At 23.0% G+C, this 121,896-nt stretch overlaps 8 protein-coding genes across 10 annotated transcripts; 2 read left to right on the top strand and 6 right to left on the bottom strand.

Moving 5' to 3' along the window:
- Nucleotides 1–9,702: 9,702 nt before the first annotated feature.
- LOC122511074 lies at nt 9,703–15,066 on the bottom strand. Of its 3 annotated transcripts, none has more exons than XM_043626115.1 (5): nt 14,694–15,066; nt 14,120–14,317; nt 12,235–12,359; nt 10,439–10,471; nt 9,703–10,338 (listed from the first exon to the last, which is right to left on the bottom strand). In XM_043626115.1, exons 2-5 carry the CDS (start codon nt 14,120–14,122, stop codon nt 10,143–10,145), a joined length of 357 nt encoding a protein of 118 aa, XP_043482050.1. In that variant the 5' UTR covers nt 14,123–14,317; nt 14,694–15,066; the 3' UTR covers nt 9,703–10,142. The 3 variants fall into 3 exon arrangements, with proteins under 3 accessions (XP_043482050.1, XP_043482049.1, XP_043482051.1); XM_043626114.1 differs by having other exon boundaries at nt 14,120–14,303; XM_043626116.1 differs by lacking the exon at nt 10,439–10,471 and having other exon boundaries at nt 14,120–14,303; nt 14,694–14,960.
- Nucleotides 15,067–17,118: 2,052 nt separating this feature from the next.
- On the bottom strand, nt 17,119–18,317 carry LOC122511072 (transmembrane protein 267). The gene is made up of 2 exons (XM_043626112.1): nt 17,991–18,317; nt 17,119–17,742 (listed from the first exon to the last, which is right to left on the bottom strand). The coding sequence occupies exons 1-2, from the start codon at nt 18,273–18,275 to the stop codon at nt 17,413–17,415; spliced, it is 615 nt and encodes a 204-aa protein (XP_043482047.1). The 5' UTR covers nt 18,276–18,317; the 3' UTR covers nt 17,119–17,412.
- A 134-nt stretch (nt 18,318–18,451) lies between these two features.
- LOC122511073 (c-Myc-binding protein) lies at nt 18,452–19,632 on the top strand. The gene is made up of 3 exons (XM_043626113.1): nt 18,452–18,608; nt 18,846–18,967; nt 19,344–19,632. The coding sequence occupies exons 1-3, from the start codon at nt 18,594–18,596 to the stop codon at nt 19,486–19,488; spliced, it is 282 nt and encodes a 93-aa protein (XP_043482048.1). The 5' UTR covers nt 18,452–18,593; the 3' UTR covers nt 19,489–19,632.
- A 678-nt stretch (nt 19,633–20,310) lies between these two features.
- LOC122511071 (prefoldin subunit 3) lies at nt 20,311–22,424 on the bottom strand. Its single transcript, XM_043626111.1, has 2 exons — nt 22,260–22,424; nt 20,311–21,171 (listed from the first exon to the last, which is right to left on the bottom strand). The coding sequence occupies exons 1-2, from the start codon at nt 22,407–22,409 to the stop codon at nt 20,638–20,640; spliced, it is 684 nt and encodes a 227-aa protein (XP_043482046.1). The 5' UTR covers nt 22,410–22,424; the 3' UTR covers nt 20,311–20,637.
- A 2,944-nt stretch (nt 22,425–25,368) lies between these two features.
- Nucleotides 25,369–54,682, top strand: LOC122511070 (MATH and LRR domain-containing protein PFE0570w-like). The gene is made up of 3 exons (XM_043626110.1): nt 25,369–25,880; nt 52,328–52,665; nt 53,045–54,682. The coding sequence occupies exons 2-3, from the start codon at nt 52,347–52,349 to the stop codon at nt 53,434–53,436; spliced, it is 711 nt and encodes a 236-aa protein (XP_043482045.1). The 5' UTR covers nt 25,369–25,880; nt 52,328–52,346; the 3' UTR covers nt 53,437–54,682.
- Nucleotides 54,683–55,471: 789 nt separating this feature from the next.
- On the bottom strand, nt 55,472–63,940 carry LOC122511069 (golgin-84). Its single transcript, XM_043626109.1, has 7 exons — nt 63,688–63,940; nt 62,897–63,264; nt 62,168–62,594; nt 59,633–59,837; nt 59,065–59,304; nt 58,308–58,526; nt 55,472–55,765 (listed from the first exon to the last, which is right to left on the bottom strand). The coding sequence occupies exons 1-7, from the start codon at nt 63,819–63,821 to the stop codon at nt 55,706–55,708; spliced, it is 1,653 nt and encodes a 550-aa protein (XP_043482044.1). The 5' UTR covers nt 63,822–63,940; the 3' UTR covers nt 55,472–55,705.
- Nucleotides 63,941–66,586: 2,646 nt separating this feature from the next.
- Nucleotides 66,587–70,435, bottom strand: LOC122511077 (tectonic-3). Its single transcript, XM_043626120.1, has 5 exons — nt 70,064–70,435; nt 69,551–69,784; nt 68,269–68,437; nt 67,930–68,123; nt 66,587–67,721 (listed from the first exon to the last, which is right to left on the bottom strand). The coding sequence occupies exons 1-5, from the start codon at nt 70,433–70,435 to the stop codon at nt 66,627–66,629; spliced, it is 2,064 nt and encodes a 687-aa protein (XP_043482055.1). The 3' UTR covers nt 66,587–66,626.
- A 47-nt stretch (nt 70,436–70,482) lies between these two features.
- On the bottom strand, nt 70,483–72,017 carry LOC122511078 (B9 domain-containing protein 2). Its single transcript, XM_043626121.1, has 4 exons — nt 71,836–72,017; nt 71,581–71,688; nt 70,922–71,182; nt 70,483–70,661 (listed from the first exon to the last, which is right to left on the bottom strand). Exons 2-4 carry the CDS (start codon nt 71,666–71,668, stop codon nt 70,483–70,485), a joined length of 528 nt encoding a protein of 175 aa, XP_043482056.1. The 5' UTR covers nt 71,669–71,688; nt 71,836–72,017.
- Nucleotides 72,018–121,896: the final 49,879 nt, after the last annotated feature.

The raw sequence follows: 121,896 nt of genomic DNA, 5'->3' as shown, positions 1-121,896 counted from the left end.
TTTAGAATTTTTATAATTAAAATTATTTAAAAGTAAAATTTTCTGAATTTTTAAATTGAATTAAAATTATTTAAAACTAAATCAATTATTTTTAATAATTATTTTTGAGAAAGTACTTTTAGAATTCAATTATTTAATAAAAAAAAAAAAAATGTAAATTTATCTGAATATAATTCTGAAAATTCCTTTATTTATAATTCAATTTTACTAAATATCAATTTTATTCGAAAATTGTATAATTAAATATAAACACATTCAAAAATTTAAAGAATTTAAAAATAATTTGAATAAAAATTAACTTCTTTAGAATTTTTAATAAAATTATTTAAAATTTAAATTTTCTGAAATTTTAAATTGAATTACATTATTTAAAACTAAATGAATGTAATGTTCTATACAGTTAAAAAGTTAAATGTAATTATTAATAATAATTGAATTTTGGAAAAATTACTGTTGTAATTTTCAGAAATAATTCAAATTCAAATGATTTGAAATTGTAATTTTTTTAAAATTTGTCTTCTACTATGAAACGATATAAAATAACGATAAGTATTTAAAATAATTAAGCAAAATTTCCAAAAGTATTGAATAATTTAATTTAGAAATTTTTGAGAAAATTAGGTTTCTAAAAAATTTTGATTTAAAATCTAAACATAATTTCTTTAAAATAATTGAATTCCCGAACACAATTAATTGAAAATTTTTCAAATAATTTAAAAAACCAAACAAAAATTTGGTTTCTAAAAATTGTAATTACAATTTCTTCAAAATAATTGAATTCCCAAGAATAATTAATTGCAAATTTTTAAACGAATATTTCTTTAAATATTAAATTATTGTTATTTGTTATAATATAAAAAATATTTTTTCCTTTTAAATATTTTTTTTTTTATTTTTTATTATTTCTTTCAATTGTTGATCAGAATTTTGCTGGCGTGTTTAATCAATAAATATTAGCAGATGTTATATTTTGGAATTTTTCAAAATTATATCTATAAATATATAAAAAATTAATAAAATAAAGAAAGGTGAAAATAGCTAAAATAAAAAATAGTTGCAAATAGATAAAATTAAAGAATAGATGAAAATAGCCAAAATAAAAAATAGTTGAAAATAGGTGAAAATAGCAAAAATAAAAAATAGGCGAAAATTGATAAAATAAAAATAGGTGAAAATAGGAAAAATAATAAATAGGCGATAATGGATAAAATAAAAAATAGATAAAGAGGAAAAAAATTCCAATTTTATTTCATTACTAGAAAACATAGAGAAAGAGAAAAAGAGTTATAATATATAAATTTTTGTAAGTGGATATTGTTTTCAGTGATATTGAGAATAATATTGTAAATATACAATATATACATTATATAGAGGAAAAGTCAGAACCAAGGATTAACCATTTATATATATTATAGTCAATGGGCTTGGAGGATGAAATTTATGTATAGCAGGTACTTTGTGTGTTTGCAGTTGCAATTCTCGGCATCGAGACAAATTATTGCTAGTCCCCTTATAATATACAGAGAGTGAGAGAGAAAAAGAGAGAAAGCCCTAACTTTATGGGGGGTTTTGTGGAATTTTACTCTTTAACCATTGGGGATTCCCCAGAAATTTTGGTGAGCGCAGGTGATTTGCCAAATACAACTATGAAAGCCGATTGCTTTTATACCATAAATTTGACCTGCGATTCTTGTGTTTATTTAGCCATCTTAACAACGCGATATTTTTTTCCCCACTATTTCATCTATATTATTATAAATATGCGCATTTATACACATTTTCTTTATTCTCAAACTATAATCATTATCCTGCTAAACAAAAAATAGATATACTTTTTAATTCGATAAATAATAATAATAATAATAATAATAATAATAATAATAATAATAATAATAATAATAATAATAATAATAATAATTAATATTGTCGATAATTTTACATTCGGATTTATTATTTGATGATATAATTTTACTAGAATTAGTATTAATAAAATAAAAGTCGAATAAATTTACTTCTTTTGTACCTATATAATATTTATAATTTTTTTTTCTTTTTTTATTTTATTTTATTTAGAAAAAAAATGAAAATTGAAATAAAAATGTGAGAATTCGTGACACATCAGGTGGTCCAATATGTCAAAACGCTTTGTTCTCAAAATTTCCTATGACGTACTCTAACGAGTGATCGCACAATTTCACGGAATCATGCATTGGGTAAAGAATTTTAATGAGAGACACGCGTCCGCCTCCCTTGAGCGATCAGTCAGTATTGTGAGCGAGTAATAGAGCCTTTTAAATTTATATGTCTTGGCTACGTCATAATAAAAAGTAAAAATAGTCAAAAAAAATTAAATAAATTAAATTACAATAAAAAAAAATTTTTTTAATTCAATATTTTTGAAAGCCATAAAATTATATAAATAAAAGATGTTTTGATTCTTCTGTTTGGCCATTAGGCCAAACAGAAGAATCGAAACATCTTTTATTTATATAATATTTAATTTAGTTAAAAAAAATAATAATAAAAATAAAAATAAAAATAATAAAAATAATGATAATAATAATAATAATAATAATAATAATAATAATAATAATAAAAATAATAAAAAAAATGAGAATAAAAATAATAATGGAAACAACAATACTAAAAATAAATAATGCCAATAATAGTTGAAAAATATAATAGTCGATTCGTACAGTGAAACCTGTCTTTTAGTCACTGCTCCAGTGTACTGGACTATAATGGGCCACGTGGCCTTTCGCGAAACAACCCCATGCCGAGAAACACACGCCCTGAGGTTTTATATACATACCCGGGAATCACAGTCACATTTCCAACTCATTTATTGTTCCTTCCAGTGTCAATTAAATGCACCCCCTCCAACCCCCTCTCTCCCATGTCCCTTTACCAAAAAAAACAGGATCATATTCTTTTTTTATTCTCAGGCTTTGCTTTTGAAAGGATCTCATTATATTCGTCGTCGTGGACTTTGTTTACCGTTGTTTTTATTTTACTTAAAAAAGAAATAAAATAGATAAAAGAAGAAAATAATAAAACTCATTTTTACTTTTTGTATATACACAACGGTGAAGTTTACAACGTTTATTATCGCAACGATTGCAAGAAATAAAATATTTTTCTTGACAAAAATAATAAATTGTTTTGTTCAGAAATTTTTCTATTTCAAATTATTATGATGAAAAAAATTTACGAAAGTGTTTTTGTGCAAAAATTTGAATAGAAAATATTTTTTTTTCTAAATCGTTGATTATAAACGTTGTGAACTTATTCACCAACGTTTTTGTATACGGCAGATTTTTCATATATTTTTTTTTATTATTTTGTCTACATTTGAAGCTCTACTTTTCAAAAGGTGAATTTTTTTCCCTTTACATTTTTCAATTATTTTCATTATTTCGATTATTCATTTCTAGAATTTTCAACTAAAATTCTTCTTTAAGTCAATATTTTCTTAAAATAATTTTTTGAAAAAGATCTTTGAGAATTTTCAAATCCGCTTTTTTTTACAATTTAATTTTATGAAATTTCGATTATTTTGACATTCTTCGCAATTAAATATATTAGAAATTAAAAACTTGAAATAATATTAAAAAAATTTCATTAAACTTTTTGAAAATAGTATTTTTTATACATAATGCATAATTAAAAAAAATTATTAAGCACATTTAAAAAAAGGCGCTTATAAATAACGAAAAGTAATTTGTTTTAATATTTTTATTATATATATATGTAGAACATTAAAATTTTCCAAAAAAACTTTTTTTATAATTATCTCCGCATATATTTTTTTAAGTAATTTTAATTAATAAAAGTACATTTGTAATTTAATTTATCTGCCTTAACTATAAATAATACGACTGTATAATGTATATATATATATATACAGATATTTGTCGGTCACCCTTGTCATGTGTATCTCTTAAAATAACATATGTACCGCACTCGACAAATAATACGAATATTACCCATAATCTGATGCGATTAAAGGGAATCAATGTATATACATACTGGGACTGTAAATGCAGATGATCCCTTAGGAAAACACTCGTTAGAATGCGTGCGCAATAAAAATATTAATCAACCAGAACTAGCAAAATTTTTGATTTATATTTGCATTTACATATATTATATATACAATTCCCTGTTTTTCTATAATTTCAATGACCCTTTTGAAAAAGTTTGTATTCGTGTTATGAAAATTTGTTTTTTATATATATGTTTATATAATATTATAATATATATAATATATAATATATAATATATATATATAATATATATTATAAGAGTAAAATAAAAAATACTCTACAAAAAATATAATTAAATTTTGCGAATGTTAAAATTTTCTATTGGAAAATGTGCCATGTCAGTAGTAAAAGTATGTTTTAGTCAGACGAAATTCAAAATACTGTATAAAATTTGTATTACAAAGTAGATTATAACTATCAGTGCAAAATGTCCTCTTTAGTCAGACATTTGATTATTCTTTTCGACTTTTCATATATATACAGTAGTAAAAGGAAATTTTAGTCAGGCAACAATATTAAAAATATTTGATATTTTTTATAAGTAGAAAATGACAATTTTGGTCAGACATTATGTTGTATTATTTTCTTCATTTTCTTATAAGTAATAAAAAGGAATTTTAGTCAGACATTATTTATATTCTTGATATTGTTTATGAGTAGAAAATGATAATTTGAGTCAAACACGATTATTCTTTTTGACTTTTCATGTCAGTAGTAAAAGAAATTTTTAGTAAGACAATACTATTTAAATTCTTTATTGCAATAAAGAATTTAAATTCTTATAAGTAGAGGAAATGATAATTTCAGTCAGGTACTTTACTACTTTTTTGGTTTTTCATATCAGTAGTAAAAGGAGTTTTTAGTCATACAATATAGTATATTAACATTCTTGTATTTTTTTAAGTAGAAAATAATAATTTTCGTCAGACTTTTTCCTATTCTTTTCGACTTTTTATATAGCAGTATAGTAAAAGAATATTTTAGTCAGACAACGCTGTTAAAATAAAACTGATTTAATTTTTGATTGTTTATAAGTAAAAAATGACAATTTTAGTTAGACACTTGATTATTCTTTTCGTTTTCTTCATGACAGTAGTAAAAGAAATTTTTAGTCAAACAATAATATTTAAATTTCTTTATTGCAATAAAGAATTTAAATTCTTATAAGTAGAGGAAATGGTAATTTCAGTCAGGTATATTTGACTACTTTTTCGGTTTTTCATATCAGTAGTAAAAGGAGTTTTTAGTCAGACAACAGTATTGACATTCTTTTAATGTTTACAAGTAGAAAATAATAATTTTCGACTTTATTCTTTTAGTCAGACAACGCGCGCTGTTAAACTATAAAACTGTTTAAATTCTTGATTGATGATATGTTTATAAGTAGAAAATGACAATTTTAGTCAGACACTTGATTATTCTGTTCGGTTTTTCATATCAGTAGTAAAAGGAGTTTTTAGTCAGACAACAGATATTCACATTCTTGAATGTTTATAAGTTGAAAATAACAATTTATTTTAGACTTTTTCCTATTCTTTTTTACTTTTACATGTATACGTTTTAATTCAGTAGTAAAAGTAAATTATAGTCAGACATAATTTACTCTTAATTTAATTTTATGTTTAATCCTATTGTACTATTTGGAAACTTCATCGTCCCCTTTATTTATAAACTAAAAGCTTTATTCATTTTTGCGTGCTTTCAATTTCAGTAGTAAATACTAATTTAAGTCAGACATCTCTGTTTTAATTTACTCATTATACTTATTTAATTAAAATTTAGTTATTTTTAATAGTTATTTTTAAATAACTCTATTTAGTTATTTTTAATAGTTATTTTTAAATAACTCTATTTAGTTATTTTTAATAGTTATTTTTAAATAACTCTATTTAGTTATTTTTAATAGTTATTTTTAAATAACTCTATTTAGTTATTTTTTAATATTTTACACTATCTTATTAAATAAATAAGTAGAAAAAATTAAGTAAATAAAAAAAAATGAATAAAATAAGTATAGAGAACATAAATTTTTAGTCATCAGACAAATAGTTTTAAATTGACAAAACTATAAAATCAAGAAGCAAAAAAAGTATAGGTAGGTATATAAAAATTTTTAACCTTCATTTCTATTATTTTTATATCTTTAATTTGATTTCTTTTTATTTCGTTTCAAGCTAATATTATATATATATAACAAAAAGTTTATTATTCATAATCAAATATAGAACGAGAATGATGAATTTCTCCAAATTTGGTCCCGCGCAGCACAGTAGTGAATGTAAATATTGGTCAGACGTTCAAAACGCTGCGCATATACAATATATACATATTCAACCTATATTTTGTAAAAAATAAATCTGAAAAGCCAAACGGGAGGGGGAATTTAAAATTATTGATCGAGTTTTACGATTTAGAAAAATTTCGCCTTTTACGTTTTTCACATGTATCTATAAGTGATAATTTCAATTTTGTGCGATAAAATGCGGAATGTCCACCATGTGTACAAGGCTGATTATACACCCACACAAGTGTAGAATAAAAAATATATTTCTATTGAATACATATGTATATATTTATAAAATAATACCAATACACATGTGCTTGGGCATATGTGTAAGTGTGCACATATACACATATACCTATACATGTGCGTGCGCAATTTATATAAATATATATAAATTGTCCATGTACAATACATATATATATATGTATATAAAAAGGGGGCGTGTTCATGTGGTGAATTTGGTTGAGTGTAGAGGAAGGGGGTTGAATGTGTGTGCACAATCAAGGCGCAAGGGGTGCTTTAGTAGGATTCAACGTTACCAGGGTTACGGCACGTAACACCGCCCACAACCCCTAGTCTGTCTTGTCCAATGTATTTGTGCCCGATGATTTTATACCAATTACGAGCCTATCCTCTTCTATTACACCTATATATACCATCATCCTTCTACTCTTTCTCTCTCTGCTTCTCTATCACCAACAATCACTGACATACCGTTTAGATAATCTAATGTATTTTCCTCCGCACACAGGACAAATTACATTACTCTTCGAAAGTTAAACTTCCTCAATAAATTGGGAAAGATTTTTTTTTAACTCCTGCTCTATTTACATTAATATCTATATAATTATAGAGACACTCAGACAATTTTTATTTTAATGATTATCTATTTTATGATATAGTATAGTGTTCGCAATTAGGGGTCAAACTAAACTTTACAAACTACGTCACACGCTATTTCTCGATTATAATTTTTCCCTCTCCCACAACCTCCATTCGTCACATTTTTTAAAATATAAAATAAAATTTTTTTGGAGTCGATTCTGTTTTTTTCTTCTTTATTTTATTTATTGAGAATTTACGAACATCAATTCGTAAATTGTCCTTCATACATATATATATTTATTATATAAATTTTTTATATTTTTATGAAAATATAATAAAATTATTTCAATTATTTATAATGTATATCTTTGGTTCAAGTGGACTTTATACCAATGAATTTATATTAGAAATGGTAAAAATTGTTAAGTATAACTTATACTATATTAAGTTGCCAAAAATTAATAAATTCGAGGTAAATTTTACTTATTTTGTTACTACAAATTTACTTCAAGGAAAATAAAATTTACTAATTTTTACGTCAAATTACTTTATAAGCGAATGTCAATTTTTAAAATTTTTTTTCTGTAATCTATAGATTACAGTAAAATTTTTTAAAAAATTGACATTCTTCAAGGAAAGTAAAATTTACTAATTTTTACTCTAATTTATATACTACATGAAGAAAATGAATTTTTACTAATTTTTATTATACACGTAGAAAAAAAATATATTTGACTCAGAGCCAACTATTAGACTTTTTATTTTTTTTAATACAAATAAATTTTATTTGGTTTAAATAAAATTTTATTTGATTCAAATAAAAAATTTAATAAATAAAAATTAATAAATTAAATTAATAAAAATTTTTACTTAAAACAAATAAATTATCTATTTGGCTCTGAGAGAAACTATAACTTTTATTTCTGTCAAATAAATTATATTTGTTTTAAATAAAAGTTTTCTGTGAGTGAATAAAATTTATAAAGTACAAAATTTACTACATTTTATTTCAATTTATTTTGAAAAAAGTAAAATTTTCTTCAAAGAATATAAAATGTATTAAAGGAAAATATTAAATAATTGAAATAAAAATATACGAAAGAAGTAAAAAAACACAAAAAGAATTATTGTTTTATTTAAAGCAAATATATTATAAAATTTATTTGAGTCAAATAAAAGTGTACTTGTCACAGTCTAAATTATTTATTGCTTTTAAATAAATATTTTGTTCAGCGTAAATAAAATTTTTATTTTTGAACCTAATTTATTTTATTAAACTATTTCTATATTTGTATAGTAAATAAAAATGTCATTTAAACCAAATATTATCTAATATCTGGTAAATATTTTTCTGAATCAAAGTAATTATTTAGTTTAATTTAATTTAATTTAATTTAATTTAATTATATTTACTCAATTAAATTATATATTATGAAACCAATAATTACAGTAGTTGAAAAACATACTATATTTACTTGATTTAAATAAAAATTAGTTGATTCAAGTAAATATTTATTTGATACTAAGACAAATAATTTGTTATTTGAGTCAATCAAATTTTTTTTCAGTGTATATTGGAGAAATATTTAACTTCTGAAAAATATGTACAATTTTTTCAACGATTACTTATTATCTAAATTATGATAATCACATTGCCCGTGAATAATTATCAATTTTACGCACTTAAAATTAATTATATATACATTATTGTATATTACAAGTCTTTTATTTTTTTTACAGAATATTGCTTTTCTACAATATATATGTAGAGTATAAAACTTTCAAATTTGCAAGTTTAAACGAATAATTTAAATATATATAAAAATTGTAAATCTTCAAATTAATTTAATTTATTTGTTAATTAATCAATTTGTTAAGTACTTTAATCTTCTTGATTTTCATTTTAAGTATAAATTGAATTTCAAAATTAATTGATTTAAATATTTTTTTGTTCAAATCAGATTTAAATAAAAAAATCTTTACATTATAAAATTGGTAATTTTATAAATTAAAAAAATATATCAGAAAAAAAATTATTTTTTATCAAAAAAATAAAAAATGGAATAAACAGAAAAGTTATAAACTTTTTTGTTTATTTTTTAAAGAAGTTTTCAAGTTCAAAATTAATTACAAAGATTTAAATTATAAAAAAATAATTGATAAAATGAAATAAAATAAAAATATATTTTTTATCCCACATGCACAAAAACGGCGCTTTCTGATAGCAGCCGACAGGGAGGAAAGTCATTCATTTCTTCGACCGTATGAAAATGGCGGCCGTGTTCTCCCAAGGGCAAGAAAATTAGCTGTTCACATGCATTTTTCTTGCCCAAGGGAGAAATCGGCCGCCATTTTCATACAAATCGAACAAGTGAATGACTTTTACTCCCTGTCGTCTGCTATCTGAAATCGCCGCTTTTGTGCATTAGGAATAAAAAATATCGTAAGTAACACGAGAATAAAGGCAGCCAATTTCTTTACGATGATTTTTGTGACACTCGTTCCGGTCTCGGGGCGCCTACGGCGCCCTCGACCTCCACTCGTGTCACAAAAATCACCGTAAAGAAATGGCTGCCTTTCTCCTCTTGTTGCTTAATATACTATTGAAAATTTGAAAATTTCCTCTAAAAATATTACAATAAATTGGCAAGGTACTTTTGAATTTTCTGAATTTCTAAATAGTAGTGACATCTTTCAATGGATAGGAGAACTATTTTTCTCTGTAAAACCATCGCTCGATAATCTCATATTATGAATACAAACAAATAATTGCGCAATTTTTTTTTAAATTACTATAATTTATTTTTGAAATTTTATTTGTAATTATTTTTTAAATATAAAACATTTTATTGTTTTTTTTACTTTTTATAATTATTAATTTTGTATTCATAATTATCGTTCCCTATTTTTCTTGTATTTTCTTCTATTTCTGATTTCTTAATAAAAAAAATAATTCCTAATGATTGTAATTTAAATTTTTGATATTATCAAAATTTTGATCTATTTTCCTGCATATACATACCGCTGGTGTATTTATTTTTCGATGAAAAATCTTCGCCAAAATGATCAGCGCCACTGTACATTGAAAATCCCCTTCGCGACAATTCTTCACCCGGGACAATTGTCGGATTTGTGTAACAAAAATCAGACATCATATTTACTTGCCTGTTCAATTGATTTGATCTGAAACAGAAAAAAAAATTATTTATTAAGATTTATTATTATTTGCTTATTTATATTTATTTTTAATGGGCTTGTAAATAAAATAATGTCCTCTCGTTACCTTACAAAAAAAATCTCCCCCTCCCCCAATAAACTGAAAAAAAAATTATTTGATTTTAATAACTGATTACTTGTCTATCGACAAATAAATATTGACTTGATAATTTTTATTTATTTATAAAAAAATTAATAAATTTAAATCAAAAGTAAAATTTATTTGAACTAATAATTTTTGTACACCCAGAGAAAAAAATTTATTTAAACAAAATATAATTTATTTAAGTTAAATAAAATTATATTTGTCTCATAGCCAACGAGATTATTTACTTTTTTTAAATAAACCATACAACAAATTTATTTGAAACAAATAACATTTATACTGGAACCAAATGAAATTTTTTTGAAACAAATAAAATTTACTTGAACCAAATGAAATTTTTTTGAAACAAATAAAATTTACTTGAACCAAATAAATTTTTTTTGAAGCAAATAGAAAGTCTATAGTTGCGGCTCTGAGTCAAATATATTTTTTTCTGAATATATAATATAATATTAATTATTTAGCAAAATTAATTTAACAAATTAACGACATTTTTTATTTACATTTTTAATTTATAAATAAAGGGAAATAGATTTTTTTTGGTTAAAATAATATTGTTTGTGGGGAAAATTTTTAGGTCTAATTATAGTGGGTCAAAGGCGCGGGGAAAAAAAGAGTTCAAGTGAAATTTGCGTCCTTCAATAATTTCTTCTAACACAAAAGTTTCATTTATGATTAAGTCAATAAACATGGATACAGTTTTAAAGATATGAATTTACTCTCAATTTTACCTTTGCAATAAAGATACGTTATCAATGATGTCGTCAGCTTATAAAGAATTATTCGACTCATATTATACGAATTTAACAAGTGGAAGCTACAATTTTCTTGCATATCAAAAAAAAAAAAATATATATATACATATTAATACATTGTTACTATAATTATAGTCAATTTTACATTTTATGTAAAATAAAACTCGATTTTCTGCTTTTAACAATGCAAAACATATTTAATTACAAATTTAAATTTTATTTTAATTTCAAAAAATAAATTAAATTAAATTAATATAATACTGAATAAGTAAAAACTAAAAAATAAATAAATATAAATCCTAAATAAACGATATAAATAAAAAAATTAATAAAAAACTAATTAACATTAATTAATATTCATAACATAACTAAATAAATAAATATTTTATTATATTATTATTATACACCCAGAAAAATATTTTATTTGACACAAACCAAACTCTTATGTGAAACAAATAAAATTTATACTTGAAACAATAATTATTATAAAAAGTTTAGTTGGCTCTGAGTCATATATAAATTTTATTTTGGGTGTATTATATTATATTATAAAATATTAGATATATATTATAATTTAATAATAAATAAATTAAAAATAATACATTGAAAAAAATGTATTTTATTCAAGTAATCAATTACTTGTCTATTATCAATAATAAATATTTACTTAAATCAAATAATATTTATTTAAACCAAATTAAATTAATTAATTTCATTTTATTATTAATTAGTTAATTAATAACTAAAATAAGAGATGTAAAAAAAATTTTGCAGCACTAAGAAATAAATTCTATTCTATTAGTAATTAAAATAATAATAATAATAATTAAAATAATAATACTACTTCATAATAATAATAACAGTAACAAAAAAATAAAAAAAGTTATTAAATTTTCTTCGAATACTGAAATTTTTGATTCAAATACAATTCATTTGATTTAAATAAAAATTGTTTGAACCAAGTAAATATTTATAAAAAACTATTATTAGTATTTGACTTACTCATCAACAGTGAGTCGTTTTACTTTAACAAAAAGAATTGTAATTAAAATGAAAAGTATTAAAAATCCAATGGCTGCAATTCCACATGCAATGTAGAAATAAAGAGACAAATCCTCAAGCGTCTCCTGTAAAAAAAATTTTTTTTTTTTAATAATAAATTTAATAATTTTTTAATCTATAACTTATACTTGTATATATGTTCTTTATCAATTAATGTATAAAATATAATGAAGTAGAATCAGAAATTAAAAGACAATTTTTTTTTCTTAATTTTATACAGAAATGCTAAAATTCAAGGAAAAAAGCGATTACAATAAGTTCTTGGTCATGTTTTTTTCTATAATAGAAATAAAAAAATATGCGTGGTTGAATTACATTTCTCTGAACATATAATTAATAATGTTAAAAATAAAACTATTAATGGGAAAATTCAATGTCATATTATTAAATTACGCACTAATTATTATTACACTACTGTGAATTAAATCAAAATGTTATTGTCATTACAGTTATTATTATTATTATTATTATTATTATTATTATAATTAGATGTAGTTTTTTATTATTATTATTTTATTTTTTATTTTTATTATTATTAGTAATTTGTTTATTTATACAACTGTTAACTCATTGTTTTCCATCATTACTATTTATTTACTTTATTTTTTATAAATTAATAAATTATTGCAACAAAATGTGTGTTATTATAAATATTTTTTTATTATCATAGATTTTTTAAATTCATTTTTTATTTTCTTAAAAAATATCAAAATTATCTATTAATTTCCCATTTATCGCAGAAGGAATTTTTATGTCTCAAGTTTGTAATATGATGTACCAAGACATTTTTTAAATACTTAAATACACCTTATATAAACGTTTATAATATGATGAGAGTCGAAAAAAATATTCTAATATAATGACAACAAAATTACATTTTAAAGAATTTTTAATTATTTATTTTTGTGAGTCTTCTTTCAATTTTTCTATTAGATATTATTGTAAATTATTATTATTTTGTATTTTAACATTAAAAATAATTTTATTCTTAAAGAATAATAATACTAATTAATTAATAATTATAGTAATAAAATTAATTGATAGTATAATACTTGTTTGAATAAATTATTTTTGTTTAATTATTTATATCTGAATATTTGTTTATTTATTTAGCTACTTATTTATTTAATTATCTACTTATTTATTTATACATTTTATTTATAAGTAAAATAATTTAATAAAAATTAAGAACGAATATGAATCTTAAGAAAAAATAAATTCTCTCCTTAGTGAATAAATAATCATCAATTTATTGTTCTCTTTGAGAAAAACAATGAAACGAATATGTTAATGCGTTTTATCAAAACTTTAATCAAACAGGAAAAAATATATAATTATTCTTGTAAATTATCGGTACGTTTAATTTGTTGCTGTTTGCAGTTATTGTCACGGAACAAAAATAGAATTTTAATTAATATTTTATCTCTATAATAGAGAACCGAAAAAATTTTCAGTTTTATTTAATATTTTAATTCAATTAAACTAACTTCTCTTTTTGATGGAACAATAATAATTTAAGAATAATATTTAATAAATAACAATTAATTTAATAATTAATCATTAATTTTTAATTTATTAATTAATTATTAGTTTTTAATTTATTAATTAATTATTACATTTTCATTAATTAATTAATTCAGTAAGTATAACAATAGTAGGTAATTCTAACAAAACAATAATAATAGTATAACAAATAATAATTAATACCTGAAAATAATAAATAAAACTGTTTTTTTACAAAAAATAAAATTTTTAAAAAATCTTAAATTTGTTAATAACAAAAAATGGAAATAAAATAAGGAAAAGTAGTGAACAAAAAACTCACCATATCAGAGAATATTTATCAACACAATTACCGTTGATTTCAAATTTTTTCAAATGATTAATCCAGAAATTATCATGATAAAACTGTGATTTAGAATATTTTGCTGCGATAAAAGTTTTACAACTTAAATTTCTTCAGAAATTCCAATCTTCGCACATAATTTTCAATTATAAATGATATTAATCTGAAAATTAAAAACTTTACACAAATTGTTTTATTTTAATTAAAAAAAACTACTGTTTTTTTTTAATTTTTAAGAAATTTTAAGAACATTTCTTTTTTTAAGAACATTTTTTTAATTTTTTTGAAAAATTGTTTAACTTAATTTTTTAATACAAAAAATGTATTTTATTCAAAAGAAAAGTTTAATTCTGTTTGTCAATACCAAAAAATAGTTTAATTCTGTTTGTCAATACAAAAAAATGTTTTTTTTGGATTAAATTAAAAATTTTCGATTTAAAAAAAATGTTTATAATTAAAAAAAAAAAAAAATTACGAACTCAAGATAATAAAAAAATAACAAGATAATTATAAAATTCATTATTTCGACCTAATTTAGAGAAAAAAAACTCACTTTCAAGTTGAAGAGCACTTAGGATAATATACACAGTACAGGTGGCTGGTTTAGAGAATACTAAAGTGGACAAGGTATATAAAATGTGTGTGAGGCAGCCAGCTAAGCAATTGTTGAATGCTGATAACTCCACAGCCTTGGAGATGTGTGTAAGTGTGCACTTTTAAATTGTGTTTGTCTTTATAATGCATTACATACCAATCTATAAGTTCTCATATTAAATCAAATATCTTTCTAATATCATCTAAATGAACATATGAAAAACTTTAACCATATAATATAGCAGATGTTTCACAAAGTTATATATAGTCGCAAAATTTTATGTAAACATCGTTTATATATATTCTTTTTATGCACAACTTGTTAATTACTAGTTTCATTTTCAATGAATGACGTTTGAAAAAAATATTTACTATATATACTCTTAGGAATATAAAAATTTTTTTTTTGTCTTTTCGACCGAGAAAAATCAACTGAATTATTTCACATATAATTTAATATTTATTTTACCGTTATACATTTATAATTTCTCGTTTCCTTATTTTGCATGTCTGATCATAACAATAGAATTTTTACAAACATGATAAATACAAAATGTATTTACTTTTTTAAAAAAAATAAAAGGCACTTTATATCACAGTTATTTACGAAAGAAAAAAAAATTGTTTTCAAAAGAAAACTGCTAATATTCTTATAATATTTGTTCTTTAAACAATAAAATATAAATTTTTCCAACAATAACAAATTTCTTTTTACACTGAAAAAAAATTATTTCATTCAAATAACCGATTACTTTACCGATTCAATTAAATATTTACTTGAATCAAAAAAATTTTGTAATATTTAATTGATAATTGTCAAGTAATCGATTATTTGAATCAAATAAATTTTTTTCAGTGTAGTAAATATTTATTTATAAAATAAATAAAATAAATAAATTTTAGGAACCAAAAGACGAATTTTAAATTTAAAAGTATTCGACTAAAAATTGTTTCTCAGTTTTCGAAGAAATTAAAAATCGTATTTTTTCAAGTACATAAAAATTTTGATATGCGTACTTGAAATAACAAAGAAAGTATAATTTCAAGTGTATCTAAATAATTGTCATGTCATAAATTAAAATTGATCATTGTAGATGAAGTAATATAAATATGAAAGGAATTTCCACGTTTGAGGATTTATCCTTGACGCGCGCATATGTATATAAAATATTGTCTGTTATAAAAATGTGAGAGGCACACCTACACAAATAAACGTGTAGATGATACAACAATGTTTTCTCTAAGAAAAATGACCTGTGTTTCCTATTTCACGAAAATAGACAACTACCGGAACAAACAGGCATAATTATATAACACTTCCATCAAGATAACATTCATTCATAATCGTTTACATATCTATCAAAAAAAGAAAGAAAGAAAAAAAAATTATCCCATATTAATAATTTTAACCCAACACTCAAAAATTTTGTGTCGTACATGAAAGGAAAATAAATTTAAAGTTTGTAAAAGTATTTAATAATTTGGAAAAATGTGAAAATTGGACAAAGCGAAATTTTTATATAAAAAATAAAATTTGAAAGAAATTATAGTAAAGTTATATTAAAATTGATAATTAATTAATAATTAAAATTAATCAATATTAATAGAATTAATATTTTTGATATTTAATAAAAATGTACTAAATTTCACATAAATTTTTCTAAACTTTAGTATTTTTTATATAAAAATTTCGCCTTGTCGTACTTTCTTCTCAAATATACTTTTACAAAATAAAATACTTTTACAAAATTTAATATTTTCTCATAAAAATCCTTGTTTACTTTAAAGTTAAAATTCTTTAAGGCGAGACTTTGACTATAAATTTTTAACAATATTAAGAAAATTATTTAAATCTTTCATAAAATTATTTTTATAGTAATTTTTTGAAAGGAAATCAATGATCAGAAAATAGTCTGACACTTTTTAGATTTTTATTTTTCTCAAAAATTGATAGATTTTAAAATCCATTCGTAATTTTGTAGAAAATATGTTTTGTATATATACAAAAAAATTGCTGATAGAAAAAATTGATTTTTAAAACTTTTGAAGCATTTTTTTTGAAAAAAACATTGCTTTTAAGTTGAAAATGTAAAAAAATAAATGTGAAAAAATACTATTGTTATTCAATTTTTTAATATGGAAATTCACTTGTTTATTTTTCTAACTGATCTTAAATCATTATTTTTTTATTTTATATTTTAAAAAATGATGATTTGAAAGTCGTTAAAAAAATAGATAAGTCAATTTCAATTTTTAAAAATTAAATAACAATAGTATTTTTTAACATTTTCAATTTAAAATCAGTTTTTTTTCAAAAAAAATGCTTTAAAAATTTTTTTAATCAAATTGTTCATTCGGCAATTTTTTTGTCGATACAAAAACATATTTTCTACAAAATTACGGATGGATTTCAGAATCTATCAATTTTTAAGAAAAATAAAAATCCAAAAAGGGTCAGAATATATTCTGACTATTGATTTCCTCTCAAAAAATTATTATAAAAACAGTTTTACGGAGATTGAAATAATTTTCTCGATATAGTTAAAAATTTAGTCGAAGTCTCCACTTAAATTTGAACTACAAAAATTGTTTCTTTTCCATAAAATAAAGTTTTCAGAAAATTTTCCAAAAATTACCCATTTTATATACAAAAAAGTGTGATTAAAGAAAATTTCTCTTTAAACGACATAAGGAGCGTTGTAAAGTCCTTTTTCGATTCCCATGTCCAATAATGACATGGAAAAATATTCCAAATAAGGAAATATCATACTTAATATTAAGTAAAAATGGTAAGGAATTGGACGCGTCGATCCAAAGGGACAAAACCATAGTCCTCTTCTATTGGCATCCCTTATGTGATGACTGAGAAAACTGGTTAAAATTATCCACGCATAATCACTAATGTTTGGTTGATTCAGCATTTTTGAATAAATTAGAAGAAAAAGCCACGTCATAATTGGTAACGTTGAACAATGAAGAAATCCTCGTTTCTGTAAATGCGTGGCATCCTGAAAAAGAAAACTAATTGCAGTACAGATACATTCGTTAATTACATATACTAATTTCACTCATTGCTTATTTACGCTCACTAAAAACCTAATAAATTAATATCAGTGGTGATAAATTGTACAGAAGTATAATTTTATTGAATTTAATTATTATAAATGTTCAATTATTATGAATTAACGGAATTAACAATTAAACAGCAAAGAGCGAAGCAGAGAAAAAAGATGTAAACAAAGGCGTGTTTACTCACGTGTAACCTCCAACTATTTGCAATCAAAAAATGATCAACGTCAACAAATGACGCAATGAAAAAACACAGAAATATTTTCGAAATATTCTTCAAAATTGCCTTTTTGGATAATATTAATATTAATGACCATGTGAGTCCGCCGACAGTTGCATGAGTCAAATTATCAGAAACTGCACGTATAATTTCACTTTTTTGTTGTAATAATCTATCACCAATGAACGATACAATTCCTATTGAAATTGTAAATAGTACTTGTACAAAAATCCTCTGATGAACAGAAAACATTTCAATTTTTAGATATTTACATTTATATCAATTAACAATGACGACTTTGCCGCAAAACAATCGTGTGTTTCTGTTCGAAAGTGAGGTTAGGTACCGACAAACGTCAAAAACTCAAAGCGCGTGTGTTTAGAGTGAAATTTACCGCAAGTGCGAGAGAAAGAGAGAAACTTTCAGGCAAGTTTCAGTCATTTCCGGTTTGTTAGCTTCACGTTTGTGTGTGACACATTCAAACTGAATCTTTTCTTATTAAATCCCAATAATTATCAACAACTGGAATAAAGACTCGTGTGTAAAATTGAAATATCATCAAATATCAAAATGTCCAACTATAAGGTGAGATTTATGTCAATAATTTGTGGATATGCTCGATTGATTGTGAAACCTAACCTCTAAATGTATTCTTTTGAAATAACATTTTATTTCCGATAAGAAAAAAACAATTTATTTACGAGTAGTTTCTTTTAGATTTCAGATATCTAATTACTTTTCTAATTATCGAAAAATGTCAAATTTTGACAGTTTCTTTTGTTATTGCGTTCATTACAAACTAATCTTTTTGTCTATTTTTAGCCAATTGACGCAAAACGAGAAGAATTTCGCAAATACCTGGAACATGCAGGTGTGATGGATGCTCTGACAAAAGTTCTCGTTTCCTTATATGAGGAAACTGATAAACCCGAAGACGCCTTAGAGTATCCTTTTTAAAATGATAGTACAAATGGTTTTTTTTACGCAATATTTCTTTTATTTGTTTTTTTCGTTTCTTAAATAGTTTCCAGGCTTCGCACTCGTCTAAAACCTACTAATTACTACTTTTTTTTAACGATTATCTACTATTTGGATACTATTATTTTCAAACACTAATAATATTCCTTATAATATGCAATTATTTTTAATAAAATTTCTCGAAAAATTAAATTATTTTCAAATGTTTTTAATAAAATTCTTCAAAACAATTCAATTATTTCCATAAATTTTAGTAAAATTCTATGCTACTTTTTTAAAATTAATTTTTGAGTGCGAAGCCTGAATTTCCTACATAATATAAATTCCTTAACATTGAAATAGATATGTACGAAAACATTTGGGCGGCATAACAGAATCTACCTCGGAAGTGGAAAACCTCAAAAAAGAATTGGACGAAGCCAATGCAAAAGTAACGGAATTAACAACAAAATTGGTAAAATTTGAATCAGAACCGGGACAGGAATAACTTTTTTCTAATATTTAGAATTTTTTTGTACTAGTCCTAAACTCGTCATTAAGTTAAACAAAAAAAAAAAAAAAAAATTAGAGATACGTCATGACTGTGCCTTCAAATTGATCTAGTGTTAAGTATCAAATACGAACATTAAAATGTATAATACACAACTTTTGATAGTTAACAAGTATCACGATTACTTGTAAAACAATAGATTTACTAAATGGACCAGTATTTAAAGAAATTATTTAAATTACAGACTCGAGTGTAAAAAAAATATATTTTTTCTTTATCCGACTTTCATCAAAAGTCAATTTTTCGATTTTTCTTTCTGCAATAAAATTTTGTATAAAAGATTCTCTTTTCTAAAAGTTTTACTAAAAAAAATTTCGAAAGAAGTTGAAAAATACTTTAGCGAAGTTGTAATTATTTTTCTTTTTACATTTTTGCCTCTACTTTTGTAAATTTAATTTTTTCTTGAATTTAATTTTAACAAACATGATCAATTTGAGTTTCAATTTTGCAATCTAGGTTTAAAAATAAAAATACTAATCGAGTATAATGTATAAAGTTATCAAGCATTTAAATTACATTCCTTATTGGTTAGGTGACTATGTCAAAGGGCATAATGAAACTTGTATAAATGAACTCGACTTACCGTGAGATATTAGGTATTGTTAAAAAATAAAATTGTTTCTTTATGTGAAAAAGTAACAATAATAGATTGTAAGAATAAGAAAATTCTTTGTACATTGACAAAATGCATAAGATTCGAAAATAAAGAAAGATCTCATTAGATTGAATTTAGTTTTACTAAATAATTCCATAATCAGATTATAAATTACGAGCTAGTTTTATTACATTTAATTATACAGATTTAATTAAGAAAATTGTGACGCAAATGTGATGTGAGAAGCGAATTTTCAATTATATTTTCATACGTATATTTTAAATCTAAATATTGTGTAAATGACAATTTTTAACTTCATCTCTTTCTCATTTGCAACTGTTTTTTTTTTATTTAATTTGTGTTGTAAAATAGTTTTTTTGCAGTTGCAGTTTTTTCCTTAAAAAAAAAACTGGTTCATGAGTATTAGAAAAAAGAAATTAATAGTATAAAGCAAAAATTCATTAAATATCCGATTTTTAATTAAAAGAATTTCATGATGATTTAGCAAGTTCCTCTTCTTCTTCATCTATATGACTTAATGATTTTGCAGCTTGTTTGCGTTTAATGTCCCAATTATATACACGAGCCATGTTAACTTCCGTGGTTGTAAATTGGTCCCTGATAAAATCTAAATCATGCTCGACAAATCCCAAATTTTTCTTCGCTGTCTCCATGTTTTTCGTTAAAAGTTCTTGTGCATCATCGAGAGAATATTCTAACATAACATTAGCACCAAGCCACAAGCACACTTTATCCGTGGGCGGAATAATAGCTTTTGCAAAAACCTGATCTGATAATAAAAATTGTGTCTCCAAATTTTTACTGTTATTCTTTTCGGTTTGTAATTTCTCAATCATTTCAAGTGATTGCTCCAAATCGGGAATTTGAACTTTTAATCTTCTTCGTTTACTTATTAAATTGTATTCCATAAATTTGTATTTACTATGATTTTCGTCTAATCTTTTCAACACTTTCTCCGCAGCTCCATCGTTTTCCGCTTTTGCCATAAATTCATCGACATCTTCCTGTAAAATTTCAGAATTTTTTTTTTTAGTCTTTTTGGAAAAAATTCGTTAATGAAATTCTTTCTATTCTTTGTTTCTGGGGCTAATATATTACAAGGTTGCCACAAAAAATAAATTTAGGTTTTCCCTGATTTTCAGACAAATTTTTTTATTTTTGAATCTGCTATTTTAATCAAATTTTTTAAAAGAATTCAATTATTTTCATAAATAATAAAATTTTTCACAGGATTTCAATTATTAACAAAAAATTTATTAAAAATTCGTAGCAAGAATTCAATTATTTTCCTGAATAATAAAATTCTTCACAGGATTTCAATTATTTAAAACAATTTAATAAAAATTCGTTGCAAGAATTCAATTATTTTTCTAAATAATAAAATTCTTCATAGGAATTCAATTATTTAAAAAAATGTATTCAAAATTCGTTGCAAGAATTCAATTATATTCAAAATTATTAAAATTCTTCACAGGATTTCAATTATATAAAAGAAATGTAATAAAATTGGTATGAAATTTTTATTATTTATAAAAATAATTTAATGTTTGCTTAGAATTTTATCAAAATTTTTTTTAAATAATTGAATTCTTTTAAAAAATTTTTATAAGTAGTAAATATTAAAAATCATTGAATTGAGGAAAATTTTTGTAAATAATTGAATATTTGCCAAGAATTTGCAACTTCTGTAAAATTAAATTTTTTCCAGTACTTTTAATAAAAATTTCTGACTTTTCTCGATTCACTTATAGTTGTCTAAGTGGAATTTTTTTCTCTCAATGTTTTCGAGACACGCAACGCGATAGAGACCTCCTTTCATTACCATATAAGGATCTACTAGACAATTATAAAAGTTGTATAAATAAAATTGATAAAAAGAAATTTGAAATCATCGAAATTAACTATTTTTGATACAAGATGTTTGGTTCTAATTTATAAAAATTGGAGTTTAAAAATAAATAGGTAAACTAAATTTTGAGGTTATATGATACACTTTATGAGTTATTGACACTAAAATAGAGACAAATTTTTATAGAAAAGAATTTCAGTAAGAAAGTATAAATAATAGTGTTTCTTTAGAAAGAATATTTACCACAAATTCGGCTTCGGGAATACCGGCATATGATTTTTTTGTTTCACTTGATTGTACTTCTGTTTTATTGTCACCTTCCTCCATTTTGAAAAAGTCACGAATAATCTGAAGTTCGCCGCAAGGGGGTGCTACCCTCTGTACCAAAAACATAAGTTCGAATGCTCATTATGCCGAATTTACAATTTAGAAATGACCAGATACGCGAATCCTCAATAACCTAAATTGTATATTGAATGAAATTCAAAAGTAGGGAATAATCATTTGATATATTCTGCATATGGAGAATATTATTTTAAACTAATTCTTTTTTTCCACAATTTGAAATTATTGCAATTTTTATTTTTGGAATTTCCACTTTACCTACATTTTAATAGATCGAAACGTAAAATATCAGAATTGACATTTAATTGAAATATGATGGAGAATAAATATATATTCACTGAATAAAAAGATTAAATAATTATTAAATGTTTGAATTTAATAAAAACATATTGTTCAAAAGTTACAGTGCGAATTGTACAGAATATATATTAATAAGAAATATAATTTGGCAGAATGTCGATTCGATCGATTTTATATTTGCAAGAAATTCAATTTGACAGAATATCAATTTATAAGAAACACGTTTTCGTAGAACTTTAACTTGTCAGAATTGTAATTTTGTAGAATATTAATATTGGCAAATCTAATTTTGGTAGAAATCTGCTTTATCAGAATGATCACATGTTCGAATCCTCAAAAGTTAGAATTCCATTTTTACCGAAAATGGATTCCACATAAATATTTGGCGCAAATTTTAAAATCGACCAATCAGAAATCAGAATTTTAAAATTTGCGCCAAATATTTATGTGGAATCCATTTTCGGTAAAAATGGAATTCTAACTTTTGAGGATTCGAACATGTGATCATTCTGATAAAGCAGATTTCTACCAAAATTAGATTTGCCAATATTAATATTCTACAAAATTACAATTCTGACAAGTTAAAGTTCTACGAAAACGTGTTTCTTATAAATTGATATTCTGTCAAATTGAATTTCTTGCAAATATAAAATCGATCGAATCGACATTCTGCCAAATTATATTTCTTATTAATATATATTCTGTACAATTCGCACTGTAACTTTTGAACAATATGTTTTTATTAAATTCAAACATTTAATAATTATTTAATCTTTTTATTCAGTGAATATATATTTATTCTCCATCATATTTCAATTAAATGTCAATTCTGATATTTTACGTTTCGATCTATTAAAATGTAGGTAAAGTGGAAATTCCAAAAATAAAAATTGCAATAATTTCAAATTGTGGAAAAAAAGAATTAGTTTAAAATAATATTCTCCATATGCAGAATATATCAAATGATTATTCCCTACTTTTGAATTTCATTCAATATACAATTTAGGTTATTGAGGATTCGCGTATCTGATCATTTCTAAATTGTAAATTCGGCATAATGAGCATTCGAACTTATGTTTTTGGTACAGAGGGTAGCACCCCCGCCGCAAGTACACAAGACTATACGTATAATATACGCCAACTTACGTAAGTTAAATATTTACCAATATTTAAAAAGTTCCCGCCTCAATGATTTTTGCAAAATTATAGTTTTTTAATTTGTTTATAAAAAACAGGGGAAAATTTTGTTCGAAATATGTTGAAAAAACTGTATGATCAAGATTTGAGCTAAAGGAAATAGAAATATTATAAATTGTAAAACTATGGTGTTAAACAAAATTTTTTTATTATAAAATTATCCTCTGCTGTTAAGACAGATTTACTTATGTATTTGCATCTAAAAAATAAATATTTTCTTTTTGAGACCAAAAAAGGAATTTTTTACAAAAAAAATTTTTTTTGTTAATTTTTTTTAAATAGGGTCGATTTAGTTTTCATTTAAAAAAATATTATTTAATTTATCAGGTCGAGTACTTTTCTAAGAATGCAAATTGAACGTTTTTGATCTTATCTTCCCTTTATTATCATATAACAGCATTCAAAAAATCGATCCATTTCAGTATAGTGAATTTCAGTTTGCAGAAAACTTTTGTATTTTTAGTTTAAGAAGAAGTCTATTTATGGACGTACAAATTTACACTTTCAAAGTATCAATAAAGTGCACTCTCACGTAAAATTGGTGCTATATTTTGCTAATTTTATATTAGATTTTTTCTGGAATAAAAATTTTTTTTTTATAAAAAAATTAAATTTTTTTTGTTTCTAGTTAAATTTTTTCATACAATATTTTACTGTTTCAAAAATAAATTCCCTTAGAAAGAATATTCAGTATAATTTTGTTATTTTATTATTTATTTATTAATTATTATTATAGTTAATTTATTATTAACATTTAGTAATTTTGCGATTACATAAAATTAACTTTTGTTATTAATAGGTATTATTGTTATTATTATTTTTTATTTATTATTAGTATTTTTATTATTATTATTAATTTCATTGTAAATAAAATTTAGCAATTTTGTAATTGAATAAAATTAATTTTGGGTGTTATTTATAAATAATTATTATTAAATTAGGAATAATTAAACATTATAATTAATAAATATATTATGTATTATTGGTATGAGAATAATTTGAAACAAAAAATAAAATTAATAAAATAATAATAATAATTTTAGAAAAATCACTTAAAAAGAGTACAATTATTACAATAATACTAATTATAATAATACCGTATAATAATAATAATAATAATATAATAACAATAATTATTAATTATATTTTTATAATTAAGTTTTATATTATTGTTATTATTATAAATAAATAATTAAATTATTATAAAAAAATGATAATTAAGAATTATAGTAATAATTAATTTAATTATTTGTAATTTTATTAATTCTAAAATTTTTTAATTAAATTACTCATTTGCAGTAATTATATAAAATTAATTATGTGCATTTATAATTAAAAAGTTTAATTTTTTACATATTGTCTTTTTATACAATCTATTCCCACAACCTTTGAAAAATAGTTTGAGATCTCTTATTAATCGTTGAAAATAGTTCTGAAATTAAATGACACGTGCTAGATGTCGCTGATTTCTCAGTTTAGGAGAGCACTGGGGAGCCAGCACACTCTATTCGAAACACAAAGATTATCTTGCGCGCACTTTAAGTTGAATCAAAGCTTTCATTCGGTGTGCATCGTTTTTATCCGCGTTTTCTCTTGTCAATTTTCAATATAATTTTTTTCATAAGAAAAAAATTGGTTTTTTTTTTATTGAAAAACATGAGACAAATGAAATGAAATAATTAGCGAGTGATCTAAATTTTTGTTGAATTAAATAAAAAAAAATTTTATTTTGAAATAAAAAATTCAAAAAAATTATTATTCAAATATTTGATAATATTTTTTTATTTGTTTATTAGATTCGAGAGTAACGTATTGCATTTAAGTAGTATTTTAAATAAAAAATTATTTAAAATATAGATTAGGAAGTGACAATAAAATTATATATATATAGAATATTTAGTCGAATTCTACTGCAATTAATTTGTTCGTATTAATAATAATACAAAAGAACGAGATTTGTAGAAGAAAAATTATTTTAGAATTTTTCTCAACACGAAAAAAGAAAAATTTTGATCCAATTTGGTGAGTAAAAAAATTATTTATTAAATTAACACTAAAAAATACAATTCAAAAAAATACAAATGCAGAAAAAATTAAAATTGTAATGATAACAAATTGTATACATTTAATATTATTTAACAATATTGTTTAATAGATAATTTTTTCATTTACATTATTTTTACACAAATTCCTTATTTTTATGGGTTATTATTAAAAAAAAAAAATTATTAATAAATAAAAAATTAATTATTTATAAATTATTAATTATTAAATAGGTAAGATAAATATTTAAATATATTTAAATATAGAAAAAAATTAATCTAAATCTATATACATAAAATAATTAAATATTTTATATAATTAAATATTCTCTATAAATAAAAAAGAAGAATTTTTTTTTAATTTTGAAAGAATCTTTATACAAATTTATATCTATTTAATTCTTATCATTAAAAGTGATTAAAAGAACACGTTTTTTGAAATATAATTTTTGATTAGTAGTTTCAAAATACCCAATTTCGCACTAAAGCTTCCGGTTGCCAAAATAGTACAAAGAGTTTATTCAAAGCTGGTTTTATTATTCATCATTCGTTATTCTCATTATTCTCATAGGCAAATTATTCTCGAAATTCTCTCGACACAAGAACTGTTAATTAAATTATAGAATTTCATATCATTACACGTATATATAGGTACTCAAATTTCAATCTCTAAATCTTTCAAAAAAAAATTTGTAGATTATTTAATTATTTTATTGATGCTAATTAACTATATTCGCAGTTAACTATACATTGTTAATTAACTATATTCTTAATTCACTATATTGATCGTTAATTATGTTATTAATTAACTTTTGTTTTATTATAATTAATTTTTTTTTTAAAATTTACTGTTTTGTTAATTATTTTGTTAATTCACTATATTGTTATAGTTAACTATCTTATTACTTAACTATTTTATTATTAATTAATAATATATTTTGAAAATTTATTATATTGTTAATTATATTTTTAATTCACAATATTGTTAGTTAACTATCTTATTACTTAACTATTTTATTAATTAATCATATTTTGGATTAATTCACTATATTTTTAATTATCTATTAGTTATAAATAATTAGTTAACTATTAGTTATAAATAATTAGTTATTAACTATTATACTCGTAAAATTTTTTCTCCTCGTACGAAAGAATGAAAAATAATAAGAAATTTTTTTTCTAATTAAATTTATGGTATTTATTGCTAGTTAATTATATTTAAATTAATTATTATTATCAATTAATATAATAAATTATAATTTAAAATATTAATTTATTTTTAAATGTTCTAAATAAATTAAAGTAGAAAAAATAAAAAAACTATAATTTTGTTGTATATAAAAACGTAAAATTGTTAAAATATAAATAAATAAAACATCAATAATTAAAAAAATGCATGCGTGCAAAAATTAAACTTGTAAATATAAGAAATAAATTTGTTTTCTTATAATTATTATTTTGTAATATTATTGCTGTTATGTAAATTTAAATATGTGGTATATATATCCATCCGCGTGTGTAGTAATCAAACTAATAGAAATTGTATAGTATTGGGTAAACCTGGGGTGATAAATGTTGTCAAACTATTAAAACACGTGTGGCCTATTTCTCATGCATTTTCTAAACTCATTTCTACGCTTCACACAAAAAATATTATGTACTATATGATATACACGTGCTTCTTTATCTCACGTGCTTGCATACTTATGCACTCACGCAAACACAATTTTTTAAAATTTTTTTATTATTTTGCCAATAAATGTAAATAGAAATAAAATATTTTCAAATTACAATAAATTTTTATGATAATCAAATTTTATGAATAATATATTATTGTTTATTTACATTCTCTATATTTGTATTAAAAAAAAAAAAAGAAAAAGACACACACACACACACACACACACATGGGTTGGTTAAAAATGATAAAAGACTTTCATATTATAGAAGAGGAATGCTTTTTTCTTTTTCTTTTCTATTTAATTTCACAATCAGTTCTTTCATTAGTCATTACTAAAGAGTTTCGGACTGCTACAATACAAGTCTTCACTTATGTGTAGAAAATTTCTACGAATTGTTTTCTTATAACTATTCTTCTCTTTCTTTTTTACACGGAATTATTAATATCTATTATAATTATATTTATAATTATTAATAATAATAATAATTATTATTAAAAATAATAATAATTATTGATTTTCATGTTTTAATTGATTAATTAATTATTTACACTGAAAAGAAATTAATTTGATTCAAATAACTAATCACTTGTTTATTATCAAATAAATATTTACTTGAATCAAATAATTTTTATTTAAATCAACTAAATGGTATTTGCTTCAAATATACTGAAATTATTGGTTCAAATATACAATTTAATTGAATTAAATAAAAATTATTTGATTCAAGTAAATATTTATTTGATAATAGACAGAGTAATCGGTTATTTAAATAAAATACATTTTTTCAGTGTAATTAATAAAACAATACATAATATATTACTATACAAACAAAATATTATTATTAATTATTATATTAATTCACATTAATAAATAGTCATTTCTACTAATTTATTAGTGAAATTTACTAATTCAAACGCAAACAGTCAGTTTTACTATAAATTAGTACATTTTTAAATTAGTAGAAATTACTATTTATTAGTAAAATTTACTAATTCAAAAGCAAAAAGTCAATCACTAATTAAAATTAGTGAATTTTTTACTAATTTAAATTTAGAGAGCCTGACTTGTGAATTTTTGCTTTTGAATTAGTAAATTTTAGTACTAAATTATTAGAAGCTACTAATTATTAGTAAAATTTAACAATAAATCAGTAGAAATTACAATTAATAAAATTGACTAATAAATTAGTAGAAATGACTATTTAATAGTAAAATTAACTAATACATTAGTAAAAATGACTATTTATTAGTAAAATTTAACAACAAATTTGTAGAAATTACTATTTATTAGTAAAATTTCACTATTAAATTAGTAAAAATGACTATTCATTAGTAAAATTTACCAATAAATTAGTAGAAATTACTATTAGTAAAATTTACTAATAAATTATTGGAAATGACTATTTATTAATATAATTTACTAATAAATTAATATAAATTACTATTTATTAGTAAATTTTTGAATTTTTTTACTTTTGAATTATTCAATTTCACTAATAAATTAGTAGAAATTACTATTTATTAGTAAAATTTACCAATAAATTAGTAGAAATTATTATTGGTAAAATTTCACTAATAAATTAGTAAAAATGACTATTTATTAGTAGAATTTACTAATAAATTATCATAAATTACTATTAGTAATATTTACTAATAAATTATTAGAAATGACTATTTATTAGTAATTACTACTCACTAGTAAATTTTTGAATTCTTAACATTTGAATTAGTAAATTTCACTAAATAATTAGTAGAAATGACTATTTGTTAGTAAAATTTACCAAAAAATTAGTAGAAATTATTTTTTTTTTAATTTACTAATAAATTATTAGAAATGACTAGTTATTAGATTAATTTACTAATAAATTAATAGAAATTACTATTTATTAGTGAAATTTTAAATTCTTTACTTTTGAATTAGTAAATTTTACTAATAAGTTAGAAGAAATTAGTATTAATAAATTAAGAGAAATTACTATTAGTAAAATTGTTGAATTCCGAACCAAAACGTCATTCACTAATTCAAATTAGTAGACAGTTTTACTCATTTAAATTTACTCTCTAAATTTAAATTAGTAAAAATGTTTACTAATATGAATTAGTAAAATTTATTAAATAATAGTAATTTTTACTAATTTATTAGCAAAATTTACTAATTTAAAAGCAAATAGTCTGCCACTGATTCAAATTAATAAAAAATTATACTAATTCAAATTTAGAGAGTAGAGTATTTAGTTTAATTTTTTTTTTTGAGTTGCTTTGCATAAAAAATTTCGATGAGCTTTTCAAACATAGTATTGAGGATTAAAAAGCGAATGGGACAAAAAATCAATTGTTAGTTATTATTAATTTTTTTTAGTATTAATCTATTATTAATTTTTGCATCACAACAATTATTATGATATTCTTTTTTGTCTCATTTTGATTAAATCCGAAACAAAATATTTTTACTATAAATTGCATTTTCTACTAAAGAAAAGATATTTTTACACAGCGAATAGCAAAAAATATTTTTTTTTTTTAGCAAAAATACATTAGACTACTGACACATTATACTATTTATCTGCGCGTATCCATAAAGCTAAAGATTTGAAATCTTTTAAAAAACTCCGGCGAACGATTTGAAATCTATAATATATTTTTAAGAATAGTTTATACCGGAAGTAGTATTGAAATACAACAATATCAAGATAAGAAAGATGTAATTTTTCGTGGAAAATAAACGTTTAAAAAAAAGGTGATTTCACCTCTTTATGGATAAAGAAGTATGTATATAGTTATATTCTTTTTAATACACATATACATATAGACAAAAATAAATTCAAGTATATATTTATATATATTTAAAGTTAAAGCACCAACTCATGCTTTATTTCCGACAAATGATTATTTTAGTCTTGGCTGACACGAGCCGCTTGCTCATCATTCTTGTTATTGGCATTTATATATATCTATGTGTGTGGATGATATTTTCACATGAAATAGATAAGTGATATGTTTAATAGAAGCAGGTATATATATATCGCGGGAAAGTCGATAAGAATTTCATTCATTGTGAAGTGCAAGTGCACCAAAGTTCTTTTTTTTCACATTATTTCATCATTCAACGAAAGTTACTTTCCTCCTACACTTTCTTTTATTACTTTTATTTTCTTCCTGTATCGATTAGAATTCACGTTTATTTTTCGTTTAATTTATCATGTTATTTTTCTATTCTTTAACGTAACGTTTAGTATTTTCATTTTAAATTAATATTTTTTTAAAAATAATTTAAAATAATTTAAACATAATTCAATTCAAATTGAAACAAATTATTTAATATAATAACAATAATAACAATTATTATATTATACATAATTTATTCAAAAATTTAAATTGAATTAATTTTTTATTAATTTATTAAAAAAATTAATAAAATAATAATAATAATAATAATAATAATATTAACTAAATATTTTAATAATATCGCAAGATATTTGAAATTAATTTCAATTTATTTAAACTCTCTTAATTTGAACTAGTAGCTTTCAACTATTAAATTAGTAGTTTTCTATTGAAAAATAGAAAAAATTAGAACAAAATAGTAAAATTAATTAATTATTAGGTAATTAGTAAAAATATAAACTAATTTTAATTAAGTTAAATAAATTAATTTCAATTTATTTGAACCCTTCATATCTGAATACTATTAAACTAGTATAGTTTTCTATTGAAAAATAGTAAAATCAGTAAAAAAAATAGTAAAAATTAATTATTTATTGATTAGTAAAAATATAAATTCATTTTTTAAATTAAATTAATTAATTTCAATTTCTTTGAACTCTCAAAGTTTCAATTAGTAATTTTCAATTTGAATTTAATTGAAATAGTATTTAAAAAATAGTTTTCTATCGAAAAATATTAAAATTAGTAAAAAAGTAGTAAAATTAATTAATTGTTTTATTTATTTATTTATTTGCTTTAATTCATACAATGGATATACAAAAAGGAGAATCTCCATTAGCCTAATGTAAAACAAAAAAGGGATACAAATACTTAATCACATACAATATAAAATTACAATCACTACATGAAACATAAGATTTACAAATATATAATTCTTAATTCATCAGTTCTGATTTTTAACATTTCAATTATTATATGGACATAATTTTTAATCAAGGATGGATCATTAGTAGTTGTCTATTGAAAAATAGTAAAATAAGTAAAAAAAATAGTACGATTAATTAATTATTAATTAGTAATAACTATCCAATAAAAAAATACTTGTTTTTTATTTTTTATAAAAATTATAAAATTATGGTGGCGAACAAGAAACATTTTTAATGAAAATTTCATTTGTAATGACTCATTTAGAGAGAAAAGAATATTTATTTATTAATAAAATTTTCCGAGTTAAAAATAAAAAGTAAAATAATCAATTATTAAAATTGGTAATTTTATAAGATTTGGAGTGTTAGAAAAAAGGAAAAGAAAAATTGTAAAGAATAAGTTAATATTAATGTTACATATTTATAATCTTAAACTGATCTATGTAAGTGAAATCTATTAGTTTTTCCCAAAAGAGTTCAATGACTTCGTATTTTATCTGAATGAAACTGTTGCGCAGACAAGTGCGTTGTGTTTATTATATATATACGTTTTCAAAAGATTATGAAATCAACACGGTAAAATATATTAATCAAAAAATAGTGAAGAAAAATCTTATCAAAAATTAGAAATTTCGTAAACAATTAATAATAATGCTTGAAAATTGATTAATGTAATTGAAAAATAAATAAATAACAACGAATGGGAAGGAAAATTTTTCTAAACTTCAAATTCTGTATTAAAAATGTTTTTTTTTTTGTAGATTAAATAAAAGTAAATGTAAAGAAAATTATGTTTAAAGAATGTTATTTTTAAATAATTAAATTTAAAAAAATTATTTTTGAAGAAAATTAACTTCAAAGAAAATTAGTTCTGAAGAAAATTAATTTCAAAGAAAATCAGTTCTGAAGAAAATTAATTTCAAAGAAAATAATTTCTGATAAAACTTAATTTTAAAGAAATAATTTAATTCTCTCCAATATTAAATATAAAATAAATAATTAAATGCAATTTGGCAAATTTTAGAATTTATGTGAAATTTTGCAAATTTAAAAATAAAAATCCAACTTGTTCATGTTGAGAGATTATAAATTATAGTATCGATTGTCTATGATTTGCGGTCACTCCAGATAATGATAGGTTTAAGCGACTTATTTTTATCAGAAAATAATCAGCACGTGCCCACTGATATGCGATACATTTTCATTCTCTTTATTATTCGTACATGTTTCAGTGAAAAATCTAAGTACAAATTATGGGAATTTTTAATATCACAAAGTGTTATTTCTCATGTATATTATTATTCTGCTTTTCACTCTCCAGGGTTTTAAAAAATTAAATATTTTTTACAATTCAGGGAAAACGAATAACTATATTTCTCTAGTTAATAAAATATCTTATTAACTGAAAAATTTACTGCAAAAATTTTCTTTTCAATAAAAACAGTATTTATACTGTAAAGAAAAAAAATTATAACTTAAATAATGTTTAGAATAAATATTTCATTATTATTAATTTTTTTAAAGCAATTGGAATTTTAAAAAAATTTTAGTCTAAATTCTTCTGAAATTTAACTACATATTTTAGAAAATTTGCTACTTTTTTTTAACTAAAATCTTTTTTAAGTTAATTAAAGTTAATAAATTTCTTAAAGTTATTCTAGAATTTTTATTATTAAAATTAAATTTAATTATCTATAAAATTATGAAAAAATTAAATTATTGTTACAAAATTCCTTGTGATTAAAAAAAGTTTTTAAAGTAAAACAAATTAAAGGAGAGTTCAACGTTTTTCGAAACCAACAACGAAAATTTTCGTAGTAATTATAGAATTTTATTATTTAACCAGTAGTTTTGATAAAATTCTCTAACATTTATATGATTTTCCTGATAAATTTCATTTTCTCTGAATTTCATAATTTATCACACTAAATTTGAATTGGTAGAAATGTTTATTTATTTGAATTAGTGACGGCCTTTTGGCTATTTAATTAGTAAATTTTATTAATAAATAATAATTTCAACGGATTTGTTAGTGAATTTTACTAATAAATAGTAATTTCTACTAATTTATTTGTAAATTTTACTAATAAATACTGATTTTTACTAATTTTTTAATCATTTCTACTAGTAAATAGTGATTTCTACTAATTTATTGTTAAATTTTACTAATAAAAAGTTATTTCTACTAATTTATTAGGAAATTTCATTAATAGTAATATTTTCTACTAATTTATTGGTAAAATTTGCTAATTTATTTAACTTAATTAAATTTGCTAATTGCTAATGTTTACTTATTTGAATTAGTGACTTACTTTTTGCTTTTGAATTAGTAAAGTTTACTAATAAATTAGTAGAAATTACTATTTATTAGTAAATTTCAGTAATAAATAGCAGAAATTACTATTTATTAGTAAATTTTTCTAATAAATTAGTGGAAATCACTATTTATTAGTCAAATTTACCATAAATTAGTAGCAATTACTATTAGTAAATTTTACTAATAAATAGTAGAAATTACTATATTTATTAGTAAATTTTTCTAATAAATTAATAGAAATTATTATTTATTAGTGAAATTTACTAATTCAAAAGCAAAAATTCAATTACTAATTCAAATTAGTAAACATTTTTACTAATTAAAATTCAGAGATTCTGACTTTAGGCAACCATGTGTTACATCGAAAATTGATAAGGGGTTTTTTAGTCAACGATAATTGAATATTGTTTTGCACGTTGTTCCGTAAACGCCCACGCGCATTGACACGTGCTAGTGACATTTTAGTGGCACGCATGTCTGTGAACTGCTCTTCTTCTTACACAAGAATATTCGTCATTTTATCTGCCGTTACACGATATATATACAAGGTTACATTGAGTGTTGAAATCGTTATAGAGAGAGAGAGAGAGAGAGAGAGCTTTTTGCTTTCATTTAATAGCTGACATATTATAACGTTTTTTATATACCTACAAATATACTATATGGAAAGTTCGACGGCACCTTGATTCTGACATAATATGCCAGTTCCTGTTCTCTTCCTCATCTGTATAAGGAAGACTTTAGAGGGAAAAAAAAAATAAAGAAAAAAAAATTTCAACGAGTTAAAAGGAAATATGTAAATTACACATCTGTATATATACATAAAGGAATCGTTTCTAGAATAATATCGAAATCTTAAGAAAAAAAAAAATTTTTTTATTTTATTAAATTTCAATTTCAAACGCTATTCTTTATTGTACATATACCTGCGTATGGTTGATGTGTGTCCCCAAAAAAGAAATTAGAATAACCTGAAAAAATTTCGATTTTTCTTGGAAGTTCGGCTCTTTTGACAAATCAATCATATAATAGCGCGTTTGATGATTCAATTGAAGAGTATTTTAGATATACCGATTCGATAAGCGAATAAAATTCTTTTCTTTTTCCCTATAAGTGTAGATTTTTTTCTTTAAATTCAAACCCGGTCCTCTTATTTCAGATTTTTGATAAACCAAACTCGCATTTGGATTTCGATTCTTTAAAAATTAGAAAATTTTTTTATATTTAGTGTATAGAATTTATAGAAAACATTTGTAGAATATATATTTATTATTTTTTTTATAAAACAAAAAAAATTTATAAAATAATCTGAAAAAAATATTTATTATTATTATTAATATTGTTATTTAAAAAAAATGTTTACTAGTGTTGACAAAGTTAACTACAATTGTGAATTTTTTTATATCAAGTTTGAAATATAATTGAAAAAAAATAGTAAAGAAATAAGATAATAATGAAATATACTAAAAAATAGAAAAAAGAATAAATAATACTGAAATGAGAAAGAAATTGATAAAAATACTAAAAAAGTAAATAATACAGAAATTAGAAATAAAATGATAAAAATATATACTCCAAAAAGTCAATAATACAAAAATACTAAAAAAATTGAAAAATAACAGAATAAAAAGAAACAGGTGATACAAATATATAATAGAAGATGAGTAAATACAAAAATCCACAATTGCCAATGGAAAGAAAAAAATAAATTTAAATTATAATATTCTAAAACTGAAACTAATATCAATTTATCTATTTATTAATATCGTTATTGAATAATATATACGGAATTTAGATATGAATAATTAGATATACATTAATATAAGATTCTATGTATAAAAATAATATATAAAAATTAAAGTAAATAATGAGTGTAGGTACATTATTACTTATCAATAAATAATATTAGTAATTTATAATATTACTCATACTTAATATATTTTATTTTAAATGAAATTAAAATTTCACCTGGAACTCTCTAAATTTAAATTAGTAAAAATGTTTACAATTTTTAATTAATGACAAAATTTTTGCTTTTAAATAAGTAAATTTTACTAATAAATAGAAATTTCTAATAATTTATTATATCAACTGAAGTTTATTTCTCTAAATTTAAATTAGTAAAACTGTCTACTAATTTAAATTAATAAATTACTTTTTGCTTCTGAATTCGCAAATTTTACAAAAAAATAGTGATTTCTACTTATTTATTAGTAAATTTTACTAATAGTAACTCCTATTAATCTATTGGTAAATTATACTAATAAATAGTAATTTCTAATAATTTATTAGTAAATTTTATTAATAGTAATTTCTATTATTCTATTGGTAAATTATTATAATAAATAGTCATTTCTAATAAATTATTAGTACATTTTATTAGTAAACTTTTAAAAAAGTAAATTTTATTAATAATAATTTCTACTAATTTAATGGTAAATTTAACTAAAAAATAGTAATTTCTACTAATTTACTGTTAAATTTTACTAATAAATAGTCCTTTCTACTAAATTAGTCATTTTTAATATTAAATTAATTTTAAAAAATAGGCATTGCTACTAATTTATTTTACTATTAAATAGTCATTTCTACTCATTTATGAGTTAATTTTACTAATAAATAGTCATTTCTAATAATATATTAGTAAATTTTATTAGTAAATTTTTAAGAAGTAAATTTTACTAATAATAATTTCTACTAATTTAATGGTAAATTTTACTAAAAAATAATAATTTCTACAAATGTATTAGTAACATTTACTAATAGTAATTTCTACTAATTTACTGTTACATTTTACTAATAAATAGTCCTTTCTACTAATTTATTAGTAAATTTTACTAACAGTAATTACTACTATTTTATTGGTAATTTTGACTAATAGTAATTTCTATACAAATTTATTTGTAAAATCTACTAATAAATAGTTATTTTTATTAATTGATTAGTAATTTACATTATTTTACTAATAAATAGTGATTTCTACTAATTTATTGTTGAATTTTACTAATAAAAAGTTATTGCTACTAATTTATTAGTAAATTTCACTAATAATAATATTTTCTACTAATTTATTGGGAAAATTTGATAATTTATTTAACTTAATTAAATTTGCTATTTGTTAATGTTTATTTATTTGAATTAGTCACTAACGTTTTGCTTTTGAATCAGTAAATTTTACTAATAGTGATTGCTACTAGTTTATGGAGTAAATTTGACTAATTGTAATTGCTACTAATTTATTGGTAAAGTTTACTAATAAATATTTATTTCTACTAATTAATTAATCATTTTTACTAATAGTAATTGCTACTAATTTATTATAGTAAAATTTACTATATAGTAGATAGTAATTTCTACTAATTTTTTATTAAAATTTGATAATTCAAAAGCAAAAAGTAATTTGTACTCATTTATTTGTAAAATATATTGATAAATTGTAATTTCTACTAATTTATTAGTAAATTTTACTAATTGTAATTGCTACTAATTTATGGTAAATTTTACTAATTGTAACTGGTACTAATTTATTGGTAAAGTTTACTAACAAATAGTTATATCTACTAATTAATTAGTAAATTTTACTAATATTGTAATTGATACTAATTTATTAGTCAAATTTACTAATAAATAGTAATTTCTAGTAATTTATTAATAAAATTTGCAAATTGAAAAGCAAAAAGTAATTTCTACTCATTTATTTGTAAAATTTGCTAATAAATAGTAATTTGTACTCATTTATTTGTAAAATTTACTAATAAATTGTAATTTCTACTAATTTATTAGTAAAACTTACTATTTTAAATAAGGCAGAAACTCAGTCACTAATTCAAATCAGTAAACTTTTTTACTAATTCAAAGTTTAGAGAGTAATGATCCATATTATTATTATTATTTATTAATTATCCATATTGATATTAATTAATAAATATTCCTATTGTTCTTAATTATTTATAAATTATTGTTAATGACATTTCAAACGGTCAATTAGGAACTATTAATAATAATTAGTATAAAAGTACACAAATATGAACCGAAAAGTGAATAATTAAAATTGTGTAATGCGTGTAACACAATGGGATTATGCTCCCATCAGTGGATAATTAGGTCAGAAAAGAAGGTATCTATGTTTCTTAGTTGGAAATTTCGTTACCATTATGAATTGAAAATTGTGTGTATATATATATATATATATATAAAAGTGAGTAAGAGTTTTTCAGTGCACGTGCCTTTGCTCTTAACCGTTTTTTCCCTGCAGCTTGTCGACGCGAGAGAGAAAATGTAGGTGTGCTCTTGGTTCAGGAGTACACGTGGACCCCAAGGTCGACGACCCAGCCGATGTCATATAGCCATGAAATGGCTATGGATATATGTATATACATACGTCTATGGGGTTTTATACGCGCGGCTCCCTTCCCAAAAAGTCTGCGATTCCACTTTCTCACCCCTCGCGCAACTCTCACTGTTTGCCACCTTATAAATCCCACTCTCTCTCTTTTTTTCTCTTTTTTTCCCTCCTTTTTTTTATTGTTCCCTTTCTTCCTTGTAAATCGTAATCCCCATCCGATTTTCCATGAACATTGTTTCGTCTACCTCGAAATGTCTTTTTCTTTTTCAATATAGCGAATTGAAAAATGATGAAATTTCTTCTTCTTCTTCTTCTGAATTGCACTTATCCACTATTTTCAGTGAGAAAATGTTTCAACAAAATTTTTACCTATTATAACATTTTTTTTTGTCATTTTGGCAATAATGTGGGTCGAGAATTGTTGGGAAATGAGCCAGAGGGAATAAAAGAGAGGAAAAAAGGAGAAGAAATTATTTCATTTCTTCGAAATTTTTTTAGTGTTGCACAAGAAAATGTGAAATATTTCCTTTGTTTGAATTATTATGTTTACTATGTAGGTGTGTGTGGGGTTTTAGAATATTTTTTTTCTGTAATTATTTATATACAATACACAGGGAATCGTATTCAAGGTTAATTTGTACAGTACGTCATATGTGTAATTAGGTTTTCATTTATTATTTGTTTTCTTTTTTGTTCCATTTTGAAAAGAAATCAATTTTAAAAGAGGAAAAGAGAGAGAAAGAAAGAGAGAAAGAGTAAATGAGACATTCACATGAAAAACGAGGCTACGAGCGTCAAGTTCAAAAGAATATATATTGTTACGAGAGAGAATTTATATATTAAACTTTGACATTTACTTATTGTTAAAAGATAAATTTAATTGCAACAAAATTTTTCCGAATTTTTTCCGAATTTTAAATTGACAATTGTTATTTATCTCAAGAATAAAAAAAGTCAATTTTAATTAATAATATAGAAGAAATATCCCTAACCGCAAATTTACAATATAAATTCTAAATAATTATACAATTAATTATGCATTTATTAATTAACATTAAAAATTGAAAAATTAATAAAAATTTATTAATTAAAATTTTATTGCAATAATAATTTTGTGTATGGAAAAATAAATTGTAAAAATTCTAAATGTTCAATTTTACTCTTTCAAATAGTTTGTAATTTTTATAAAAATGCTAAAATTGGCAAAGAATTTTATTTATTTAAACGTTTAGAATTTTGTTGATAGTAATACATGTAATTATTAGAATTTTAAAGAAATATAATTATTGCAATTTTCGAATAAATACCAAAATAAAATAACGCGCGCGTGTAGTTTCTAGTTTTAATGGCAGTAGATATTTAAAAATAATGTCTTTTTATTCACATTTTCTTATAAAATAATAAAACAAAGTTTAATTTGAATTTTCCCGGAATTGTTTATTATTATAACAATAATTATATTTTATTATAATTATAATTATGATAAAATTATAATTATTATTTTTCAAAATTAGAAAATTGTTGCATTTCTTTAATACAAATAACAAAACATAAAAAATTGTGATTATAAAATGAAAAATAATAAAAATATTTTGTCCTTAAAAAAATACTTGAAAAACGGAACAACTGAGAATTTTGTACAAAAATTGTGATTATTAAAAATTATGTAATTTTATATAAATGTTTTTATCCTTTATTTTAAAAAAAAAATTTTAATTTTCGTAAAAAATTATAACTGATAAATTGAAATGGTGCAAATTACTTCATTTTTTTCGAAAAACGAAATTTTATTTAAAAAATTGTGATTAGAATTAGAAATTATGCAAAATTTTGTCTACTTTTCTTTTTAAAAAAAAACTCATAATTCAGTAAAGAAACTTTTGATTGAGAAACAGAAAATATGCAAAATATTTTCCATTTCTAAAGCTTAATTTTTTTTAACAATTTTTACATTTTTTCAGAAGAGAAGAAAATATCTAATTTTAATTTTTCAAACAAATATGTTTTTTATAGAAAAAAAAATCAAAAAAAAATTTTCATGTTTTCCATTTGTCAATTACAATTTTTGTTACTCAATGCTAATTATTTTCTTTTTTTTTTTAGAAAAAATAGGAAAAAACTTTGGCTAGTTTTTATTTCTTAATGACAACAACAATATTCTAAGTTTTTTTTAATTTCCTGAATTTCTATTTTAATAGTGTTTAAAATTTATAATATCTCATTTTAAAAATTAGTGCGCTAAAGTAAAAGAAAAATAATAAATATAAACGTTTAATAAATTTGTTATATTAATAAACATTTTTTTGAATGAATTAAAAAATAAAAATATAATATTTTCTATCAAAACTTTCCAAAAAGCCAAAGGATTCACAAAAGTCTACTTCAAACTGCAGGCAAAATTAATTATTAATAATTACTCATAGTAATAATAAAAATCTCGATAAAAAAAAATAAATAAAAATAATAATAATAATAAGAATAATAATAATGATAATAATTATACTAATGATTATTATTTATTATTTTATTTATTGTAATCAATTTAATCAACTATTATAATTATTCAAAAATTGACACTTCCGTTTCTGAACTGACTGATTATTATATATTGGCATACATATATAGAAAATATTATGACAATATGTGTAAGAGATTTTCCTCAAGAGTTGAATGACTCTGTTTATAATATATAGTATAAACTATAGATTTAACGCACGTGGCAGCTTTTATACATGAAATTAACTTCCTCGATGCGCTTTGTTGCAGTCGATTTATTACGTCACTGAATAATTATCTATTGTTAATGAAACACGTGCCTGACGTAACTTTTATGACATTTATTCAGATATATATATTTTTTTTTCATTCTATGTATACACTGAAAAAAAAAAGTATTGAACCAAGAAAATTTTTCTTGGTTGAAGCAAATCGTGGGATTGAATACGGCCAAGACTATTAAAGTATTGATTCAAGAAAACGATTTTCTTGACATAGGATATTTGGGAGAAGAACATATATTCTTGATCCAAGAAAATATGGAATTCGACCAAGAAGTTAATCTTCTTATACAAAATATAAAATGTATTAAATGAATAAAATATTTTCTTGTTCTAAGAATATATATAGATGATTGAATTATTTTATTCGATTCATTCAATGTTTTGTAACGTTCGTTCAAGTAATTCAAGATTAAATGAAGAAAACATTTATTTTGTGAGAAGAACAGATATTCTTGATCCAAGAAAATATGGAATTCTACCAAGAAATTAAGTAGCATGTAAGAAATGCAGAATATATTAATTCAAAATCATTTATGTATCAAATCAAGAAAGTATGTTCTCTGTCCGAGAAAATATTTTCTTGATTTGAGAAAATTTATAGTTTTCAATCAAAAAAATACTTTCTCAATACAAGTAAATTATTTACTTAAATTACCCCCCCCCCTTACCTCCATCCCATCTTTTCTAATACTTAGGTCAAACATTTTTATTATTTAATTAATTAACATTTATATTTTTTATTTAAATAATTAAATAATTATTATTTTATTATTATTACTATTTGTTATTCTTATTATAATTATTATTATTATTTGTTTTTAGTATTAAAACAATTGTTGTTATTATTATTATTATTATTATTATTATTAGCGTGTTTTTTGCTGTTTTTCTTTATTAAATAAAATTGTTATTATTGTAAAAAAGAATATATCGTATTTTATGATTATTATTAAAAAATATAATATATTGATGCATAATAATGTAATGTAGATAATAAGTGTAAATATATATGTACAAAGCTGAATCAATAGAATAGTTCAATGAACACAATATATATTGAATTACGTAAAATACGAATAGGTAATTGAGATAAATGAGTTTAACCTTCTGTAAAAGATTATACCTTATCTCACTTTCATTTGAAATCAGTCAAACGATTTAAATGATTCTTTGCGATTATCGATAATGTTATCTGGAAAATTGTTTATTTTTCTATATTATATCGTAGTCACTCAATATAATGTTGTAATATATAAAATATATAATTAATTATATTAATAATGCAATCGTCATAAAATAATTAATATCATTACAGAAAAAAATATGAGTAATTTTTTACAATTAGAAACTAAAAATTCAAGACTGTCTATGGAATGTCTGCTGATTTCTACTATATGACAATTTTTACCATTTTCGGAACAGTCAATTTTACTATACGTTTCAATTAAATTTTACTAACTTTTACTATTTTCTTAATTATTTATTTATTATAATAATATAAGTTTATTTCACACTAAAATTTATATCTAAAATCTGTTTCCACTAAAAATTTGTTATTTTTCTACTAATAATTAGTTCTTTTTTGTACTAATTGTTGAAGCAAAAAGTTAGCCAAGATTTTACTATCAATTAGTTATTTTTAACTAATTCGGATTTGAAGAAATAAGAAAATGATAAAATATTACTCTCTAAATTTAAATTAGTAAGAATGTTTATTAATTTCAATTAGTGGCTGATTTTTTGCTTTTTAATTAGTAAATTTTACAAAGAAATAGTATTTTCTACTGGTTTAATGGTAAAATTTGCTAATTCAAAAGCAAATTAGTCAAAAACCCTATTAATTTGAACATAGTAACTGATTTTTTACTCTTTAATTAGTAAATTTTACTCATAAATAGTAATTTCAACTAAATTGACAAAATTTACTAATTCAAAAGAAAATTAGTTAAAAAGTTTAATAATTCTAATTAGTAACTGACATTTTACTTTTGAATTAGTAAATTTTACTAATAAATATCAGTTTCTACTTATTTAGTATAGTCAAATTTACTAATTCAAAAACAAAAAGCAAGTCACCATCACTAATTCAAATTAGTAAACATTTTTACTAATCAAATTTTGAAAGTATTATTTTATTACTCTTTGAATCTGAATTAGTAGAGAACTACTATTATTAATATTAAAAAATTACTATTAAAATTATAGTGAATTAGTAAAAATGTTTAACAATTTGACTGATTTTTTGCCTTTAAATTAGTAAATTTTACTAATAAAGAATAATTTCTACTAATTTTTTGTAAAACTTATTAATAAATAGTTATTTCTATTAATTTATCAGTAAACTTTGTCAATTTAAAAGAAAAAAGTAATTTCTACTCATTTATGTAAAATTTACTAATAAATTAGTATAAACCCTAAATGGTAATTTATTAGTAAAATTTACCAATAAAATTAGTAGAAATAACTTTTAGTAAAATTTACTAATAAATTAGTAGACATCACTATTTATTAGTAAAATTTACAAATTCAAAAGTAAAATGTCAGTTACTAATTGAAATTAATTGACATTATAATTAATTCGATTTTGAATTAGTAAATTTTACTAATTTACTTAAAATTACTATTTATGTGTAAAATTTACCAATTAAGGAGTAAGAAATCAGTTATTAGTGCAAATTAATAGGGGTTTTTATTAATTTGCTTTTGAATTAGTAAATTTTACCATTAAACTATAGTAGAAATTTCTATTTCTTGGTAAAATTTACTAATTCAAAAGCAAAAAATCAGTTACTTATTCAAGTTAATAAACATTTTTACTATAATTCAAATTTAGAGAGTTATATTTTATAATTTTACTCCATATATTCTCTCCAAATCCGAATTATAGTTAAAAATAACTAATTGACAGTAAAATCTTGGATAACTTTTTGCTTCAACAATTAGTAAAAAAAAGAACTAATTATAAGTAGAAAAATAACTAATTTTTAGTGGAAACAGATTTTAGTGAAAATAATATTTTAGTATAATACTAATTCAATTAATAAACTAATCAGTGCTATTAAATTTGTCGGAAATTTTTAATTCAGATTTACTTTCTAAATTTGAATTAGTAAAAATGTTTAATACTTGAAATTTGAATTAGTGATTGACTTTTTGCTATTGAATTTATAAATTTTACTGAGAAATAGTAATTTCTACTAACTTGTTAGTAACATTTACTAATAAATGATTATAAATGATTATAAATGATTATAAATGATTATTTATTAGTAAAACTTACCTATAAATTAGTAGACATTACTATTAGTCACATTTACTAAGAAATTAGTAAAAATTACTATTTTTCAGTAAAATATACAAAAAAATTAGTGGAAATTATTATTATTAGTAAAATTTACTTATAAATTATTAGAAATAATTTATTAATTATCAGTAAACTCTACTAATTCTACTAAAACTACTAATTTATAAGTAAATTTTACTAATAGTAATTTCTACTAATTTTTTAGTATAAACCCTAAATGGATATTTGTTACCAAAATGAACCAATAAATTAGTAGAAATTAGTATTAGTAAAATCTACTAATAAATTAATGGAATTCACTATTTTTTAGTAAAATTTACTTATAAATTAGTAGTTTTAGTAGAATTAGCAAAATTTTACTAATAAATTAATAAAAATAACTATTTATTAGTAAATTTTACTAAAATTTATTTCTACTAATTTTATTGGTAAATTTTACTAATAAATAGCCATTCAGAGTTTATACTAATTTATTAGTAAATTTTACAAATAACTGAGTAGAAATTACTTTTTGCTTTTGAATTAGCAAATTTTGCTAATAAATTAATGTAAATTACTATTTATTAGTCAATTTTACTAACAAATTAGTGGAAATTATTATTTATTAGTAAAATTTACTTATTCAAAAGCAAAAAGCCAGTTACTAATTCAAGTGAGTAAACATTTTTACTAATTTAAATTTAGAGCATAGAGAAGAGTTGTCAAACTATAAATTACTAATTCGTTTAGTAAAATTTCGATTGATTCGCAGATTTAGAGAGTACATTGCACATGTTTATACATATAATATGAAGTTTATGGGAGAGAATAGTGAAAGAAAGCGTTTCGGACTAGAAGATTGCGGAAGGGTGGTTCGTCATCACGGGAGGGTGAAAAAGCAAGAGGAGAGGAGGGGCTGGGGTATCAGGTCGTGCACGTGGCACACTTGGTTTCCAAGCACTTCTATATAACGACTAGATATATAGTTCTATATAGATTCATGCAACTATGACTATATAGATACACTATCGAATGAGAAGCTTCAATGCTCAAGTTTACACGTGGCAAATATGCACTTTATAGTATACTTACGCTCGATATATATACATATATATATATATATATATATATATATATATATATATATATATATATATATATATATACCTACACTTACTTTTCCGCAAGAATATATATTTTTTCTTTTCCATTTTAAACGCTTCTCTTTGGCACGACTCTTTGCAATTAGATTCGTCTTTATATATAATTTATATATATACATACATTTTTATTAATCCATTTCCTGTTGAGTTATTGCGCTTTTCCTCCTTGCCATCACAGAATATAAATGACAACTTTGCACAGTCAATTATTGTTATTTTTATTATTTCTCTAACTTCTTCCTAGATATAAAATTATTGTGTGTTAGAAATTCGGTAAAATTAGAGTAGAATTTTTATTTATTTTTATATATTTCTCCTGTACTTGTAAATTATATTTTATTTACTATATAGCTAAAAGAAAGAATGTTGTTTCTAATTTTAGTGCCAATATTTTAATAATATTAACAATTCTCTTTTCTTATATGAAATAAAAGGAAATTTTATTTCTTTTCAAGTATTTCTTTATGAAAATTATATTAAATTTTGTATTTTACCAATTTGGGAAAAAGTGCGACAAAGCGAAATTCTGATATAAAAAAATACTAAAATTTAAAAAAACTTATGTGAATTTTGTTTATAAATTATTTTATTTATTATTATATTTTTCTTGTAATTGAAGTAAAATTTCAAGACTGAAAATTATTCAATTTTAAAGACTTGTTTTTAATAATTTTTATGCTTATTTTATAATATAGTGGTTTTTTTATGCTTATAAAATAATTGAAGATAAATAGTGACCAACCCTTGGAAAACACAATATTTTTTTTTATATCTCGTCTGGAACAATATTGTATCGTAGAGTTCTCTTTATAGTTGACATAATTGAATCTTCCAAGCACGCAAATCAAACAAAAGCAATTTCCTGGTTTTCTAAGATCTTGGCCTATTTTCTTATATAGATATAGTATGAATAAGTCTCAACTTGGAATATATATATTGTACATGTATATAGTCTTTTGTCCTCAACATTTACAAATCCATCAGGATAAATTCTTTTTTATTCAGAAACATGATTTGCCCTCTTGATTATAAAGGAAAATTAAAATACATCCGCATGAATAAATTATTTCCAAGCATTTATAAATTTCTTTCTGTTTTCTTTTTTGTTTCTTTTCTCCAATTGGTATGACATTAAATACAAACAATATTTATTAAAAGTGGAAATTCTTTAAGTTGTTCTAAATTTATTAAAAAATTTTATTAAAAACTTTTTAACAAATCGAATTTTCAAAGTATTTTAATTTAATAATTGATAAATAATTGAATATTTTATCAAGAGTCACATTCTAATGTATTCATGAATCTTTGTGCGAAGATTAATAATTAAAATTGTTATTAGTTAATTTAAAAAAAGATACACACTTAAATTTTTTTAAAAAAATTGAATTTTCGCAAAGTTTTTTTGAAAATTCTGAAAAATAAGATTTTAGAAATTTTTCAATTCTATTGTTTCAAAATAATTGAATTTTTATAAACAAAGAATTGAAAATTTTTGAAATAATTGAAATTTCTTTACATTCTATTAAAAATAATTAAAGTCACCGTAATTATAATTTTATTTTTAAAACTTTCTTCGCAATGTATTCAATTATTTTCATAAATAGTAAAACTCATTGTAGAATTTCAATTATTTTTAATACAATTTTAATCAAATTCCTCGAAAAATGTAATTATTCTTAACAATTTTTTTTGAAATTCGTCGAAAGAATTCAATTATTTCTAGAAACTGAAAAAAATCTTCTCAACAATTCAATTATTTCCATAAATAGCAAAATTCTTCAGATTTACTAAATTCTTTGGAATATTATTTTTAAAAAATATTCTTCATAAGAATTCAATTATTTTCATAAATTTCCATTAAATTCTAAAAAAAAGCAATTCAATTATTTTCAAAAGTAATAAAATTCTTCGCAGAAATTCAAATATATTTAAAAATTTGTTTAAATTCTCCTCAAAATTTCAATTATTTTTATAAATAATTAAATTGTTCTCCACAATTCAATTATTTTAATAAAATTTTACGCAAACATTTAATTATTTTCATAAATAATAACATTCTTTTGAAGGATTTAATTACTTTAATAAATAGTAAAATTCTTTGCAGAAATTCAATTAGTTTTAATACATTTTCATAAAATTAAATTAATCAAATTTTCAATTATAATTATGAACAGACAAGATCATTTTAAAAATTGAATAAATTCTTTGTTTAATTCAATTATTTTCCAAATTTTTAATTAAAATTATTAAAAAAAGATTATTTTCAAAAAATTTAAAGAAACTGGTCAAAAGAATTTAATTATCCATGAAAAATCTAATAAAATATTTGGAAGCCATTTGTAGATTTATTTATGTTCGAAATTAAATAAATTTAAATTTGATGAGAAAAAAAGTGGGAAAAATTAGGACAAAGCCAAGAAATTTGTTGAACCAAAATACACCCTGAAATTCAGGATTGAATATTTTGATGTCTTTTAGAAATATTGAATCAATTTATTTTCCTTTTTTGCCTACTTACATCTGTTAAAATATCAAATAAAATATTAAATTCGAATGAATTATGTAACCGAAAAGATTACAAGTGTGTTAGAACAGCAACTTTTTTTTTATAAATATGATACTTAGGCGAATGGTCTTTAAAAGGAAAAAAAAACAAAAGAACTGTGCTTCACTATATGCAAGTTTTCAATTCTAAAAATATAATTAGGTATTTCTAAATATAACTTTAAAACTGCAAATTAATATTTTATAATCATCATTATTTACATGATGTAATATTTGTCAAATATATTGCATAATCTATTTCAATCACCTATTTTTTAATTTAAAGATAAATTATTTATTATTTACGTAATATTTTTTTTATTCACTTCTATTTATTTATTGTTATTTTTTTCTACTTATTTCCTACTACTTATTTATTATAAATAACTTATTTATTTAATAGTATTTACTCTCTAAATTTAAATTAGTAAAAATTAAAAATGTTTACTAATGACTGATTTTTTGCTTTTGAATTAGTAAATTTTACTATTAAATTAGTAGAAATTACTATTTATTAGTAAAATAGATATTTACTAATAAATAATTTAATTTAAATAAATAATTTAATTTTTTACTAGTAAATAATTTATTTACTAATAAATTTAGTAGAAATTACTATTTATTAGTAAAATTTACTATTTTAAAAGCAAAAATTCAGTCACTAGTTCAAATTAATAAATATTTTTACTAATTCAAATTTAGAGAGTATAAACACTATTATTAAACTAAAAAAATACAAAAGTGCTTGTCCCGCGTATTTTTTAAAATAAAAAAATTTGAAAGAAAGTCTAAGCAATAATTATTTACTTATTATAAATAATTAATTTTTTTTATAAATATAAACATTTTTAAACTAAAAAAATTCTTTTCGCATAAAAAATGTTGCCGCAATTATTTATGATTTAATTTCCCATAAATTAAAATTATTATTCATTAAAGAGAATAAAGTTGTGACCATTAAAAACATAAAACACGAAAGTTTATCTGCGAATTACATACAAATTGTTAATTAATTTTTCAATTTGCATAATTTTTGTTCTAAATTGTCTAAATATTTCAAACACAAATTCACACGTGTGACACATTACAATTATACCATGACTATATGTCCCTATTATATGTTAGGCGAGAGGTGAATACTATAATATTAACAAATCGAAAGAGAAAGAAATGAGAGAGTGAGAGAGAATTTAGAGGACGAACTTGACCAACACTATAAAGTAATTATACACATTGAACACGCACGTGGCGCCTTTTTTTTTTCTTCGCTTCCCGGACCCATTGTTCAATGTGTCAAGAAAAATTAAGTCGAGACCCTTTTCAAAAAGAAATTTGTCATATTATCGCATCAGTCAAGAAGCCGATATTTAATTTTTTCATTTCTATAATTTTAAACACGGTTTTATTGATATTCACACATTATGTCAATAATAAATATAATTATTAATTATAATGTAAAAGAATTATTATCAATCAATAAAAAAATTATAATCAATCAAAGTTTTTCTAAGAATATCAAATTGAGACGAAAAACGAATCAATCGTTTTGATTCGTTTTTCGTCTCAATTTGATATCCTTAGAAAAAATATAGTTATAATAATAACGATAATAATAATTTTAATTATAATTACAATCATTGATTAGTTTTCCTATTTTTTTACTATTATAAATAGAAATTCCACCCCATTTTTCATTTATTTCTAAATAATAGAAATTTCCTTAAAAATCGTGATTAAAAAATAGAAAATTATGAACATTTTTTACATTTTTTTAATTACTTGGAATTTTGTTAAATAACTTTCAAAATTTTTATAAAACAACCTGCTTACCATTTGTCAAATAATATTTTTTAACAAAACTTTTATTTTTTTTTTAAATAAAATGAAAAAAATTGACATGATTTTGATTTGTCAATTACAATTCTTATATTATTACAAGATTATTATTTTTTTTTTTTGAAAAAAGGAAAAAATGTAGCATAATTTTTCTTTCTCAATGACAATTTTTTTAACAATATTCCATTGTAATAAAAAATTTTGTATATTATTACCAAAAATTTCAAAAATTTCACAACATTTTTTATTTGTTTTTTGTCTCAATTTTCTTTCTCCTTTTCCTATTTTTTATTGTTATAAATAGAAATTCTACCAAATTTTTCATTTATTTTTAAAAAATAGGAATTTTCGTAAAAATCGTGATTAAAAAATAAAAAATTATGTAAATTTCTTTAAATTTTTTTAATTACTTGGAATTTTGTTGAATAACTTTCAAATTTTTTCAGAAATAAATAAAAATGCTTGCGATTTGTTAAATAAAATTTTTCAACAAAACTTTTACTTTTTTTTTATTTAAAAGTAAAAAAATTAGCATGATTTTGATTTGTCAATAATAATTCTTATATTATTACAAGATTATATCATTGTTTTTTTGAAAAAAGAAAAAAATGTAGTATAATATTTTTCTTTCACAATGACAATTTTTTAATCAAATAAATATGATTTAAAACATCAAAATTATGAAAATAGTTTTCCTTTATTTTATAAAAATCTTTTAATCTTCTCATTTTTATTTGTATTAATTAAAGATTGTGATTGACAAATCACAAATTTAAACAAATTTCTGAAATTTAAAAATTGTGATGAGAATATAGAAAGTATGCAAATTTTTTTTATTTATTTCTAAAAAGAATGAATGTTTTGTAATTGAAAAATATATAAATAGTCCATCTTTATTTATTTTTTTTTTCTTTAAAAAAAAAACTAGGATTTTGCATAAAAATTGTAATTATGAAATAGAAATTATATGCAACTTATTTTTTTTTCAAAAGAAACTTATAATTTTGCGTGATGAAAATTGGCAATGAAAAATATTTTCCATTTCTTAATAATTATTTTTTAACAATTTTCTAATATCTTATTTTTATTGTAAATCGCATAAAATCATGAACCTGCATAATTTCAATTATAAAAATTAGTTAACATTTTAACAACTTCAAATTTAGAGAGAAAGATTGATAAAAAAATAATTCAAAATTTCGAGAAAAATCTTTTATATTAGAAAATGTTTCAAAGAAAGAAAATTTTTTTTCCAAAAAGTCATAAAAGATGAAACAAATGAAATTGAATGTTTTTTGATCGTATGACACATTATTTTTTTCATTGGGATTCCGTTCTTTGTTCCTCATTATAAAGAATACTGAATTTTTTGTTAAAAATGAACCGATGAGTGAAGATGAATTAATATATGAATTCATATATAAATATAAGTGTGTGTAAAGGTATATACATATATATTAAGTGCGTATACTATATGTATATAAATATATATATACCGAATAGGAAAAATAGGGCATAATACAAAAATACTATTTATGATTGGGAACGAAGAATTTGGTTCTGCACGTGTGCCTATATGATGTTCAAGGCTGTTGGGTGTTCCCTTGTCATTCGCCCCCTCCCCTCCCTTTTTTTTGCCTAAAATCTTATATTCTGATCCCCAACTGTTTCCTATTTGAAACTATCGAGAAGCAAAACTACCCTCCTAGAAAGATAGAGAGCACGTGTGTGCGTGTTAGACTTCTGTTTTTTAATCAAAGAGCAATGAACCCTAAATATTTTCTGTATAATTTATAGACTCGTTCAAAAACTATATACACGCCAGAACATAAAGAAAAACTACTGTTAATCATCAATTTTAATTGATCTTTATTTAATTCCTCAAAAGCATTCAATTCGAGCAAAAAAAAAAAAAAAAAAAGATAACAAAACAAAAACAGAAGTATCTGCTAAATTTCTAAACTGACGAGTGATATCTATTTAACTTGTTTTTTTTATTTTGAAAAAAGTAAATTTTTTAAATTTACGCTCGTTTTGGAAAAACGACTAATTTATTAGTGAAATTTTACTAAAAAATAGAAATTTATAAATAGTCATTTTTACTAATTTATTATCGAAATTCTACTAATTCAAATTGTTAAATTTACGTTTTCGACTTTCATTGCAGTCAGTAATTTTTAAAAATATTTATATTCGAAAATTCCACAATGAAAATTAATAAAAATTCCATTATAAAGATTAATCAAAATTCTACAATGGAAATTGATAAAAATAAATAAAATTTAATAAAATTTAATAAAAATTACCCAAATAACATTTAAAATTAGCATTTCATAAATCTAATTTCTCAAGAAATTACTAAATAAAAAATTTTTCTTTGTTTCCAGATCGAAGTATTATATAGAAATGGCTCCAACAGTCTGTATGACGGACTTTCCAGAAATGGGAAATTCCCACAAGTGTGCGCGACGAAGGCAAAGAATTCAGGACAGAAGTATCAGTAAACGTGAAAAAGTGGAATTAAAAAAAGTTGTCAGTAAGAACATTGAAATTCAAGAAATGAAATTATTATCATCATCATCACATCATCAGTTGGGTCCAAATTCACGACAAAAATTTCCAACCGATTCTTACGTTCCAATTATTTTAAGTTCATCACGACAAATATCGACAGTCACATCCTCAGGGCCCGACAATCAATGGAAAATGTCCATGCGTCGAGATGGTAATTCTAGAAGAATAATAAATTTCAATTTTTCATAAGAAGTTAAAAAACAATTTTATTAAAAAAAAAAAAATTAATTAAAAAAATTACTATATTTTATAATAAATTGAAAACAAATTTAATTATAAATTTTTTTAAATTTGAATAATAATTATATTATTTATTTTTTATATTATTACTTTTTTCTTCAGCATAATTTAAATTAATTCTGTTCTTTTTCTTCTTCTTTTTCTTATCATTATTATTATTTTGAAAAATAAATTATTATAAATAAATAATAATTATTATAAATAAATAATTATTATTATTATTACGAAAATTGTAATTTGATAATTATAATTCCACTTTAATAATTTAGAAATTTTTTGCACTTAAACAGGTCTCGTTGACATTTTCATTCGGACGATTGCCCTCGTGAGAAGAAATCACATTTTACAGAGGCGAGTGAAAGCTCTTCGAGAGGAAACACAAAATTTCATTTCCTCAATGATGATGAACAATTCAGGAAATGAATCAGAGAACGAGAATATTTCTTACCATGAAAGTAATAGTCAAGTTTCATCCACGACAGAAAATAATAATTCTAGGTCATCATCGTTATTTAAAGAAAATTCTAAAATTTCTTCAAAATCATTTAATTCAAAAACAGAAGAAAAAACGAATCAAGATTCTAAATTTCATTCGAAATTTATAAATGATTCAAGAACTGATCGTGAATTAAATAAAGTTTCATCGTCTAGTGAAGTAGTTGTCACTAGGACAAACGCTTAAAAAAAATTCCCACGAAGCTCTTCTCGCTTTTCAATTTTAAAAGACTTTCGGTATTAAATTTTTCTCCTGTGAAGAAAAAAAAAATGAAGAAAAAACAATGTAAATTTAAATGTAAATTAATTCGTTTCTATAATAATAATAATAATATGAAATATCAAAGTTGGGTAGTATAACATAGGGTAGAATTTTATATTATTCGTAGAAAATATAAAATAAATTATGTTATATTACGAATATATTATAATACATACAATTTTGAAATATTTATTATAATATACAAACAAAAAAAAACCAAGAGAAAGAATGAAAGAGAAAAGTAAGAGAATTTTTCACATTTTTTAAATTAAAACAATATTTTGCTATTCAGAGATAGTTTAGAAATGATTTTTTTAATATTCAAATGCCGAGTGAATAACGCTGGCTGTGAAAAAAAAAATTGCTGCTTATTTTAATCCATTAAAAGCGGCTTTGTTCCTGAGAGAAAAAAAATGTTCGTTACTTTACAATATATTATTGACAAAAAATATTGTAAAAGTTATTATAAAAATATTATGAAGAAAAAACCGGCTAACAGCCACGATTGATCAAATAATTATTTACAAAAATTAATTAATCGATGGGCAAAACGATTAAAATGTATATTTTTTCAAAAAAAAATTAAATTAAAATTAATTGTAAAATTTAGAAGTTGGAAAAAAATTTTCATTTATGATCCTAAATTCAAATGAACGAGATTTAATTGATATCTTCTTCAAATTAAATTTTTATTCTAATAATTTTGCTATTAAAAAGCTTCTTCCTCAAGGAAGCAAAAATTAAATTTTTAATTTCATTTGCAAACATTAATTTCTGGAAAATATTTAATATTTCGTTTATAGTTGAAAGTTCAAAACTCGTGGATCATATTTATTTTGCGGGAAGATGTGAGAGAAACGCCAAGAAAAAAAAAGATGTGAAATAATTTTAATGATGATATTTACCGAGCGAGTGATAATCATCCAACAATAATTTAGAAATTATAAATATTTAATCAGCACTGAATCAAACATATGTGATAAAAATTATACCCCGGTATCTATTTTTAGATACACTAATAAATGTCTTAGTCTTAATCTTTCAAAGCAAATAGAATTTAAAAACCGAAAAAAAATTAATTTTTCCTCTCGCTTTGATTAATTAAGAAAAAAAAATTTAAGAATTAAGATTTTTTTTTCTTTTGGCTTCGACTTCCCAAAAACATTTTTTTTTTTTTGTACATAACACTTTTATTATTTAAAAATCAATTTTTCAAGTATTATCTGTACAAATTCAAACATTTGTATAATTTATGTAAATTACAAACTCCAGTTGTTTAAAAGAAAAAAATGCGAAAAATCACTTCGCAAATAAGTTTATATTCTATTTAGATAAATAATGTTAGTCAGCAAGGTAATTGCACTTAAATATATATAAAATAATTTTCAAAAAAAAAAATGTGCATAAAAAAAAATTTTTGCATATCACTGTAACATAAAAAGAGAAACCAAAAATAACAAAAAGAATAATTTTTTTTGCGATTTTTGCACGCATTAGAAAATCCTCGATACTAAGAATTTAGAGATTAAGCTTCTTAAAAAAATGACAAAGGTATTTTTATTGTCCTTATAGACACATTACTAGATCTCAAAAAAAAAAATAGTCTATTCTCTGTTAAAACTAAAAAATCAAATACATACCAGTATAATAATTAATATTCAAATACAGAGCAAATGCTCAATTAAAAATACTGTACATTCAATTTTTTTTTTCTACTCCAGTTCATTTTAGTTACTACTGCCGAGTATCTAAAAACTATTTTAAAAATGTTCGAAAAATATTTAAAGATCTCGATTATATATTTTACGTTAAATACTATATTAATAAAATAAGTTATTTATTTATTGCGAAAAAAAAATTCACTGTAATTCTGTCTATGATTCATCATCTACATAAGTATTATATACACTATATCAAAAAAAAAGAAGAAAAAAACGATGCGATAATAAATAAAAAGATATTGAATTAAAAACAATGGTTTTATTATTTATTCTCATACTTTAACGACAAAAATTCTTTTTTTTGCAAGTAAAAAATATACTCTCTCTGTACATTATAATCGTATTCTAGATACTTTTTTTTGGATACTATATTATATATAGAAAATAGATAAATTTAAATTATAGACATAACAAACTACAGGTATTAACAAAGAATTATTGATTTTTTTTTTAATCACTTTTGTTGAAGACAATCAGTGAGCTTCTGGTGATTGAGAAAAGAGAACAATAAGCACCCATAATTGAAGCAGTCCCTGGAAACAAATTAAATTCTGTCTAGAAGTTGTTAATTTAAATTATTGCATTAATTAATTATGTAAATGTCACTGTTTACGAAATGCTTATTGTAGTTTTCGTATTGAAAAGGAATTTCTAATTCTACGATAATTGAATGCTTTGTAAATGTTTCAAATTAGATTAATTTGGGATAATTTCAGGTGATTTATAATGTTCAAAGAATTATTAATTGACTGGAAATTAATAAATGTGTTAATAATGTTATTAATTAATTGAAAATTAATAAAAGTCCTAATAATGTTATTAATTAATTAATAATTATCTTACTGTGTATTAATAATACTAGTAATTAATAGTAATTCATTGAGTGTATAAGAAAAGGGCCTTAACAATCTTACTTGGCATTTCTATTATATTGTTTTAAGAATTTAAGAATATTCTATTGTTTTAAAAAACAAATATTTATAAATATTTAAATTTGAATCATTTTTTTAAGATAATTAAATAGAAAAATAATATATAAAATAATATAATTTCGAAATATATATAATTAAAAATTCTAACTAACTGAAATTTTGTAAAATATTATTGAAAATAATAGACTTTTTTTAAGAGCATTTGAATCATTATGACGTCAGTTTTTTAAACACATTCTTTGCACAAATTGTGACGTCATAATAGTTAAATAATGCCCTTAGAAGTATTTTATTAAAATTTTTCAAATATTAAATTTTGAAGAATTTTAATTGCAAACTTTGAAAATAAATGAATTCTTAAGGGAATATTTAAACCATGATGACGTCACAGTTTTAGAACACGCACTTTGCATAAACTGTGACGTCATAATGTTTCAAATGCCCTTAAAAATTTTAATAAAATATCTTTATATGAAAATGAAAATTAACAAAAATTAGATTTAAAAAATAATATATTAAAATATTGAAAAAAAAGAATTCTTAGAATTTTTTCGTTAACAATTTTTTAAAATTAAATTAATTTAATTACGTTTTTCTAAAAATACAAATATCAACAAAAAATAATTACCTACATTAAAAATTTCTAGAATTTTCGAGATTTATGATTTTTATTTTGAATTATAATTGAACAAATTTTATTTTATTGAAATTTTGGAAGACTTTGTTAAAAATAATTGATTTTTTTGCAATATATCATTAAAATTCTTGAAAATTAAATTTTGTACAATTTTTTATTGCAAATTTTCGAAAATAATTGATTTTTTCCAGTATTTTATTAAGATTTATGAAAATTAAATTTTTGAGAATTTTTTAATGCAAATTTTGAAAATAAATGAATTCTTAAAAATTTTAATAAAAAATTTTCAAATAAAAATTATGTAATGAAATTAAAAAAAAAAGTAATATATAATAAAAAGTAAAAAGTTTTAAAGTTTTCAAGTATTTTAAAAAAAGAATTCTTAGAATTTGTTAGTAACAATTTTTTAAAATTAAATTTTATAGAATTTTTTATTGCAAATTTAGAAAATAATTGATTTTTCCGAGTATTTTTATTATTAAGATTTTTGAAAATTAAATTTTGGAGAATTTTCCAATGCAAATTTTGTAAATAAATGAATTTTAAAAAATTATAATGAAAAATCTTTAAACAAAAATTATATAAAAATAAAAATTAACTAAAATTAGATTTAAAAAACTATATTAAAATAATAAAAAAAAAGAATTCTCAGAATTTGTTACTAACAAAACAATTTTTTAAAATTAAATGTTATGGAATTTTTTATTGCAAATTTAGAAAATAATTGATTTTTTCAAATATTTTATTAACATTTTTGAAAATTAAATTTTTGAGTATTTATTAATGCAAATTTTTAAAAATAAATGAATGCTTAAAAATTTTAATAAAGTCTTCAAAAAAAAATTATATGAAAATGAAATTTAACTAAAATAAGATTTAAAAAATTATATTAAAATATTTTAAAAAAAGAATTCTTAGAATTTGTTAGTAACAATTTTTTAAAATTAAATTTTATAGAATTTTTTATTCAAACTTTAGAAAATAATTGATTTTTTCTAGTATTTCATTAAAATTCTTGAAAATTAAATTTTGGAGAATTTTTTAATGTAAATTTTGAAAATAAATGATTTTTTAAAAATTCACAAATATCTTCAAATAAAAAGTAAAAGAAATGAAAATTAATAAAAATTTGCTTTAAAACATTCTTTAAAAAAATTGATTAGTTTCGTTAGTTTTAAAAAATCAACTGCTTTCGACTAATCATTAAAATTTTGAAGAAATATTGATCTTTTATATATTTCCATTATTAAAATATCTTCAAAAACTTGAAAATTTTTTTAAAAATATTTTCTAAAAATTCTTTTGAAAAATTTAATTATTTTTCAAAAATTTTCAAAACTTGCGATTAATTGGAATTTATTAAAATTTTGTTTGAATTAAATTAAAATTTTGAGATTTAATTTTTATATGAAAAATCTGCATTTCTCTAAAAGTGTTCTGAGAAAGAAATGATTGACTAAAATTAATCGACTCATTTTGTTAAATTTTGAACTGATGAATACAAACCATGTAGATCAATACTAAAATTCTTGCTAAAGGATATCGTCGTAAGAAAACACCAGTTCGTATGCTAATTGCATCTAATGAGGAGTAAGCTCTTTTCACTCGACGAGTGACACTAGTGTCGAATGGTGTTTCCATTAGAAAAGAAGGAACCTGAGCCTTTGCATCGTCAGTGTCGTTACTACTGTATAATAAAGTTTTTCTCGAATTTCTGTACTCTATCTGAAAATAAATGAAAAACTAATCAGCAAACTTTCAACTAGTTAATAAATATTTTTTCTAAAATCTCATTTAAACAATTTTTTTCTTTTTTTCTATTAAATAAATTAAATTAAATTAAATTTTTTGTATTAATTAAATATATTAATTGTTGTAATTGATTAAACTATAATTCTAATAACTATACGATTATAATTTTAATAACTATGATTATATACTGAAAAAAATTAATTTTTTTCTTTCGATTACTATTATTGACTATTATCAATAATTAAATATTCACTTGAAACAAATAATTTTTAATTGAGTCAATTTTATATTTGCTTTAAATACTCAATTTATTGGTTCAAATACCATTTCATTGACTCAATTAAAAATTATTTGATTCAAGAAAATATTTAATTGATTATAATCAAGTAATTGATTATTGAAATCAAATAATTTTTTTTGCAATGTTATTTTAATAAATACAATTATAATTTTAATAATTATAATAAATGAAATTAAAATTAATTAATTACGATTTTTCCAAAAGTAGTACCTCTATTTTTTCTAACTGCAATCGCAGAGCATTTCTCTCGGTTGTTAAACTTTCTAAAGCTTGTTGCTTTTGGACTAAAGTCTGTGTGAGTGTCGCTAATCGAGATTCGACCTCGCTGCTTGGAGTCAAAGCAGCCGATAATTGTGATCTTAATCTAGAAATTTCCGCCTCTTGTTTTCTCAATTTTGACGAAGTGCTGTTTTCCTGAAGAATAAACTCCTCCTTTATAGACTTCGCTTCCTAAAAGGAAAAAAACTTTTTTTTACCTATTCCTATAATTAAATTAAAGTATTCTTAAGTAATTAAGTATTAAAAATTCTTAAATATTAATTACTAAGTATCTTTAATCAATTAAGTATTAAGTATTCTTGAATATTAATTATTAGGTATTTTTAAGTAATTAAGTATTAAGTATTCTTAAATATTAATTATTAAGTATTTTTAAGTAATTAAGTATTAAGTATTCTTATTATAAGTTCTTTTGTTTCAGTTCTTTTCTCCTTGAATTATTTTTGATATTTAAATTCTCTTCTTTTTTTTTATTCAGATCGAGTTTCGGAAAAACAACCTCTGTACGTTGTCTTGCTTCATCTTCAGCGTCGATTCGCCTTCTTCTCTCAGTTGCAATTGTCTCCTGTGCCTGTTTACTGACATCAATTACTTTTTGTCGAGAATTTTCCAATTTTAAATCCGCCTCAATTAATTCCTCTCTTGACAATCTCAATTGTTCACAAAATTTTTGATTTTCCTCACGAAGAACTTCTCTCTCTTGTCTTTAGGAGAATACAATTTTTTTTACAATTTTATAATTTTATTTTTTATTATTTTATTATGAGTGGAGTGAAAAAGATTTTTTAAGGCGCAAAAAAGTCGCTTTAGTCGATTAAAAATACAAAAAAAGTCGTTTATTTAATTCAGTGTTGTCACAAAAATGTTATTTTGTATTTCAATTATTATTTCCCCTTTTTCATTGATTTCCAAATTCAATTAATAAATTTGAATAATTTTGCTAAATAAACATTTAAATACTTCTTTATAAAAGAATAAGTTTTTGGATTTATTATTTAATTTAATTTTTTAATTCAATATTTAATTTACATAATAAATTTAATTTAATTTAATTTTAATTTGGCCAAAAATATCTTCTAAATTTAAATACTTCTTATTTGTTTTTCCGGAAATAAAACTAAAAGAATTTCAATTTAATACCTTCTGCAATTTAATAATTTAAAAAAATTACAACTGAAACAGTTTCAAAAATTTTTTTTCTACAATTTTTAACTATACTTCATCTCTAAATCAATTATTTTTAATAATTTTCGTTCTATAAATGTTCATGCTTTTTTCTAACAATTATTAAGGTATAATTTTTAAATTAATTTAAAAAAAATTATTAATTTAAATTATTTAATTTAATTATTTAATAATTTTTGAAAGACAGTTGTTCAACTATATATAAAATTGAAAAATTTCCAAATAATTGAAATTTGCAAACATCTTTTCAAAATAATTAAAATTTGATAAAGTTTCTAAAAAATATTGCATTTTTGAAAAATTAGATTAAAAAAATTCTAAGAATTACTTCTTTCAAAAATATTTGAATACAATTTTTAGAAGCTAATTTTCATTAATTTACATTTTTAAATTTACACTTGAAGATTTTTTCATTAAAATTTTTTTCTAAATGTGCGATAAAAAATTCTGAAAAATTTAATTTTTAAAAAATCGTAATAAAATACTCGAAAAAATCAATTATTTTTTACATTTGCAATAAAAAATTTTGTAAATTTAATTTTAAAAAATTGTTACTAAAAAATTCTAAGAATTATTTTTTAAATCTAATTTTTGTTAATTTTCATTTTCACTTAATTTTTATTTAAAGATTTATCATTAACAATTTTAAGAATCTATTTATTTTCAAAATTAGCATTAAAAAATTCTCCAAAATTTAATTTTAAAAAAACCTAATAAAATACTGGAAAAAATCAATTATTCTTCAAAAATTGGAATAAAAGATTCTCCAAAATTGAATTTTCAAGAATTTTAATGAAATATTTCAAAAAATCAAATTTTTTAATTCAAGTTTTTTAAAATTTAATAAATAAAAATTTGTTGAACTCCTATATCTTGATAATTCTAGAAAATTTTAATGTAGGTAATTATTTTTTTTTTTACTTTTGTATTTTCCGAAAAATGTAAATGAAAATAATTTAATTTAAAAAAATTGTTACTAAAAAATTCTAAGAATTATTTTTTTTGGAAAATATTTTAATCCAATTTTTGAAAGCTAATTTTCATTAATTTTCTTTTTTAAACTTACACTTTAAGTTATTTTTCACATCATAAAAATAATAGTTTTTAATTAATTTCTCAATTCTAATTTAATTAATAATTTTTCAATTATAGGTATTTTTCGAAAATTCTAAACAATCTCAATATTGGTAATTAATTTCCGTAGATATTTCAATTTTCTGAAATTTGTTATTAAAAATATTGAAAATAATTGAATTTTAAAAAATGATAAGAATTCCTTCTTTTTTAATATTTTAATTCAATTTTTTAAATCTAATTTTCATTAATTTTCATTTAAAGATATTTCATTAAAATTTGTGTTTTCAAACTTTTATTTGAAGATATTTGTGATCGAAATTTTTGAGAATTCAATTATTTTTAAAATTTGCGATAAAAAATTCTCCAAAATTCGAGTTTCAAATTTTTTTTCAAATACTCGAAAAAATTAATTATATTTGCAATTAAATTTCACCAAAATTTTAATTAATCAAAATCAATTGTGTAGATAAGGAAAATTAAATTAGAAAAATTATTCAAGAATAATTTTTGAAAGATTTGTCTATTGTTATTTTTTACAATAAAAAAATCGAAATAATAAAAATAATACAAAATACCACATTTTTAATATAAAATGCAACTGTATTTTATATTGAAAATTTGGTATTTTGTTGCAAAACAATTCAATACTCTTAACTATTAAAACCCAAATTTATTTTTTTCCCACATGGTTTTTCTCTTTCACCCCACTTTTTATATTTCATCATAAATCCTACAAAAATTGATCAAATTTATCATAAATTCATATAAAAACCTCAATTGATTAAGTTCCATTGTCGATGCTTCATCGAGTCCCGAATTTGCATTACCTCTCAATTCAGTAATTAATTTCTCTTTTTCCTGTAGAGTTTTCAATGCCCTTGCACGATGTTGCTCCAATTCAGATCGTGTCAAATTTAATTCCGAACGATTTCTTTCTAAATTTGACTGTAGTTCAGTAATTGTTTTTGAAAATTGTATTCTCTCAATACCAAACGTTTGCAGTTTATCTTTCAAGGCATTAATTTCCTTTTGATAATCCGTCTGTTGTTTGTCAATTAGACCTTTTTTGTCGTCAGAATTCTTTTGAAATCGTAATTGTTTCTTTGTAATTGCACCATCATTGTTGTTGGGAAATAATTTTGTTGACTCCACTTTTCGTCCAGCGAAACTTAATTCATCATTTACAGACGTTGAAGCATCTATTGTAAATTTTTATTGGATATTTTAATTATTACACGCATTAATAATAAATAAGTAAAATAATATAGTAGATAATAATAGGAATTATAGAAATTTTCGAAAATCTTATAATAATATTCTTCGCAACAATTTTATTATTTTAATTTTATTATTTTTTTTTATAAATAATAAAATTCTTTGCGAAAATTCAATTATTTTTTTTCGTAATTTTTGTCAAAAATTTTTATAAGAATTTAGTTATTTTCAACACAATTCAGATGATTTACAAAATTTTAAGTTGAGGGAAATTTTTCATACTTACCAACTGGCAAACTTTCGGAAATATCCAATAATTCACGTGTATGATTATCGTTATGTCTTGGACTGGAATTATTCACTTGTGATGTTAATTCATCAATATGAAAAACTGCATCGACACTTTTTACACTAGACGTTTCAGAAGAATCGCCTTCGATTTGCAAAATTGGCTCATCGGGTGGCAAATGAAGAATTAAATCCCCATTTTCAGTGTTTTTCAAATTTCTCGTTGGAGTGACAATTGGTGTATTTAAATAAGTAATTAATTCGTCATCTTTAATAACATTTACATTCCTCTGTGGCGATATGTCAGAATTTACAATCGAATTGTACGAAAAATTTCTCGGTATATCGTGAACAATATTTTCGGAACTAAAAATGAAAATTAACATTAATTATTTTTTTATTTGTATAATAGAAATAAATATAAATAATTTTATTATAACAAAATTTTTCTATTTTTTAAAAGTTTTATATAAAAATTTTCTATGTAAATCTTTATATTAATATTATTGATTATAAAGAGTGGTTTACAATAGCAATAAAATTATTACGTAAAAATACAAATTAAAAATAATAATAATTACTATCGGCAAAAAGATGCATAATAAATAGTAAAAAACTCTCTCTACATTGGCCATATTTTCAATTTATTCTCAACAATAATTTATTACGAAATAAATAGAAGAATGAAATTTCGAATTCAAACAAGGAACGAAAATAAATGACAGACGCAAAAAAATGAGTTAATAAATTTTTCTTGTCTAAAAAACGAAAAAAAAAAATTATTCTCACTTTTCATTTGGTGGCATCCACATAACCTCCGTTAAATGATCATTTTTCTCTTTACTTAATACTGCTGCGGTATTTTGGTCGATTTTATTCAATAGAGTTTCAGCTTTTCCAGCAAGTCCCGATAACCACGCCATTATTTACAAAAAAAACAACAATTATTTTCTATTTAAATTTTCTCAAAAAAACGAAAAAAAAATTTCTCATCTAATTTTTTTTGACATTTAACAGCTGATGGAGAAAAGACGACTTCAGATTTATGTACAAATCACCAATATTCTAAAAATTGAAGTTGATTGTGAATGCCCTTAATATATTGCGCATAGCCTTAATAACGAATTGGCAACACTGTCAACGTAGGCGGGAAAATATATCACTTTCTCTTTAGGGGGAAAATTTTTCTAGAAAATTAAAAATACTTTTTACTTTTGTTACAAAATGAAAATTATTTCCCAGGGGAATTGTTTTGCAAAAATGATTGAAAAAAAATGTCAGTATAATTTTTTATTAAGAAGAACGGGAAGAATTTTTAATAACTTTCATGAGAGTGGATAAATTTCATTTTTAAATTTGTACAGTGTTGCCACCATTCGGCGCTTGCGCAGACAGAAGAGGGGGGAAAATTAAATTTCTTCTTTAAAATCGAAATTTTATGGAATAAATGACAATAAATAATAATAAATAAAAATAAAAAAAAAATAGTACAAATTAATAATAATAATAAAAATAAATAATTACACATTTTGAAACTTCATTGAATTTTCAAAATTTTTGCACGAAATTCTTCAAATGAAGATTATGAAAAAGAAAATTTAAAAATTAGATATAAAAAATTTTATTAAAATATTTTTTATAAAATTAATTTTTTAAATTTTTTCATTATAATTTTTTACAACTCAATTATTTTCAATATTTTTAATTATATTATTACATTGAAATATACATTAAAATTATGCGGAAAAAAATTATTTTTAAAATTTTTAATAATTAAAATTCTTCAATAACTTAATTAGTTTTTTAAATTGTCAAAAAATTCTTCTAAGAAATTCAATCATTTTTGAAAAATTCCATGACAATATTTTTAAAACCCTAATTCTTAGGATTTTTTACGGTAATTTTTTAAGATTCGAAAATAATCTTCAATTTTTTAAAAACCTGATTATTTTTTCATATTTTCAAAAAAAATAAATTATTTCCCAAAAATATTACTAATTAAATCTTTGAAAGATTTAGAAATATTTTTAAAAATTAATTTTAGGAATTTTGTTATTAACATTTTTTAAAAATAAATTTTTTTATTAGTAATATTTTTTTAATAATTTGCCTCAATTAATAACTTTTAAATTAGAACCATGAAGACTTACAGTTACAATTGTTATAAAAAAATTAATTTTTTTTAAATTAAATATTAGAATTTTCAAAAATTGTTAAGCAAATTATTGAAAATAATTGATTTAGAGAAGAATTTTTATAAAAATTGTAAAAATAATTGAATTTTGGAAAATTTACAATAGCAATTATTTTATAGAAATAATTAAATATTTCGCAATTGAAATTAAATTCAAATATGAAATTGAAATTAAAAAAATTCTAATTCCTGTTTAAAAAAATTAACAAGTATTTAAATTTTTATTTAACAAAATTATTGCTGTTGTAAATAATTTAATATCAAATTCAAAAATTTCAGAAATCAGTCAAACGCCAAGGAAATAAAAAATTAAATTTTTCTGAAAACATTGAATAATTATATTCTTATGAAAATCTTTAAGTTTTTTTTTGAAAATAATGTACATTTTTCGAAGAATAATATTGATTAAAAATTTTCAAAATTGTTCAATTCTACGAAAAAATTTCTTTTAATTTTTAAAAATAATCGTGTCTGTTAATAATTGTTATTAAAAATTTGATTATTTAATTTTACAAAAAATTATTTGTAAACAATTCAATTCTTTCCAGAATTTTATTACAATTTTTGAAAATAGCTAAATTCTTTAGAGAAATTTTTTAAAAATTGTAATGAAAATAATTTATTTCATGAGAAAAAATTTACTATTTATGAAAATAATTTAATTTATATAAAATATTTTATTAAAACATTTGAGAATAATAGAATTCTTTTAAAAAAATTTTATTCGAACTTTTAAAAATAATTCAATTCTTTCGAGAAATTTTATAAAAATTGTATTCTCTAAAAATTTTAATGAAAATAATTGACTTCACGCGAAGAAATTTATTATTTATGAAAATAATTTAATTTAAATATAAAATATTTTATTAAAACTTCTGAGGATAATTGAACTTTTTGAAAAAATTTTATTCGAACTTTTAAAAATATTTCAATTCTTTCGAATAATTGTATAAAAATTGTATTAAAAATAATTGAATTCCAGAGAAAAGTTTTACTATGTATTATAAAAAAATTGAATTCTTTCAAAAAATTTTATAAAAATTGTATTAAAAATAATTGAATTCTTACGAAGAGTTTTAAATTTAAAATTAAAAATTTTGTTGAAAATAATAAACAATAATAATTATTTATGTGCTTAATAAGTGAATTTTTCAATTTTAAATATGGAATTATTAAAAAATTGAAGTTGATATTTGAAAATAATAAAATAAATAAAAAACTAGTAATTTTCATAATAATAATTAAAATAATAATAATTTGCTTATTTTTTCGTTAGTAATTGTAAGTTACTTACTTTTACTACGTTCAATAATAAAAGTAATTAAAGTGTAATGAAAATAAAATTAAATAGTAAAAGTAAATAATAATATTAATAAAAATAATAATAGTAATAAAATTAATAACAAATAGTAATAATAATAATAATTTATTTATTTTCAGTTACTTTATTTGTAAGTTATACTTATTTTTTACTAAATTCAATAATTTTCTGTGCGTTATTCGTTTTTTCTTATTTTATAGTTATTATCTAAAATTATTTACCAACAATAATTACAGCGATAAATAAACAAATGACGAGAATATTGTCAAAATAAATTGTCCTTCCCTTCGAATTACTGAGAAATGGATAAAAGAAATCGTAAGGTAAACTTATATCTAAATTTGGTCCACTGGCGAAATAAATTTTCGACGGTTTCGATGCATCGTGAAACGATACATAACTAATAATATCCACCACTAAATTTTCAGCACAATTTTTTGTTTTACATTTTAACCAAGAAATTGTCGTTGAATTGGCAAATGTAACGCCAAAACCTAATATTACATGATTGTCAATAAATTCCGGTTTCGATAAAATTGAATGCACCACATCAATTCTCATCGATGTTATTAAATTTGTACAAGAAATTTTCTCCTCATTTATCAATGAATTTGGCATTATATTTGGCAATTGATTGAAATGAACGTCAATCCAATTTGACATATTACGATCAATAACATTGCCATTGCGTGAAATTTGCATTTTATTTGCATTAATATCGGTTAAATTTAAAAATGATTTCTTTAGCATTTTATGAAAAATTGCATTTTGCAATTCAATGCATGTTGATTGAGAAAAATATTTCACTTTTAAAGAATGTTTACATTTTAATTTTAAATTCTCACCAAAATTGACAATGTATTTTTTGTCATTGTCACAAATGCCGGTGTTTGTCTTGGCAATTGGTAGTGTTAAATATTTATCATTTTTGTCAATGTGAATATTATTTGTTCCCAATATTGTGGAATTAATTGTCATTAGTTTACCGATGAAAATTGGATTTCCCGCAGTGTAACCAGGATTTCCGCTTCTTTGGAAATTTTTTGTCTTATTATCATTGAACCATTCGTAAATGATTTCGAATTTTTGATAAAATTTTTCCGTTACATTTGCTTCTTGGAAATATAATTGAATATCGATTATTCCCATTGTTCCATTGTGCTTAATTATGTAACGAATATTTTTTATCACGTTTTGACATTTTTCATTTGAACATGATGTGGGATTTGTTTTATTTTTTGTACAATTTGTCCATGAGTCGAGACAATAGTTTGACTCGATTGGTGCGCAAAACATTTGCGAGCATTTCTAGAAAGAAAAAATAAACAGAAATTTATATAAATACAATTAAATAATTAGTTATTACTTTTTTACTTTTTAACGTTTTGATAAAATTCTTTAAAATCATTTAATTATTTTCAAAAAGTTTAAAAAAAGTGTAATCAATAATTTAAAAAATTAATAAGTTTAAATTTTATTATGCTACCGAAAAAAATTGTTTTTTTAAAATATTTACCTGATATCGATTGAACTTGATCGCATCGAGGAGACGAGGCGATTTTATAATCGAAAAATTATAATATCTCTCAGGAAAGAGATAAGTATTATTATTCGATAAATTAATTTGAAGACACGAGTCTTTCCAATTTTCAAGGAACTTGACAGTTTTTGTAAAACTACACAGACCCGTGAAGCCAGTTTGCAATAATTCTAGAATAAAAATAATTTCGTTAAAAAATGTTTTAAAAGTTTTTCAATTCCCCCCCTCCCCACCTCTCTCTTTCCCTCCCACCCATTGACACAAAAACTCTCTTTTTAAATTTTAAAGTGCGTCAAATTTCAATTCACCCCTTACCTAGAGGTTCTATCAAAGTTTTATCAAGTTTCCAAATTGTATCGCCATGACGATAAGGTTCCTTTGTCTGAAATTTCGGATCCATCCATGTTGCTTCTAAATCCCATTTAAAATTGTACGGATCTATTTTCCCTATCGCTTTATCTAAGTCCCTCTCATTTTGAATGCTCTGAAAGAGAAAAAGTTTTCTTCATCTTCTTTTCATTTACAGGGAAAAAAAACAAATTTACATTTTTATTTACTTTTTTAAATCGGGAATTATTTTTTTTGTTGCAAATTGAATTAATGTTACTATAAATTAATTATATAAAAATTAATTATATTAAGTACATGAATATTGCATAAATATTAATTATATTCTTTTTTCTAGTTCATAATTTTTTTTTTCTACATTTTTCAATTGATAATTTTCTTCGCCATTTTTATTCATAATTTGGTTTATAAATATTTTTTGTTTGTATTATTATTGTAGAAAATTTAAATTTCTTTTATTGTAAATAATTTAGTTAGTTTGGAAATATTTTTTTATTAATAGTTTATTTATGCATTTTTTAAATTGATAATTTTGTTATTTTTCCACAATTTATAATTCAGTTTTTGCAATTTTTAATTAATTATTAATTAATTATTAATTAATTATTAATCTGTATTTTTTATTCATAATTTGATTTATAAATAATTTTTTGTTTGTATATTATTGCGATTGCAAGAAATTGAAAATTTTTTTATTTCAAAAGAATTTTTAGTTAGTTTGAAAATATTTCTGCATAAATATTTAGTGTCGCATTTTTTAAAGTCATAATTTACTACTTTTTTATTTATAAAATAAATTCTCCATTATTTGATAATTTTCTTCTTCATTTTTTCCTCATAGTTTTGATTATAATTATTTTTTTGTTTGGAATTATTTTTCTTTCATAAATTAGTTTTGCTTATTCAGATTAATATTTTCGTTTTATAAATATTTTTTTGTTTGCATTATTAATTTTAAAATTCTGCGATTTTTAATTGATAATTTTCTTCAGCATTTTTCATTCATAATTTGGTTTATAAATATTTTTTGTGCATTCTTATATTTTTAACAAAATGGAAAATATTTTTTATCCCGAATAATTTAATTAGTTCGGAAAATACATTTTTTATAATTTAATTTTATATTTTCAGTTGTAAAATTTAGTTTGTTTATAATTTAGTTATGGTAAATATTTTTTTCAATATGTAAGAAAATATTTTTAATTTTTTTTTTGTAAATATATTTTTTATATAAAAAAAAGTAACTTACGACATTATTGTTGACGGTATAAATTGGAGGTAAATTGTCATAAACAATGCAGAATAAATTGTCCGCTACTTTTTCGAGAATGAATTTTGAAGTGTTGTGAAATAAAAAGTTTTTTCTGTAACAATATCTGTTGTCGTAAAGTTTTTCATGAACGTTGGAACAAAATGAAAAAGTTTCTAGCTGCGAATCTGTACAATCCAAATCGCAGCAACAATTTATGTCACACGATGACACCTGGATAAAAGTAATATTACTGTCAATACATTACTCAACAATTTTGAGTAAATAAATAAGTAAATAAATTTAGAAAACACTAAAAAAAATAAATAAATATTAATATAAATACTAAAATTAAAAAAATATGTACCAACAATACTGAAAGTACTAAAAATACCAAAAATACTAAAAATAGTAAAAATACTGAGAAGTACCAAAAATTCTAATTATAAGTAAAATAATATTTAAAAAAAAATCGAAATAATTTTTTCAGTTTGTTTTCCAAATTTTTTTCACCTGCAAATCACATTCGCAAATTTCCGCCTTTGTTCTTTCCAATTTAGCAGGGGCTTTCTGTTTAACGGGAACTTCGGTATTATTCGATTTTTTTGGTACAATTGGTATTAGTGATTTTTGCGGTTTCTTTGCCAGGAGAATATTAATATTCTCCGTTGTCTCATCATCATAATCGGTATTTTCATTTGTGGTAAATTTTGTGACATCAACGCTTTGAGTGTAAATTTCAGAAGTTGAAATTTCAGTCACGTTTTCACAATTTTCAGTACACGTTGCCTCGGTAATGTCATCCAATGAAGAAATGTCGATGCACTCATTGCCAACAATGAAAAACGTTAATAAATAATAATATCCAAAGGCAGATAGTGCCATTTTTTTTTATTTCTAAATTTGTTCTCAAAATTTTTATTTTTTTAATTTTAAAGATCACATCCAAATTTTTCGAAATTTCTACTGAGAATATGAAGTTTTATCTTTACCACTCCCATACTTTCTGTTAATAATTCAAATCTATCTTGTGTATTCACTAGGATACTTGGTGTCTTCAGTTGTAATGTCAGACCAAGAAATTTGTCCTTTAATCTATCTTGCCAATTTCCTGGAATTTTTTTTCATTTTCATTTTTTACTTTAATTTTTATTATTTACTTTTTATTATTGTTATTTTGTTTAATATTTTAATTTTTATTATTTATTTATTTGCCTATCAGTTACTTTATTTATTATTTTTAAATAAATGTTATTAAAAAAAATTATTTTAGAAATAAAATAAATATTAAAAATTGTTAACAAATAAATGCAGTAAAAGTGGAAAAATTTTTTTTTTAAATTAAGAAATTCTTTGTTTAAAGTTAATTACCAATTGGCTTCCAAGTGTGACATTCGAGTTCGTGAAAACCAGGTGTTAATGGAACAGTACAAACTCCGTAAGCGAGAAATATAATTCTATTGTAATTGTCGCGGCAAAATAATTGTAATAATAATTTTGGAGAATTTTGTAATGACGTTGTTCCGTAATGTAAATCTAATGGATGATCCCAAACTGGTTCGTTTGTATAAGAATCACAACATTCTTGAGTTTGTCCCTCTTGATTTCCATTCAATACTTTCCAACCCGTTCCTGGTGATTTTAAAAATTAATTTCGAAAAGTTAAGTAAAAAAATTAATTTAGAAAAGTTAATTTAAGAAATTAATTTAAGAAAATGAATTTAAAAAATAAATTTACAAAATTAATTTAAAAAATTATTTTACAAAATTAATTTAAAAAAAAATTTACAAAATTAATTAAAAACGTTATTTAAGAAAAAATTAATTAAGAAAATCAATTTAAGAAGAATTATTTAAAACAAATTTTTTTAAATTTAGTCAAGAAAAACTAATAAGAAATTAAAACGAATAAATTCGTAAAACAAATTAAAATACAAAAAGTAGGGAAAAAGTAATTAAATTCACAAAATTAATTGATAAGAGTAGAAAATATAAAAAATAAAAGTGTTAATATGAATTTTAAAAAATACCAGAGTGGAAGCTCCATTTACACATTAATCGCAATTGTTCAAAGTCAATTGCAGAGGCTATTTGGCCAATTATGTGTAATTCTGCCATATTTTTGCAACATTCTTATTCTAAAAGAAAAATTAATATTATAATTTTTTTATCAATTCTGAAATAAATTTTCATTTATTAAATTAGATAATAAAATAGAAAACAAAAAAAAATGTGTAATAAGAATAGAATTATCTTTCGATTGAAGAATTATAAAATAAAATTACCTTTTTTCTACTTTTCTAGTCCTTGGAAAAATGTTTGAAAAAATAAACACACAATCACCATTTGCACTAAATTTATAATAAAAAACGAAAGCTAATATTCAAAAAAATAAAATACGCAGGATTAAAAGAAACTTGTTTGTCTGTTATTTCTCTCTGTTTACGCTTTCAACAATGACTCCGTTTCCATAGTAACGCCAAACACGTTTTTAAAATCAAAATAATTCACACCCACTGCTACCAACTTGAGAAAATCATTTTTCTTAGCAGTTAAAATGACATTTTCCTAAAAAAAGGGATAAAATTATAAAAAAAAGACTTAAACAATTATTATTAAAAATAATAAAATTATTTATAAATAATAAAAAAAATATCCATTACGATTTACGAATAAATATAATCATAATTTTCGATAAAGAAAAAAATCAAATGCTGGTAATATCGTTCTCTTCTTTCTGAAATAAATAATTTAAATACAAAAGTAAAAAATAACGAAAATGAAAAAAACATAAAATGTTTCAAAAAAAAAAAATTTCAATTTGTTTTAATTATAATTCATTTGTTTTTTTTTTTATTAATTAACTGTGAGGGGGAAATTTCAAATTTGGTCGATAAAACAGAAACTAAGACACAGTACAAGGCGCGCACCACAAGATGACGCGTCGAGTTCGTTTTTTAAATAGATTTTTAAAAACTGTTATTAATAATATTAACATTATTATTAATATTATTATTATTATTATTAACAATTTTTATTTTAAATAATATTTTTTAATATAATAAAATTAATTATACATATACACGTAAGGTCAAAATGTTACATTAAAATAAATTTTTTAAAAACTATATTTAGTATTAATTTTCACTTTGAGTAATAAATTAAAATAATTACACTAATCATATGCATATAAATATATTAAATTATTATATTATTATTATCCGTCGAGCTAACACAGCTAGCAATAATAATCATAATAATGAAAATATTAATAAAAATAGAAATAAAAAATAGTAATAAATAAATAAATAATAATATAATAATAATAATAATAATAATAAAATTTTTTAATTATTTGTTTATTTGAATTCTTTATCTTCATCTAAAATTTTTTCTACAAAACAATAATGATTATCTGTTTCACGTAATACAAATACATTCAGGAACACAATGTAAGAGAGAGAAAACCATGAGAAAGTATAATAAATGTAATGAACAAAGAGAATTAAAGTGCATTTAAATGTACAAACATAAATACTGGCATATATATATGTATATATACGTCTAGTCTCCTGCTCTTCCAAAGAGTAGAACCGTATTATAAATTGTCCCGCGTCGCAGTATTTCCTCCCATAATACCAGTGACATTAGTTATTGCTTGCAATATTAACCGTTTTACTGCGATAATGTGACCATTTCACAGCAAATTGTTTTATGAAGCTATTAACTAACATTCACGAGTCTGTAAAGATTGGTGACAGTGCTTTACACAAATGTCACTAATTAATTTACCTGTTTACCTTTTGTCGATCGTATAAACCGTATATGCGCATATGCTATATACCTACTTTTAATATTCATCTCTCATCTTTCTTTATTCAAAGTGAAATTCTATTTTTATAATTATAATGCGATTTTTTATAAATATTAATGATTAAATCGAGTTTCAGTAGTGAATGTCGATAGTTTAGTCAGGCATCATATGTTTCAAAATTTCGTCAAATTTTGCGATTCGAGTAGTAAAAAATAGTTTTCATCAGACAAAATAACGTGAATTTTTTTTATCAGTGGTAAAACTCGATTTACGGTCAGACACAAGTATTTTAAGTTTACATGGTTTTTTAATCAGTCATACAAGTCAATTTATAGTCAGGCACAACTATTTGGAATTTATGAAGTTTTTTTATCAGTAGTAACAGTAAATTTATGGTCAGACAGAACTATTTTAAATCCATTTAGTTTTATCAGTAGGAAAAGTAGTTCTGTCTGTTTAAATTTAAATCCGCATTTATTTTATTTATCAGTAGTTAAAGTCAGTGATTAGTCAGACAATCATTTAGAATGCACGTAGTTGTTTTTTAATAGTAAATATAGTGAAAATTCATTTTCAGTCATAAAGAACTATTTCAAATAATATAAGTTTTTTTATCAGTAGTAAAAGTCAATTTATAGTCAGACAGAACTATTTTAAATTGATTTAGTTTTATCAGTAGTAAAAGTCAATTTTTAGCAAGGCAGAACTATTTTAATTTCAATTAGTTTCTTCATTAGTAGTTAAAGATAGTTTATAGTCATACAGAACTATTTAAAATTTTTTTTTCAGTCATGCAGAATAATTTTTAATCTATGCAGTTTTTATCAGTAGCAACAGTCAATTTATGGTCAGACAGAACTATTTTAAATCTTTTTTTAGTAAAGGAGAATGAAACGAAAACTAAATCTATTTAGTTTTATCAGTAGTAACAGTCAATTTTCAGAGAGACAGAACTATTTTAAATCCATTTATTTTATTTATCAGTAGTTAAAGTCAGTGTTTAGTCAGACACAATTATTTTAAATGCTTTTAGTTTTTTAACAGTAGTTAAAGTCAGTTTATAAACAGACAGAAATAATTTAAATCCATGTAGTTTTTTAACAGTAGTGAGTGACAGTTTTTAGTCAGACATAATTAACACTAGTTAAAGTCAGTTTTTTGTCATACGTAATTATTTTAAATCCATTTGGTTCATTTATCAGTAGTTTTAGTCAGTTTTTAATCGGACAATGTCTTTTTAATCAATTTAGTTTTATCAGTAGTAAAAGTCAATTTTTAGACAGACAGAACTGTTTGAAATCCAGTTATTTAATTTACCAGTAGTAAAAGTCAATAGTCAGACAGATATAATTTAAATCTATGTAGTTTTTTATCAGTAGTGAATGTCAGTTTTTAGTTAGACATAATTAACAGTAGATAAAGTCAGTTTACAGTCAGACAATGAAGATATAATTAATAATTAAGTCTTTTGTTTTTTAACAGTAGTTAAAGTCAGTTTTAACTGAGACAGAATTATTTTCAATGCATTTAGTTTTTTTAACAGTAGTTAATGTCAGTGTTTTGTCAGACAAAATTATTTTAAATTCATTTGGTTAATTTATCAGTAGTTTTAGTCAGTTTTTAGGCGGACAATGCATTTTGAATCTATTTAGTTTTATCAGTAGTAAAAATCAATTTTTAGACAGACATAAATATTTAAAATCCAGTTACTATATTTACCAGTAGTTAATGTCAGTTTTTAGTCAGACAGAATTATTTTAAATGTATTTTCTTTTTAACAGTAGTTAACGTCAGTTTTTAGTCAGACAGAATTACTTTAAATGCATTTAGTTTTTTTTAACCGTAGTTAAAGTCATTTTATAGTCAGATAGAAATAATTTAAATTCATGTAGTTTTTTAGCAGTAGTAAAAGTCCTTTTTTAGTCAGACAGAATTTTTTTGATTTATATAGCTTCTTGAGTAAAAGTAGTAGAAGTCAATTTAAAGTCAGACTTAACTATTTGCAATTTATGCAATTTTTTATCAGTAGTAAAAGTCAATTTATAGTCAAACAACGATTTAAATGTGTTAAAAATTTTTAATTTAAAATTATTTTAAATCGTTATATTTCTTTATCAGTATTTAAAGTCATTTTTTAGTTAGACAAGGGTAATTTAAATCCACTTAGTTTATTGTCAGTAGTTGAAGTCAGTTTTTAGTCAGACAATGCAGTTTTTATTTCACATACTTTTTCCTTTTGTCGCAAAGTATAAGTAGTGTAAGTCCGTTTTAGTTAGACATAAATATTTTAAATCCATGTAGGTTTTTTGTCAGTAGTAAAAGTAAATTTCCAGTCAGACAGAATATTTTAAATCCTTTTAATTTTTTATCAGTAGTTCAAGTCCGTTTTTAGTTTTACAAAACTATTTTGAATCCATGTAGTTTTTTGTCAGTAGAAAAAATTAATTCTCAGTCAGACAGAACTATTTTGTATTCACGGAGTTTTTTTTTATCAGTTTGAAAAGTTTTAATTTACACAAAATTATTTTGAATACACGTATAGTTGTTTTTAGCAGAAGTTTAAGTAGTAAAAGTAAGTGTTTAGTCAGACAAAACTATTTTAAATCGATATTGTTTTTTTAGCAGTAGTTAAAGTCAGTTTCTAGTCAGACAGTAATATTTCAAATCCACCCAGCCTTTCTGTCAGATAATAACAAGAAAATCATGTATTTCATTAACATAGTAACATAACCAACAACTATAGATATTTTTTTTTTTTTGCTTTTATATACATCTACCTACGTATATATAAACGAATGCACAACGAGATTTCTATATACATATATATGAAAACTTATACATATATGTATACACGAACACAAATAGATAGACGGGTTATATGATTTGGTGGAATCGGCTTTGCGGCAGAGAAATATATCATGGGTTTTTTGTAGCTTTGATTTCGGTCAACGATGAAAATAGAGGTCACACTATGTGAGTTTCGCTTGAATTTCTGGGTATGTGACTGAAAATCAAAATCGTTGTGCAATATTACAATATTATAACGATATTTTGCAGTACACGAATTGCACAAAATGAATGCATTAATTACCTTTGTGTAGAAGAGCGTTAAATAGAAAAGAATTTTTGGTAATTGAGTATACGATATATATTAAACTTTTCATACACATAATATATATAATATTGTGGGAAAATTTTACTTCATAAATTGTTAATATTGCCAAACCGTAAGTTAATATATACAAATAGAAAACTGGCACAAATAAGTAAAAAAAAATCTAACTATGAAAAAATTGACAACTTTTTAAAAAGGAAAAATCTTTTTAGAATTGTTACCCGTGTAGAAAAATTTCTTGGCGCTAGCTAGCAGTGCTAGATACATATGGTAAATTTACATGCAGTCTAGCGCTGCTAGCTAGCGCCACGAAATTTTTCTACACGGGTAGTTCTAGAACTTTTCAATATATTATATTCACTCGTCATTGAGAAAAACTGTGTTTGTCATTATTTTTTAGATATTATCCGAAAGCATGAACGAATAATTTATGAAACATGACAGAGAAAAGTCAGATAACCGAATAATTGACATATACACGTATGTGTGAATATGTATATTTCTCTAAAAAAATAGGAAATGAAGAACAGCAAATGTATTTCACCAAAAGTATATTCTTATAGTGAAATTTAATTTCCGAAATGAAAACTTTTTAATAGCACACGTCAATAAGGTTTTCTAATTATAGTAAAAAAAAATCACTTTTCAATAAAAATATAAATAACATGAAAATACATTTATTTCTATCTGTCATTAGAAAAATTCTTAAATAACAGTAAAAATAATTTTCATTAATATTTTAATATTCTAATTATAACTACTATTAATGTCATAATAATTTTTATTAATAAATAAAATAAATTAAAACTCTTTCTTCGTTGCCTACTCAACTTTTAACTTGTTAATGTTAATTTTATATACTTTTACATTAATATATTATTAGCTTATATTAATCCGTAAATTAATATTAATTTACTAATTTATTATAATTAATTTATTAATTAATTAATATAATTTTTCAAAAAATTATTAAAAATATTAATTTGAATTTATTTGGTTTCGTGAGTATTAAAAATCAATTTTTAGATTAAAAGAATTATTTTAAATCAATGTTGTTTTTAAATCAGTAGTTTAAGTCAGTCTTTAGTCAGACAATACTATTTGGAAATCACGTAGTTTTTTATCAGTAGTAAAACTCCGTTTTTAGTATGACAGAAGTATTTTGTATCAACGTATTTTTTTGTCAGTTGTAAAAGTTAAGTTTTAGCCAGACAGAACTATTTTAAATCCATGCAGTTATTCTATCAAGAGTATGAGTTATAATTTTGGGCAAAATTATTTTAAATATCTGTGTTTTTGTCAGCAATAGTAGTATTAATAAATTTACAATAATTTAAAATAATAAAATGTATTTTGAAATTAATAGTCTCGTTGAGAAACTTTATTAACTCTCTGTAGTACAATTTTAGAAATTTTATTATTTAATTTTGAAATATTTCAATGAAATTAAAGTTAATTTATTTAAATTCAAACATTTTTTAGTTTGAACAAAAAAAAATTAATTCGTTGAACTTTTAAATGCGAATGTAAAAAATAATATAAATATATTTAATTATAAAGAGTGCGAATATAGTGTAGAATGAAATAACCGAAAGGAGATTTTTACTTGACCGTAAAAAAAGTACTCGGGAAGTTAAAAAACTAACAAGAATATAAGGAAACAGGCCTTATCGTCATGTGGCAGACATACAATTTTTTTTCTAAGTCACTCCTCGTTTCAACGGCTCAGAGTCTTATTTTACCGTTTTTAATGCCCTTATTTTTCTCTACCGTCGCGGTGTCTTTACAAAAGCGATACCTATTTTCTTGTCACTAAAAGAATTACTAGGAGAGAAAATTTATATTTCAGGATAGAAACAAAAAAAAAGTTAAAAGCAAAAGAGAGAAATAAAATTGTAATGTTTACGGTAATAACAAGAAAAATTGTAAAATAATAACAATAACAAATATAACAATAAATAACAAAAACAGAAAATTGAAAACAATAATATGATAATAATAATAATAATAATAATAATAAAAATAAAAAATAAAATAATAATAATAATAATAATAATAATAATAATAATAATAATAATAATAATAATTTTAATAACAAAAAATAAAAATAATAATAAGAGCAGAAGAGTTAAAATACGACATAATTTTACTAAAGATAGAAAATATTTCTCAATTACAGATCTACTGTCATATCATTATTTTCAAACACGTAACAATTTACCTTGTTATCTCGAAAAGCATGAAAATCATAATTTATTCATTGATCGCTTCAGCAATTAGACAAGGACGAAACAATTTCGCGGTTTCCATTAGATTTCACGATTTCCAATATATAAGGAGATTGTCTGCTCGTAATCTCCATTTTTAGAAATTATGTTTCAATTTATAATTTTAATCAAGTTTTATGCAATTTGCTTATTTTGAAACAAAAAATAATTTTTAATATAAAAAATTTAATGCGAAAATAAATTAAAAATAATTCTGTCTGACTAAAAACTGACATTGACTACTGAAAAATAAAATAAATAAATTTAAAATAACTCTGTCAGTCTAAAAATTGACTTTTACTACTGATAATATTAAATTCAATCAAAATACATTGTCTGACTAGAAACTGACTAAAACTACTGTTAAATAAAATAACTGGATTTAAAATAGCTCAGTCTTATTAAAGATTGACTTTTACTACATATGAAATTAAATGGATTGAAAATGGTTTTTTCTAACTGAAAATTGACTTTTACTCTATTCCCGATGTCATTTAATCCTTAAATTTTTTACACAGTCCATGTTCAGAAAACCGATATTGAATTTTATAAAATTATCAACATTATAAATTTACAGAAAATAATTTTTTTTATTAATAAAACCCAAAATAATTATAGATAGCAATTTTTTTTTTGCAAGTTATACATAAATATATGGTTGGATGAATTTAATATACAGGTTTATATAAACATGTAAATGTGAATAACGCGTACATTGGAGTTTGTTTCATATGTTCGAGATAGAAATTTGTCAGTAGTAAAGCGCAATACTGTAATTACTTTTCCTGCAAACAGAATCGAATGCCATTCTAGCAGTAAATTAAATCGAAACCCCTACATTATTCAGTTCTGTGGCTCTTGCTCTATTGCAATTGTAATCATTAAACGTACGTCGTGGACCTTGTGGCATTGAAAACATTCCAACATAAACTTGGTTCATCTCATAATCAACTTATTAAATCTATAACTTAATCAACATCTTGTTAAAAGAGATGACATAAATATTTTTCTTGGGTTAAAGAGACAAAAATATTATATTAATAAATAACTTGTGTAGATTTTTTTATTTGGCTTCTTTATCAGTAGTTTTAATCGGATGCTAATCAGACAATGTATTTTGATTGGATTTAATAGTATCAGTAGTAGAAGTCAATTTTTAGACAGACAAAGTTATTTTAAATTTATTTATCATTATAGTTAATGTCAGTTTTTAGTCAGATATAATTAACAGTAGTTAAAGTCAGTTTTCTGTCAGACATAATTATTTTAAATCCATTTGGCTTGTTTATTAGTAGTTTTAGTCAGTTTTCAGTCGGACAATGCATTTTGAATCAATTTAGTTTTGTCACTAGTAAAAGTCAATATTTAGACAGACAGAACTATTTTAAGTCCAGTTATTTTATTTGACAGTAGTTAAAGTCAGTTTTTAGTCAGACAGAACTATTTTAAGTCCAGTTATTTTATTTGACAGTAGTTAAAGTCAGTTTATAGTCAGACAAAAATAATTTAAATCCATGTAGTTTTTTAACAGTAGTGAATGTCAGTTTTTAGTCAAACATAATTAACAGTAGTTAAAGTCAGTAATTGTCAGACAAAAATTATTTTAAATGCATTTTTAGACAGAAAAAACTATTTTAAATCCAGTTATTTTATTCACTAGTAGTTAATATCAGTTTTTAGTCCGACAATTATTTTGCATCCACGTTGTTTTTTTATTATTAATAAAATTAGTAACAGTCGTTTTTCAGTGAGACGGCACTACTTTAAATCGATAAATATATTATTATCAGTATTGAAAGACAGTCTTTAGTCATACAGAATTATTTTAAATTCTTTTAGCTTATTTATCAGTAGTTTTAGTCAGTTTTCAGCCAGACAATGTATTTTAAATTAATTTAGTTTATTTATCAGTAGTAAAAGTCAATTTTTAGACAGACAGTTCTATTGTAAATCCATATTTTTCTTTATCAGTAGTTAAACTCATTTTTAGTTAGTCAAAGGTAATTTAAATCCACTTTGTATATTTATCAGTAGTTAAGGTCAGTATTTAGTCAGACAAAGTATTTTTAATCCATTTTGAAATTATTGGTATTTTAAAATTGAAGAATTGTAAAAAAGTCTTATTTTTCAATTTTTTTTTTAAACTGTGGAGTCAGAAATATTTTAAACCATGTAATTTCTTTTGTCAGTAGTAAAAGTCAATGTTTAGTAAGACGGAACTACTTTAAATCCATATCTATTTGTTTCATCAGTAAAAATAAATTTTTAGACTTAAAAATTAACTAAATTTTTATTACATTCATCTTAGTGTAGTAAAAAAAAACTTAACTAAGTACTAAATAAAATAGTTAATTTCTACTAAAATTCCGTGGAAATTTGTATTTGTAATCCAATTACTGGTCAACATTTGCTTTACAGTAAAAGGAAAAAATAAAAGTAGCGAAGAAGATAACTAAATAGTAGCAGTTAAATTTCCAATTCACATGATTCGAAAATGGAATAACATATATTCTTGACAAGTTTTGTTAATTTATCAGATTGCAAATGGACAGCATCGAGTTGGGCTTTTCTCGTTAATTAGATAAATGAAGTGATCAGTTCAAAATCTACTTTGTACGCTATAAATTATCTCTTTTTCTCTCTCTCTCTCTCTATCTCTCAATATATATTGAAGGGGTATATGTGTGGAGAGAACGGAACTATATATTGTTTGTGAGAGGTGTGCTTTTGAAGCTGTTTGTTACTGTTCTCGAATCAAGCTCGAGCCTTCGCTTTCTTTTCGCGGCACGTTCCTCATTTTTATTTCGACTTTCTAATAAAACTGGTGGCTTGCTCTAATTTTGTTTTGTAGCTATATTCGTTCGTTTGGGTGCTACTTCATTCAACCACAAATCACGTTTGCTTACGCGAATCTCGGACGCAAAAAGTTCAAAGGTCCATTTCGACAAATTGAATCATTGTTTGGTCATTTGCTTTCTGTGAAAAGTATATAAAATATTGAAAATTTATATTATTCTCTTGGACTATTTAATATATATATATATAAATTCTGTCTGACTAGAAATTGACTGTTACTACTGATAAAAATGTCATTTTAAAATAGTTTTGTCTGGGTGAAAACGGACTTTTACTACTTTTGCTGTACAAATAAAAGAAACTACTTGGATTTAAAATAGTTTTATCTTACTAAAAATTGACTTGCACTACTGGAAAGAATATACTTGAACTTAAAATAGTTCTGTTTGACTAAAAACAGACTTCACCTACTAATGAATAGACTAAATAGGTTTTAAATATATCTGTCTGTCTAAAAATTGACTTTTACTACTGACAATATTAAATTCAATCAAAATACATTGTCTGACTGAAAACTTCCTAAAACTACTGATAAATAAGCTAAATAGATTTAAGATAATGTTGTCTGACTAAAAATTGAATTTAACTACTGATAAAAAAACTAAATGCATTTAAAATAATTTTGTTTGACAAAAAACTAACTTTATCTGCTACTAAAAAACTATATAAATTTAAAATAATTATGTCTGATCATACGCTGTCTTTAACTACTGTTAATTATGTCTGACTAATAACTGACATTCACTACTGTTAAAAAACTACATGGTTTTAAATTATTTCAGTCTGACTATAAACTGACTTTATCTACTGTTAATAAAAAAACTAAATGCATTTAAAATAATTCTGTCTGACTAAAAACTGATTTTAACTACTGATAATAATATATTTATGTAATTAATGTAATTCTGCCTTACTAAACATTGACTTTTACTACTGACAAAAAAATTGCATAGATTTAGAATAGTTTTGACTGACTGAAAATTGACTTTTACTACTGACAAAAAAAAATTACATGGATTAAAAATATTTCTGACTCCACACTCTTAAAAAAAATTGCAAAAATAAGACTTTTTTTTACAAATTTTGTTTTTTAAAATACCAATAATTTCAAAATGGATTAAAAATACTTTGTCTGACAAAATACTGACTTTTACTACTGATAAATAAAAAAAGTGGATTTAAACTACATTTGTCTAATTAAAAATGAATTTAACTACTGATAAAGAAAAATATGGATTGACAACAGAACTGTCCGACTATAAACTGACTGTAACTACTGTTAAAAATCAAAATGCATTTAAAATATGTGTGTCTAGAAATTAGTAGTGACAAAAAACATTATGCATTTGAAATAAAGATCTGTCTGACTAAAAACTGACTTTATCTACTGATAAAAGAAATTCGTTAATTTAAAATAACATTGTCTGACTATAAACTGACTTTAACTACTGTTAATTATGTCTGACTTAAAACTGACATTCACTACTGATAAAACACCAAATAGACTTGAATTATATATGTCTGACTATATACTGACTTTAACTACTGGTAAATAAAATAACTGGATTTAAAATAGTTCTGTCTGTCTAAAAATTGACTTTTTACTACTGATAAAATTAAATTGATTCATAATGCATTGTCCGACTAAAAACTTACTGTAATTACCGATAAATAAGCCAAATGGATTTAAAATAATTTTTCCTGACAAAAAAATGACTTTAACTACTGTTAATTATGTCTGACTAAAAACTGACATTAACTACTGATAAATAAAATAAATAGATTTAAAATAATTCTTGTCTGGAAATTGACTTTTACTACTGATAAAAGAACTGCATGAATTCAAAATATTATTGTCTGACAATGGACTGACTTATACTACTGATTTAAAAAATGATTTAAAGTAGCTTTTTGTGCCTAGAAATTGTTTTTTTAATTTTGATCAAAAAACACTAATTCAATTTAGTTCTGTCTGACTGAAAACTGACTTTTACTTCTTTTACTGAGAAAAAAACTAAGTTAATGCAAAATAGTACTGTCTGACTGAAGGTGGACTTTTCGTACTTTCATTATTTATGAAAACATGTAGATTAAAAATATAGTACCTTTCTTATTTCTTTTAATGAAATTCAGCCGCTTTGCTGCGCTGGTACATGTGCTACGACTGAGTCGTTTACCTTAACTACTTTCTTCTTTTTCCCACTATATATTAATATCGCGCATAAAGGAAAAGGGAAATCGAAAGTTGTCCCGTTTGTTGAGGAAAGTTACCTATGAATGAAAATAATTTTGAGGCAATATTAAGTGTTAACAATATAGAGGTGCAATATATACAGAAAATAGAGAGAAGGGGGGAGAGAAAGAAAGAGAGAGAGAGTAAGAGAGTAAGAGAGTAAGAGAGACTTGGATTATATGGGCGAGCGGTAAATAAAGCTCAAGCTTCATTAAGGAAGTTTCGTTGGGTATTTCGCGAAGGTCGAATAACAAGAAGAAGACGAAGAAGATGAAGAAGATGAAGAAGCAGAAGAAGCTCCTTTAGCCGCCATGCCAGTCTGCAGGTAAATTCAAGGCGCAATGTGGTCTCTCCTCTCATGATATCAACATCTTCTCTAGCGCTCACAGACATTACTGAATAAGAAGACGACTTCCTCAAGCCCCTTTGCGCAAACACACACTATATATAGCGCTGTGGCACACTGTAATAATACGTAATATCTTTACTGTTTTAGGCAGCTCGGCTCGCATTATTCGGATGCCAAGCATGCCTAGAAAGTTTAATTTCAAATCGTATTATATTCCCGCTGGGGGTTTACTGCATTTAGAGAGAAAACGTCTAACCAAGAAACAACAAGTCTGAGTGAGATAAAGACACATACATCAAGATTGTGTCTGAGTGCTACTTGCGAGCCGACACACGAGTAGAAAAAAAAACTCGTTAAGGACTTTCCACAATTATTCAAATAATAATTATTACTTTTCTACTCAATTTTCTTTTACATTAATTTTTTATTCTATTATTTCTACTCTATTTTTTACTTTATTTTTTACTCTATTTTTCTAAACTAATTTTTTGTTTATATTTTTTAAATTTTATTATTTACGTTTTTCAATTGGTTATAAAAAATGCTAAAAAAGTATTAAGTACTATAATGTGTTCTATAAACATCACGAATACATTGTTTTGATTACAATAAACTGTTGAAAAGTGACGAGCAAAAATTTATTTCGAGAAAGAAATTGAAACGATTTCGTTTTTTTTCAGGTACATACGTATATAAGCTTCTTTTTCCATATTGTGGAAAGTCCTTTAGTCACGTAGTAGTTGGAAATGGTTCATGGCGAAACAGAGTGGGTGATAATACATAGATATGAGGTTCACAACTACACCACGGAAACTGGATGTTGCGTAAACGTGAGAATGCACAATGTACACACTGCATACACGATAAGAAGAGACAAACATAAAGAAATTCTGATAGAATTAGTAGGAAAAAATGAAGCATCTCTTCTGAATTTATTTTCTCACTATGTAGAAAAGAAAATTTCATTATTGTTAACTTGTAGATTATGATTTACAATTTTTTTCTTCAAAAATGATTCTTTTTCTGCGGTTGATATTTTTATTCAATTATATTTAAATATATTCTACATAATTGTTTGATCTCGAGATAAAAAAAAAAAAATTTTTCTATATTTATCTTTTATTCAAATTTTGATATAAAGGAGAATAATATTTTTTAACTCCCCCCAAGAGACCAAAGGAACTCTTTGACTGTTTACTTAGAGGGACTGTTTTTATTGTCAACTCGGAAAGAACTCTTTCAACACTATTTCATTTGTTGATTTTTAAGGAAATGTATCCAAATGAAAAACAAGTGCGGATAAAAATGCAAAAGAAAAGAAGGAAAAACCTAAAGTCACATTATGTTTTTCAAATATTTTTCTCCCATTCCCAAGAGTTTAAAAAACTCTTGAATTTAGATTTTTAAATATACATTATATTCGAAAGAGGTAAAATTGAAAAATTCTCTAAAGTTTTATGTATATACAAACTGACATCGTAAAAAATTTTGAACGGAATTTAAGCAATTTTAGAAATACAGACAAACACACGAACACAATATATATATGCAGGTATATGATAATGTGAAATAATTTCAAAGGGTAGAGAGAATCGAGTGAATAGAAAATACGTTTTTGTCTGATGCTCTTTGTCGAAAAATTAAAAGAGAATGCCGTGAATCGAGCAATTAATTATTCCAATAACTTGCAATCGTCATTTTTTGGGGAACGGAGGGGGAGAAAAAGAACAACGATGCGTAAAATTTTTGAGTGTCTTTCATTACAATGGAATAACAGGATCGCGAGTTGAATTTGTCTGAAATTATTTACAGGCCTCTCTCTCTCTCTCTCTCTTTCTCTCTCGCTTTTTCTCTTATAACAATACTCTGCCGTGTGACCAAATGTTTGGGTTCAACGTGCATTAACGCTTTGCTCGTTTAAACTGATCACGAGCGAGCCAATTTCACGGGAATAAAATGCTTGAGTGCTGAATTCTCGTCATCAAAACTTTATACATTCAGAACGAATTCACTGTGTTATAAATCGAACCGCATACTTTTAGACAATGTATATATACAAAAAAAACTGACAGATATGCCATCATGAAAAAAGATAAATTTCACTGTACCTCATAATTCAAAGGAAAGTAATTTCAAAACAAAAAAAAAAATAAATAAAAAGAAAATGCCAAAAAATACTAATATAACAAAAAATTAAAATTTACACTTATGAAACACTTTTTAAATTTAAAGAAACTAATTAAAAAACATAATAATAAAATAGTAGAAAGAAACAGTAGAAAGAAAAGATAAGAATTTAAAATATATCTGAATGTCTAAAAATTGACTTTCATTACTATGATGAAACTAAATAAATTCAAAATACTTTTGTCTGACTTAAAACTGATTTTTACTACTGCTAAGAACTACATGAATTTAAAATAATTCTGTTTGACCATAAGCTAAGTTTAACTACTGTTAAAAAAACTAAATGAATTTAAAATTATTATGCCTGACTAAAAAATGACTTTAACTACTGCTAACCAAACTACATGGACTTGAAATAATTCCGTCTGACTATAAACTGACTTTAACTACTGTTAAAAAAAAGAAATGCATTTAAAATAATTCTGTCTGACTAAAAACTGACTTTAATTACTGCTAAATAACTATATAAAATTAATATAGTTTTGTCTGACTATAAGCTGACTTTTACTACTGTTAAAAAAACTCAAGGAATTTAGAGTAATTATGTCTGACTATAAAGCGACTGTTTCTACTGAGAAAAAAATATGTTAATTTAAAATATCATTGTCTGACTATAAACTGACTTTAAAATAGTTCTGTCTGACTTAAAACTTACTTTAATTACTGAAAAAAATACTACATGGATTTAAAGTAGTTCTGTCTGACTGAAAACGGACTTTTTCTACTTTTTACTATAAATATAAAACTATGTGGAATCAAAATACTTTTGTCTGACAAAAAACTTACTTTAACTACTGCTAAAAAACTACATGGATTTAAAATAGGTTTGTTTGACTACTGCTAAAAAAACTAAAGGAATTTAAAGTAATTAAGTCTGACTATAAACTGACTTTAACTACTGTTAAAAACAAAATACATTTAAAATAATTCTGTCTGACTAAAAACTGACTTTCACTACTGTTAAAAAAACTAAATGAATTTAAACTAATTCTGTCTGACTAAAAACTGACTTTCACTACTGTTAAAAAAACTAAATGAATTTAAACTAATTCTGTCTGACTAAAAACGAACTTTAACTACTGGTAAATAAAATAAACGGATTTAAAACAGCGTTGTCTGACTAAAGACTGACTTTAACTACTGCTGAAACTAAACGGATTAAAAAAGATTTTTGTTTAATTTAAATTTTAACATTTCTTTTTTTATAGATTTTCAATTGATTCGAATATTTTCGGTTACTTTGTCACAATATTAACAAAGAGGAGAAAAAAAGGAAAAAATCTTTTTCTTTCTCTTTTATTTCTGTTGTTAATATTGTGAAAATTCTCTTCTTTTAGCAAATTGCATAAGGTCGTTTGCAAAAGGGAAATAAGTTTACACTCGAATATAGGAGTCTCAACGAGCTTAATAATGTAAGCTGGTTAAACCAATAAGAGTCTTACCGAGCTAAAAGTTCATGAAAATCGATTTTATCCAATTGCCTGCAAATATATTAATCCAATTGTGATATTTATTTATAATACACTGGACATTTTTATTTATATTTTCGAATTTTAATATTAATGGCAATTTTGTTTTTGATTCTGATAGCAATATCTTAAAAATCCGTAATTATGTACATATTAAAAATAAAATCTGTAAATTTGTCTCTGACAGTTTTTGTTTTCAATTATCCCTTGTTTCCAATTACCCTTAACGAAATTAATTAAAAAATTTTAAATTATTCAATGAAAAAGTTTTTTTTTTCAGGGAGGAATTTTTAATTCTTAGTTAGAGTAGTTTTTTTTTTTTTTTGAACAGCTTGTAATAAAATTGCATCTTGACAAGATTGGTATCTAGGCGCGGTTGCATTTATTTCCCGTGAATACACCTATATGCAAAGAGGTTTTTGGGTTCTATCTCTTTTAAGCAGTAGTGCTAGATAAGCAAAACAAAACATGAGAATCCGAAACGAACTCTAACACGGCATTAGCAAGTCCTATTCGTTTATGTCGACTTGAATTTAAATTTACGTGGCTCCCTAGCTAGTCATCTTTCGGTAAAACGTATATATGTATATATATATTTCCACTTCGCGTGTATTATTCGCATGCAAAATTTCATATGTCATCCACAGAATGTATGACCCACATTCTCAATTTTCTCATGTTAAATAATTTTAATCAAGATACAAAATTTTCAATTTTCCACATATAGTATTTCAACATTTAGTACCTTTCTAAAATGTACTCGAAAAAGTAGAAACTTACTTCGCTTATGAAAAAATGTATTCGATATACTATGAACTAAATGCTATCCTGTAAAGTAAACTAGTTCTTTATATATTTAAATGAACAAAATTTTTAAATTGAATAGTTTTATTAGAAAGAACCAAACACGTTATTGCACGAAATTAATTTTTTTTTGTTTCACAAGGAGCTTCTTTTAATATTACAAAAAAAGTATAGTCTGCTTGAACGAAATAAATTTCTGAATTGTTTGGAAGGAAATTAATTTTATATAATAATATTGACTTCTACTACTGTTACTAAAGAAACTACATGGATTTAAAATAATTATGTCTGACTTAAAACTGACATTAACTACTGCTAAAAAACCACATGGATTTATAATAATTCTGAATAACTATAAACTGACATTAACTAATGTTAAAGAACATTTAAAAATAATTTAAAATAATTTAAACATTTAAACATTTAAACATTTAAAATAATTCTGTCTGACTAAAAACTGACTTTAACTACTGATAAAAGAAAAATTATCTTCAGATCAAAGAAATACATTAATTAAAAATATCATTGTCTGACTATAAACTGACTTTAACTACTGTTAATTATGTTTGACTAAAAACTGACATTCACTACTGTTTAAAAAAACTAAATGCATTTAAATTATATCTGTCTGATTATAAACTGACTTTAACTACTGGTAAATTAAATAACTGGATTTAAAATAGTTCTGTCTGTCTAAAAATTGACTTTTACTACTGATAAAACTAAATTAATTCAAAATGCATTGTTAGACTAAAAACTGACTAAAACTACTGATAAATATGCCAAATAGATCTAATATAATTTTGTCTGACAAAAAACTGACTTTAACTACTAATAAATAAAATAAATAAATTTAAAATAATTCTGTCTGTCTGGAAATTGAGTTTTACTACTGATAAAAGGACTGCATGAATTCAAAATAGTATTGTCTGACTAAGAACTGACTTATACTACTTCTATTAAAAAACCTTTTGTCTGACTAAAAACTTACTTTAACTACTGCTAACAAACTACATGGCTTTAAAATAGTTTTGTCTGACTATAAACTAACTTTAACTACTGCTAAAAATACTATAAAGTATTAAAAATAGTTCTGACTGACTAAAAACTTACTTTACCTACTGATAAAAAAGTAGATGAATTTAAAATAATTCTGTCTAGAAATTGACTTTTAATGCTGATAGAAAATAGTAAAAAAAAATTCTGGCATTTAAAATAATTCTGTCTGACTCAAAAAGGACTTTACCTACTTATAAATAAACTAAATAGATTCAAAATAGTTTTGTCTGACTATAAACTGACTTTAACTACTGGTAAAAAAATTAAATGCATTTAAAATAATTAGGTCTGACTGAAAACTGACATTAACTACTGCTAAAAACCACATGTATTTAAAATAATTCTGTCTGACTAAAAACTGACATTAACTACTGTTAAAAAACAAAAAAAATTAAAATTATTAATTATATCTTCATTGTCTGACTATAAACTGACTTTAACTACTGCTATAAAAAACTACATGGATTTAAAATAGTTTTGTCTGATTTAAAACCTACTTTAACTACTTATAAAAATACTACATGGATTTAAAATAATCGTGTCTGACTGAAAATTGACTTTACCTACTTATAAATAGACTAAATAGATTTAAAATATATTTGTCTGCCTAAAAATTGACTTTTACTACTGATAAAATAAATTTCCCTACAGTAAATAAATAAATATTATGCAAAAAATTAATTTCCCTGCATTAAGTAAATGGATATTATGCAGAAAATGATAAAGTGCAAATTTTTTACTATGAAAAAGTTTAATAATTATTAGAGAGTAGATTTTAAAGAATTAATCAAGATATCAAAAGTGTATGTCACTTTCAGAATAAAATAAGAATAAAATATAAAAAATAGAAAAGTTGGAAATTTGTTACAATACCTATCGATCCTAGGAATACTAAGTGCACCATCGTACTTGGAAATTGCCCTATAGGAATGTCTGAACTGAAATTCATGGTCGTTGGATATATACAGCGGAAGAGTTAAATGGCCATGGCCAAAGTATAAGAAGCCTCGTATAGCAAAAGTCGAAAGAGTAGAAAGGTCTTCAAAGCACCGGAACTCGTGGTAAGTGTAGTTTCCGGTGCTATTACCGGAGTAACCCGCTCCGTTACCCTTGTCTGCTCATTGCTTTTACTTCTTTCTCTTCACCGAACAAAATCAAGATTGTATGTAGTGGGGGGGGACCGGAGGGGGCAACGGCAGTCGAACCTATATGTGCCCATTACAAGATATCTCTCAGAATCCTCTTTGGAACATTTCAAAAAATCACCAAGTCAACAGCTGAACGATTTAAAACTCAAGCCGGACGCTTTGCTTTTAAAAAGACAAGGAAACGTGACGACATTCACTAAACATTTCATTCCACTGAATTGGGCCGTTTTACAATTTTTAAGTTAATTAATTAATTTCGCACTTACTGATTCATTAATAAATAATTTTTTTTATATGAATGTAGATTTTTTTACTATTCTTCTGGGAATAATAAAAAAAATTATTAATTATATTGGAAATATTTTCAATTTCCTATAAGTCTGACCAAATACTGACTTGGACTACTTAGGCGAATAATAAATGAATTAAATAAATTACAGTTTCTCAGTCTGACTGATAATTGACCTTTACTACTGAAAATTAATAAATTGGATTTAATATACAAAAAAGAATACATATACGAACTAAAATCATAGACTGGCTAAATATTGACTTGTACTACTAGAAAAATAGTAAATGTATTAAATTTTTTTCCTATTGAGCTAAACTACTGAAGAATAGATAAAAAGAAAAAGAAATTAACATTCTATTGAAAAATGAAATAAAATTCTAATTACGCAGTCTGACTTAATACTGATTTATACTACTTGTCAAGCGGAAAAATTAACTTTTAGATAGGAAAAAGTAATTAAAAACGACACTATATTGACTATAGTTTTGAAATAATTTTCATTCATAACTTTTCATAGCAAATGAGGCAGCTTTCGATTTCTCTTGAAAGCTCTTTATACACGTTATAAATAGAGGAGAGTCACGATATTACTTGTTAAGTGCATTTTAACGCTCTAAACTAATTCTCAAGTTAAACTTGACTTGAAATTAAAATATCAACTTTATTGATATACATTGTTTTACTATCTATATTAAAATTAATACTAAAATCTCAATTAGTAAAAATTCTCACACTAATTAAAATTATCCACTGAATTTATGCTAGTTTTCCAATTATAGTTCAAATTAACTGAAAAAAATTAGAAAATTTTTTCTTTAACATTAACCAGCAAATTTAGAAAAAAAAAATAAAATTTAATTAATAAATTACCAGGGAGTTTTTTTTTAGTAAAAATCAAAAAATTAGTAGTAGGTTTTTTCAAGTAACAACAAATCGAGAAATTGATACAAAACTGTTTACTAAAACTAGCATTGATAGTATAGAATTTTTTCTACATTAAAATTTATCTAATTACAATGCAAAAAGTCATGGTAATTAATTTTAAACAAGTATGTAAATTAATAATAATAGTAAAATTTTCACAAAAATACTACACTTGATAAATGAAATATTTAATGTGAGAAAATTGTAAAAAAAAAAATTTTTCGTAAAGTACGTCTCAAGAAAATTCTTCTTCAAAAGACAGGGAAGTCTTGTTGGTAGAATGTGAAATTACGGATTAATGCTTTTGCAAACGAAGCCGCTAGACTCATGAATAATGTCTTGTCGCCCAAGTATAATGAGTATAAACACAAGCTCGCTAATCAGTTTCTCGACACCTCGGCAGAAGGTCTCAGGCAATCACTATAAGAAACAAAATTTGTCTCCTTTTTTTTCTCATTCCTCCGTCAACACTCCTTCCTTTTTTTTATCTCGCGTATTTTACTCCTGCGAAAGGAATTTTCATCAAATAAGATGAAACGAATAATTAATAATATAAGAAGCGTATAGTTAATGTCTATCTCTATTAGGCGTGACGTAGTAAATGGCAATAAATAATTCTAATAATTAATTAATTCAATAATAATTATATAATTATGGTATATAAAATTATTATATGATTCATAAATTAGAAATGGGTTGGTTTGTCTAAAAGTGCTACTTTTGAACTTCGATTTTTTAATTTTTTTTTTCTTCGAAATTATATGATTTTTTTATTGAAACTACTTTATTTTATAATCAAGCGCAAGAATTTAAGTTGCTCCATATATTAATTGTTAAAAATATAAAAGTTTTTTCTTTTATAATAAAAGTAGATACACGCGCGTGAAATTTTCATTGGCATTGTTCCTTGCAAAACTTTTTAAAATTTAATAAAAATTCTTAAATTTTAAAAAAATTTTATTTTTCTAACAGTTTTTCTTTCAATTTAAAAAAATTAGGAATTATTTGAACAACTCGTGTAGAAATCGCCGAGATATTTCTAACAACTATTTGAATGTAAGATTCTTTTGATTAAATAATTGAACTTTAGTACCACTCTGGAACAATTAAAAGTTTAATTCTTAATATTTTTAAAATTCAATTATTTTCCAAATTTTAAATTAGAACTCTTCTAAAATACGACTATATTTTGATTTCAAAATAATTTTTAAAAGTAAACAAATAAAATTCATTAAAATATAAAATTTATTTCAATGAAAATCAATAACAATTTTTTAATTTTCAATTGTTTTAATTTTTTAAAATTATTTTCGTAAATATAATTAATTTTAAAAAATTTTAATCACATTTTTTCAAGAAACAAATTTTTTCGAATAAATTAAATTACTCAAAACTTTAATAATTTTTGTTAAAGAAAAATTTAAAAATTTATTCTTATTTATTTTTCTACAGGAATTAAAATTTCAAATAATTTAAATGAAAAACATTTTGAAATTTAATTATTTCTAAACATTGTTACTGTAATTCTTACAAAATTCAAATTATTTCTTTAGAATTTTTTAATAAAATTATACAAAACTTTAGGAATTATTAAAGAAACTTAATGTAATTAATAATTTTTTAAAAGAAAAATTTAAATATTTTTTTACTTTTGCTTCTCTTAAGTTTTCAAAGAATTTAATTTAAAAAACTTTTAAAATTTAATTAATTCCTAAAATACCCGTTACAACAGTTTAAATATTCAATTCTAAATTAATTTAATTCTAAAATTTTAATAGAAATTTTTTTTTAAATCAATTCCTATCAGAATTCAACTCTGAGAATTTAATTATTTAAATGGAATAATTTTTGTAAATTCATTAAATAATGTAGTTTCGAAAACACAATTATTAGACAATTATTAGATAATTTTTAAAGATGAGAAAAAAAATTCTTTAAATTATAAAATTGATTTTTATTAAAATTTTACAAAATTTCCACTTGTTTCAATTTTAAAAAAAAATTATTTTCGAGAATTCAAGTATATCTTCAAAAAATTTTAATTTCTATTTTTCAAAAACCTAATTTTTTACAGAATTAATTAAAATTTTCAAAATTAAATCTTTCAAATTTAAATCATTTTTTCTATTATAATTATTTAAATACTTATTGTTCTTTATTTGCTTAAAATTTCAAAATACTTTTAAATTTAAAACCATTTGAAACATTTTTTATGAAAATTTAAACTGCAGGTCTTCTAAAATTCAATTATTTTTTAGAACTTTTGGAAAATATTATTCAAAACTTTTAATTTTTAAAAAAAGCTAACAAATTAATTGTTTTTTATATTTAAATATTACTATACTTTTACTGCAATTAGAATTAAAGATTTCAATTCAAAAACTTTTTGAAATTTAATTATTTCTTAAGAATCCTACTTTGACAGTTCTAATTATTTTCTAAAGTTTTAACTAAAATTCTTTGTTAAATCAATTCTTATTAGAATTCAATTACGAGAATTCAATTATTTAAATATACAAAAATAAATAAATCATATGTAAAATAAATAATTACCATTTTTAAAAATTGCAATTGTACTTCTTTATTAAGTTTCTGAAATTCAAGTTAAATTTTCTTACTTCACTAATTTTATTATTAACAAATTCACTGTCAAAGTTCTGTCACGAACTATAAAAAAATTGATATGTTTATAATAATTAAATAACAATTAAAAAACAAGAAATTTACTAAATATTCATACAGTGAATAATTTTGTTATGCATCATATAAAAAAAAAATTTTCATAGAGCAATGCAATAATATATAAATATTTTCCCCTGCAAATAAATAAATTTTATGCAAAAAATAAATTTTCCTACAGTAAATAAATAAATATGTGAAAAATAAATTTTCATACAGTAAATAAGTGGATATGCAAAAAATGAAAAGAAAAATAAAGTAAAAACGGAAGTGGAATTTTTTTTTGCAAACAAAGAATCATTGGATGTTTTATTTTTTAATTTATTTTTTCTATTTCTTTTTTTTTTTTTTTTTGTATAAATCTGGACGTTAAGTACGACAATTGCAGATGTTTGCTTTCGCTGTGTCGGAGCGAATAAGAGAATATAGTTTGTGTTGCTGGCATTGCGTTCTGTAAACCTAGGAACGGGCCACATTATTCTGTTTTAACGGAATTACTCCAAATTGTGCAAATATATCATGGTTATGCTATTGCGGCGGGTTATATTGCGTGCTAAGCGACCTCGGTGGTGAGTCCGAGAATTGTATATAAAGGTTTTGTGTGTGTGTGTGTGCACGGCGCTCGTTATGTGTATAGGAAGAGCAATTTGTACCGGAAAAGTGTATTGCTGCATCTAGATAACCAAAAGATGAAGCTGTCTCAGTTACGATTTACTTGCCCTCTCTCTCTCACTTGCCCCTTTTTTTCACCCTCCTCGCAGATAATTTATAGAATACAACTTTCACGTTACTATAATTTTCCTTAGAATTTATTTTCATATTTTGCTAATTATCCTCTTTTTACAATTTATAATCATTTTTTTTTTATAATTTACAACTCTTTTTACGATTTACAACACTTTTTCTTTAAATTTACAACTCCCTTTCTCTTCTTTTAGCGGAGAAAATTGAAACCGATTTTCTGAAAAGTAAATTAAAAAAAAAATAGGTAACAATATTGAAGGTATTAATCAATTTACCTTAACCTTCACGTTACTGTTTTTTTTTGCAAAAAACTCAAATGTTTAACTTTAACTTTAAACTTAAATATTTAACTTTAAAGTCGAAGTTTTTAAAAAACTTTCGTTTCTTCTAGTTTGAGAGAATACTTACTTGTACTACTTATTGAGAACAAAAAATTTGGATAAAAAATTATAATTCGGTTTTAAGTCTGAGGTAACCTTGACCTATACTACTTAAGACTACTTAACATTAAACAAAAGAAAAATGTTTTGCATTCTAATACTTAACAGTCTGATCAAATACTGACTTGTACTACTTAAAAACAAATTTAATAATTTTTTTCCCAGTTTGACTAAAAATATACCTTTACTACTTAAATACAGAATATATTTAATAAATACTATTTAATAAATATGACTGAAAATTTTACCAGTCTGACAAAACATTGACCTTTACTACTTATATCTCTAAAAAGAAATAAAAAAATTTTCCTAAAGTTCTAAAAGTTCTAAAAGTCCGTATGAAAAAATTTAAATATATTTTTAAAAATTACTATACAAATTAAAAAGAATAAAAATGAAACATTTACTAAGTTAACAGTTAATTTGTTAATTTTTTTTTCTTGAAAAATAATGATGAAAAGAAGTAAAAAAAAATATTGTCGTTCATTTTAATGTTTGGAATTATTCTGAGTTTTCTGCAAGTCTGACTAATAATTGACCTTTACTACTGAAAAATAATAAATGGGATTCAGTATACAAAAAAGAGTATATATACTGAATATAATTACAGGCTGCCTAAATATTGACTTGAATAGTTAATGTATTAAATTTTAATCATAATCTGACAATATACTGAGCTAAACAGATATAAAAAAAAGAACAGATATAAAATTTCACTGTTTGACAAAATAGTAAAATATTGAGTAACAGTCTGATCATATACTGACTTGTACTACTTAAAAACAAATTTAATAATTTTCACAGTTGGACTAAAAATAAATCATCTCTATTGAAATTTATTTATTTAGTAAATAAATACAAATAAAAATTCTATCAGTCTGACAAAACATTGATATTTACTACTTAAGTTTGTAGAATGAAATACAAATATTTTCCTAAAGTTCTAAATGTTCGAATGAGAGAATTTTTTTCTATTTTTTTAAATATTACAACACAAGTTAGGAAATAATAAAAATTGAATAGTTTCTCAGTTAGAGAATAATTTTTTGAATATGTGACGCTCCACGAGAAAAGGGACCTTTAACAAGAGTAAATAAGGTCCCTTTTCTCGTGGAGCGTCACATATACAAAATGATTTTCTTTTGTAAAAAAAATACAAATTAAAAGAAGTAAAAAAAATTATTTTCGTATTTTTAAACCGATCGAAAATTTAGAAATATTGTGAATTTTCTACAAGGCTGATCAAATACTGACTTGGGCTACTTAAGCGAACAATAAATGAAATAAATAAATTAGTTAGTTTCTCAGTCTGACTGATAATTGATCTTTACTACTGAAAAATAATAAATGGGATACAATTTACAAAAAAGAATACATATACCAAATAAAATTGCAGTCTGGCTAAATATTCACTTGTACTACTAGAAGAATAGTAAATAACTTAATAATAATAAATAAATAATTTTTTAGTCTGACTGTATACTGAGTTCAACTACTAAAGAATAACAAATTTTTTTTCTAGTTGGATTGTGATCTTTGGTCTATAGGCCACAATGAAGGTAGAAACAAATTTTTATATAAAAAATGGTCTATAAATAAGAACATATAATCTACTAAAGAATAGATAAGAAATTTTACAGTTTGACTAAATACTGATTTATACTACTTATCAAGGGGAAATCCTTATTTCAAAGTTTGCTGTTTTGTAAATTTCGTGAACGAAAAAAATCATAGTTTTTCTAGGCGCTGTGTGTGTATAATTTGTTAAAAAAATGTTAAAACAATAATTTATTTAAAAATTGAGAACGAAGTTTAAAATAATAAAAAAAGTCTTTTTCGTTCTAACCAAAAAAAAAAAAAATATATAGAAAGGAGACAAATTTTTTACTATATTGAAATCAAATCATTTTATTATGATCTGATAATGTCGAACAATATATTTATGTACGCAAATAATTTAAAAAAGAATCATTTGACAAATGTGTCGCCTGAGCATGAGAAAATCAGTCTCTAAAGGAATTGATGCACGAATCAATGTGGAATCCGTCGAAAACGAAAGAAATCGAAAAAGAAGGAGAAGTAGGAGGAGGAGGACAAGTGGAAGATATTTGCTTGGCATTTCCGTGTTCGACAGGAAACTGGAAATGCCAGAATGCGGAGAACTGAGAAACGACTGGCAAGGGAGAACTCTCTCTCTCTCTCTCTCTCTCTCTCTCTCTTTCTCTGAATGAAATGGGCAATAAGCCTGCCGTCAGGGACAAACCGTGAACCTGCGGCGATCCATTATACACCCATTCTCACAAACACTTTTCTAAACTCATACATACAAATATTGACCAACACCTGGAAATAACTCACAAATACCTTTTTATATACACACCGCCTTAAGTACATCGCTTAATAATAAAGGCGGACTAGAAAAAAGGAAAAAAAAGGAAAAAAAAAGGAAAAAAAGAGGCAAAGCGGAGAAAAAGAGAGAAAAGAAGGAGAAAAGGAGAAAGAAAGAGGAAAGGGGAAAAAAGGAAAAAAAAGAGACAAGAAGAAAGGGGGGAATTAAGAGGAAAAGAGAAGAAAAAAGGGGGGGGGGATAAAAAGAAAAAAGAGGAGAAAAAGAGCAACCGTAAAAGGGGTGGAAAGTTAATATAAATACTCCTCTGACGGAGCAAGGGCGGCCAAGGCGTTTAGCAAATTAAAAGTTAATGCAGTATAAGCGATCCCATCGCAAAATTAATTCATGAGCGAACTTCTTCTACGCCTTGTACCACGGTCAATCCGCATCTCCCTCCATGTCTAAACTTGCATCAGCTTCTTCCTTGTCCCCTCCTCCCCCCACCTTTTCTTTACGTTTCGTGTTCTTTCACGGCCTTCAAGTCCCGTGGACCTGTCTTTTCCCTCCGTTCTCGCACACCCCACGCTCGTTACAAAACTTAAATTGCTCCACATCGAAAGTTTTACTCTGCTCACTTATATTCCTGTGTGGTGAAAAACCCTTGGTTCGCGTCCCCATAAAAAAAAAGAACCAAGTACTTATAAGAATTTTTATACATTCCAGTGAATGAAATTTTTGATAGGTACACACACGAAGAAAAATTTACTATATTTTTCTATTATCAATTTAGTTAATTTTGGAATTGAAAATGATTCTCGTGCACGTTATTCATTTTGAACTATAGAGTAAAAATGATCCCGGTTTGACTCATTTTTAATTTTAGGCAAAAAGTGTCATAAAGGGTCCATATCGACTTATTGTTTTGAGTTAATGATTATAAATGAAAATTTTGAATGAATAGCAAATTATTATTTATTATAGAAACTAATTTATAAACTATTATTTATAAATAAAGAATAATATAAAATATTGTTTTTTTACAAGAATCGTACTACAATTAAAGAGGCTTCAATTCTTTAAGTCCAGTTTCCTGTATTTATGAAAGTTAATGAAGTAAATTTTAGGTTTTATCTATTTTTCAGTAGTTTAGCTCAGTATATGGTCAGAGAGTGAAAAAAATTTAATAAAATAAATTAATTTATAATTGAGTCATAAAAATTAGTCAATTATTAGTCAGTCTGAGAAACTGTAACTAATTTATTAATTTACGTTATTTTCTGAATAAATATAGTCTAAGTCAGTATTTAGTCAGACTTATAAAAAAATTAACTTTTAACTTAGTAATTGTTTCATTATTATTATTTTTTTTTCTTGTATTAGTAACTTTTTAAAATATTCATCTAAAAAATTGTTTCATTTAAAACTTTAAAACTTAAGAAAAATCTCTTTATTTTTTCTTGTATACATAAGTAGTAATGGTCAATGTTTTGTCAGACTGGTAAAATTTTTAGTCATATTTATTTAATAGTTTTTATTAAATATATTCTGTATTTTAGTAGTAAAGGTGTATTTTTAATCAAACTGGGAAAAAAATTATTAAATTTGTTTTTAAGTAGTACAAGTCAGTATTTGATCAGACTGTTAAGATATGAATGCAAAATATTTTTCTTTTGTTTACTATTAAGTAATAGTGTTAAGTAGTATAGGTCAATGTTTCTTTATGTCAATGTTTCTTTTTTATAATTATTTATTCATTTATTTTTCTCAGTAAGTAGTACAAGTATTCGGTCAAACTAGAAAAAATAAAAGTTCTTTGAATTTTCCCAGAATTTTTCACGAAACAATTGTCAAAAGTTTGTTTAAAAAAAAGTTTGCTTATATAAAAGTTCTTGTTTTTATTCTTTTGCAAATTTTCAATATAAATGATGTTTTAATTAGTCTTTGGAAAATAATTTTTAAAAATATTCATCTCCTCACTATTGAGTAGTACAAGTCAATATTTGATCACGTTAACTAAATATTAAATTACTCCTTCTAAATATTTCTATTTAATTTGTTCTATTTATTTTTGAATAGTGATAGAAAATTGACAAAATAGGTCACAATTTTGGTGATAAATTGAAATAAGGTGTTTTACTACAGTCTTCAGTAGTACTCGAGTCAATATTTGGTCATCTTGTAAAATTTAAATATTTACATCTATCTAATATCAATAAAATGATTAAATTAAATTTCTTATCTTTTTTGTCAAAATAATTTGAAAAATTCGATTCTATTTCTGTTGTTCCATTTTTTTTTATTAATACACAAAATAATTCGAAATTCATTTTGTTTTTGAAACAAAGTTTTTTTTGTCGAAAGTTTCATATGCGCTTTTGATATTCCACGCTGTGCGAAGTTTCATAACTCTCGACGCATCGTTACAGGAATTGATAACAGATTATTTGAAAGAAAAATAAATATAGTACTCTTAGAAAAATTATTTTATATATTTTTATCTGTAAAATTTTCTTCTCAATAGTATATAAATTATATATAATTATATATTTTAATTATTTATATTTAATTACATATTTAATTATATATTTTATTGTATATTTTATTATATATTTTATTATATATTTTTAATTACATATTTTTTTCAATTTAAATATTTACTAGTTTATATTAGTGACCGACTTTTTGCTTTCGAATTAGTAAATTTGACTGATAGTCATTTCTTCTAATTTATTAGTAAAATTTACTAATTCAAAAGCAAAAAGTAAATTTTAATAATAAATTAGTAGAAATTATTATTTTTATTAGTAAGATTTACTAATTGAAAAGAAAAAAGTCAGCCACTACTCCTATTTTACTAATTGAAATTTAGAAAGTAGAAGAAAGTATGTAGGTATCGAAAAATTAAATTTAACGACTAAAAAAACTCGCTTTAGACGAATTACAAAATTTACAAAATTTGATTCTGTATTTTATTCCACTGACTTTTTCCTAATTTTCATTAAAAGTTTTTTTTCACACCTTTTTTTTTATTGTTCTGATAATAACTTTAATTCTAAATTTTGTCAAAATTAAATCTAAATTTTAATTTAAAATACTTCAAAATTACCTACTGTATTGAAAATTATTCTTAATGATAAATCGCCCAACGTCCTTCCGGCAGGACGGACGTTTGGACGATTTATCATTAAAAGTAGAAAAATAAAATTCTTTATAGTAAAAAATTTTTATATAATTGAAAACTTTATTCATTCCTTTTTTTTAAATTTATCTTCATAAGAAAATTGGTTTTTGTAAAAAAATGTAATTAATTACATTTTTTTCCAAAAATCACTTTTTTTCATAATTTCTAAATTAAATTCAAAACTTACACCAGTTTTGTTAAATAAATACTTACATACTTATTTATTTTTCCACATGAGTTAGAAATTAAAATATTTAAAATGATTTCAATGCAAATAACTTTTTGAAATTTACAACTATTTCTAAAAATTACAACTATAATTTCTCCCAAAAATGCAAAATTACTTTTTTGTTCAAATATTTCAATAAAATTATTGAAAACTTGAATTATTTTTTGAAAAAATAATAAATTAATAATTTTTCAAAATAAAAATTTAAGTATTATTCCAATTTTACAAAAATTGAAATTTTCAACAATTTTATTATAAAAATCTACACTACATTTTTTCTTTACTGGACTCATTGTCAGATAAATAAAAGGGAAATTTTACAAGTCCCCTATGAGAATCCTACTGCAATTTCTACATTTAATTACTACTAATTAGTAAAGAAATTATAAAAAATAGAAAAGTAGTAAATAAAATAGTTAAGAAATAGTAAAAAAATAATATAAAAAGTATTCGCAAAAAATCGTTGGACTCATATATGTTTGGGGCGAAGAGGGCGACTGAATAGGCGTTCAGGTTCACAAGGGCCCTTGACAATTTAACCTGCAGAGACAGAGAGACAGAGAGAGAGAGAGAGGGAAGTAGTGTAAATGGTACCGGCATGGCATAAGTCGTGAGAGAGTGAAGTAGTTTGCGGGACAGTAATTTGCATGGCTCAAGTGGATGGTAGGCTATATGGTAGCTTGTGAGAGATTTTCCTCAATGGCAACGAATAAAAGCGAGATGATAAAAGAACTCAAGTGAGAAAGAGATGCGAATATTCTCATATATACATGTATACTTGCAAGACTGTATCAAGAGAGAAGGGAGGAGAGAGAGTGAGAGTGAGAGAAAAAACCGTCTAGAACAGTGCAAAAGAGGATAAGAACTGAAACTGGAAAATGAAAAAGGGGGTAAAGAGGAAAGGAGATAGAATTCTCTATGGGAAAGTCAAAGTAAAAGACAGAGAGAGAGAGAAAGAGAGAGAAAGAGAGAGACAGAAATGAAGAGCGAGAAATGGCATAGAGAACGAAGACAAGGACTTGGAGTCGCATTCCAAGCAGACTCGGTGAACCGGGTTCATTATTTTCTCGTTATAAGTTTCTACAACTCCAGCTTGTTGTCGTAACGCTGTTAACGCGGACGCACTGTGAATTGTTAAACAACTATGGAGGTTTTCTACCGTCACCACTAAGACGATGCACTTCTTCTTTTTTTTTTTTTTAATGCGAAATCTTTGTTGTTCTTTTTTTCCTACTGCTCTCGATCTCCATTTTTTCTTTATTTTACAAAAGAATTTCTTTTTATTCAGTTATAAAATTATGCAAATTAATTTTACTTATCAACTTCCATAATATCTTTTTTTTTATTTTGCAGATATAAAAATGCGGGGGGAATTAATTTCATTTTTGTTTAATTTTTCAGTAGTGTATGTCAATTTTGGTCAGACTAGAAAAATATTTTTTAGACGCTATTGATAGGTTCAAATAGTATTTTCAATTTGCAATTTAAATAGTATTTTCCACTAAGACGATGCACTTCTTCTTCTTTTTTTTTTTTAATGCGAAATCTTTGTTGTTCTTTTTTTCCTACTGCTCTCGATCTCCATTTTTTCTTTATTTTACAAAAGAATTTCTTTTATTCAGTTATAAAATTATGCAAATTAATTTTACTTATCAACTTCCATAATATCTTTTTTTTTATTTTGCAGATATAAAAATGCGGGGGGAATTAATTTCATTTTTGTTTAATTTTTCACTAGTGTAAGTCAATTTTGGTCAGACTAGAAAAATATTTTTTAGACGCTATTGATAGGTTCAAATAGTATTTTCAATTTGCAATTTAAATAGTATTTTCCACTAAGACGATGCACTTCTTCTTCTTTTTTTTTTTTTAATGCGAAATCTTTGTTGTTCTTTTTTTCCTACTGCTCTCGATCTCCATTTTTTCTTTATTTTACAAAAGAATTTCTTTTATTCAGTTATAAAATTATGCAAATTAATTTTACTTATCAACTTCCATAATATCTTTTTTTTTATTTTGCAGATATAAAAATGCGGGGGGAATTAATTTCATTTTTGTTTAATTTTTCACTAGTGTAAGTCAATTTTGGTCAGACTAGAAAAATATTTTTTAGACGCTATTGATAGGTTCAAATAGTATTTTCAATTTTCAGTAGTAAAATCAACGTTTTGTCAGACGAAAGAATATATTACGATTGTAATTATTTTCTAAATTATTTAAAGTAGAAGAGGTCAATATTTGATCAGATTCCAAATTTTTTTTTAATTTTAAGTAGTAGAGTAGACCGACAAAAATAAAAATTGAATCGTGTTTTTAGTCCTTTCTCAACCTGTTAACTTTTTTTAGTAGTGAACATCAACGTTTCGTCAGACAATAGATTCATAATTTTTTCTTCATTTTTATTTTCAGTAGTAAAAGTCAATGCTTGATCGGCCTGGAAAAATAAATTAAAGTAATTATTTAATCTTTTCTAGGCGTCAATATTCAGTGATAGAGATCAACGCTTCGTCAGACGAAATAAATTTATAATTAATTTCTTCTTCGATATTATTTTCAGTAGTAAATATCAACGTTTTGCCGGACAAAAGAATACTTTAGGAATGTATTTATTTTTTTATGCTACACAGGAAAAAAAAAGTCTGACTCCGTTTACACCTTAAATTCAGCCCATGTATTTCACATAAGTCTGTCCTTGTTTAACGGGGCTGACTCCGTTTACACCTTAAATTCAGCCTCAAAAAGAGGCTGAAAGTAAAACTTTTTTTTTAGTGTGTATTTTAAGTAGCAGAGGTCAGTATTTAATCGAATCGAAGGGGTTAAATTAAAAGGTTTGTCACTTTTTATTAACCTATTAATTTTTCAGTAGTAAACTTCAATGTCTGATGAGACAGTCTGATTGTATAATTTATTGAGACAAATGATTATTATTGTACAAGAGCATTAATGTTTAAGTAGTAAAAATCAATATCAGGTCAGATCTAAGCGATTCCATTAAAATTTTCTACCAACTTTAGTAGTAAAACTCAGTATTTGGTCAGCCAGGGGAATATAAGGAAGTTCTTTACGACTACATCTATTTTCAAGTATAATAAAAATAGTCAAAGTAAATAAACAAACGAATGATTATTAATTATTTTCAGTAGTCAAGATCAATATTCCGTCGTACTTAATATTTAGAAGTCAATATTGTGCCTTCAGTGTTCAATTATAGTTGAATCAGTCGAAAAATAGTAAAAACCAGGAGGATAATTTATTTTTAAGTAGTAAAGGTCAGTGTTTATTCAGACTCTCCTAAAAATTCGTTTTCTAATTTAATTCATTCCATAACAATTCTATTTTTTTTTTCTTATTTTCTAAAAAAACGAGAAAATTAGAATTGTCTGTCACATAATGTATTATTTCCCCCCCCTTTTTTTAAAATGGTCGCAAATTGAATAAAAAAAAATTCTTTTTAATCAATTTTCTCCTGTTAGTGTGTGTGTGTAAGTCGACGATAACAAAAGTGTGTGGTTTTAAGGTTTCTTTCCCGCTATAATAGAATTTCCACAATGACAATGAAGAAAGTGCGTGAACAATAATAGATGACCGTGACGGAGGTCCCTTAATGAAAACCCAGCGGAAGTCGTCGGTGTGAGCGCTAATGGACACAGACTAATAGTCGAAAAAAAATGCGACAAGAGAGATTCACCTTTTAGAGACTTAAACTTTCTTCACAACTAAAAGAAGAAAAAAAAATTTACTGAGTAAATATAGAGGGAAAAAAAATCTTGAAGTACTAAATTTATAAATTTAAAAATTAAAACGTTATTTTTCTAATAAAAATCTTCCGAAAAGCATCCATAGGTGCGGAAAATTTTAACGAACAGTATGTTGAAAAAATCTGAATTTATTTCAGTTGCTGATCAAAATGAATCAATGTTAACTAATAGAATTATTTTTTAATAATGATAATAAAAGTAACTGCATATGAATTGAGAAATAAGTATATAATGAATATTGATAGTACAATATAATATTGAATATGTGTGAAATGAATGTTTTATGAGATGCGCGATCGAGTATAGTCATTCTCATCCTCATTTCATTTCTCTTAACATTTTCTCTCCTCGCAAAGTTTTCATAGCAATCTTCTTTCTTCGACATTGATTATTCGTTATCGCTATCCAATGCAACCTCGCGCGTCCCAGGACGGTAATTAAATTTCCATGCTTCTGATGGGATCACGTAATTTGAAAGTTGATAAAGAATCTTACGTGGGCTGAAGCTTAAAATTAATACTATTTCCAACTATTCCCCCGGTATCATTGTCATTCAAAAGAAAATTCACTTCAAATATGTATTGCATTCGAAAAATCAATTAGTTCCAATTCCTTGGTTTTCTACCTTCTTCTTTCATTAAAATTCAAAAAAAAAAAAAATTATATTCCTCGCATTTTCGAAATAATTGATTTTTAGTTCAATTAATTCAATTTCATTAATTTTTAAATTAAATCAATTAATTTTAGAGCTTAAAATTAGAAAAAGTTACATATTCATTAAATCATATTGCGATTTAATTTAAAATTTTACTAAATTCTACATTATTATAAACCAGCATAACTTTAAAAGATTTTCTTTTTTGAAATTTAAGAAAAATTCTTTATTTTTTGAAAAATATAATTTTACTAATAATTTTTCTATGAATTTTTAAACAAAAAATTAAGAATTATTTAAACAACTCATGTAGATCGTTAAGATTGTTCGTACAACTTAATATTTTTTATTAAATAATTGAACTTTCGGGTAAGACCTGAAACAATTCTGGCAATAAGTTTAATTCTAATTTTTTTTTTAAATTTAATTATTTTCCCAATTTTTAATTAGAATTCGAATTCTTCAAAAATAAGATTTTATTTCAAAATAATATTTAAATGTAAACGCAAATGAAATTCATTAAAATATAAAATTTATTTGAATGAAATTTGACATATTTTTCAAACGTTTCAATTTTTTAAAATTATTTTCGGAAATACAATTATTATAAAACATGAAGATATCGATCACTCCGAGTCGAAGACTCGGAGTTATTGATATCTTCATGTTTTGTATAAATTTAAATTTACACAAAATTTTTCAATAAAAAAAATAAATTATTTGCAAAAATTTTAATAAAATCCTTCCCAAGAATTCAATTATTTTTACAAGTAATAAATTTTTTCACATGAATTCAATTATTTAAAAAAATGTAATAAAATTTGTTTTAAGAATTCTGTTATTTTCATAAATAATAAAATTTTTCATAGAATTTCAATGATGTTAAATTTAAATACAATTTTAAATAATTTCCTCAAAAAATGTAATTATTTTCAAAATTTTTTTTCAAGAATACAATTACATTTCACAAATAATGAAATTCTTCGCTAAAATTCAAATATTTTCAAAATCTACTATTTTAATCAAATTTCTTAAAATTTAAAAAAAAATGTAATAAAACGCGTTGCAAGAATTCAATTATTTTCATAAATAATTCAATTTTTTACAGAATTTCAATTATTTAAAAAAAATTTAATAAAAATTTGTTTCAAGAATTCAATTATTTTCATAAATAATATATTCTTTACAGAATTTCAATTATTTAAAAAAATGTAATAAAAAATCTTTACAGGAATTCAATTATTTTTCTGAATAATAAAATTCTTCAAAGGATTTCAATTATTTTTAATACAATTTTAAATAAATTCTTCGAAAAATGTAAATATTTTCAAAAATATTCAAAAATCAATTATTTTTTAAAATTCATGCTATAATGATTTTAATATTCAATTATTAGGGGAACATAGTCTAGGTCGGCCACCTTTTTGACTTTTGTTTATAACTTTTTTTTAAAAATGAATTTGGACAATTGAAGTATATGGTTGGAAAGTCCTGTTTAATAGGAACATTTTTTCTGTACAAAGTAAATTGACAGGTTTAAAAATGAAAAAGTTATAAAGATTTAAAAAAAAAAAAATTTGTAGTCCAGGTTAGCCATTACAGTCAAGGTCGGCCATGTTTAAAATTCAAAGGGCATTAATCGTTAAAAAATAAAATAACATGTTTGGAGTTACGGAAAATTGATTCTTTATTGTTTACAGTTTGTAACTTAATGAAATAACAAAATAATAACAATAAACAATATAAAAAAATAAATATAAATAAAAAAAAGTTTTGCACTAAAATATTAATAAAATTAAATAAAAATATTAATAAGATGATCAATTATATTATGAGTTATACAGAATTGCAGTTTTTGCAAATGAAGTAGCTCGTCCTCAACTTTGCGCATTTTAAACACATAGTGGCCGACCTTGACAGTAAGTAACATTACCGAATTGTTGTAACCATAAAGAAATACGTTTCGGGATTCGATTTTTTACTTTGTTTTCCTTTCAACCATGAGTCCCACAAATTTTCTGCATACTTGCCTTGACGATTCAATTTGTTTTTTATCTTTTATTCATGGTTTTTCACATTATGCACAAAACTTTTTTTGAGCTTTTTTTGTACCGACGTCACAGAAAACACAATTTTCGATTTTCCGAAAATGTAATTGAACAAAAAGTTAGGTTTCACTAAGACAAGCTTCGACAAAAATGCGCGTAGGTGGCGCTAGTGAACTTGACAAAAAAACGCGAGTGGCCTACCTAGACAGTAGGCCAACCTTGACTACATTCCCCTATGTAAAATTTTATCTGAAATTAATTTTTAAATCAATTATTATTAGAAAATTCTACTAGAATTTCAATTATTTAAATACAAAAAAATTATTTATTGAGTAAATTAATATTTTTCAAAATTGAATCCGCATAAAGAATTTTATCAACAAATTTTTAAATAATTGAATTTTTTCTAAGAATTTAAATTTAAAATTTTTAAGAATAATTGCATTTTTCGAAGAATTTGATTAAAATTGTACTAAAAATAATTTGAAATTTAATGATGAGATTATATATTATTCATGAAAATAATTGAATTTCGGTAAAAAAATTGTATTATTTACGAAACTAATTTAATGTTTGATTTAAATTTTATCAACACTTTTGTTAAATAATTGAAAAATCTTTTGAAAAATTTTATTATAAAGTAGTAGATTTATTGAAAAATGATTGAATTGAGGAGAATTTTTGAAAATAATTGAAATCTTGTCCAAGAATTTTAATAAAATTTTTGAAAATAATTGAATTTTGGAAAAGAATTTTATTATTTTTAAAGATACCTAATTGAAATTTTGACGTGGCTTTTCTCTGATTTCCCTGACCTATGACAACCCTGGAAATGTTAAAATATTTTTAAAATAAAAAAATTGCAAAAAATTTCCATGGAAATTCCACGGAAATTCCGTGGAGAAGTTCCATGAAAATTTTCGACGTGTGTAAATAAAGGATAAAGTTCGCTCAAAAAATAATTTTTCATCTGCTAATTTTTAGCTGTGGCTACTTTTTATTAATTGTAAATTAAATTCATTTTTATGATCCCGGTATTAATTTGTATTGTTCTAGCCATAGTTTACAAACTGTAAATAATTTTTTTTTGAATTAAAAAAACTTTCTAAAATTTTGTCTCTTTCTAAAGATTTTTGAGAAAATTTTAATTGAAAATGAAAAAATGTTTTTATCTCCCTGCCATATTAAAATCTCTATGGAAGAAAAAGTTTTGGTTCTTAATTGTTATTAAGTTTTTGATATTTGAAAATTTAATGAAATTTTTAGAGCTAAAGCCATGTTAGTAGGTTAGAAATTTTGTTTAATTTTTCTACTGGAATTTCATAAGTATTGACCTCTGGAGAATTCTGGAAAAAGTCTGGAATTTTGTATTTATCATTTTGTGGCAACCATGTTAAATTATAATGTATAATTTTAAATTAAGATAATTTTAAACTATAGTTCAAAATTATCATAATTTAAAATTTTTAGAAATTTCAAAATAAAAATATATTTAATTAACTTTAAATGAAATTAAAGTTATAAAAATAATTTTAATTTCATTTCAAGTTAATTTAGTATATTTTTATTTTGAAAAAATCCATATTTCTTGAATTCAATTAATTTACGTTAATTTAATTATTAATTATGTTTATTTATTATTGAGAAATTGAATTTTATTCCTAAATTGAAACGAATTATTTTAAATACTATTATTATATTATTAATATTATTTTAAATATTTTAAATTAAAATTATCTTTATGTCTACGCATTATTAACCGCTGTTTAAATTTTTCTCTCCGTATATATGTTTTACTTTTACTTTATTTTCCACATGATCCTATTTCTTCTCCGTTGTTTCCTCTCTTTCTCTCTCTCTCTCTCTCTCTCCTTCTCTTCCGGCAAGGATATTTGAATTTCGGAGATTCCACGTTACCGACGCGTTCGTATAAAAAAGAAAAAAAAGAAAGTTAAAGGAAGAAAGAATCGTGTCATTGAATATAGAGGAAAAAGGACGAGTGATAAGAGAAGGGGTGAGAGGGATGAAGAAGGGGTGGGGATAGTATTTGTATTGAAAGGGGAAATCGAGATTGGTATTTCTTGGAGGAATCTGCCGTCGACAAGTCAAGACAGAAAAGACAGAGTAGAATGATGCTTTTCTTTACGTCTCGTCGTTTATTCACCGGATGTTGAACTATACACTTTACAATGGGGTTGAAGGAAAAAAAGGGGGGGGGGAATACATGTGGAGTATGGGTAGTATCATACACTATTCACCGAATGGATTACGCATTCAGATAGGATATCGAATCGAAGCCCTTTTCTGTGTCCGACAGCGTGTGCTATGCGACACCTCATCATTCTCTCTCTCCCAACGTTCACCTAAGGATTCTCTTCACTTTGCGGTAGTGGTATTCCTATATCATTCTCCTTTTTCACCTTTATTTTGTGAAAATGATTCTCTTTCACTGCAAAAACAATAGTCGAAAAAAAATTGAAAAGAAAAATTGACATCATATAAAATTGTTAATAATATTAATCGAGATATTCTGTTCTCACACGTGAATTTTAGGCTTTCTGTGGTTTTACGATTTTAGTGAAATTAATTCCCCTAGAATTTTATGACAATAGCAGAATTTTCACAGGAAAGGTAAATAAGTGAAAGAAATTACATCCAAAGTAATTTAAAATATATCAATTTACTCAAAATTATAAATAGTCTATGAATTTTCTTTTTCAAACTTAACAAAATTCATAAGTAGTTACAGTTGCAATTTTTAGATATAATTAATTACTTATTTCAATTTTCAAAAAATTCAAAAATTAAACTTATCAGAATTTTTAATTATAATTATTTAAATTTTAAAGTTACTAACATTTTAAATTGAAATTTGGAATTCAATTATTTATAAAAGTTGTAAACGCATCTTCTTTAAAATACAATTTATTTTTATAAAAATATATTTAACTAAAATTCTCCTCTAAATTAATTATTTTCAGCAATTTTTGAGAAAGTTCTTTGAGGATTCAATTATTTAAACAAAAAAGAAAGTTCCTGTAAAATAATTATGATATCCATTTGTTTGCATTTCAATTTTACAAAATTTCAATTATTCTAAAATTTTTCAATTAAATATACATTCAGAAATTGAAACAATTTCAAAAGAAAGTGAATAAAAATTTTTCAAAAAACTATAATAATATTTAAATGTTTAATTAAAAAAATTCTTTATAAATTATTAAAGCTTTCTATAATTTTATTCAAAATTTCTGCTTTTGGAAAAATTGCAGTTGCAATTTTTAAAAATAATTAATTACTTTATTATTTACTTTAGTTTTTAAATATTTAACTTCTCACAGAACTTCTTGATAAGAATTGAATTGAAAAAGAATTTCAGTTAAAATTTTAGAAAATATTTGAAGTATTGTAAGAATTGCAGTTCTAGTTTTTTACGTTCTTAGAAATATAATTAAATTTCAAAAAGTTTTAGATTGGAAGTATTTTGAATTTTTAATTCCTAGTGGACAAATAAATAAAAATAAGTCTTTAAATATTTAATAAACAGAAATTAATGATCAAAAAATTTATTAATTAAAATTGATTAAAATTAATGATTAATTTAGAAATTAATGAATTTTGAAAAATTTTAGTTAGAAATTTTGAAAAAATGAGGTTTTAAAAAAATCGTAATCAAAACTTTCTGAAAGTAGTTGAATTGCAGAAAATAATGTTAAAAAATTGAACAAATAGGAATTTTTCTCACATATCGGGAAAATAAATTTTATAATTTGAAGAATTTTATTTTTTCACTTTAAAAAATTATTTTTAAGAATTTATTTTGAAGAATTCTAAGTTAAAATATTGTAATATAATTAAATTTTTCCAGAAGTTTTCGTATTTAAATTAAATAATTCAATTTTGATTCAATTCTAATATAACAATTGAAATAACAATTAAAAAAAAAATAATTGACTTTTGGAACAATTGCAGTTGTAATTTTTAGAAATAATTAAATTTCAAATGGTTTTAGTTTGAAATCATATGAAATTTCAATTAAAATAAATTACAATTAGTTTTTTAATATTTATTCAGGAAAAAATTATTTTATTTTTGATAATTTAATGTATAAATTCTAAAAAAATTAAATTTTTGATAATTTAATGTAGAAATTCTAAAAAAATTAAGCTTTTGAAAAATTGTAGGGTAAGACTCCGTCAGAAAAAAAGCGATTTGCAAGTGGTCTTCCGATTTCTTTGAAAGCTTGGGAAATAGAAGTCTTATATGAGTTAAATTTAACCCTAAAAGGATTTTGAAAAATTTTTAAAATGGCGGCCGCTACGCCATATTGAAAATGAGTGTTGCGCTTTTTTCAAAAATTAATAACTCTGAAACTTTTTGATCGATTTTAATAAAATTTACAGGCGATATAGTTAAAAATACGTAGTTTAATTTTATATTATGACCAAAAAAAAATTTCCAAAATTTGTCAAAAAAAAAGTCAAAAAAATTTTTTGAATTAGTTTTTAGTTCAGTTGGCCTAATTTTTGAATTTTTTAATAAGTAGATATCGATTCCTTGTAATTTCACCTTTCATTTCATAAAAAAAAATTTATGGAGACTCTAATAGTTCTCGAGATATTGCGATTTTAGTGGGAGCGCGTACCGCGGAATTAAACTCCGTAGCGAGGCAGAATATGAAGCGAGCGTACAAACGTGCACAATAGGGTGTCCGTAACAATGCGACTTTCGAATTTTGTTTACGCCACCCCCCAGTTTCGTTCCAATAAAATAAAAAAAAGTTTCCCAAAATTTGAAGTCGATTGATTAATATTAACACGTGCCAGTGATCGATCGAAATTTTCAATTAAAAATACACAGGAAAACTGCACTTTTTAAAAAAAATTCATAAGTTTTTTAATTCTCATGCAAAAAATTCTCCAGGTCACATTTGCCTTCATTTTTAGCTGCACTATAAGATAGCACTTTGCCAAAAATTCAATTTTCAAAAAATTTTTAAATGGCGGATGTTTAAAGTGGGTCATAAAAATGCACCACAATATATCCAAGGTTTTAACACATAATTGTTGTCAAAAATTCAAAAAATTTCTCACTCGGAGCTATTTACGATCGTTTATCATGAATCTGATATCAGAAATTAATTTTTGAAAATTTTCGATCCAATATGGCGGGTTTAAAATTTTTATTTTCTACATTTTTGAAGTAAATATTCTAAAACAACGTCAAGGGCGATTTTTGGAAGCGCTATCTACGAATCTAATGTTAAAATTTTATTTTCTAAATTACCCGATCTAATATGGCAAGGTGGATTCAAATTTTTTTTAAAATATTCCTTTAATAATCGATTTTAAAAGCAGAGGTATAAAAAGTTAAATTTCTAAAAAAGAGTTTCTAAAACATCCCAATAATTATTTTTTGTAACTATTAATCTATAAATTAATATTTAGACTATTTACTTCAAAAATGTAGAAAATCATAATTTTGAATCCGACATATTGGATCGGATAATTTAAAAAATAAAATTTTAACATTAGATTCGTAGATAGCACATCCAAAAATCGCCCTTGACGTTGTTGTAGAATATTTACTTCAAAAATGTAGAAAATCAAAATTTTAAACCCGCCATATTGGATCGAAAATTTTGAAAAATTAATTTCTGATATCAGATTCATGATAAACGATCGAAAATAGCCCCGAGTAAGAAATTTTTTTGAATTTTTGACAACACTTATGTGTTAAAACCTTGGATATATTGTGGTGCATTTTTATGACCCACTTTAAACATCCGCCATTTAAAATTTTTTTGAAAATTGAATTTTTGGCAAAGTGCTATCTTATAGTGCAGCTAAAAATGAAGGCAAATGTGACCTGGAGAATTTTTTGCATGAGAATTAAAAAACTTATGAATTTTTTTTAAAAAGTGCAGTTTTCCTGTGTATTTTTAATTGAAAATTTCGATCGATCACTGGCACGTGTTAATATTAATCAATCGGCTTCAAATTTTAGGAAATTTTTTTTTATTTTATTGGAACGAAACTGGGGGGTGGCGTAAACAAAATTCGAAAGTCGCATTGTTACGGATACCCTATTGTGCACGTTTGTACGCTCGCTTCATATTCCGCCTCGCTACGTAGTTTAATTCCGCGGTACGCGCTCCCACTAAAGTCGCAATATCTCGAGAACTATTAGAGTCTCCATAAATTTTTTTTTATGAAATGAAAGGTGAAATTACAAGGAATCGATATCTACTTATTAGAAAATTCAAAAATTAGGCCAACTGAACTAAAAACTAATTCAAAAAATTTTTTTGACTTTTTTTTTGACAAATTTTGGAAATTTTTTTTTGGTCATAATGTAAAATTAAACTACGTATTTTTAACTATACCGCCTGTAAATTTTATTAAAATCGATCAAAAAGTTTCAGAGTTATTAATTTTTGAAAAAAACGCAACACTCATTTTCAATATGGCGTAGCGGCCGCCATTTTGAAAATTTTTCAAAATCCTTTTAGGGTTTAATTTAACTCATATAAGACTTCTATTTCCCAAGCTTTCAAAGAAATTGGAAGACCACTTGCAAATCGCTTTTTTTCTGACGGAGTCTTACCCTGTAATTAAAATTAATGTTTTTTGAAGATTTTTTAATTCCCGAAAATAATTTTAAAAATTGAAACAATTAAAAGCCTTGTTAAATTTCATCAACAGTTTATATTTGAAAGAATTTAATTTAAAATTTACTAATTCAGAAGCAAAAAGTCAGTCACTAATTAAAATTATATTTTTTCTAATATTCGAATTTAGAGAGTAGTTTGAAATACTTTGTGACTAGTTACTCTTTATATAATAAAATCAAAGCTTTTGTCCTATTTGAAGAAAATTTTTATTTATTTAGTTTATTAACTAAATCATTAATTATGACTATCGTAATAAAAGTATTCTAATCAAAGAATCAAAACCATAATTATTACTCGCAACTTTTTTGTATTAAAAACTACACAGCATCAACATTTCTTTGTCCTAATTATTAAAAATAAATTTATGTAAATTGTATGTAGAGAAAATATTTAAAGTTAGAAATTGCATCAGCAGAAGAAGAGAACACAACACAAATTTTCCACTTTTCAAGGCATTTTCATTTAAATACTCGCCGAGTGCAATTAAACACATTCCGAATTCTTCCTTTGTTCTTTCGTCTTTCGTTTTGTTTTGTTTTGGTTTTTGTGTTTTTTTTTATTCTTTTATTTTTCCTTTGTGACTTTTTTTTCTGCTAAAAGAATTTTTTTCTTCTTTTGTTCTTAGTTTTTCTTTACTTTTTTTTTCCTTTTGCGAATCTCCACGTTGTCATGACCATGCGGACACAGAACATGCAGACGATGTGGTTATTTTCGTAATTATTTCGAATGCGCAACTTGTTTCAATCCCTTGAAAGCTTGTACTCTGCTTTCTTGTAAAACCAGCATCTCGCATTTCAATGTAATCCAGTTGTGGGAGGGCAAAAAGAGAGTGTGAGGGAGAGAGAGAGAGAGAGAGAGAGAGTCTTCTGTCTCAAGGGACATCAAGGACGCTTTTAAAACTTAAAACACGGAAAACTTTTAATCCGCGGTCTACTGAAACTGAGACTAAGATCATATAACTTTGTAGAAAGAAAGAGAGAGAGAGAGAAAGAGAGACAAAAAGCGAAACGACAAACTCGCAGTCGAAATGTCGTTGATTTTTATGCAAACGCTTAAATAATAAAATTAGTTGGTCCGTTAATACCTCTCTTTCTCTCTCTCTTTCGATGGCACACAGCCGGGGGGCTTTTATACGGTTAATTTAATGATTTTCGTTATTGGTTTCGCCACCATAAAGCTATCCTCGCACATCTGTTGCCCACCATCGATTTTAATATCGTTTTGCTAGCCTGAAGCTATTTTGCAACTTTACCGAAACACGGATTTCATTATATGCCGAGAAAATTTGCTTCTGATTTGAAGAAAATATATATGGTATCAATTTTTTTATCCTGTCTGCTTAGTCTTTGTTTAAAAAAATTTTTTTTTTTTACTTCTGGCACGCGTGTATATAGGTTCAAAAAAAAGTAACCCCCCCCCCTCAACTTTTGCACATTCATTAGTATTCTTCTCCGACTTACGCTCACTTATCTTGTGGTTGCTTCGTTCAAACATTTTATCGCCTCGTGCCTTCCAAGTTGAACAACAAATTACCAGTATCCATCACTTCTATGACTTTCTTTCTCTCTCGATCATTTTCTATTTCTTCATTTCATTTTATCGCCCTTCTCTTTTGCATTCTTTGGAAGAAAAAAAATTTGCAAAAAAAAAGGTGTTTTCTTTTTGTTTGAGAACATATTTAAAAAAAAGTAAATAAAAAAAATTTTATTTTGTATTCCTAACCGAACATTAAATTCCAGAAAAATTTTTGCATTTTTTCTGACTCTAAAAATTATTGTGATTTACTCTAAAAATTAATAAATACAAGCCATGAAAAACCAATTAATATCTGGGTCATAAAAATTAATTTAATTCACAATTTATAAAAAGTAACCACAGCCGCCAATCAGCAGAAGATGGAAAATAATTTTTGAGCGAACTTTATCTAATCTGTTTACTAACAATCTTCAGTTCTAAATTTTTTTAACTGGTCCTAAACTATCACTAGAATAATTCCAATAATTGTCTGGGTCATAAAAATTAATTTAATTCACAATTTCTAAAATTTTCAAACAATTGAAAATTTTATGAAATATTATTGAAATAAATTTTATATTTCAAAGAAATGTTTACTACTCTTAAAAATAGACAAAAGTCTTTGAAGGAATAAAAATATTAAAAATTGTAAATAACCTTATTTAATGATCATTAAATTTCAACTGTTGAAAGCCAAAAAATCACGAAAATGACTATAATTTCAGTTGTGGACAGAATAAAAGAATGACGGAACGACGATTATTATAGAAAGAAAAAAAACCTTTTTGAAGTTTGCGTCGAAAACTATTAATCATATTTTTTAGTAATAAAAATGTCACTAATTTCATTTCTTTTATTATATGTTCCTAAAATTCTGAACGTTCAAATGAACAAAATTTATTTTCTTTCTTTTCAAATTAAAAGTTTTTATCAATAATTTTGACCCAAAAATCAGACTTCTAATGAAGGTTATTGTCTCCTTTGGTATAAATTTCAAAAACATTTGGAAATACAATCCACAAAGTTCTGAGCTTTTAAATAAAAAAAATTCTTCGTCAAAAAGTTTTCAAAAATTACTGCCTACGAAGGAAAAACAAAATTAAACATTTACAAACTTTATAATTTATTTTTTCATACGTGACTTAATATTACTGCCATAAGAATGAAAGAAGAAATATTTAAAATGTCTAACTTGATTATATTTTTACTACTGAGAATAAATTACAAGTCATTTTCTACACCTGTGTCTGACTGAAAATGGCTTTTTCTACTTATAACCAGAAATGAAATTAACAAAAATTAGAAAAGTTTTTACAGACAAATAGATTCAGTAACACAAGAAATTTATTTTTTAGTCAAACCCCAGGAACTATTTAAATTGATATGGTATAAATTAAGAATCCATTATTCAATATTTAATTATATATTAATTCAATGAATATAATTAATTTTAATCATTTATGATGATATTTAGAATTCGAAAATAAGTAGTAGATGAGAAACAAATTAGATTTGTGAAAAATAAATTTCCTAAATTTTCGTTTTCGTCAAAGAAATCCAATTCTTTTTTCTTTAAACAAAAAATTCTACTAAATTGAAAAACAATGTTTTAGCAAATCAATTATTTATTTCGCTCTAAATAAAAGATAGCTACTTTCGTCTTTTTTTTACGATTTAAAAAAACGTTTTTCACTCGACTGAAGAGTCTACAGTGAGAAAGTAGGTAAAAAAAAGGAAACACCGAAAGAATCATTGTCATAGAGGTGGCGGGACGAATAAAGAAAAAGGGTCAAAGTAACCCTAGTAGAAATTTGTCGTGGCATGACTAGATTTATTCAAGTTACTGTACAGTTTTAGTCATGGAAGTTTAATCTAGCTTAACTGGCGAATTACTAGACAGCTACTGCATAACACTGTTAAAGAAAATATAAAGTTGAACTTGATTATTACTGCATAGAAGTCCTGTACAGTTATTTTCATGGCACTGTCGAGGCGTTCCGAGAAATGATGTTCCAAAGTTTGTCGTGGCGTTAGCGCTACCGCCAGTTTCAGTAACTAAACAGTTGTGTATTGACATTTTCGAAATATTTTCTATAAAATAAATCTTTTGGTTTTACAGTTTATAGTTTTTATAATTTTAATTTTGTTCTTTTATTTTACTGTTGACAACTAAATAACAAATTTTTTAAATTATTTAATATTAAAATTTTGATTTAATAATAAAAATTTCTTTTCAATCAAAATTTATTTTTAATGAAAATTCCTTTAGAAAAAAAATTTTTTTTTAAAATTCGCTTCAATTAATTGAGTTAATTAAAATAACTAATTTTTTAAATTCAGAAGACAATTTCTTTTCAAGATTATATACTCTTATTATATGTATAAATATTAATTTAACAAACGTGTTACATACAAAAAGTTAGAATTGGTCCAATAAAGTGAGGTTATGTTTTACATTGATGAATTGACGTTGACATATGTATAGCTCTCCGATCTGAATAACAGAACTGTCTATAATTAATGACAGTAGACAGTAACAATTTATTACTAATTCCTTACGGAAAAAATAGACATAATTCTAGTTACACCCGCGAATTATTTCTTTCAGTGTATACTCTGATGTATTTATGGAAAATGTCTACACAACACTGTTCAGTTGCTGGACTGACGGTAGCGCTAACGCCACGACAAACTTTGAAACATAATTTCACGGAACGCCTAGACAGTACCATGAGAATAACTGGACAGACAGAACTTCTATACAGTAATAATCAATAAGTTCAACTTTAGAGTGTTATGCAGTAGCTGTCCAGTAATTCGCCAGTTGAGCTAGAAAAGATGAAAAAGGGAACTGCTTTACCTGCCGGTAGAGTATGGTTCTTATTTTTCCGGAATCGTCCATCGACTAGAACGGCCGTGATGCGTAAAGCGTGCGTTTAGGTATTTCGTCCCAGTGTGACCCGAGTTCGCTCCCCGAAACCGCTAGATATTTTTCGTTTGAACTGAATTAATTCTTCATATTAGGGTTTACTTATAAGTTTGTAGTGTGATAAAATAATAATATTTATTTCAGTGTTGTGCTTAATTAAAGGAAAAAGTGAATGTTGTTTAATGTAAAAAAATGACATGTGTTCAAGAATCAGTAATTTTTATATTTTTTTTTAATTATGTAGTTATTTAAAAATAATTTTACAGATAATTTATTATAAATCATTTATTATACGGAACAATAGATACACCAACAGTAAAAATATAGTTTCGTAAAATTTTAATTTATTTAATTTGTTGACAAAAAAATTTAACGTTATATTTTCAAATTTGTACGTGTTTAATACGTAACGTCAATATAAAGAAAGTTTTGACATTTCCAAGTGAATTATTTTGTATAGTTTTTCTACAGGACTGATGATCAGAAACTGTAAAATTTGACTGGACAATAACTTGAAGAAATTAGCGTGACATCACTTTATAGTTTTTAGCCAGTTTAACTGTAAAGTGCCTCGAAATTTTCCAGTGGAACTGTCCAGTGCCCTTAAAGATACTATGACAAATTTCTACTAGGGAAGAACCGATAAGTTTCTAAAACTGTCAAACTTTCCTCTCTATTGGAAGCCTCTAAAACTTTCTTCCTTCAATTTGATATTCGTGAATCGTACCAGTTCACTTAAATCACATGAAATCGGGTTCACTTTCTTTTTTCTTTTTTCTTTTTCTGTTTTTTTTACCTTGCTTGCCTCCTTATGTATATATATACATGTATAGTTTGAAAAATTTTATATTCATGAGAGAATAAAATAATGTCTCCCGAGAATTCGGATAGCATGTAATTTTATGGAACCAAAAAACTTTTTGAAGGATGCACTCAAAGTGAAATTGAGCGAAGCCGTTAAATAGGGATATGGATAACGTTGAAACTCGTTCGATAAATAAAGCCCCAGCAATTTGTCTTTCGGACGGACTGGATTACATTTTTTTTTCTACTTCTTCTTCTTCGTTTTCTTTCTTTTTTCGCTGCTTCACTTCGAGTAGGTATAGGTTCGATTCACTCAGGCTTCTTTGAAAACTTCTCTCGAGAAAAGTCGCCAGTGAATTAAACGTATAAAATATGTTGGCTTGAGGAAAGAAAAAGAATCGTGGAAACGTGGAGAAACTTGAAAAGAATTCATAAGTGATAATTAAGAAATTTTATCACTGCAGAAAGTTAATAATAACCATGGTTTTTTTTTAATTAATTAGCTGCGAAAAATTTTACTTATTTTTTTTGAATTTTTTTTTTATTATTCATTTAAAGTACCTACATGTGAGAAAATTAATAATTAATGTTAATAATTAATACTGAATTCAAATTCTGGATGTTAAAATTAACGAAAATTATTTTTTCCGAATCAGTCGAAAATGTATTTTTTTGTTCAATTGTTCGTTAATTTAAAAAGAATTTTTTATTCCTTATTTCTTACGCAGTAGTAAAAACAAAGTTAAGTCAGACAAACACCTATGGAAGATTTTCGAAATTTTAGTTTACCAGTAGTTATAATGTAAATCAGTCAGACATTTATTTTTTTGCAATATATCATTGTATTTGTACTAATTTCAATTTTTTAAAATAAATTATTTAAACAAATTATTTTTTTATTTAATTAAATTGTATTTAAATAATTTGTTTGAAAAAAAATTGTAAACTATAATTCTTATCAGGAATTCAATTATTTTTAATACAATTTAACCATAATTTAAAAAAAACAATTAATTTAAAAAAATTTGATAAAAATTCTTCGCCAAAAAAATCCAATAATTTTTATTGATAAAATTCAAATTATTTTTAAAAATTTATATTAATTATTCTTTATGAGAATTGAAATATTTCCAATACAATTTTAATTAAATTACTCGAAAAAATTCAATTATTTTCGAAAATTTTAATAAAATTCTTAACAAGATTTTAATTCTATTCATAATTAATTTATGAAATTTTTCACAGGAATTGAATAATTTTGAAGAATTTAAAAGAAATTCTTAGTGAAGATTTTATTAATTTGTAAAATTTTACCAAAAATTTTTATAAGAAAAGAATTCAATTAAATACTTTGAAAAATTTAATTCATTTCCATTTCATTATTTCACATACAATTTTAATAAAATTTCTTAAAAAAATTGAATAATTTTTAAAAATTTTGATAATAATCTTCCTAAAAATTCAAATTATTTTGAAAAATCTTTTTATAAGAAAAAAATTTAATTAAATACTTTGAAAAAATTTATTTTCTATAATCATAAAAATTCTTTGTAGAAATTCAAAATTATTTTGATAAATTTTTATGAGAATTGAAATATATTGAATAGAATTTTAATTAAATTACTCGAAAAATGCAAGTATTTTCGAAAATTTTAATAAAATTCTGAACAAGATTTCAATTGTTTTCATAATTAATTTATGAAATTTTTCTCAGGAATGAAGAATTTAAAAAAAATTCTTAGTAAAGATTTTATTACTTTGTAAAATTTTAAACAAAATTTTTTATAAGAAAAGAATTTAATTAAATACTTTGAAAAATTTAATTCATTTCCAAATAGTTTTCCC

Source organism: Leptopilina heterotoma, unplaced genomic scaffold (assembly GCF_015476425.1).
Source record: "Leptopilina heterotoma isolate Lh14 unplaced genomic scaffold, ASM1547642v1 Lhet_80, whole genome shotgun sequence".
Lineage (NCBI taxonomy): Eukaryota > Metazoa > Arthropoda > Insecta > Hymenoptera > Figitidae > Leptopilina > Leptopilina heterotoma.
This window is presented reverse-complemented; position numbering and strand designations above follow the sequence as displayed.

Excerpts from the sequence above, each read along its gene's own strand:
- LOC122511074 (XM_043626115.1), bottom strand. Across the intron at positions 10,472-12,234 it reads AAACGACTCACTGTTGATGA|TTTATTGGGGGAGGGGGAGA; the intron begins GTAAGTCAAATA and ends TTTTTTTTTCAG. Across the intron at positions 10,339-10,438 it reads GGGGAGATTTTTTTTGTAAG|ATCAAATCAATTGAACAGGC; the intron begins GTAACGAGAGGA and ends TTTCTGTTTCAG.
- LOC122511072 (XM_043626112.1), bottom strand. The coding sequence starts at position 18,275 with ATGTTTTCTGTTCATCAGAGGATTTTTGTACAAGTACTATTTACAATT. Across the intron at positions 17,743-17,990 it reads CAAATAGTTGGAGGTTACAC|GATGCCACGCATTTACAGAA; the intron begins GTGAGTAAACAC and ends TTTCTTTTTCAG.
- LOC122511073 (XM_043626113.1), top strand. Across the intron at positions 18,968-19,343 it reads AAACCCGAAGACGCCTTAGA|ATATGTACGAAAACATTTGG; the intron begins GTATCCTTTTTA and ends ACATTGAAATAG.
- LOC122511071 (XM_043626111.1), bottom strand. The coding sequence starts at position 22,409 with ATGTTTTTGGTACAGAGGGTAGCACCCCCTTGCGGCGAACTTCAGATT. Across the intron at positions 21,172-22,259 it reads TTCCCGAAGCCGAATTTGTG|GAAGATGTCGATGAATTTAT; the intron begins GTAAATATTCTT and ends GAAATTTTACAG.
- LOC122511070 (XM_043626110.1), top strand. The coding sequence starts at position 52,347 with ATGGCTCCAACAGTCTGTATGACGGACTTTCCAGAAATGGGAAATTCC. Across the intron at positions 52,666-53,044 it reads AATGTCCATGCGTCGAGATG|GTCTCGTTGACATTTTCATT; the intron begins GTAATTCTAGAA and ends GCACTTAAACAG.
- LOC122511069 (XM_043626109.1), bottom strand. The coding sequence starts at position 63,821 with ATGGCGTGGTTATCGGGACTTGCTGGAAAAGCTGAAACTCTATTGAAT. Across the intron at positions 62,595-62,896 it reads TTCCGAAAGTTTGCCAGTTG|ATGCTTCAACGTCTGTAAAT; the intron begins GTAAGTATGAAA and ends AATTTACAATAG. Across the intron at positions 59,838-62,167 it reads ATGGAACTTAATCAATTGAG|ACAAGAGAGAGAAGTTCTTC; the intron begins GTTTTTATATGA and ends ATTCTCCTAAAG.
- LOC122511077 (XM_043626120.1), bottom strand. The coding sequence starts at position 70,435 with ATGGCACTATCTGCCTTTGGATATTATTATTTATTAACGTTTTTCATT. Across the intron at positions 69,785-70,063 it reads TTTGCGAATGTGATTTGCAG|GTGTCATCGTGTGACATAAA; the intron begins GTGAAAAAAATT and ends ACTTTTATCCAG. Across the intron at positions 68,438-69,550 it reads ATACCGTCAACAATAATGTC|AGCATTCAAAATGAGAGGGA; the intron begins GTAAGTTACTTT and ends TTTCTCTTTCAG.
- LOC122511078 (XM_043626121.1), bottom strand. The coding sequence starts at position 71,668 with ATGGCAGAATTACACATAATTGGCCAAATAGCCTCTGCAATTGACTTT. Across the intron at positions 71,183-71,580 it reads TAAATGGAGCTTCCACTCTG|GAACGGGTTGGAAAGTATTG; the intron begins GTATTTTTTAAA and ends TAAAATCACCAG. Across the intron at positions 70,662-70,921 it reads TCACACTTGGAAGCCAATTG|GAAATTGGCAAGATAGATTA; the intron begins GTAATTAACTTT and ends AAAAAATTCCAG.